Source organism: Cololabis saira, chromosome 1 (genome assembly GCF_033807715.1).
Source record: "Cololabis saira isolate AMF1-May2022 chromosome 1, fColSai1.1, whole genome shotgun sequence".
NCBI lineage: Eukaryota > Metazoa > Chordata > Actinopteri > Beloniformes > Belonidae > Cololabis > Cololabis saira.
The window spans coordinates 48,786,874-48,915,103 of record NC_084587.1 but is presented as its reverse complement, the minus strand read 5'-3'; the positions used below and the strand labels follow the sequence as shown (position 1 = coordinate 48,915,103).

General features: G+C 42.7%; 2 protein-coding genes and 1 pseudogene across 2 annotated transcripts; all 3 read right to left on the bottom strand.

Annotated features, from left to right (window-relative positions):
• Positions 1-11,923: 11,923 nt before the first annotated feature.
• Positions 11,924-78,673, bottom strand: LOC133442204 (zinc finger protein 420-like). Its single transcript, XM_061720185.1, has 5 exons — positions 78,605-78,673; positions 67,366-68,695; positions 67,203-67,281; positions 13,256-13,580; positions 11,924-11,977 (listed from the first exon to the last, which is right to left on the bottom strand). The coding sequence occupies exons 1-5, from the start codon at positions 78,671-78,673 to the stop codon at positions 11,924-11,926; spliced, it is 1,857 nt and encodes a 618-aa protein (XP_061576169.1).
• Positions 78,674-91,417: 12,744 nt separating this feature from the next.
• LOC133453802 (dimethylaniline monooxygenase [N-oxide-forming] 2-like) lies at positions 91,418-95,733 on the bottom strand (annotated as a pseudogene).
• A 19,999-nt stretch (positions 95,734-115,732) lies between these two features.
• Positions 115,733-117,390, bottom strand: LOC133453786 (E3 ubiquitin-protein ligase TRIM21-like). The gene has a single exon (XM_061733120.1). The coding sequence runs from the start codon at positions 117,384-117,386 to the stop codon at positions 115,773-115,775; it is 1,614 nt and encodes a 537-aa protein (XP_061589104.1). The 5' UTR covers positions 117,387-117,390; the 3' UTR covers positions 115,733-115,772.
• Between the last annotated feature and the right edge of the window lie 10,840 nt (positions 117,391-128,230).

The window sequence follows — 128,230 nt, the reverse complement described above, 5'->3', positions numbered from 1 at the left end:
TGGAGAAAGCTGCTTCACAGGCTGTATGTGGACTCAAACATGGGTGTTTTAAGATGGTCAGTTTATTTTTCTGTGACTTCAGTTCAGACTTGAGTGGATATGTTTGATGAAAAACGTTTTGTTTTGTTTCAGTGGCGTTTCACTTTCGCACTTTGAACGCCACGGTCTCTGAACGTATGAGACACTGGTTTTGTCCCAGTGGGAAGACTGAACAGGATGAATTTGTCCATTCCGGGTTGCATATTTAAAAATACAGCGAGGACAAAACTTAGTTTGATTTTACTTTAAGTTATTTACATTAGAGCCTGATCAGCTGCGACGGGCACAGCCCGCACCGCAGCTCTCTGGTCGCGCTGCAGCAGTTACTTTCCGATGCTTTTTCGAAAGCCCGAACAGTCCAGTCCAGCAGACACGACAGCCCACGCATCTACATCTACCATCCTTCAGCAGTAACGACGGAGCCGCCCGAGCGGCAGCCTCAGCCGACCTCCCCGGCCGCGGGGACGCGCCGGGATAAATCATCACGCCGCGCTCGCTCGCTCTGGGCGCAGACCCAATTAATCGATCCCTAATCCTGGCGGATCTAAACCTACTCTGTGCAAAATGAAGGATTTTCTCTGTAAAGACACACCATTTCTCTTACTATTACACGTACAGCTAGCTGAGTGTCTTCTCCTCATTTGGTTGGGAGTTGCTATGCAGTCCCGCGGCCCTCGCGGCCCACACGTACAAAACTGAATTTTTTTTGGCGGCCCACTAGATGGCGCTCGCGGCCCAAGTGTGGGCCGCGGCCCTATGGTTAAGAATCACTGGTTTAAACGACAAATCCTGATCGAAAACAACACCAAGGTTTCTCACAGTTGCACTGGAAGCCATCGCAACACCATCTAGTCCCTTCCTAAGATGCTCTGGACCAAGAATGATAACCTCTGTTTTATCTGAATTTAGAAGCAAGACATTTCTGGACATCCAGTCCTTGATGTCCCTAAGACATGCCTGAAGTTTAACTAACGGTTCTGTTTCATCCGGCTTCATAGACAAATAGAGCTGCGTATCATCAGCATAGCAATGAAACTGTATGCCGTGATTCTGGATTATACTTCCCAACGGCTGCATGTATAAACTGAACAAGATCGGCCCTAGCACTGAACCCTGCGGAACACCATAACAGACCCTTGACTTACTAGCACAGATCTTTGCAGTTGTCAAATAGGAACTTTTCAAAAAGAGTTTATATAATATAGAATTTAAAGTTAGAAGAGTCACCTTCTCCCATGAAAACAATTTACTGTCAAAGGTATATGGAGCTTTTAATGACAGCCGTGTGTTGAAGCAAGGACACATCTAAAAAAAAAAAGGGTAGCAATTGCTTCGTAGCTGAACCACCGCCCCCTGCACAGCCATCCAGATCCAGCACAGCTAATAAATCATCAAAGCCATGTGGGAACTGCCAAGTACCTTAATGTGGTGGGCAGAGTAAAAGATACACACCCTCCAGGACAAAGTTGCTGGAAGCAGTCAGAAAAAACTTTCACCTACTGTCCAGCAACAAAGAAATCAACCACTCCTGGGTTTTAACCCTTCAAAAACTTTGTTGATGAGGAATTAATGAAGAGGAAAGTTGATTAGAAAGCTGCGAGAAAGAAAATGTGTCATTATGGTTTTAGATTGTGAGGAAAATATCTATATTTAACCTTTTATTTAAAACATGTCAAAATATTCTTCCATGCAAAAAAATTTAACAAAAAAAAGTGGTGTAACAGTAACATCCATTTTTTTGTTGGAAAATTGTTAGTATTGAATTTAATTCCCGCCTGAGAATAGCAGGTGCTGTAAGCTCTTGCTCACTCTATCCACACATTTTTCTAACAGGGAGCGCTGAGATCATACAGCTTTTTCCACATGGTTAAGGCACTTTGACTCCAACAAATAGGCGCTTTTAGAGTATTATCATCAAAAAATCAATAATATACATTCAACTCTGATGCACAACGTTCTATACCAATTAGAGAAACTGACTCAACCTTATTATAATTTCAATCTAGCAGGTTTGCCTGATCCTTGGATGCAGGGGCGCCTCCAAAAATGTTTCCTAGGGGTGGCCAAATGGGGCCACTTAAATTCTTGGGGTGGACACCAAAACTAAACGCCATCATTACAGGATTGTATTCTACTGTTGTAGTATACAGGCTGATTCCAAAAACACAAGATGAGATGTTGATTTCCTGTGCGAGCACATGCAAATGGACTTGTCGGTGAATGATGGATGTAGTCTAGAAGGAGATTATCGGGAAGAATTGAAAAATTGTGGGACGCATCATCAGTAGTGCTCCTCTGGGTCATGGGGTGTTTCGGCCCTTTACACTATACACCCTCCCCAGAGGCGGCCAGCTGTAGGATGATCAGACCTCAGCTTGTGTCCCGAGCCCAATTAGCCGTGAGAGTCACCCATTGTCTAGTGGTGGACATCTCAGGGGACTATGCGTGGCAGGGGCGTCCTATTCCCTGAGTCAAGCCTAGACTGACCGCATACCTCCTGGCACATTACTTTGGGGCCCAGCTGGGGTCCTTTCTCTTCAGCCAGAGCCACTGGCTGCTTCTTTCTGCCGCCTCTGATGCAGCTTTGACGGCTCTGCGCTGGTTCTGGCCCTTAACCCCCAAGTCCCTCAGCAGTTTTGTGGTGGATGTTCCCACAAACCCCCGGCACCCAACCTCCACTGGGCGGACTTCCACGTTCCAGCCACGGTGTTTTGCCTCTGCGGCTAAGTCGGCATACCGCAGATGCTTCCGCTCATATGCCTCCTCCATGGAATCTTCCCAGGGTACGGTGAGTTCGATGATGTATACCTTCTTTAGGGAGGGGGACCAGAGCACCAGGTCAGGCCTCAAGGTGGTGGTGGCGATCTCTGAGGGGAAGACCAGCTGTTTGCCAATGTCTGCCAGCATCTTCCAATCACGTGCTAGGCAAAGCTGGCTTCTCTCCGATGGTGTGGAGTTGCTCCTGGTAGCTGTAGTCCCTTGACGGACAAAGGCCGTTGCCCATGGTGTTGTTGAGGTGGTAGTTGCTGGCAGAGATAGGGTGTTGATGCTAGATCGTTTTTCCTCCAGTGTGGCAGCAAGGCTCTTTAAGACTTGGTTGTGGCGCCAAGTATATCGTCCTTGGGTGAGGCTGGTTTTACACCCGGTGAGTATGTGATGGAGGGAGGCTGGCCTGGAGCACAGGACGCACCCTGGGTCTTCGCCAAACCACTGGTGGAGGTTGGTTGGTGTTGGGAGCACGTCGTAGGTGGCTCTGATGGCGAAGCTCAAACTCCTTGCCTCCATAGCCCATACATCCCTCCAGCTCAACTTCCTCTTTTCGACACCTTCCCACCGTGTCCACAGGCCCTGTTTGCCGAGGGAGACTGCCTTGGCGGATCTTGCCATCTCCTCCTGGCGCCGCACTTCCTCCACCACCATCTTCCTCCGTGCTGGAGCAGTGGCGTTTCTCCAGGCCGGGCGGCTGGTTGTTAGTCCAAGGCCTCCTCTTCCTTGCTGAACATTCCCCACGATGTCAGCATGTTTCAGAGCTGCTGTTGCCTCCTCCACTGCTCTTGCTGGTCTCCACTTGCGCCCAGTAGCCAAGGTTGGTGCATTTTCCCTGACCACCGGATCTTTGGATTCGTTCAAGGTCATCTGCAGTCGTGTTTTGGCACACTTGAACTCCTCCATAAGGCTGGTGAGGGGCAGCTTGAGGACACTGTCTCCGTACAGGCCTATGGTGGTGAGGCAGCGAGGGACGCCGAGCCACTTCTTAACGTGGACTGTGACTCTTCTCTCCAGCTTCTCTACTGTTGAGATGGGCACCTCATACACTGACAGGGGCCACAACACCCGGGGTAGTAGACCAAACTGAAAGCACCAGGTCTTTAACTTCCCAGGGAGTTGAGTGTCGTCAATCGCCTTTAGGCCTGCACTGATGTCATTCCGCAGTTGCTCCACCTGGTCTTTGTCTTTCAGGCTCGCATCGTAGAGCCTTCCAAGGCTTTTGACTGGCTGCTCAGAAACAGTGGGGATTGGGTCACCACCGATGAAGAACTGCACATCCACAAGCACTCCCTTGACCACTGAGATGCTGCGTGACTTAGATGGTTTGAACTTCATACGGGCCCAGCTGATGTTCTCCTCAAGCTTCCTGAGTAGCCTCCTGGTGCATGGGACAGTAGTAGTCAATGTGGTGATGTCGTCCATGTAGGCTCTGAGGGGAGGGAGGCGCCGGCAGGAGCCGAGTCTTTGTCCGCCTACGACCCATTTCGAGGCTCGAATGATAACCTCCATCGCCATGGTAAAAGCCAGGGGAGAAACGGTGCATCCAGCCATGATGCCTACTTCCAGGCACTGCCATGAGGTGGTAAATTCAGGCGTGGAGAAGCTGAATTGCAGGTCCTGAAAGTAGTCTTTGACCATGGTTGTGATGATATCCGGGATGTTATAGAACTCAAAGGTGGTCCATAGGAGCTCATGGGGCACAGAACCGAAGGCGTTTGCCAGATCCAGGAAGACCGCGTGGAGATCCCTTTTCTCCAGTTTTGCCATTTGGATCTGGTGCCAGATCATGCTGGAATGTTCTAGGCACCCAGAGAAGCCCGATATCCCTGCCTTTTGTACAGATGTATCGATGTACTCATTTTTGTGCAGGTACTCGGCCATCCTTTTTGCAATGACTCCAAAGAAGATCTTGCCCTCCACGTTAAGCAAGGCGATGGGGCGGAACTGGCTGATGTTTGTTGCGTCCTTCTCCTTTGGAATAAGGATCCCACCTGCCCTACGCCACGCCTTGGGCATGGTCTTCTTCTGCCACACTGTCCTCATGAGGCTCCAGAGATACCTACAGACATCTGGTGCGTTCTTGTACACTTTGTACGGGACTCCGTTTGGCCCAGGAGCTGATGCTGTTCGCGACCGATGGACGAACTTCTCCACCTCTTTCCACGTTGGAGGACCGGTCTCAAATTGATGTTCTGGGGGGTCGATTGGTGGGATGTCTGGAGGGATTTCCAGGCATTCATAGCGCTTTGGGTCCGAGTGAGTTGATCTCAAATGCTCCTCCAGGTCGTTTTTTGTTGTTGTTAGAACCCCGCTTTTCTCCTTGGTGAAGAGAGTCTTCAGGAACTTGAAGGGTTCTTTGTAGAACCGTGTTCGTGTTTGTTCTTTGTTCCTCCTTCTTTTCCGTGAATTCTCTGCCCTGCGGAGGGATGCCAGGCGTGTTTTGATGTCGGCTTGGAGGGCGCTTATGCCCTCCTTTTCCACCTCCGAGGCCTTCTTCCAGAGTTTCCTGAGTTGTCTCCTTTCTTGAACGAGGCGCTTGATCTCCTGTTGCCTCCTTGAGACCAGTGGAGTGGGAGCCTGTTTAGCTGCTTTCACCTCCAATACTCCAAAGCGTTCTGCTCCGTATTGATAGATGATGTTTGCCATTGTCTCCAACTTCTTCTCTACTGTGCCTCGAAGTTGTTGTAGGGACAGGGACAGGTCATTATTCACCGTTTCCCACAGCTTCTTCTCTGCACCGCCGGGCCACTTCACACGCAGTCTGTTGCTTTGGAGTTTCCGCTCGACTGCAGGTCGGGGAGTTTGGGTGGGTTCCACCGCTGATGTTTGTTCCACCACTAGTTCTGTGCTTGAGTTTTCCTCTTCCGTGACAGGGATGCTGATGTTCTCCAAGCTATGGTTTTCGTCCAGTTGGTGAACTTCATTCGACTTACTTGACGCTTTCCGCAGGAAGTAGTCAATGCGAGGTCCCTGACTCTCTTCCCTCAAGCACTTTTTCTTTCCCTGGTGAATCCTCAAACCCCGAAAAGATGTTACTTTCCTCCATCCGCAGCTACATATCTGCAGCTTGTGGTCTGCTGCTGAGCTGGTTGCTGTGGTGTTCTTTTGCGCTGTGCTATCTTTGCTCGTAGTCGTTTCCGGTCCAGTCGTTACCATTTTGTCAGCCGATGAGTCTTCTTCCGCCCCCGCTCTCGCAGACTCTGGGGGTGTTCTCTTTGTTTGCTTTTTCGTAGCTAATGAGGGGTGTCTCTAACGTGCTGCAAAGCATGAGAGACTACAGTGGTGGGCAGCTAACCCAGAACTGTCCCGTTGGGGTCTATTCCCTCCTGCCAGCTGTCTCTCCATGCCGTCACAAGGACTTTCCCTTGTCGTCAGCTGATCTTTCTCAGCAGTCACTGGACGGGTCCAGAAAATCAGATTCCAAAAACACAAGATGAGATGTTGATTTCCTGTGCGAGCACATGCAAATGGACTTGTCGGTGAATGATGGATGTAGTCTAGAAGGAGATTATCGGGAAGAATTGAAAAATTGTGGGACGCATCATCAGTAGTGCTCCTCTGGGTCATGGGGTGTTTCGGCCCTTTACACTATACACCCTCCCCAGAGGCGGCCAGCTGTAGGATGATCAGACCTCAGCTTGTGTCCCGAGCCCAATTAGCCGTGAGAGTCACCCATTGTCTAGTGGTGGACATCTCAGGGGACTATGCGTGGCAGGGGCGTCCTATTCCCTGAGTCAAGCCTAGACTGACCGCATACCTCCTGGCACATTACTTTGGGGCCCAGCTGGGGTCCTTTCTCTTCAGCCAGAGCCACTGGCTGCTTCTTTCTGCCGCCTCTGATGCAGCTTTGACGGCTCTGCGCTGGTTCTGGCCCTTAACCCCCAAGTCCCTCAGCAGTTTTGTGGTGGATGTTCCCACAAACCCCCGGCACCCAACCTCCACTGGGCGGACTTCCACGTTCCAGCCACGGTGTTTTGCCTCTGCGGCTAAGTCGGCATACCGCAGATGCTTCCGCTCATATGCCTCCTCCATGGAATCTTCCCAGGGTACGGTGAGTTCGATGATGTATACCTTCTTTAGGGAGGGGGACCAGAGCACCAGGTCAGGCCTCAAGGTGGTGGTGGCGATCTCTGAGGGGAAGACCAGCTGTTTGCCAATGTCTGCCAGCATCTTCCAATCACGTGCTAGGCAAAGCTGGCTTCTCTCCGATGGTGTGGAGTTGCTCCTGGTAGCTGTAGTCCCTTGACGGACAAAGGCCGTTGCCCATGGTGTTGTTGAGGTGGTAGTTGCTGGCAGAGATAGGGTGTTGATGCTAGATCGTTTTTCCTCCAGTGTGGCAGCAAGGCTCTTTAAGACTTGGTTGTGGCGCCAAGTATATCGTCCTTGGGTGAGGCTGGTTTTACACCCGGTGAGTATGTGATGGAGGGAGGCTGGCCTGGAGCACAGGACGCACCCTGGGTCTTCGCCAAACCACTGGTGGAGGTTGGTTGGTGTTGGGAGCACGTCGTAGGTGGCTCTGATGGCGAAGCTCAAACTCCTTGCCTCCATAGCCCATACATCCCTCCAGCTCAACTTCCTCTTTTCGACACCTTCCCACCGTGTCCACAGGCCCTGTTTGCCGAGGGAGACTGCCTTGGCGGATCTTGCCATCTCCTCCTGGCGCCGCACTTCCTCCACCACCATCTTCCTCCGTGCTGGAGCAGTGGCGTTTCTCCAGGCCGGGCGGCTGGTTGTTAGTCCAAGGCCTCCTCTTCCTTGCTGAACATTCCCCACGATGTCAGCATGTTTCAGAGCTGCTGTTGCCTCCTCCACTGCTCTTGCTGGTCTCCACTTGCGCCCAGTAGCCAAGGTTGGTGCATTTTCCCTGACCACCGGATCTTTGGATTCGTTCAAGGTCATCTGCAGTCGTGTTTTGGCACACTTGAACTCCTCCATAAGGCTGGTGAGGGGCAGCTTGAGGACACTGTCTCCGTACAGGCCTATGGTGGTGAGGCAGCGAGGGACGCCGAGCCACTTCTTAACGTGGACTGTGACTCTTCTCTCCAGCTTCTCTACTGTTGAGATGGGCACCTCATACACTGACAGGGGCCACAACACCCGGGGTAGTAGACCAAACTGAAAGCACCAGGTCTTTAACTTCCCAGGGAGTTGAGTGTCGTCAATCGCCTTTAGGCCTGCACTGATGTCATTCCGCAGTTGCTCCACCTGGTCTTTGTCTTTCAGGCTCGCATCGTAGAGCCTTCCAAGGCTTTTGACTGGCTGCTCAGAAACAGTGGGGATTGGGTCACCACCGATGAAGAACTGCACATCCACAAGCACTCCCTTGACCACTGAGATGCTGCGTGACTTAGATGGTTTGAACTTCATACGGGCCCAGCTGATGTTCTCCTCAAGCTTCCTGAGTAGCCTCCTGGTGCATGGGACGGTAGTAGTCAATGTGGTGATGTCGTCCATGTAGGCTCTGAGGGGAGGGAGGCGCCGGCAGGAGCCGAGTCTTTGTCCGCCTACGACCCATTTCGAGGCTCGAATGATAACCTCCATCGCCATGGTAAAAGCCAGGGGAGAAACGGTGCATCCAGCCATGATGCCTACTTCCAGGCACTGCCATGAGGCAGTGCCTGGCTGAGAAGTACTTAAAGAAACGCCTACTGATATACCATCCTCCTCTTTTTCCTCCTCACTAAGCCTCTGCTGCTTCCCTGTCGGCTCTTTCTCTCGCTCTGGACTCATTTCCTTCTTAAAATAAGTAGAAATTTCTTTGGACTTTTCTCTTCATTGTCTGCAAATTGACATAACATAGCAGCAGCTAACGTTAGCTACGTAACTCAGTCCCAAATGTCAATAAATAAGTCATAAGGCTTCTGTAACAGGTGCTGTAAACGGCACCATTTGGCATTTAAAAAGTCACAAATGTCACCACGCTACTGCCCCCTCTTCTCTGACTAAAGTATCACTTACTTCTCACCTGTGGCGGCTGCTGGTCTTTTAAGGAGGCAAAGCTCATTTTCTCCTTACATCATGAATTGTGTCAGTTTATTTGTATGTGAATTCTACCCTCCGTTCCGGCTGTGAATGCTTTGCAACGGTGGAGCGGCTCACAGCGGCACCCGCTGCTCTACGGGGACAATAACTGTCGAGCAACAGAAGTCAGAGTCTCCAATAACACCAGTACAGTCTCCAAACACCAGAAACAAGTTGCTGAGTGTGTCGCTTATCGTTTTAATAAAGACAAAAGTCACTGCGAGGATTTCCAAACTCTCCAGATCAACTCGGAATGATGGAATGAAGCTACAAAACTTCTCCGGCAGTGTTTATATCTCAAGATCACTGATTCGCTCATTTCGCTGTCAATCAGAAAGGGATTCATCCTCAGACAGATCATCTAATCATCATGCAGCAGGCCAGCCGAGGCCACGCCCACTAACCCATAGGCCCCCAGAGACGCTGAGCGTCCGATGGGCGGAACAAAACCGAGCATTTATCCAATGACGGTCAGTTTGGCTGCAGTGGAACAACCCACTCCAGCTTCCCATAGACGCTGAGCTTCTGCTGTTACTGTGAAGCTGCAGGAATGAATGAGAAGGAAGTCGCGTCTGTGACCTGTGATAAGAGGCTGATTCTGAAGTAAAGGTGATCACGTTCTAGCGCATATATAGTCAATGAAATGTAAACACATCAGTACATATTTGACCACTTATTTTTTGACATTTTAGAGCACATGTGTCATATTCAAGGCCAGATGTGGCCCGCCATGTCATTATATGTGGCCCGCGTAGGCTTGCCACCAATCCCTTGAAATACAGAATTGTTACGTAATTGGGAATTAAAAGTTGATTCCGTATTTCACATGTTATGGCATTCCGCCGGTTGTCAGCCCGGAGAGGTTTACCTTTTGAGCTCATATCTGACCGGGGAACCAACTTCCGGGGCGGCGAACGGGAGCTTAGGGAGGCCTTAACTGCCCTGCAACCCGACCTCCAAGCCCAACTCGCTAAGGAGCAGATTCAGTTCAGCCTGAACGCCCCTCATTTCGGGGGATGTTGGGAAAGAGAGATCCGTCATCTGAAACAAGCCCTCCAAGTTACCATGGGTGCACAGTCGGTGAGCGAAGAGGTGCTCAGGACTGTTCTGGCTGAGATTGAAGGGATCCTTAACGCCAAGCCCCTGGGATATGTCTCGTCTGATGTCGCGGACCCGGATCAAGTCACCCTGAACTCTAAACCCCTTCCTCTTTGTACGTTGTGAAAATCATGTTTTTGTATTTGTTTTTAAACTGGTTAATATTTGGACATTGTTTTAATTCTGAATCCATTCTGTTCCATAGTTTAACTCTACTGACTGATATAGAACATTTTTTCATTGTTGTTCGTGTTCTGCATGTCTTAAAATTTAGAGAACCCCTTAAATTATACCTCCCCTCTCTGTCATAAAACATTTCCTGCAAGTGAGATGGTAATAAGTTGTTCCTAGCTTTATACATGAATTGTGCAGTTTGGAATTCCACTATGTCAAAAAATGTGATTATTTTAGAATTGAAGAATAAGAAATTGGTGTGTTCACAAAAACCAGCATTATGAATTATCCTTACGGCTCTTTTCTGCAGTATGAATAGTGGTTGCAGTGAACTTTTATACGTATTTCCCCAAACCTCTAAACAGTAACTTGGATAAGGCAAAACCAGGGAACAGAACAGAATGCTGGATGATTTGCTATCCAGGAATTGCTTTGCTCTGGCCAGAACTGAGATGCCTGAGATGTTTTAAGGTGCAGTAGGCTTACGCTGGATTTTGGTTGAGCATTGCAACTTTTTTTTTTTTTCCCCCCCGGGTAAGACTAATGCCCCGCCCCCACAGCTGGCATCCTGGTAACACCACTGCCGGGTTGTCAATCACCAATCACCATCACCAACAATCACCATCGGCGGCCATCTTGAGTCAGCAACAATGATACCGGAAAGAACAATCATCTACCGGTGGTGAGTGAATGACCTGAATTACAGCCCAACAGCAAAGTTTAATAGTTTAATAAAGTTTAATAATTTTAGTTTAATAAATTGACCGATACAGGACATGTGTCCTTTACATCAGTATCAAAAATAACTTACAATAAATATATAGGACTAAAATTTACATTCAAAACATTTCATAAAATCACACACAGATTAATTAAATCCATTTTGCATCACCTATCAGCTCTAAAATCGTACAAAAAGTATTTGTTTGACCAGAACCTATCCAGTCTGTTCTTAAAAGAGTTCACAGACTGGGCCTGCACGACTTCCTCTGGAAGTTCATTCCACTCTTTGACCGCGCGCAGTGTGAAAAAGTTCCTCCTCTTCTCTGAGTGACACTTTTGTGGGAACAACTTCAAAGAGTTTCCTCTCAGTTCATATGTACTGTTCCAGAACTGAACAATAGGTTCGGCTGTGGCATCATATATCTCATGTACAAGCTTGTATACTTCGATCATGTCCCCTCTGTGTCTCCTGTATACAAGGGTTGGCAGTTTCAGAGCTCTTAGTCTCTTTTCATAGGACAACCTTTTCAGACCTGGGACTAGTTTCGTAGCTCTTCTCTGAACACCCTCAATTTTTTCAATGTATTTCACTTTGTAAGGGCTCCAAACAGAGTTAGCATATTCTAAATGAGACCTCACCAGAGCTTTATATAATGGTAACAGCACTTCACTATTAAGATCTAAAAATGTTCTTTTTATTATAGCCAACATGGAATTGGCCTTCTTGACCTTATCTGAGATGTGGGTTTGGAATTCTAATGTACTGTCAATCGTGACCCCCAAGTCCTTTTCCTCCTGTATTTGTTTGACCCCTATGTCTCCAATTTTATAGTTTACATTACTGTTACCTTTTTTTGTAATATTTAGATGCTTACACTTTTCAGGGTTCAGTCTCAGTAACCAAGTATCACTCCAGGTACTCACCCTGTCAAGATCTGATTGGAGTTCAACTCTGTCGGAGTCATTTGTGATGATTCTGAATACTTTTGTGTCATCTGCAAAGGGAACCAAAACCCCAGATGCTTCTGGCTGATCCATAATATCCTCCAGGTTTTTGTAGTTGACTGCGTGAAATTGTGTCATTTTGTCCAAATTGGTTTTAATTGGAGGCATTAATGTTACTGGACTTGATATCGATGGACTGACTGCTGAACTGGAGTTTAGATGTTACTGACACAGGAGTTTTTGTTAACCGGTCCACAGCTGCAAACGAGGGATGACTGTTATTGATGTTATTGTTGATGATTTCAGAAGAGGAGCCCAGTGCCTTAACCATTAGGCCACTAGGGCTGGGGTCTTTGTTGTGAACAGTCACTGATCCAATTCCTGCTCCACTACATATAACTTATCCTTCAGACACACATTTTATTCACAGGATTTAAAAAAAAAAGTTTAAATTGTCATTAGCTTTGTTAAGCCTGATTTAAGGTTCTGCGTTAAACCAACGCAGAGCCTACGCTGTTGCCATGACGCCGTCGTGAACCCTTCGGAATTCTCCGTCACTCCATTTCGCCGCGGTGCAGTACCCCCCCAGAGCGTTAGTTGATACTTAGCCTTTCACAGTGGATCAAAGAGATAAAGACAACTATTGTGCAAAAAACCAAAACAACCCCCCCAACAAAAAATCACACACACACGAAGAAAAGAGCGTTGAAAGTTCACTACTGCTTCACGAACCGCAAATGTGTTGCTACCAAGCAAACCAATCACAGCCCTCTCGGTCTGCGTTGGGTCTGCGTCGCCTCGAAGCGTAGTTACATTTTTTGGGAGGTGCACGTCAGGCTACGGCGTAGGCTATGGAGATCCTCCTGCGTAGCCGCGTACCCTACGGCGTAAGCTCTGCGTTGATTTAATGCGGAACCATAATTCAGCCTTAAGTCTCTGACAGCATTCACTCACTTTTACAGTTTACCAGCTGGTCCCAGAAGCAGAGGGTGTCATTAGTAAAGCACTGTTTTCTTACATCCCTCAGATAAAATTAAATCAAGAACCATCATTCATCTATAGTGATAAAATCACATGAACAAGGCACTACTGTGGGACACTGTTCTAACATTCTGACATTGACTTCCTGTTTGTTTACAATGGTGTTACTGAGCAGGAAACTGAAATCCAACAAAAAACGAATAACTTTATTCAGAACAATAACAGAACAATGATGAAAAATGTTAGATTACAATAAAAACATTACAAAAAAGGTTACTAATTTACGACCAGAAGCAGAACTATTTAAAAAAAAATAATATAAAACTGAACTTATTACAATTATACCAGATTTCCAGATACACACATTTTATTCAGTGTGAACACGTTGGTGACGTCTTAAATTACTCAATTGAGTAAAAGCTGCCCCACACTGCTCACATCTGTACGGCTTCTCTCCAGTGTGAATGCGTTGGTGCGTAGTTAAAGCACCTGATGTGGTAAAAGCTGCCCCACACTGCTCACATCTGTACGGCTTCTCTCCAGTGTGAATGCGTTGGTGCGTAGTTAAAGCACCTGATTCAGTAAAAGCTGCCCCACACTGCTCACATCTGTACGGTTTCTCTCCAGTGTGAATGCGTTGGTGCTTCGTTAAATCACCTGATGTGGTAAAAGCTGCCCCACACTGCTCACATCTGTACGGCTTCTCTCCAGTGTGAATACGTTGGTGCCTTCTTAAATGACCCGAGCTGGTAAAAGCTGCCCCACACTGCTCACATCTGTACGGCTTCTCTCCAGTGTGAATCTTCTTATGTGTCTTCAAGGATGATGAAGTGGCGAGGACTTTCTCACACTGATCACACGGGTAACCTGTGGGCCTCTCTTCACCTTTACTTTTCTGTAAAGAAAGAAGAGACTTAGATCCTGTTGTCGGTTGACCTGTCAAAGGTTTTTTCAGTTGTATTTAATAGCTTTCTATCATGGTCTTTGCAGTGAAACAATGAATCCTTATTTTCTAGGGGTCATATTAACCATGTCCTGTCACAACTAGTTCTTTACAGAGAAAAACATTCAAATAAAACATCTCGGTAGGTCAGAAAAAAAAGTGGTGAAAGCTGCTGAAACAAAAACCCTTAGAACACATTCATCAACTGTTTACCGAAGCCACTTGAGATGACTGATCTCAAACTTTCATTAGAAATGTTGTCTTTAAAACAGTTTTGACTTCAGAACTGGATGTGAAAACTCAGTTTTATTACCTGAAAAATGTGATGTCAAAAACAAGTCTTCATCAAGATAGAAATGTCATAAAAAGGAAAAATTTGGGCTATAAACGAGCCCCAAAACAAGCGACATGATACAAAAACAACATTTCAGCAACCTGAATTTATTTGTTGCTACTTTCAATGAACATACATGACAAGCAGCATGAAGGCCTCTAGTCTTATATGTCAAATATGATTTCATTCACTCGTTCAGCTCAATTAGCTTATTTAAAAACACAAATAAATTAAATTCATTGGGCATTAAAATTATGAAATTCATTTATAAAATTGAAAGTTTAAAGTCCTTATAAGATCCAAATAGCTCACAGATGAGACTTTGGTGACTGAATATAAACGGTGCAATAAAAAAAATTAATTGGGAGTTATGCGAATGTGTGAGGAATTAATAAAGAAATTATTTCAGGCAGTTATTTGAAAACACTAGTGTGGAGAAATCTTGTAGTTGTTAATGAACAGAGAATGGATCAATGTAGGTTTTTTTATTGGCTATAAAGTTATCTGGGTGCATTACATTTCTTTTGCTAAGGTGTTTTTTGTAATATCACACTGTGTCCTCTGACAGGACATAGTGTGGGAAATGCTTTTTTCCCCCTTCTTTCCTCGTGTCATCTTTTTCTTATCTAATGAAAGGGCGGTGCTGACCCATTGGCTGAACCCCTCAGGCACCAGCTCTCCATTTTTGACATGAAACACACTTCTGCTGATGTCTATGTACGGCCTTGCGCCCCTCAAGATCCAAAATGTTCTTCTTATTTCAGCAAAGATCCTTTCTAAACTATCCTGACACAATCTCTCGTTATAATCTTTACTGATTAATTGTGTCACCTTGTGAGTAGGATCCAGTACAATTGGATGTAGTACAGAAGTTTGGGCTAAACAGAGTAAGCGACTGTGTGTTGGAAGTGATTTGTGTGATTTGAGACAGGCTATGTCCTCCCAAAAGCTATCGTTTTGTGCCTTTTTAGAGGATTTCTTGTTCAGCATTCAGAAATTCAGCTGCAGAGGGATTTACAGTGGTCTGTCTGGAAAGAGACTGGGCAGTGGCATACAGTAATTCTTGGTAAGTTTTGAAACTGTCAGGATTTGGCACAGTAACAGCAACGTGAACACAGTAACAGACAGATTGTTTCAAATCAATCAGTTTAGGCCAAGTATCTGGAGGTTTGCATAAAAATGCTGGGGCATTGATCCATCTGTTTGGGAGGAAAATATCTGACAGGGATAACCCTCTTGTAACATCATCAGCACGAACCAGTGGAGCACAGTGGTTCAGTCAGTCCAAAGTGTAATAGTTCAGACTGGCAAAGTGAATTCTGTCCTGATGAGGTCACAGAGGCGTGCACCAGTTAGTAGAGCACGTAAATCCAGTCTGGGTACTTGTAGCTGTTGCTTGGGTGAAACGTGTGAGCAAGCAAGAATGAAACTTAGCTTGATGTGACCTTTGACATCCTTAGATCTGACATATGCAACAACACCATATGCTTGTTCAGACGCATCAAAAAAGATATGGGTGCCTCGGACGGTGGTAGGACGGTCCATCTCTTTGGAGGTATAGCAGCGTGGAATTGTGATTTGAGGAAGATAACAAAGCTCCTTTTCCAAAAGAATTCCAAGCTGTAAGAAGGGGATCACCTAACCTAATGGATCATACAACAGAGTTACTACATGTAACGCAATGTTACATGTAGTAACGTTCAGTCTTGCAGTTCCACAGCAGTCCCAGTGTGCGCTCCTGAGGATCAGCCTGAGCCTCAGAAAGCCAAAGCTCACAACTGTCCGACCTTGCCTAAGTTTTCAAGTCAAAGAAAGTGTCCTTCATGGGGCTTGGAAAAAGAAGAAAATCTAGATTAATGGGAGGCGGATCTTTTTCGATCATGATTCCCCCCGTGATTTAATTTTTATAGGTGTTTGTTGCTCTAAGTTGATTTTTCAGAAGTCATTTCCAAGTGGTTAGCTTGATAAATGATCTAATATTTCTGTGTGCACATCATTAAATGTAATTTATGATTAAGGATTACAGATTAAAGGTAAATCATAAATTCTTTCTGTTATCAATATGCCTGCTACATTCATGTTGATTGTATTGTTTTGATGGTGATTTTGATGCCATTGTCACCCCCCCAAATTATAAAAACCTTTGTAAACTAGATGCAAATACAGTGGGGAGAACAAGTATTTGATACACTGCCGATTTTGCAGGTTTTCCCACTTGAAAAGCATGTAGAAGTCTGTCATTTTTATCATAGGTACTCTTCAACTGTGAGTGATGGAATCTAAAAAAAAAAATCCAGAAAATCACATTGTATGATTTTTAAGTAATTAATTTGCATTTTATTGCATGACATAAGTATTTGATACATCAAAAAAACAGAACTTAATATTCGGTACAGAAACCTTTGTTTGCAATTACAGAGATCAGACGTTTCCTGTAGTTCTTGACCAGGTTTGCACACACTGCAGCAGGGATTTTGGCCCACTCCTCCATACAGATCTTCTCCAGATCCTTCAGGTTTCGGGGCTGTCGCTGGGCAATACGGACTTTCAGCTCCCTCCAAAGATTTTCTATTGGGTTCAGGTCTGGAGACTGGCTAGGCCACTCCAGGACCTTGAAATGCTTCTTACGGAGCCACTCCTTAGTTGCCCTGGCTGTGTGTTTCGGGTCGTTGTCATGCTGGAAGACCCAGCCACGACCCATCTTCAATGCTCTTACTGAGGGAAGGAGGTTGTTGGCCAAGATCTCGCGATACATGGCCCCATCCATCCTCCCCTCAATACGGTGCAGTCGTCCTGTCCCCTTTGCAGAAAAGCATCCCCAAAGAATGATGTTTCCACCTCCATGCTTCACGGTTGGGATGGTGTTCTTGGGGTTGTACTCATCCTTCTTCTTCCTCCAAACACGGCGAATGGAGTTTAGACCAAAAAGCTCTATTTTAGTCTCATTGGACCAAATGACCTTCTCCCATTCCTCCTCTGGATCATCCAGATGGTCATTGGCAAACTTCAGACGGGCCTTGACATGCACTGGCTTGAGCAGGGGGACCTTGCGTGCGCTGCAGGATTTTAATCCATGACGGCGTAGTGTGTTACTAATGGTTTTCTTTGAGACTGTGGTCCCAGCTCTCTTCAGGTCATTGACCAGGTCCTGCCGTGTAGTTCTGGGCTGATCCCTCACCTTCCTCATGATCATTGATGCCTCACCAGGTGAGATTTTGCACGGAGCCCCAGACCGAGGGAGATTGACCGTCATCTTGAACGTCTTCCATTTTCTAATAATTGCGCCAACAGTTGTTGCCTTCTCACCAAGCTGCTTGCCTATTGTCCTGTAGCCCATCCCAGCCTTGTGCAGGTCTACAATTTTACCCCTGATGTCCTTACACAGCTCTCTGGTCTCGGCCATTGTGGAGAGGTTGGAGTTTGTTTGATTGAGTGTGTGGACAGGTGTCTTTTATACAGGTAACGAGTTCAAACAGGTGCAGTTAATACAGGTAATGAGTGGAGAACAGGAGGGCTTCTTAAAGAAGATGTGATCAAATACTTATGTCATGCAATAAAATGCAAATTAATTACTTAAAAATCATACAATGTAATTTTCTGGATTTTTTTTTTAGATTCCATCACTCACAGTTGAAGAGTACCTATGATAAAAATTACAGACTTCTACATGCTTTTCAAGTGGGAAAACCTGCAAAATCGGCAGTGTATCAAATACTTGTTCTCCCCACTGTATTATATAGAGCTGTTTTTAAAATCTTACAGCTCTGGGTCTTAGTTAAAGACCCCAGCATCCATGCATGGTCACAAGCATGGAAGGCTGTGGACAGCTACCATAGGCGTTTGGTAGCACAAGTGGAAACGATGTTCTGTTGTTTTCTTGTTTCTTTTGTTAATTTGGAATATAATTTTTGCTATTGTAAGAAATTGGAGGATATATTGAATATTTTACTTACAAATGAGGATATTAAAATTGACTACATGGGATTAGGTTTACAGGATGTTTTGTTGAATAAGTATGGCAGATTTATAAAACAGAAAACACTAAGTGGTAGTGTATGAATTTTAATATAATTTCATTTAATGTTAATGGTTTGAATAAATCAATTAAAAGGAGTAAAGTGCTTGCGCAAATTAAATATCAAGGAGGAGACATGGTATTTATGCAGGAAACACGTTTGTCCAAAATAGAGCATGAGAAATTAGCCAAACTGTTTAAAGCCCAGGTTTTTTACTCATCTTATCACTCATCTAGAAGAGGTGTTATAATTATGATCAAGAACCACATCCCTTTGAAGTAGAAAATGTAGTGTGTGACAAAGAGGGCAGATATGTTTTTGTAGTGGGGAGGATTGATGGAGAATATATTACACTACTTAACATATACAAGTGTAATTGAGAAGATTATTGACTTAATTACAGTGCAAAGTAAAGGTATAACTGTGTTAGGAGGAGATTTTAATTTATTGATGAACGAGAAGATGGATTCACAGAGTAGTACAAAACATAAGGCCCAAAAGGATGCACTTTTGATGAGAAAATTCTCTAAAGATATTGGATTAGTGGATGTGTGGCGAGACTTAAATCCAACTCAAAGGGATTACACATATTATTCTTCAGTTAAAAAAATCACTCATCAGTTAAAAACATCAAAATCGGCCAAATGCAGTTATCCGATCATGCACCTGTACAAATGACATTAAAGAGTAGTATAGAGAAAGGTGTTCATATTTGGAGGTTTAATAATTCTCTTTTTTTAGAAGAGGAATTTAAACTAAAAGTAAGAGAAGTGTTACAAGAATATATAAGGTTTAATGACACAGAAGATGTAAACTCATTAATATTATGGGAAGGGGCCTAGGTTGTTTTAAGGGGTGAAATAATTGCCTATGCCTCTTTTAGGCAAAAACAAAAAGAAAATGCAAGAAAATCACTTGAAAGGAAAATTGAGGAATTAGAAAAGAGAACACAAAACCTCTGGGGAATCCTCGGTATTGGAGGAACTTAAAGAGGCAAAAGCAGTAATGAATGATATTTTGAATATGGAAGTAGAGAAATCATTGTCTTTCATGAGACAAAGAACATATGACGGAGGCCCCAAAGCAGCCAAAGGTGTTGGCCTATAAGCTTAAAAAACAGCAAAAGAGGGTATCAGTAATGCAGCTCATTGAAAAAAATGCTAAGACTGTAGTAAGGGGTCGAAATGAGATAGCAAATCAAATTGCAAAATTTTACCAGGAACTGTATGATGTTACCCAAAATCTCATTAATAAGGATAATTGAATGCAATTTTTCCAAAAGTTGAATTTACCTCAAGTTTCCAAAGAACAGAATATCGTACTCACAAGGGCAATAACAGGAAGAAATTAATAATCAAATGAAAAAACTTAAAGCACATAAATCGCCTGGAAGTGATGGATATATAAATGAGTTTTTCAAAGAATATCATGTTGATCTTGTTCCACTTTTATGTAAAGCTTATAATTGGGCGCTAAACAATGAGACATGGGCAGCGACATGGAATTCTGCTATCATAACAGTCTTACATAAGCCAGGTAAAAATCCTGCAGATTGTTCATTTTATAGGCCAATTAGTCTTTTAAATACAGACCATAAACTTTTATCTTCAATATTAGCTACCAGATTAGCCAAAATTATTCCACAATTAATAAATCCAGATCAAACTGGCTTTATAAGTCAAAGGCAGCTCGTTGACAATGTGAGACGAACATTAAATATCATAGAGACAGTTCAAAAACAGAATCTCCCTGTGGGAATGATTACCTTAGATTCAGAAAAGGTCTTCAATAAGGCCCTATATACAATTTTATAAGTTGGTTGAAAGCAATGTATAAACAGCCAAATGCTCGAGTCAAAGTCAATGGGGCAATGTCGAACTTCTTTAGTATCTCTAAAGGTACCAGACAGGGGGAGCCCTTATCCCCGTTGATTTTTGCATAAAACCACTGGCAGAACGTATTAGGTTAGAACAGAAAATAATAGGTGTAGACATAGCTGGAGTAAATCATAAATTGCTGATGTATGCAGATGATATAAGTATTTATTTATCTAAGCCTGAACAGTCAATTGGAGCTTTGATGAAGGTAATTGAAGAATTTGGAGCTATTTCAGGCTATGTATTGAATGTCAATAAATCAGTAGTAAGTAATGGTTATGGGCTGCACAATTAGTGATGAACTAAAACGCAAATATGCATTTCATTGGGATGTGGAAAGGGTAAAATATCTTGGGATTAATATAACAAAGAACTTGGGAAATTTGTATTTGAAGAATTTTGAGGAATTAATTTGCCAAATTAAACTGGATTTAAATAGATGGTCTATAATCCCCTTTTCCTTAAAAAGTCAACCACCTTGTGCCCCTGAGCAAGGCCCTTAACCCTTACTGCTCCATTGCATGGCAGACCACTGCTACTAGTTCAACTAGAAAATGGGTTAAATGCAGAGAAAGAATGTCCCCATTGTGGGACTACTAAGGGAATCTAAAAAAAAAAGAAAAAAAAAAGAGTTAAAATTATACAGATGAATGTATTACCAAGGTTTTTATTTCTTTTTAAAGCACTACCCATTTATATTGCCTCTACACCATAGGCTCTGCACACCAGTCGCTATGGGCGGGCCATAAGGGGCCGGGCCCGCCCATAGCGGGTGTGCCCCCCCCACTGGGGGCACGTAAAAAACAAACAAACATTTTTTTAATCTTTATTTTATTATTTTTTTGTTAAAAATACTAATATTGCTTTCTTTATCACTAAAATATTAGAAATATAATGGAAGAATGGTGTGTTTATGTTTGATTGGGAAATTTACACTGCAACGGCCAAAACGTCAGATTACGTACTTGACGTAGCCTACGCCAATAACCGTTACCGCGCAATTCGAATGAATGAATGAATCTGCAGTCTAGTTTTCGCTGGCGAAGATATGGATTTATTCACTGCAGTGACACTTGTGAATAGCGCTTCTGACTGTGTGAAGACACTGCGCACAGAAAATGAATTTGCTGCGCTATGAGATCTCTGCGCTCCTCCAGGCACGGCCAGCGAGGCTGTGCCAGTGACCGGCCCCGGTCCAAGCAAGAGAAGACGCACAGTTAACAAGAACCTCCGTGAATTTGCAGTTGAAGAAACCATTGGGCAAGCACAGAGTGACTGTGACGGTTCCCTGGTATGATATGATATGGGGTTATATTATATTATTGTATTGTGTCATAGTATATGGTGGTAGTATGTTATTTGATTGGTCTGGTGTAGCATTTTATATATTATATATTGGTTATTTAGATTCTCTTTGCTTTTCAGTCCTAATCCTTTTTTCCTTGTTTTTCAGTGGACTGGGGAGCAGAGCAATCATGGCCAGCATTAATCAGCCAAGTGTCGGCACCTGGGCCCGGGTGGCCGACACCCAGTATAAAAGCCTGTCTCCCCAGTCCCTGCGGGAGTTCTGTTGTATTCAGTCCTCCTCTACCTCTCTCCCACTATGCACCTTTTTCATCATTTCTGTTAATACATCCAACATGCACCCACATACATTCCACTCATGCATACACACACTACACTACTGATTACTGACTTCCACACCTCATCTGTTTGTTTGCTCACTCATTTGTTCGTTTGATTATTTACCTTTGCTTATTTAATAAATTTATAGTATTTTGAGTACTGCGTCTCCCCTGCTTTTTGTTGTACCCTTGGCTCCCCTAGGCCAGGGTCTAACAGTGACATAGATGAAAAGACAGAGTTCAAGAGGTTATTTTACAGTGTCATCGATGCTGTGCAAAGAGAGATGCATGCACGTTTTGGAGAGCGCAGCAGCGAGCTCATAGGCACACTGTTGTCCTTTTCAGACATTGTAAAACTCCCGTACCGGCGAGGCCGGCCACGCCCCCTCAGGACAGCTCGGTATGAGGTGTAGAAACGCAGCGCAGGCGGCGGTTTGTTGTTGTAAACGTCATCAGATCGGCCCACTCTCAACTATTATTTTCCGATCTCCAATCAAAACCGATAGGGGCATTATCGGCCCGATACCGATCAGTGGCCGATCAATCGGTGCATCTCTAGTTTAATTCAATCTTAAATTCCCAAGAAATGCTAGAAATTCATGTGTTTTGTGCCGCTAGTGAAGGAGCCTACTGTACCGCTGCGTATTTACGCACAACCAAGCCGGATGGAACAATCACTGTGAGTTTAATCTCTGCTAAAACTAAAGTGGCTCCGCTAAAAAGGGTAACTTTGCCCCAACTGGAACTGCCGGGAACTCTCATCTGTGCCAGACTTGGTAATTATCTGAGCAAGATGTTGAGTCTGAACAATGTTAAGTGTCATTTCTGGACTGACTCGATGATCACCATTCATTGGATCAAGAGCACAGCAAAGCAAATGGAAGCTGTTTGTGGCTAACAGAGTAGCGGAGATCCAGAGTCTAACGCTGCCGGAGAACTGGAGACATTGCATGGGAAAAGAAAATCCTGCAGATCACGGAACTCGTGGACTCAGTTCAGAGACACTTGTAAATGACAGGCTGTGGTGGAATGGACCGAGTTGGTTAAACTCGCTATAATTAAGTCCTTTACTTCCAATGCAGATGATATTTTCTCCCAGAATAAAACATTTGTGTCAAGTGTTATTTGATAACTGACAAGTGTTATTTCAAAAGACTTGAAAGTTTTGGGAAAAATTATAGTTTTGGACTTTGCAGACCACTGAAGAAATACGATCAATGCTATTAAATACAACGTTTTATTCCAACAAAATGTTGATTTTAACAGATCTGAATTGTTGCTTTTACCTGAGGAAACACTAGGGATGTTTTGTCCTGGTTGATGCAAAGATGTTCGGTCGAGTTTTCTCTCAACTAAACCCAACAACCTGCCTTTTAGATCCCATTCCCACATCACTTTTATAATCGTTTTATGGTTATTAGGAGTATGAGCTTTTAAACATAGTAAATTCCTCTCTTCCGACGGGCGTTTTTCCCTCTGCCTGTAAAATGGCAGTGGTGATGCCCCTTCTGAAGAAGAGCAATTTAGATCACAACATCCTTGATAATACCAACCTGTATCCAACTTCCCATTCTTAAGTAAAAGTCATAGAAAAAAATGTTTATCCAATTAAATACATTTTTAAATAAATACAATATTTTTGAGAAATATCAGTCTGGTTTTAGGACAAACCACAGTACAGAGACAGTCCTTTTAAAGATTGTTAATGATCTCAGATGCAATTATGGATTCACAGAAGCTTTCAATCCTGGTGCTACTGGATCTAAGCGCAGCTTTTGAGACAGTAGATCATCACATTTTATTAAATAGACCTAGTCTGGTGGTGTCTCTGTCACTGTTTTAGAATGGTGTTTTTTAGAATCGTTTTACTCCTATCACACTGATGCAAATGCTCTCCATGCCACGTCTTTACGATTTTGGTTTGGTTGGTCAGCAGGAGACAGACGGACCGAGAAGGAGCGGGTTCGTGGACCTGAACTCTGACCTGCAGACCGGCAGCGGCCGCTTTAGTCCTGCTGCTGGATCCGGAGTCCTGGCTCGGATCCCGGTCCATCTCCGAGTCCTGGTTCTGGTTCTGATCCCGGTCCTGGATCTGATCCTGGTTCTGATCCCGGTCCTGGATCTGATCCTGGTTCTGATCCCGGTCCTGGATCTGATCCTGGTTCTGGATCTGATCCTGGTTCTGATCCCGGTCCTGGATCTGGTTCTGGTTCTCATCCCGGTCCATCACCCTGGCTTGGATCCCGATCTGTCTGCAAACCTCGACTGTAAGAATATCAAAATATATAGAAAATAATATCAAAACATATATAAAATAATAATAATAATAATAATAATAATAATAATAATAATAATAATAATAATAATAATAATAATAATAATAATAATAATAATAATAATAATAATAATAATGTAAGAGGAGATTTATTTTTGTTAAGTTTATTTTGGTAATTCATGGTTCATTATTTTATAAATATATTTTGTATATTCTGATGTAAGTCAGGGACTATAGTTACACTAGTCAGCATACCTGTTGTGATGTTTTAGATTGTCCCCGTTCTTTTTCACTTACTCACGACCCGAAAAAGGAGTAATTTAATCAAGTAAGGCTTAACTCTACACCAGCCTTACCATAATATAAAATATCAAAACTATGACATTATGCTACCCCTGAAATATTGATTTAAAATGGATACATTGAGGTGTAGTATGCTGACATTCATCCTGCAATGGCAGTGAGGTGATTAGTATTTTACCTGAATGCATTAAGTGATGGGAGCATTATTTGATAGGATGTTACTGGACTATCAAATTATGCTACCCCTGAAATATTGATTTAAAATTGATAATATCAAAAATATATTAGCCATGACATGAATTGCATTACACTTTGTGAACATTATACGATAAAGAGAAGAGAAAAAACCCAATCCTAGCACTTCATTTGATATTCATTCAGTCATTGGCCTTTATTTAACCAGGCAGGTCATTAAGAACACATTCTTATTTACAATGACGGACTCACAAGCGACAAGGACCTATAATGTTCACAAAGTGTAATGCAATTCATGTCACGGATAGTATATTTTGAAGGATCAAATACTCAACATCCCATATTATCAATTTAACGTGGCAATCCAACTGAAAATCGACTGTGCGCATGCGCAGAAGCACCAAGTCTCATTTCTCGGCAGGTATCAGAAATGGTCAGAACACCGGTACATCAGCTGTGGCTGAAGAGACAGCAGCTCTATGAGCGGCATCTCCTTCATGGAGGTCCAGCTTTTACTGGCGGACGGTATCTTTTTAGAGCAGAGCTGCAAAAGCACCTGCTCTCTTCTGGCACCAGCTACCGAAACACCTGCCGTCTCCACCCACTTCTTCCATCCATGCCCGGCGCCAGTTCATTTTCAGTCTTTTATCGGCCAAATCATCCTCTACAGGTGTCATATGAGAGTTTTATTCAGGGACTGTTTTGTGTACACGCGCATTGATCTGAGTGCACCGGTAAGGAGAACGGCGCGGCGGCGCGGAAAGTAGTCCCGGCTGAAGTGTTAACGAGCTGTAAGTGTGTGACAGAGCGGGGGAAATAAAGACCATAAAAAGGAGTAATATTGTTCGGTATTCTTCGGGAAATAACCTCCACAACAGGCTTCATGAATGTGTTCTCCATGTTGAAGTCGGTGATACAAGTGTTGGTGTTCCGGCAGGCAGTGGCGGCCTTTGGCATCAGGGGGCCCGTTTCAATATTTAATACGGGGCCCTATTTATTACTATATTTGCCAGCTATGTGTCCTGCGTCCGTGACGCATTATAAGCTGAAAGAACGCAGTAAACGCATCCATGCGTGGCGCATGGATGCGTTTACTGCGTTGGCGTTATTAGAGTGGGCGGCAGCCGCTGCTGTAGTCGGTGCAGATGCTGGACCAAAGAAAGAGCTCGCTTTCGGAATACTACTGTTACCTTTCTTAATTTCCAGTCCTATCTCCGAACCGTAGTTGGGAGAGCTGGTATATTAATACGGTTTCTGGCTCGTTGCTGGTAACCGTCGGTTGTCTAGGAGTCCGGGGAAAAAGTGAAGGAAAAAAGGACGGAGGAAAAATACTGTCTGTGCAACGTCGCACATTTATTACAAACTTGTAAAGAGCAAACAAAACATGTGAGGGCCGACAACTGAAAGCTAACGGAGGACACACTGAAAAGTAACTGAACACGTGTACCGGTCTTCCACACGCGCACCTGCATCTCCCTCTCTCTCTCCTCCGCTGCACCCACTACGTCTCAAGGCTGATTTATGGTTCCGCGTTACACCAACGCGTAGGTTACGCGGCGACGCTCACCGTACGGCGCGCATCGCCGCGTACCCTATGCCGTAGGCTCTGCGTCGATTTAACGCGGGACCATAATTCAGGCTTTACACACACACACACCCGAACACAGACACCGCCTTATAGGGGACCGGGCTGGCCGGTAACACGACTCACAGCTTTCTTTTTTTATATCTGCTAATTTTCGCTTTTCAGCACCACTCTGGTATGTTCGTTTCATTTTTCTTGGATGTTAGCTGGTTAGTTTAATGGCGGGTATTGATTTATTATTGTGTCTTCCTTGCGCATTTATTTTTTTGTCAGTCAGTTGGGGGCCCCCTGGTGGCCGGGGCCCGTTTCAACTGAAACGGTTGAAACATAGGTAAGGCCGCCTATGCCGGCAGGTTGAAACAGCGCTCTGCTCTGCTGGATCAAAGACCCGCCCAGCTCAACTTCTGATTGGCTGCTGTTGCTTTGGTTGAGCTAGAGTACTAGAGAGAGTACTCTCTAGTACTCTAGGTTGAGCCAGAGCTGCTTTCCTCTCATTCCATTGGTAGACGAACTCAGTTGACTCAAACTGACAGCCTATCAACACATCTCTATGTAACCCGTTAAAGTTATTCATTTTTTCTTTCTTTTTTTTTTAAATCAGTCAAACTCCGCACGCCGAGAAAAAAACAACAAAAAAAACTCCATACGCCGGAGAGTATTAGGGCCAAACAAAAAAACAAAAAAAGGAAATTACGAAAATAAAGTCATAATATAATGAGAATAAAGTCATAAAATTCCGAGAATAAAGTCGTAATATATTATAAATATATAAATATAACTTCACAAGATGCTCAATATTCTTCATTTTAACACAGGGAGAAGAAGCTCTTCCTGTTAGAGTTCTCATAAATTACCACTTTATTCTCGTAATGTTACAACTTTATTCTCGGAATTTTACGACTTTATTCTCGGAATTTTACGACTTTATTCTCGGAATATTACGACTTTATTCTCATAATATTACGACTTTATTCTCATAATATTACGACTTTTTTCTATTACGACTTTATTCTCGCAACATTACGACTTTATTCTCGTAATGTTACGACTTTATTCTCGTAATGTTACGACTTTATTCTCATAATATTTCGACTTTATTCTACTACGACTTTATTCTCGTAATTTTACGACTTTATTCTCATTATATTATGACTTTATTCTTGTTTTTGTCTTTATTCTTATTTCCATTTTTTTTTGTCTTGGCCGTAATACTCCGTCGTAGTGTTCTGCCATTTTTTGCTGCTTTGCCAAAAAATGCTACCTAATGGTTTTCTACCTTTGTAGAGCTACAATTTTATTGTGTTTTACTCCCTAAACCACGTCCTTTTCCCCCAAGTGGTCCTTGTCTCTTGCCAGGCCGTCATTGTAAATAAGAATGTGTTATTAATGACCTGCCTGGTTAAATAAAGGTGAATAGCCAAATGAATATCAAATAAAGCGATAGAATTGTTTTTTTTTCTCTCTTTACCGTATCATTTTCACAAAGTGTAATGCAATTCATGTCATGGGTAGTGTATTTTGAAGGATCAAATACTCGACATCCCATATTATCAATTTAGCGTGGCAATCCCACTGAAAATCGATTGTGCGCATGCGCAGAACCACAAAGTAGCATTTTCTGGCAGGGAGCATGGAATGGCAGAACACCGGCACGGTGCCGGAATACTTTAAGCCCTTATCTACAATTCTTATTATTATCTATAAAACAATGATATTATTCCCTTATGCCTTTAGTCACACAACAATTACATCAATAATATAATCTCTCCCATTTATCTCTTGTTACATGACGTGTTACAGGGTGCGCGCTGCCTGGTTGCCATGGCAACGGTAAACTACAGCTGCTAATCAGCTGGCGGAAAATGAATAACCGTTAGGAGAAAATCAATAAAACACAGAAAATATAAACAACAAAACACTCTAAAATGATATCGTACTCATATCTATGTATCAGTTGAGTCAGACAAACGTTACATCCGACTCCGACTGACAGTTGTAACATTAATTTGACACAACCAACTCACCGTAACCGGCGAGCTGCTGCCGACTCGTCCCGGTTTATAAACCAAACTAGCACAAATACCGCTGACAAAATACACCTTATAATGCGACAGTACACTAAATAAAAAGATAACAATATTGACCAACTGTAGTAATGCTGATGTAACATTTACCCACCTGAAAGAATCAATAAAAACGTAAATGTGAGTCGGCTGATCGTCAGTGTGTTTTACTGGTCCCAGTGTTAACGACAACTGAAGAATTCAGTATGCCGCGTTCCATTTGTCCTCGGAAGTCGGAATTTCCTAGTTCCCAGTCGGAATTGTCAACTGGAACGCCCCTCGAAGTGGGATTTCCTACTGGGAAAGTGGGAGAAGCTTCACCACCCCCGAGTTACCATTCCAAGATGGCTGCCATTCCCAGTTCCCTGTTCCGATTTCCGAGGTAAATGGAACGCGGCATTATACCCCCAGCTGGGCTCGTGCCTTTCATACTAAAAAAAAATAAGAAATGCTTAGAATTGAATGGGGGTGTCTGTAAATATGCAATATAAGAGCTATATATAAAATAACATATTTAAGTTAGCAGGCAATTACACTGAAAAAAATAAATCTAAGCGCATGTAAATATAACATATTTAAATCTGTGATATTAACAATTAAAAATGAAGTTTGTTGCTTTACATGAATACATCTAGTTTTGAACTCAATCTATAGGCTATTTGTTCAAAAAACAAGACATTGTGCATTTTTCCTTAACAAGCAGTATTTATGTAATCCCAGTAATCTTTTCATTTACACACAAACAACAAGCAATGATCTTGTTGTATTTACTTTTCCTTTAACAGTTTTTATCTATTGGGCAGATTGACCAACATTTAGATGAATCGTGCTTTATTTGTTTAAGTAGAAACCACAGTAAAAAATATCTTGCTTGATCTACTTTAAAGCGACACTACGTAACTTTTCCACCTTAATATAATATTTCCAGAGTCATTGTGATGGTACATCAACTTCCAACAGGTTTAATGACACCTCTGTCATGATCTGAGGGGTCTGTATCACCTTCACTGGCACTATGTAACTTTGAGGAGCATGGTAGGAACCCTGCCACACTACTGGTAAAGCACTACCGCTTTTGTCCAAAGGAGACGCCAAACTCAACAAAAGCTGAAAGTTACGTTGTGCTGCTTTAAAAAAATGAAGGCGACTTTTTCGCGTGAGATTTTTATGTAGATCAAGAAAGACTAGTCTTTGTATAAACTACTTAATTTTTAGTATGTACAAAATTAATTTGCAAGTAAAGTCAACTTCATTTTTTTTTCTTTTTTTTCTTTTTTCCCCTTTTTTCAATTTTTTCTCATTTTTTCTTTTTAAAGTCAAATTAATTTTGATAAATAAAGTAAACTTAATGCAATTAAGTTGACTGCTTGCAAAATGTATTATTTACATACATAAAATTAAGTAGTTTATACAAAGACTAGTCTTTCTTGATCTACATAATAATCTCATGCAAAAAGTTGACTTATTTTTTTAAGTAGATCAAGCAAGATATTTGTATCATTGTATATATATATAAATATCCTATGTGCCACACTACTACTGCTGCTGTTACTGCTGTTATTGTTATGTTTGGTTTATAAAGGGGAGGCATTTTCATAAGCCTTTTTGGCTTCCACCTCTCCTGCACAATGCTTCATTTGACCATTGTTTTTACTGTTTATACAGGTTCTGTTTTATGTGCAACTAAACTAAACTAAACTAAACTTTGATTATTATGTACATATTACTTTTCATTCAAAGTAAGTTTTTAAAAAGAAATGTATCTTTGTCAGAGAAAGGTAAGTGAAAGGGTAAACAGCTAGAAGAACTGGAGTAAGTAGCCAAAACAGGAAGGCAACAAAACCAAATAACCAGGATGACTGAGTGGAAGCAGGATCTGGTTTATTTATATATATTATTTATTTTTGCAGCTTTACTATTCAGAGAGGACAGATTCTTGGCAGGTACGTCGTCTAATTGTTCTCAAGGTCCACGTATCTGAAAGAGAAACACATTTAATATGATTTATTATGGTTTTATCTGGAACGTGTTTCCCATCCTCTCCGTTTGTTGTTGCAGTGCATTTATTCGTCCAGCAGATGGCGACATTTCCCCGAACAGGCCGCTGTCCCCTCGTCCCCCACAGAGAAGAATGTCCATATATATATATATATATATATATATATATATATATATATATATATATATATATATATATATATATATATATATATATATATATATATATATATATATATATATATATATATATATTGATGTTTTGTATAATATCTATGCCTCAATGTTTAAAGGTGCTAGACAGTGGACATTTTTTCCAAATGCATATTTTAGATGACTTTTATACATTTATTTTATTTAAATAATCTACCTCAGTTTATGCACTTTGCACTTTACAAAATCACAGTTTTTTGTGTTTATTCACGTTTTGTATAGTATGCCTCAATGTTTAAAGGAGCTAGAAAAGTGTACTCTTTTTTTTTTTTTTTTTTTTTCCAAATGCCTATTTTAGGTGACTTTTATACCATTTTAGTGAAATGTCCTGTTTACTTGACAGCCCCAGCAATAAATGCCAATTTTGGGCTTCACCTTTGAAACATTTGTATTATTATGCTATTTTTTTCATCCCAGTTTATCAACTTTGACCACATGTTGTGTTTATTCCAGATGAGGAAGTTGTGAAAATCATTAACCATTAATAAATGCATAATAAAAGATTTAGTCTTAGTAACACATTGTTCTCGCTTTTGATCCGGTAGCTGCAAAAAGCATAGTTAACTGTTAACAAGTGACTAGTTAACTGATAATAGATGAGCAATAAAGTATATTTTATTAATAATACTACTACTACTACTACTACTTCTACTACTACTACTACTACTACTAATAATAATAATAATAATAATAATAATAATAATAATAATAATAATAATAATAATAAAGAAAAAAAAGATTAGTTAAGCCATGACAAAGACTTAATGTGTGGGTTAGTTGAGTTAATAAATGTTTGTAATTCTTCTTAAGCATCTACAGACAGTTAACAAGTTTCTTATATGTTCTAATAAATGTCTTATAGTCTGATATTAACTATATTATTATGACATTATTAATGTTTATATATTCTTAAAACACATAAAAATGTTAATAAGCACCTTATAAGGACTTACAGTATAAGGGCCTTATTACCTATTAACTAATGTTTATTACAAGGACCTTAATATAAAGCGTTACCGATACATTGTCTCTTTATTCAATGTACTCAGATCAATCCAGATTAGAACCTACTTTCAGATAAGAGATTGATTAATACAATGTATACAAGTTTTCCTTTGTAATGAAAGGTGGTGCCCCAATGAGTTATTAAATGAAGTAGGAACGCAACACTAGTCAGTTTTCCCTACATTACCTGAACTGAATGGACTCAGTACTCCTAAAGGGGAGTAGTGTAAGGCAGTTAAAACTGTTCATAAGCCTATAAGCATACCCTTTTGTTTTGTTTAGAATTTCCAAGCCTAGTGTTAAGTCTGTGAACGCAGCGTGGCTATCTGGATAACGTTTGTTAACGTGAAACTTGTTCAGTTCTACTTGTTGTTCGGTACTCAGGGCTCACTGCATGGACACTGCTAAAACGTTGTCTGTCCAGACCAACATCAGCTGTGGTTGTAACTAACCTGTTATTGCAAGCAAGTAAAGTCTGCAAAGAAGATCCTTTGTTGTGCGCTTCATACCCACTCACCTCCATCCACCAAAAGGTAAAGCACAACAATATACAATAATGCATAGATTGGTTTTGTGCTTCAGGTGTATCTGGTTGCGTTTGCTGTGCAGTGGAACAATCGGATGGAGTGGCTTTGCGTTGCCGGTGGTCTGGGTTGGCAGACATCGTGCATGGATGCGCAGCAGATCCAGCGCATGAATCAGCAGGCTGAGCTGCTCTTCGGCAATGATCACGTGCTGGAGCCCAACGTCTTTGCTCCTATGCCCTACCCTGACCAGTAGGGCCTTGGAGGAGGAGGAGCTCCTTAGCCTAGAGTGTGCCATGTGCTAGTCAACAAGTTTCACTTCAAGGAATTACTATGGCCAGAGAGGTAAAGTATTTAATCACACTCTTTAACAATGTAAACACAAACGGTATGAAGAAACAATATCCATTTATTTTTGATGCATATTCTAGCAATGACAGTTAACCAGTGTTGTGCAAGTTCATACTTCTCATGAACTAGTTCAAGTTCAGTTCACATAGTTTAAAAATGAATAGTTCACGTTCATAGTTCACCATTTTCACTTTGAACTAGTTCAAATACAGTTTATTTCAATATTTTGAGGTGAGAAGTACGAATGAAAACACCACCCTATCCTAAAACTGTCACCTGTATACAATCATGTATTGTCCTGTTGGCTTCTCAACTTTACTCGCGGTTGGTTCTAAGTAAGAACCGTTTGCTTTTACACAGCTGGTGCTAGCCTGCAGCTGGCCAGAGAGCCACGTCATCACGTCACCACTCCCCCTCGTTTTCATCCCCACCCTGATCAGGAAGCTGAGAGCCAAAAGCTGTTTTAATTTCAGCTGTAGCGCTGTTAATATGGCACTTTATTAAGTTTTAATATTTTTTTCAGGCTTAAAAGTAACTTTAAGATCCCCAAACTGGGCTCAGTTTATCCAAATAACGCCTATTAAGAAATGACTCTAGAGCCGGCAGCCCCTGCTGTGCTGAGGAGCACAGCAGCTCCTCAGCCGGCTCAACCTGCGCCGTCTTCCCGGGGGAGAAGACTGCAGCTTTGTTGAGAATTACGCTGGATGAAATAAATCATTTAGGAAGATAAATGTTGGTTTAATAGATGAAATCTATCAGTTGTAGCTACGCCTGTTAAGAAATTACGGTGCGCGTCGCCGCGTACATCGACGCAGAGCCTACGGCGTAGGTTACGTAACCTACGCCGTAGGCTCTGCGTCGATGTACGCGGAACCAGAACCGCGGGCTGGGACGCGGCTCCTCGCGGGCCGGGAACCCGCCGATGGAGCGGCCTAGCGTCCCAGGGCTGGAACGCTCCCCCGCGGGCTCGGACGCGAGGCTGCCGCTCCACCCGCCGACATTACTGATGATGGATTGTACCGTAGACCACTGCTGCTTCTGTTTTACATCCATTATTAAATAAATGGATGTAATAATAAAAGAGTCTACTAACTTAACCGCCGTCTTCAACGCTCCGTTGTTTAAAAACGGCGCTCTTCCGTGTTTATTCTGCTTTGGTTGTTCAGTAACACCGTCCCCAGCCCCCGACGAAACAGGTTCTTACGCCTGGCCCAGCAACCAAAGAGGGCTGGTGTAGCACCAGTTTTGAGAGCCAGGAGCCGGTGCTTAGGCTGTGTAAAACCAAAGAACTGGTGCTAAGTCTGGCTCTAGCCCAGAACCAGCCCTGGAACCAGCTTGGTGTAAAAGGGATATGAGAGGCTGTAAATCTCCAACAATGTGGTCCATTATCAGTTTGTCTACCTGTTGCAGGTAAATCCTCCCCCTGAAGGTGCAGCAGTGTGACGTGGGTCGTTTGGGGCTGTTGGGTCTTCTTGGTCTTTCCTGGAGACTCTTTTTCATTGTCAAGGACTTGCAGATATTTTCTCTCACTGGACGGATGCTTTAACTCCACATGACGTTTCAAATGTGAAGTTGACGAGGCAGACGCTCAGACTTGTTTTCTCAGCGCAGGTGGACATAATTTGCACAGAAAGGTTAGATTTTTACCGTCGGACTCTTTGGGAGACGATGTGTAAAATTCCTGCAGATAATGATAAGGATCGTCATCTGACGGCTCGCTGATGCTGCGTCTGCAACGTCTCTCTCTCCACTGGTCATGTAAAGATGCTCCGGGCTCGGGCCGCCCTGCCATGCAAGCTGGTGCCCGTTGTTATGTTGGTGTGTGCACTGTTGGTGAAATGTATTCCATAATAATTGGACCTAAACAGTGAAGCTGAAACTCACATAATCTGAACAGTTCAAATTCCAGCTCATGATCTGCAGAATAAACAAGTTCACGTTCAAGTTCTTTATTTGCAAATATGTTGCGTTCAGTTCAATGTTCTCACAGAAATGAACGTGTTCAATGAACGTGTTCATTTGAACTCGTTTATGCACAACACTGCAGTTAACATGATATAAATGTTAAATTGTTTTTTTTAAAACAGTTTTTAATTACATAGCGCCGGATGTATTGCAGATAATAAATACTTCTCTTCAAACAGGCCGGTTTCCCCAGGCCTTGAAAACTGCAGTAATAAAACCTCTTCTTAAGAAATCAAATCTGGATGCTACAACACTTAGTAACTATAGGCCAATATCAAATCTGCCATTTTTAGGGAAAATCATTGAAAAGGTGGTCTTCCAGCAAATTCATGCTTTTATGATGCAAAACAACCTTTTTAACGCATTTCAGTCTGGATTTCGGCCACACCACAACACTGAGACTGTACTCATCAAAGTCTTAAATGATATTCATCTGAATAATGATGCAGACAAATCCTCTGTTCTGGTATTATTGGATCTGAGTGCTGCATTCGACACAGTTGATCATAACATTCTTCTCAGCAGAGTGGAAAAGTGGGTGGGACTTACCGGCACTGTGCTTCAATGGTTTAAATCTTACTTGCAAGATAGGGCCTTTTTTGTGTCAATAGGAAACCACGAGTCTAAGAGAACCAAGATCACATGTGGGGTTCCTCAAGGGTCTATTCTCGGACCGCTTCTATTCAACATCTATATGCTACCCCTAGCTCAGATTATGGAACATCACAACATTTCCTACCATACTTATGCCGATGACACACAGCTCTATATTTCAGTGTCACCACATGACTACAGTCCCCTGATCTCATTGAGTAACTGTATTCACCAAATCAATGAGTGGATGTGCCAGAATTTTCTCCAGCTAAATGCAGAAAAGACAGAGGTGATCATTTTTGGCCCTAAAAATGAAAGGGAAAAGATCAGCGCTCAACTTGGCTCAATGTCATTGACAGCTACAAATCAAGCCAGAAATCTTGGTGTAATTATTGACTCAGACCTGAACTTCAACAGCCATCTAAAGTTTATCACTAAATCTGCCTATTACCACCTAAAAAACATTGCTAGAATTAAGGGGATTCTGTCTAAACAAGACATGGAAAAACTTATTCATGCATTCATTTTCAGTAGGTTGGATTATTGCAATGGCATCTTTACAGGCCTTAACAAGAAATCAATCAGGCAGCTGCAGCTGATCCAGAACGCTGCCGTCAGAGTCCTTACAAACACCAGGAAACTGGACCATATTACACCGGTCATGAAATCACTACACTGGCTTCCAGTGAGTCAAAGGATAGAGTTTAAAATCTTACTGCTGGTCTACAAAGCACTGAATGGTCTTGGACCAAAATACATGGTTGATCTGTTAGTTCCTATGAAGCTCCCAGACCACTGAGCTTCATCTGCATCTGGTTTGTTGTGGTTCCAGAACCAGAACCAAGCAAGGTGAGGCAGCGTTCAGTTATTCTGCTCCTCACCGGTGGAACAAACTTCCTGTAGACCTGAGGTCTGCTCCAAGGCCGCGTTCAGACTGCAGGCAAATATCCGATTTTTAGCCCATCCAGATTGAAACTGGATGACTCTTTTGAAGTCTGAACAGTCCCAAACCGCATGATATCCGATTTTTGCAAACCAGATGGAAACCACCTCCAGGAGGTAGTTTCATATCCGATCCATATCGCATTTGGGCAGATGCGTGTCAGTCTGAACAGCTCCAAACACTCAGATCGGATATGACTATCCCAGACGCTCCAAACCACCCGCCCATTTCCAGTTGTGGAGCTACTCATCCTTTCACAGAGAGCATGTGTCACAGTGAGACTGTCATCAGTTATTTTATCATTGATCCTGATTTGTTTTCATACATTGTGTGGGTTTTTATCTTTGTTTTATATTATCATGATTTTATGATTGCATGTTTTATATTCTTGCATGATTGTGTTCTTATTGTGGTTTTATTGATTTTACTGGATCAAAAACTGAACTGATGAGGGACACCTGGAAAACTGATTGTGTGACACACCCCACAGAGCACGATTGGTGCAGACGGACAAGTGATGGGTTTTAATTGATTGCGCACAGGTGAGCAGGGGAGGAAAGGCACAGCAGGGACGGCAGAGAAGGGACACGAGATGCGACACGAGCAGCAGTAACGGACGCCACTTGGGACTGAGTCGGAGTTCTTACCACGTTGGAAGAAAACGGTTTGGTGACGGACGCGGACCAACAGAGAGGCTACGGCGAGAGACCGGGCGGGCGTGAGAGGACGAGCCAGAGCAGGAAAAGACTTGGTTCAACGCCTACAAACGATAAGTAAAGCAGCTGCTCGAGGGAAGGAGCCCGGGCGTTTCTGCAGGGCCGGAGCTGGGAGCCGACGGACACAGGACCCCCCCCTTTCCCCTTTCTTTCTTAAACAATTACCTTTTTGAATATTGACTACTTGGACTGCCTCCTGAGCCTTGGACTATTTTATCCTTTTAATTGTGGACTTTAAGCCCCTTTTTAGCATTTCTATTGTGTTCTTTTAAGCATTTTACTCTGGTGTTTTAATAGTTTTAATAAATTATTTAAACTATACTTGGACGGTTGTCGTTTCTTAACAGTGGAAACAAATCAATTGCTGGTATCCAAAGAACCTCACACCCTGTGTGACATCTTAATTTGGCGTTGTTGGCAGGATACCAGCTCCACTGTTAAGAGATGGACGCAGCCCAACAGAGTAATGCTAATGTGCCGAATGCTAACATGCCTATAACTGCACAGTTTGTTATGCCATGGTTTATGGGGGCTGCTTGGATCCCAAAATTTGCTGGTGAAAAGGGGAAATTTGCAGAATGGAGGGTTCAGGTGGAGGCCATGCTGAGGGCACAAGGACTGAGTGAACAGCTACAAGCTGATTTTGTGTTGGGTGCCCTAGAAGGAGAGGCTAAGCGTGAACTACAGCTAACTAATCCAAGAGATAAAGACACTGGGCAAAAAGAACTGGATGTTCTAAAAAAACTATATGCTAAGCCAGCCACCAAAGCACAGCTACGGGCTAGTTTTTTCAATTGCAAACAACGGACTGATGAAAATGTGAGTGCTTTTGTACTAAGACTGCGAGAACTCTTTTTCAGATGGCAGGAACAGGATGAAGGTGGAATTGGAGAGGAGGGGGATGATCTTCTGATTGACCAGTTGATGGTTGGGGTACAAGCTGGACCCATAAAACAGGAACTGAGCCAACAGATAAGGCGGAATGATCCTATAACCTTTACAGACATGTGTAAAGAAGCTCGGGCCCTGGAACAAGAGCTGCAAGATGGGGAAGACCCCATCTTGTCCCAAAGAGTCTCTGCCGCAGCCTCACGGAACACAACCACAGCAAATATGGAACCATTAAAAGACCAGATACGGGCTGAGCTGCAACAAGGACTGATGGGAGAAATGAGGAAAGAGATCATGGAACAGATGAAAACCCTTTCTGCCAACCTACTAGAAGAGATGAGGACACAGCTTTCAACCAGGGAGGTGCCTTCAGGTCCTACAACTCCACCTAGGGACTACAGCACAGCTGCACCACGAGCCCCTCAGGCAAGACGACAGCTACCAGGCACCAGGGCACCAGTCTACCAGTGGGACGCGCAGGGCAGACCTATCTGTCAGAGCTGTGGTGCAGCTGGGCACGTCCAGCGCCGGTGCCCCCGTAAACCATCAAGGCCTCAGGATTTTTAACCCCCCCTACAGCTGTGGGCCAAGCAGTGGGGGCAGTCAACCAGGAGAAGGAGCCTACATCACATTCCAAGTCTGCCTTAGTAGGTGAGTGCCCCGATGTTGTTGTCAAAATGAATGGATGCCCTATACCTTTCATTCTTGATACAGGGTCACAGGTCACGCTGCTGAGCCAAAGTTTATTCAGAAGGCACCTGGAAGGAACTGGAGTGACAAACGCTGGCGACACCCCCTGGCTGACCCTACGAGCCGCTAACGGTCTAGAGATCCCCTACGTGGGCTATGCTCTGGTCGACTGTATGGTAGGAAGTGTCCATGTCCCTGGAAAAGGTGTAATAATTGTCAATGATGAATGCTTGGGGCCAGATAAGGGCATACTTGGAATGAACATTATTAAATCTGTATGGTCTGCTCTCACTCAGGGGAATCACCCAGGGTTGTTGGCTTTCAAAACCACCATGCCCCCTGCAGCAGGACAGGTCTGGGATCAAGCTTTTGCAGAGTGTCAGCGAGTCACCACCAGAGGGCCCCTTCCACCGTACCAGGGCGTGGCCAAATTATCACGACAACAACCAGTCGTTATTCCACCCCAGTCAGAAATGATCCTCTGGACCCAGGTGTCGGAAGGTGCAGCTAACCCCTCTTGTGAGGTGCTTGTAGAACCTCTCCCTGACAGTGACACTGAATGGCGGGTGGGCCGGACCTTAGCCACCCTAAGTGGAGGACGAGTGCCTTGCAGGATCTGCAACCCCAACCCCTACCCAGTGGAAGTCCCACAGCGCCAGCCATTAGCTCAGGTGACGGAGGTGGCTGCAGCCGATGTACAAGGAGAACAAGAGCTGGTTCTCAACAGCGTGGCACCAGATGTGGTGGAGGTAGCAGTAAGGCGGGTAGGGGTCACCAAAGGAGCTGACGACGCTGAGTCCCATCCAGTGATGTCCCTAAGGGGAGACGGCCTGACCCCTGAAGAACAGAGGGAGATGACCAGCCTGCTACAGAGGTGGACCAAAGTGTTTTCAAGCCATGATGAGGACTTTGGCTGCACTGGTGCGGTGAAGCACCAGATACCAACTGGCTCAGCACCCCCAAGTCGAGAGAGGTACCGGCCTGTTCCTCCTAGCCTATATGCTGAACTACAAACCTTGCTGAAGCACATGCTGGACAGTGGTGTAGTGAGGGAGAGCGCAAGCCCTTGGGCAGCCCCGATTGTGCTTGTGAAGAAGAAGGATGGAAGTTGGAGGTTCTGTGTGGACTACAGGAGGTTGAACGCACTCACACATAAAGATGCCTACCCCCTGCCCCGCATTGAAGAGTCACTGACTGGACTCAAAGCGGCCAGATGGTATTCCACCCTGGACCTAGCAAGCGGCTATTGGCAGGTGGAAATGGACCCCTCTGACAGAGAGAAGACTGCGTTCACCACACCATTCGGCCTCTACGAATTTGAACGGATGCCTTTTGGTCTGTGTAACGCCCCAGCCACATTCCAAAGGCTGATGCAACGCTGCCTGGGAAACCTGGTAAATGACTTTTTGTTGATTTATCTGGATGATGTGGTTGTGTTCTCTCCCGACTTTGACAGTCATGTGCGCCACCTGGAAGAGGTGTTTGAGCGTCTCCACCAGCATGGACTGAAGCTACAGCCTAAAAAGTGTCACTTGTTCCAGCAAAAGGTAACATACCTGGGCCACGTGATCAGCGAGGCAGCTGATGCAACGCTGCCTGGGAAACCTGGTAAATGACTTTTTGTTGATTTATCTGGATGATGTGGTTGTGTTCTCTCCCGACTTTGACAGTCATGTGCGCCACCTGGAAGAGGTGTTTGAGCGTCTCCACCAGCATGGACTGAAGCTACAGCCTAAAAAGTGTCACTTGTTCCAGCAAAAGGTAACATACCTGGGCCACGTGATCAGCGAGGCAGGGGTGGCTACAGATCCAGAAAAAACAGCAGCGGTGAGCGACTGGCCAGTACCTCAGACAGTAAAGCAGGTAAAATCCTTTCTTGGTTTTTCTGGCTACTACCGCCGCTTTATACCTGTTTTTTCAAAGATCGCAGCACCATTGAATGCATTGACACATGGCACCAATATGCAGGAGAGAAAGACAGCTCCCATTAACTGGTCCCCAGAGTGCCAGCAGGCTTTTGACCAACTGAAAGAAGCACTGATCAATGCACCCATCCTGGCCTATGCTGACTTCTCTCTCCCCTTCCGCCTCTATACAGATGCCAGTTTTGACGGTCTGGGGGCGGTACTGGCACAGGTACAAGACGGCAAAGAGCGAGTGATTGCCTACGCTAGCCGTAGCCTCCACCCAGCTGAACGAAATGACCAGAACTATAGCTCCTTTAAACTGGAGCTATTGGCCTTGAAATGGGCTGTAGCTGAGAAGTTTAAAGATTATCTCTATGGTGCTGATTTTACTGTCTTCACGGATAACAATCCTTTGGTACACCTAGAGTCGGCCCGCCTTGGAGCAGTGGAGCAACGCTGGGCAGCTCAACTGGCTAACTTCAAGTACACCATCAAATATCGCCCAGGTACACAAAATCGAAATGCCGATGCCCTGTCCAGGTTGCCTGAACAAAAAGGAGAAATGCCCCCAGCACTTGCAGATCGGGTCATGGTCGAAGGAGACGAAGCCTGGGAGGAACGCCAGGCCAAGGACCCAGATCTCTTGCAAATACGACAGTGGAAAGCACAGCAACTGCCCCGGCCTGAGGGATGTGACTCCTCCTCACCTTACATGAAACGACTGCTTGCGGAATGGGCTAAAATTGTAGTACAGAACGGTGTACTGGGGAGGATGTACAATGTTGATTCTGGCCACCAGGCTTTCCAAGTAATTGTCCCAAAACAGGAAGCCAATGACATATGGAGAACCTACCACAATGGGATGGGCCACCCTAACAGTGAGAGAACTCTAGCTGCGCTGCGGCAACGCTGTTATTGGCCCAGGTTGACCCAAGATGTGAAAGAGTGGACTGAAACTTGCTTGCAGTGTGTGTGTGCTAAAGCTGGACCTGAGGTGAGAGCCCCTTTATTACCCATTGCAACATCCTACCCATTTGAAGTTGTTGGGGTAGATTACCTCTCTTTGGGACGTCCAAGTGACCAGTATCCCTATATATTGGTGATAACTGATCTGTTCTCCAAGTATGCCCTTGCAGTGCCCACCAAGGACCAGTCTGCTAACACCACAGCCAGAGCCCTGTACAACAGTCTTATCCAAACGTTCGGCTGCCCAGAACGTATCCTGACAGATCGGGGGGCTGCCTTTGAGTCGACTGTGGTAAGGGAACTCTGCCAGCTCTATGGGTGCCAAAAGATCCGCACGACAGCGTATCATCCTCAAGGGAATGGGGCCTGCGAGAGGTTCAACCAGACCTTGCTGAGGCTGTTAGGTTCCCTGGCAGAGACCGACCAGGCACAGTGGCCTAACCAGCTACCAGCCCTTATCCAGGCCTATAATAACACCACCCATAGCACAACAGGGATGACCCCGCACTATGTGGTGTTTGGGAGACATGCCAGACTACCAGTGGACTGGGTATCTGGCCTGAGCCCCACGGTGGAGTCTCACACCCTACAAGGTTGGGTAAAACAGCACCACAAAGTCCTGAGCCATGCATACCAGGCTGTGAAGAAGCAATCTCAACACATGCAGGAACGGGATCAGACCCGTTACAACCGACGAGCTAAGCTAGCACCCCTGCTTCCAGGTGAGCGGGTGCTCATCCGCAACTTCCGCAGAAGGGCCAAAGGAAAGTTGGCCCCGAGATGGACTCCAGAACCATTTGTGGTGGTGACTCAGTTACGGGAGGGCCACCCAGTTTATGTCCTTCGGCCAGAGGGTAAGGAAGCCCCCACACGTACAGTGCACCGTAATAACCTCCGACCTTGCCCTTTAAATGTGTTGCAGGACAGCCAGGACTCAACCGGAGAACCAGAAACTCCGGAAGTGGACCAGTCCAAACAGTTGCCCCCTCCCACTTGGTGGCTCCCCGGACTAATCTTTAACTCTACCCAGCCGCTGGCAACACAGCCAGCAGATCTAGGTCAGGCTGAACCACCTGACCCTCCAGCAGGACCAGCAGCCCCCAGTACAGAGCCTGAGCAACCTGACATGCGCCGCTCACAGCGAACTAATTTTGGGGTAGCCCCAGCCAGGTATCGTGAGTAATGGGTCGGGATGACCACTGTTAAAGAGGGGGGAAAATGTCACAGTGAGACTGTCATCAGTTATTTTATCATTTGATCCTGATTTGTTTTCATACATTGTGTGGGTTTTTATCTTTGTTTTATATTATCATGATTTTATGATTGCATGTTTTATATTCTTGCATGATTGTGTTCTTATTGTGGTTTTATTGATTTTACTGGATCAAAAACTGAACTGATGAGGGACACCTGGAAAACTGATTGTGTGACACACCCCACAGAGCACGATTGGTGCAGACGGACAAGTGATGGGTTTTAATTGATTGCGCACAGGTGAGCAGGGGAGGAAAGGCACAGCAGGGACGGCAGAGAAGGGACACGAGATGCGACACGAGCAGCAGTAACGGACGCCACTTGGGACTGAGTCGGAGTTCTTACCACGTTGGAAGAAAACGGTTTGGTGACGGACGCGGACCGACAGAGAGGCTACGGCGAGAGACCGGGCGGGCGTGAGAGGACGAGCCAGAGCAGGAAAAGACTTGGTTCAACGCCTACAAACGATAAGTAAAGCAGCTGCTCGAGGGAAGGAGCCCGGGCATTTCTGCAGGGCCGGAGCTGGGAGCCGACGGACACAGGACCCCCCCCTTTCCCCTTTCTTTCTTAAACAATTACCTTTTTGAATATTGACTACTTGGACTGCCTCCTGAGCCTTGGACTATTTTATCCTTTTAATTGTGGACTTTAAGCCCCTTTTTAGCATTTCTATTGTGTTCTTTTAAGCATTTTACTCTGGTGTTTTAATAGTTTTAATAAATTATTTAAACTATACTTGGACGGTTGTCGTTTCTTAACAGTGGAAACAAATCAATTGCTGGTATCCAAAGAACCTCACACCCTGTGTGACACATGTACAATCTCTGATGTCACGTCAAAAACTATTTGTAGTTTAAGTGTTGCAAATTCACATTACAAATCGTGTTTTAATAGCAGAAAAAAGACTGCATTTCCACATACGGTGCGGGTCGCCGCGTACCCTACGCCGTAGGTCTGCGTTGGTGTAACGCAGAACCATAAATCAGCCTTCATATCTTCCTATCAGTCGCGCTGTGAGCCTGAACCTGCAGCCCGTCAGCTCATCAGGAGGACAGGTTAGAGAGCGGGGCTGCCAGTTGTTCATTGCTGGTTCGTTTTGTTAACTCTGAGCTTTGTTGGTCGGTTTGTTAGTTTGCTGGTGGTTTTGTTCTGAACACCTTTCTTTGTTTCTCATTTTGCTGGGACGCCGGGTCCCTCCGCCGAGACACAACTTTTGCGGTATGCGTTCATTGTTATGTCTAAAAATGATGCGCAGTGCCGACCCAATCAGAAACGGTACAGATATATATATATATATAAAATAATAATAATTATAAAAAAATAAAGGATCCCCATTACCTTTGAACGGGTGGGCAGGACGCACGTTTTGCCCCAAAACCAGCCTGGAGTTCCAGTAACAGAGGTCCGACGGGAGGATTAGAGTGAGATGGGGCAGTGTCAAACGATTTAAAATATTGCACAGTGTATGCCCAGCTTTACAGGTATGGAACAGCATGTGAGCTGACTCTATATTATATATATATATATATATATATAATGTTGTTGTTTTTGATGTCGCAATTACATGACTTCACACAATACACGCGCTGGGTGAAGCCTCCGCTCCGACGTTGTTGCTATGGCAACCCGTCAGATCAGTCAATGATGTGGCCCAGTCTGAACAGAGCCAGATCCGATATGGACACTTGCTAAAAACAGTGTGGACAGTCAGCCCTGAAAATCGGATATGAGAAGGAATCAGATATATATCAGATTTGCCTGCAGTCTGAACGTGGCCCAACTGTCAGCTCCTTGAAATCAGGCCTAAAAACATTACTGTTTACTCAAGCGTACTCTTAAATTAAATACTTACCTGCTGTACTCTACTGCCCTTACTTTTTAACAGCTTGTGCTTTTTATTATTTTACTTCTTTTCTTATTCTTACCTATTTGTTATTATGTCTTGCCGCTTTTAATGTCAATGTAAAGCACTTTGAATTACCTTGTGTTGAATTGTGCTATATAAATACATTTGCCTTGCCTTGCCTTGCCTATGTCTGTTTTTCAATGCAAGTCATTTTCAAGGAGGTAACAAATAATCCCCCGGCTGTGTAGTTTCTAATGAAGTGGTGGGTTCATCAGAAGGGATATTCTCCTTGAGAGTAGTCGTTGCATCCTTGAAATATATAAGGCACAGCTACCGTTACTAGTGTAGAACAAATAGTGCTGATGACGCAGGATTTCAACACATTAAACAGAACTTTGCCACTGAAATACCACCAACTTGTTGTCTGGGACTCCTGAGAGTTGTCCACGTCAGTTTTTTCCTGGTTTGTCTCAACCTCAGTTACTTGAACATACTTTTCACATGTCACCGGTTGTTTTTGGCTCTCTTTCAATTTGAGCTCAAGCTCTTGCACAAGTCCCTTGTAATATATGATGTCATCTTCTTTCAAACTCAGCTCATCATTGAGCTTCTGACATCTCTGGTCCTTGACAGTCATAAGTTGCTGGAAATCTTCAACGTCATCCGCCAAATGTCGAATTAGATCATTTTTTGTTTCCAGTTTAGACTCGAACTCAGCCAATGTTTCCCGGTTAGACTCAAGCTCCAATTTCATGCTTTTATTTTCCTTTTGAGATGCTTCCAAACGGGAACGAAGCATCTCATCCATTTTCTTAGTAAGGATACTTTCACCAACTTTTGTGAATTCTTCTAAATGTCCAGTTGTGGTGGATATACACACACAGGACAATTGTTAATTCGCAGAGTTATAATTCACGGCGACCTCGCCCAGGTTACATGCCTTGTTGTTCCTTTTACAAGGGCAACAAGGCTTTCTAACTTGGTGAATTGAATTAAATGGAGTGCTCTCCAAAGAGGAATTAATCTCCGTCGTTTCTCTGCCTACATCCACCGCACTCCTACACAGTGTATTTATACCGTCGTGTCGTGACGTCATCACTACTCCTTTGATGCGCAGGAATGTTGGCCCGCCTATGACGTCATTCCATTCTGAGACGCCAAACATTGCAGGTCTTTTTTTTTTTACTTTTCTTTTTTTTTTCGTTTTTGAGAAATGACCATGGCGAGATTTTTTAGTGCGTCCGAAACGTTAGAACGTACTAAATAGTGCGCATCATGCACACATGCACATGCACATGCCACAATGCAATGCAGCGGTGTTTGGTTGCTGCGCGCGCACCTTCGGCTGCGCAGAGCAACAAGATGGAGGGGGCGTGTGCCGGAGCCGAGGAAAGTTGCAGCATCACGCTACAATTCAAATGTGAGTAATTAGGTGTGATTTCGCTTTGGTTAAGATAAGATATTAACCAGATGAGTTCACAATCACAAAAAATTTGCAAAGAGCAGCTGATCCGCTGGAGAGCAGCCAACAACAGCCTGTTCTCCGGCAAGCGCAACGCTGCTGTGAAAGGATTTGAGTAAGTTCAATGAAGCCACTAGAGAGAATGGAGAGAGAGGATAGAAGAGATAAGGAGACAAAGGAGAGAGAGGAGCGAATTATTAAAAATAGATTTTGTAAATAGGAATTAATAGATAAAAATCAAAAGTGTAAATAGTTCAGCATGTTTTCATTGTCATTCGTTGTCTTCATCAGTTGTATTTTGTATAGAGTTCAGTAAAAATTATTGATTTAAGATTCAGAGTTATGGTCTTTACTAGTAATATTTTTATTTGTACAAACTCAGCATGAGAAATAAACTCTTATCTAATTTTTACTCATAGGTTGATTTGGTACAGTGACTAAATGAATGATTCTCTTAACCCATGAATTGGGTAGTTCACTCTTCTTTCTTTTCAACTTGTATTACTAGTTTTCTGGTAACAAGTCAGGTGTGCCTGTTGCATTTGCATCTACATAGCCTACATTTTGACTTAAAGAGCTTATTTCCCTTTAGACCACTTACCGGCACAGTCTGTGGTGTGAACCTCATCAAAGTACCTGCCATTAATAACCAGAACTGTAGATTCTCTCTTCTGACCTGATTTTTCCATATCTACAGTAGCAACCCAAACCAGTTTAACTTTTCAAAAGGCCCTGCCTTTAATACAATTATAGGAAATAATATAGTAATTATAGTGAATATTCTATAGAAACATGGGAGAATTGAAGTTGTTTGTATAATAGGAGGATGATAGAAAGGTTAATATTAAATGGTGTTATTATAACACATTTTGGATCATTATTAACTTGCATGAAGAAGGACAACAGCTGGCATCTAAAAAATACCTCAGGGGATAAAATAATACAATAGGCAAAGGTTGAACACCATACGCCACAGCAATTACAAGTAACATAAGTTTTATTAAATCAGTCATTCACTAGAATCAAAATATAGTATAATATGCTAATAATATTGTTAATAATAAAGAAGATGAAACCCACAAATATAGTATAATATGTATAATATAGTATAATATGCTAATAATATTGTTAATAATAAAGAAGATAATAAAGAAGATGTTGATTATGATAACAATGACAATAATACCCTGTAGCCCTTTATAACAATCCCAAACTGATCTCTGCAATATATCAACAACTATCAAAAATAATATTACTGTGAGGTAAAAATAAAGATGAACAATGAACAGATTGAATTGAATAAAAAAATTAGAACAAAATCATGTTTGATGAAATAAATGTTGACTATACATTCCAAATACTAACTACTATATTATAACTATTATAAACTATTATATACATATTTACATTGATTGATTAGTCTATTATAATTATTGATTAACATTAATATTTACATGTAATCATGCTGTTGCAGAGCTTGCACTGCAACTACTGGAGCTGAGACAGCGGCTGACAGCATGTCTCTGATTCCTTCTCCAGAGGACAACTCAGCACACCCAGATGCTCCAGGGTCCTCATCAGGGGGCTGCATGTCCTCCTCCTCCATCATGTCTCCATTGTCCAGGCAGATATTGTGCAGGATGGCACAGCAGGCAACAACCTCTGCCGAGAAGGTTGGACTGACCTCAAGGGCCTTAAAAAAGATAGTCCGCCAACGGCTTTTCATCATTCCAAAGGCCCTTTCTATGATGCTCCGTGCCCGGGAGTGCCTGTGGTAGAACCGAGCCTGTACAGGGTTCTGCACAGGCTCTCGGTAAGGTGTGATCAGGCAGATGGGGGAAGCCAGGCAGCGCTGGTGCGCTACCTGCGCTCCACCCGGCTCCACCAGGCTCCACCCCGAGTACTATGAGAGGCGTCAATGGGGAATAAACGAGTAGACGCAGCTGAGGTAAAGGGGAAAATTAATTTTTGGCATATCTAATCTGGCGTCCTCCATCTTTCAACCTATTTCCAACCAAAACCACAATGTAAAAAGTGTAAATAAACAACAAACAACAAAAAGACTCGTCAATTCTGAAGAATCCACACTACAATGTCAAAGCTTTCCATATATGAAAGTTTAATGTCATGTAAAGACAAAGCTAAATAGATTTTCAAAGTTTGATAATGAGGTCTTCTATGTCATGTTTATGACAGGTTATGTTGTTTGGGTCTATGTCAAGTTGTCATAACAAAGACATCTCAGACAATGTCAACTTGACATTAAAAGTGACATAATTTACCGAATGACACTTAATGACAACTGTCATAAGCATTCATAAAGTGTCATGACAGGTGTTATGTCATGATTATGACAGCATCATGACAGTCTTATGCACACCCATTCAAGTAAAGTGTTGCCACTTTTATTTCTAAAGAAATAACTGGAGTAAGTAGCCAAAACACAAAGGACATTTAGGAAGGCGACAAACCCAAATGACCAGAATGACTTAGTGGAAGGTCGAGCTTGTTTATTTTTGGGTCTTTATTATTCAGAGAGGAGAGATTTTTGGCAGGTTCGTCGTCTAGTTGTTTTCCGGGTCCACGTATCTGAAAGAGATGCACATTTCTGAAGGTTTTCCATGTGGAATTGCTTCCCCTCCTCAGTTTGTTTTTGCGGTGCGCCTGTTCGTCCAGCAGATACAGACATTTCTCCGGAGCTGTCGCCGTCAGGAAAAAGAAAAAATGTTAATCCATTCAAATCATTTTTTTTCTAATTCCATACGAGCTTGAACCTGATTTTGATTCAAACAAATGTCTCTCTTAGGGTCGTCTGCTAGCACAAAGTACTTTCAGGCGTTCCTGGTGGACGGACTGCTGAGGTGGAAGGAAGACGGTGCAGCAGCAACTCTGGATGCAGCTGAGGGAGAAACTCTGCACTCCTACACTGGACACCTCAAACACGCCCTTAACCTGAAGGGCCAAAGGTGCTTGGTCGTCTGATGGTGAGGGATTTCACCAAGCCCGCTGCGTACACCGGTATGACCGGAAACCCAGGCTTTTTTTCCTGTTCAGTACACCGTCATGACACAGATCTACAGCAGTTTCTGTTCACTTTGTTCACAGGGGAGCTCATCGGCCTGGAGTTCCTGTTCCAGCAGACGGGCAGCGTGTTTGAGGACGTGAACTTGGACCCTGACACTCCGGATGAGGATGCTGCCGTCACCGAGCTGGAAGAGGTGGATGAGGGCATAGAGGAGGAAGTCCTGGACCCCTTCGTCTTTACCCAGAAACCCCTGCCAGCACTGCAGCATCCCAGTCAGCTGATCCAAGTCAGGACCAGGTCTGAACCATCGGGTCCAGCCGCCCCTGACTCTCCCAGAGCCTCTGGAAACCGGTCTCCTGCTCCGCAGCATCCTCACATTCTGAGGTAACCACCACACTCACAGCTGACTTTAACAGACAAAAACATAGTACAGTGTTGCAGAAGATCTACATGATGGAGAAGCAAACAGCATTCTTAATATTGTGTGGTTTGTGGCTGTTTCCGGTTTTATTTGTTCACAACGGTCTTTTTCTTGTTCATTTCCTCCTCAGGAGGAGGTCCAGGGTCCTGATGTCCAGCCGGGATTTCAGCATGTCCTGGTGGAGGCCGTTTGCAGCAGCTCTGCCGTCTCCATCCTGCCGCCACACGCGTGGGAGGATCATGAAGACCCGCTGGTCCCTCATCCAGAGGATCATGAAGACCCGCTGGTCCCTCATCCAGAGGATCATGAAGACCCGCTGGTCCCTCATCCAGAGGATCATGAAGACCTGCTGGTCCCTCATCCAGAGGATCATGAAGACCCGCTGGTCCCTCATCCATAGAGTCATGAAGACCCGCTGGTCCCTCATCCAGAGGATCATGAAGACCCGCTGGTCCCTCATCCAGAGGATCATGAAGACCCGCTGGTCCCTCATCCAGAGGATCATGAAGACCCGCTGGTCCCTCATCCAGAGGATCATGAAGACCCGCTGGTCCCTCATCCACAGTAACTACGTGTCCATCAGGGAGACGGTGCTGGCAGCCCGAGGTTGATGGTTCAGAACAACATTCAGCTCTTTGAGCTGAATCAGAGGACTCAGTCCCAGTGGTGAGAGCTGTTGTTGGTGACAAGTCTGTGGCGGAGTGGAAGGAGGACATGAAAAGACAAAAAAAAGAGGTTTTGTATACAAATGTATAGTTTTTTTTATAATTTGTATATACTTTGTTTTTATTTTGTATATAAATGTATATATTTGTTCATCATGTGTGTATAGTTTGTCTTTTTGTATGAATAAATGTGGCTTGTTTCTCTTTCAATTTTGAAGCTTTGTCTCATTCCTTGTTAAATTATACATTTAAGCTTTCTTTACCGTAACCGCTCCTCGTTCACTGCCACTGCCAAACGCTCCTTGGTCCAGCTCACTGTGCTTCCACTTTTTGATTACGGTGACGTCATATATAGATCTGCCTGCAAAGGAGCACTTGAACGGCTCAACGTTCTATACCACTCCGCTATTCGATTTGCTACCAACGCCCCATACAGGACCCATCACTGTGACCTCTACACCCTGGTAAACTGGCCCCCCCTGGAAACCAGGCGCAACATGCACTGGCTGATGCTGGTATTCAAAACCCTCCTAGGTCTTACTCCTCCCTACCTAACACAGCTTCTGCATCTGCGCCCTCCCCCTATACACAACACCCGTTCTGCCCTTCTCATCCTGTTAAATGCCCCACTGACGCACTCTTCCCTGGGCCGTTCCTCCTTCCAGGTTGCTGCCGCCGACAGCTGGAATCAACTCCAAAAATCCTTACAGTTACAAACTCTTACCTCTGTCAACTCCTTCAAACATGTCATAACTAAATCCATAAAGTATACCTGCAGCTGTCCCAGCCAAAGCTCTCTCTGATCCTGTCACCTCACTAACCTCACTAACACCGTCTGTTACTGCTGTTGTTTTGTTACTGTCTCATTTATGGTTGTCTAGTATCACTGTTTTTACTTTTAGTGTCTCTGTCCTTACTTAACTTGTTGTATGTCACTGTACGTCAAACTAACTGTCATTCTGTGGTGTGTCACTGCATTATGTTTTTATTCCTTTTTCTTTTGTGTCACTGTTGTTGTATGTTCTTTTATTGTCTATATCTTAATGTTACTCCCCTTCTCCCTTCCCCTTAGGAGGTCTTTCACCTCCTACCAGGCCATTGCCTTAATAAGAATGTATTCTTAGCAACTCTTGCCTGGTAAAATAAAGGTTTACTACTACTACTACTACTACTACTACATATATAGTTTGATTATCCACTTGAAATGATGGTTAATTATATGACTGGAACGGATAAGATCCCATTGAAAAAAACCTCAGGGAATACCTTTAATTATAAATAAATAAATAACAAGAAGAACTGGAGTAAGTAGCCAAAACAGGAAGGCAATAAAACCAAATGTCCAGGATGACTGAGTGGAAGCAGGATCTGGTTTATTTATATATATTATTTATTTTTGCAGCTTTACTAATCAGAGAGGACAGATTCTTGGCAGGTACATCGTCTAGTTGTTCTCCAGACCCACGTATCTGAAAGAGAAACACATTTAATATGGTTTCTTATGGTTTTATCTGTATACGTGTTTCCCCTCCTCTCCGTTTGTTGTTGCAGTGCATTTATTCGTCCAGCAGATGGCGACATTTCCCCGAATCGGCCGCTCTCCCCGCGTCCCCCACAGAGAAGAATGTCCAGGTACCTTGACCTGCATCCGGAACAAGGTTCGTGTTAGGCAGGGTTGGTGTAGCGGTAACGCCCTCATGATTATTTTAGTGAAATGTCCTGTTTACTTGACAGCCACAGCAATAAATGCCAATTTTGGGCTTCATCTTTGAAACATTTGTATTATTATGCAATTTTTTTCATCCCAATTTATCAACTTTGACCACATGTTGTGTTCATTCCAGATGTGGAAGTTGTGAAAATCATTAACCATTAATAAATGAATAATAAAAGATTTAGTCTTAGTAAGAAATTTTTCTCGCTTTTGATCCAGTATCTGCAAAAAGCATAGTTAACTGTTTGACTAGTTAAATGATAATAGATGAGCAATAAAGTATATTCTAATATTATTATTATCATCATCATCATCATCATCATCATCATCATCATTATTATTATTATTATTATTATTATTATTATTATTATTATTATTATTATTATTATTATTATTATTATTATTATTATTATTATTATTATTATTAATAATAATAATAATAATAATAATAATAAGGCAAAAAAAAATTAGTAAAGCCATGACAAAGACTTAATGTGTGGGTTAGTTGAGTTAATAAATGTTTGTAATTCTTCTTAAGCATCTACAGACAGTTAACAAGTTTCTTATATGTTCTAATAAATGTCTTATAGTCTGATATTAACTATATTAATATGACATTATTAATGTTTATATTCTTAAAAACACATAGAAATGTTAATAAGCACCTTATGTTTTCTTAAGTTTCACATCAAGGAATTACTATGGCCAGAGAGGTAAAGTATTTAATCACACTCTTTAACAATGTACACACAAACGGTATAAAGTGACAATATCCATTTATTTTTGATGCATATTCTAGCAATGACAGTTAACCAGTGTTGTGCAAGTTCATACTTCTCATGAACTAGTTCAAGTTCAGTTCACTTAGTTTAAAAATGAATAGTTCACGTTCATAGTTCACCATATTCACTTTGAACTAGTTCAAATACAGTTTATTTCAATATTTTTAGGTGAGAAGTACGAATGAAACGCCACCCTATCCTAAAACTGTTCACTGTATACAATCATGTATTGTCCTAGTGGCTTCTCAACTTTACTCAGAGGCTGTAAATCTCCAACAATGTGGTCCATTATCAGTTTGTCTACCTGTTGCTGGGAAATCAACCCCTGAAGGAGCAGCAGTGTGACGTGAGTCGTTTGGGGCTGTTGGTTCTTCTTTATGGGCAGAAATATGTGCCACTAGAAACTGAATTTGAATAATTTATATTTGAATTTGAATTGCTCAACTTGAATCATTGCATTGAAAAACTGAATCTACATTCCGAAAAATTGAATCTACATTCAGCCTTGACAAGACTATGTGATTCAGATTCAGTTTTTTAATGCAATGATTCAAATTAAACAATACAAATTCAAATTATGTGATTCAAATTCAGTTTTTTAATGCAATAATTCAAGTTGAGCAATTCAAATTCAAATATAAATGATTCAAATTCAGTTTCTAGTGGCACATATTTCTGCCCATACTTCTTGGTCTTTCCTGAAGACTCTTTTTCATTGTCAAGGACTTGCAGATATTTTCTCACACTGGACGGATGTTTTAACTCCACATGACGTTTCAAATGTGAAGTTGACGAGGCAGACGCTCAGACTTGTTTTCTCAGCGCAGGTGGACATAATTTGCACAGAAAGGTTAGATTTTTATCGTCAGACTCTTTGGGAGACGATGTGTAAAATTCCTGCAGATAATGATAAGTGGATCATCATCTGACGTCTCGCTGACGCTGCGTCTGCAACGTCTCTCTCTCCACTGGTCATGTAAAGATGCTCCGGGCTCGGGCCGCCCTGCCATGCAAGCTGGTGCCCGTTGTTATGCTGGTGTGTGCACTGTTGGTGAAATGTATTCCATAATAATTGGACCCAAACAGTGAAGCTGAAACTCTGAACAGTTCAAATTCCAGCTCATGATCTGCAGAATGAACAAGTTCACGTTCAAGTTCTTTATTTGCAAATATGTTGTGTTCAGTTCAACGTTCTCACAGTAATGAACGTGTTCAGTGAACGTGTTCATTTGAACTCGTTTATGCACAACACTGCAGTTAACATGATATAAATGTTAAATGTAATATCCATATGAAACAAAGAAAGTGTGCATATATTGGTATGTCTGTGTATGCATTAATCTACAAGTGGCTGTTGGAACTGGCCATTTGTGATTAGTACAATTACATATTTACAGTTGAGGAAGAGCAGGCTCGTGACGGAGAGGAGTCAGCTGAGCAAAGCGAGGAGGAGATGGCAGATGAGGGTATCAACATGCCTTCAGATGAGGATCCTATTGATGTCGTATGTAGGAAACACGCTATCCTCACGCAAGCAGAACAGGTGGTGGAGGAGGATAGTCCCCCTCTGCAGGATGTGCTGATGAGCCAGAGACATCTGGATCTGCCCGGAATAGAGGAAGTAGAGGCGTTGGCCTTACTGACTCTTGAACTGGCAGACAACAGTCACCACCACCTTGTCCCAGCTGACCTCAGGCAGAAGATTGCCACTGCTGCCAGTTCTCTTCAGGAGCATGGGAAGATTGCTGCCAACTTTGTGAAACGGTATGAGTCCCGGTAACACCAACAGCAAAGCCTCACCGGACAGTACTTTCACAGGAACAAATGCCAGCAGAATCAACTCTGCCAACATCTCTACCACCACCAGATCGACCTCCGGTGCAGTTCCAGGATGTTCATCATGTTGCTGGTAAAAGGCACGGTGACAAGCGGAGGTAAGTTGGTTAAGCACTTAATTTCACCTCCTACAAAAGTGGAAATGTACAACACTTGTAGTGTGGACATACAGTAAATCATACTCATCATCACGTCTATGTTTTATGTTCAGGTTAGATGGTGGAGAACCGGCGCTCAGGCCCATTCAGCCTAAGCCTGCCGTGCCCACACGCATGGCGTCCAGAGTCTCTGCAGCAGCCGTACTCCCGGTGGTTCCTGCACAACCACAGACTCCCTCCATCCAACTTCAGAGGCCATCATGCAGTGAGGGTAGCAATTGCTTCGTAGCTGAACCACCGCCCCCTGCACAGCCATCCAGATCCAGCACAGCTAATAAATCATCAAAGCCATGTGGGGCCTGCCAAGTACCTTAATGTGGTGGGCAGAGTAAAAGATACACACCCTCCAGGACAAAGTTGCTGGAAGCAGTCAGAAAAAACTTTCACCTACTGTCCAGCAACAAAGAAATCAACCACTCCTGGTTTTAACACTTCAAAAACGTTGTTGATGAGGAATTAATGAAGAGGAAAGTTGATTAGAAAGCTGAGAGAAAGACAATGTGTCATTAATGTGTTACATTGTGAGGAAAATATCTAACTATATTTAACCTTTTATTTAAAACATGTCAAAATATTCTTCCAGGCAAAAAAATGTAACAAAAAAAAGTGGTGTAACAGTAAAACATCCATTTTTTTGTTGGAAAATTGTTGGAAAAATTAGTATTGAATTTAATTCCCGCCTGAGAATAGCAGGTGCTGTAAGCTCTTGCTCACTCTATCCACACATTTTTCATACAGGGAGCGCTGAGATCATACAGCTTTTTCCACATGGTTAAAGCAGCACAACGTAACTTTCAGCTTTTCTGAGTTTGGCGGCATCTTTTGGACAAAAGCGGTAGGGCTTTACCAGAAAGAACACTACGTTTCCCATGAGCACCAGCGCGTACTGCCGGAAAACTCCTGTCCCGTCGCGTGCATTTGTTTTGAGAGAAGACGGGACGCTTTTCTGTTTCACCAAGTGAACAGACGGAACGCAAAAAAAAAGATGTTAAACTGCTGGAAAGGAACTGGAATTTACCGTGATACCTTAAACAAGGAAGCCAGGGAGCGGTATATGGAGAAAATAATGATTATTAACGGTCTGGATCCATATGAAATCCCCTATCAAAGAATGGAGCTCCGGTGAGGATTTACTACCGCAGTTCTGCACAACCCACGTCTTCTGCTACCTTGTTTAGTGTTTGCCAGCTGCTTTGGTAAATGTTTGACTTGCCATGTTTTTCAATAAATTAGTATAATTTACAACATACAGTACATGTTTTGTATTACTCTTACTTCTCTTTTCTTTTTTTTTGACTGCTATATTATGCTGAAGAGGCTCCTAGGCGTGAGCAATATTTTTTTTTTTTTTTTTTTTTTTTTTTTTCCTCGTGAGATTATTTTTTTCCTCTGCAGCTACAAATCAAACAGTTAATAGTTTTTCCTCAACAAAATTAATCGCACCACAGAGAGCTGGCCAGCAACTGCGTTTAGCTGGAGTAGTGGGGAATAAAACCCGTCTGTGAGTGTTTGTTTGTGGTTTAATAAATCCGTGTTTTGATCCGACGCCCGTCTGTGTGCGTGTTTGTTTGTTTACTGAGGAACGTTATGTTTGGTCGTTACAGCCGCGATCCAACCGAGCCGACGACTCTTTTACTCTTTTACTTTGGTATCAGATACTTGGCCGGCCTCCGTGGTTCTGCCTCCAAGCAGGAAAGCGGTGAAAAGTTAAACCATTAGCGATCTTTTCCCTGGTCTGTTATGTGGAGCTGCTGCAGCTACAACGAAGCACGGGTTACCAGCTTCTGCTGAGCTCTCGCTCCAAGCCCCGCCCATTTTCGTCTCGACTACGAATCGGGAAGGAGGGGGAAGTGACGTATGCCGTAAAGCAGTCAAAGCCATAAAAATGTGTAGTTTTTTTCGGCTTCCAAGATGGCAGCGTGAGCACTACCGCGTTCGGGAGCTGCACACCAACAATTGGAGAAAATAGTGAAACATATCTCATTATCTGAAAGCCACTCGTGGTAACTTTAGAGCAGTGTTGAGTACACCGTGGTGAACTGGTAGCGACCTTAATTAACGAAAAACTGCTACGGTACAAAGACTTACGTCGATAATTGGAAGTTGCTAAGCTAAGTGCTTCAGTTAATTGACGCACTACAACGACACCACATGGAGGCGCCGTCGACTAAAGTGAACCCTCTCATGCACAACCTGCATGACTACTCCATGACCGACAAACCTGTGATTTCCCTTGTGGATTCTGAGTTTGCTCCTCTTTCCGCGACACCAGTTTGTACTCCATCCAAACCCCCTGCATCAAAGAAACAGAAGACACAACGTTCCCTGGACATGGATGAAGGGGGGTTAGTGCAAAAAATATCCGACGTCCTAAACACCAGGCTGGATAGTCTGGAAAAAAACATGGAGAAACTGATTTCTGACAACACACTGAAGATTGAGGGGTTGAAAAAAACAGTTGATTTTGCCTGCGCTGAGATTCGGGAGGTAAAAGGAAAGGTGATACAAGTTGATGCTCAAGCCAAGGAGACGGAGAAAAAAGTGTCTCTGATGGACCAACGAGTCACTGATCTGGAAAACTACCGTATTTTCTGGACTATAAGCCGCACCTGTATATAAGCCGCACCCGATCTATTTAAAAAAAAAAAGATATACAAGCCGCACCTGTATATAAGCCGCACCCACTTTTATTTAAAAAAAAAAAAAGATATGCAAGCCGCAGATATTTATGTTGTTAGATTAGATATTTACTACATGTACAGAACGATTTTGAACTGTAAATGATGTACATGTTTGTACCTAAATAGATCTTTCCTAACAGTGTCTTTTAACACAGCAGCAACTTTGCTGATTAAAACGGGACAGAACCAAGAGAAAATAACCGGTATTTATTTATCTATTTATCTGTTTGAAATCTGCTTCTACCTACTTCTATCTGCTAAAGAAGAAGTAGCGTATTCTTCTTTGCATTTATTTTGTCTTAGTTTTTATTCTAATTCCGGTTAGCACTCCCCCTAGCGGTGGAAGAAAAATCCACAGAATAGCCGCACCTTTGTATAAGCCGCATGGTTCAAAACCTATGAAAAAAGTAGCGGCTTATAGTCCAGAAAATACGGTACTCACGACGCTGGAACCTGCGCCTGTATGGAGTACCCGAAGATAGGGAGCAAGACGTCCGCACCGAGGTGATCCACATCTGCCAAGCAATCCTTCCGGAGTTCAGAGATAAACTCCCAGACGTAATTGACACCGTGCATCGCCTCGGGCATCCAAGGAAAGATGTCACCAGACCTCGAGGGATAATCATGCAGTTTGCCACTCGCTTCCACCGCGACAAGATCTGGAAAGCTGCAAAAAAATCTACACTTTTGCAGAACAAGAACCTGCGCTTTGCTGAGGATCTGTCACCTGCCGCCAGAGAGAGACGGAGGCAGCTGTGGCCTCTGGTGGCCAAAGCCCGTGAACAAGGAAAAACGGCATACTACATCGGAGGGAGAGCGTTTGCTGAAGGAACTGAACTGTTTCCCAGTACCTGAGGTGATAAGCACATCATATGTTCTGACTAAGAATTATACTGATAACTGTGATAGTATGAAACATGGTGTTCTGAATTTATTTTTATGCATCCTAAGTGTTCTAAAATGTCTCCTGTGATGCTGAAGGTTTGATAAGCAAAGACAATCTTACTCAGGACTCTTTTTTACCTCGTTTTTTTATCTTACTCAGGACTCTTTTTTACCTCGTTTTTTTTATCTTACTCAGGACTCTTTTTTACCTCGTTTTTTTTATCTTACTCAGGACTCTTTTTTACCTCGTTTTTTTTTAATCTTATTTTTATAACACCAAGCCACACTTTACATATTGTCCTGCGGGATTACACTTTATATGGCTTGTTGAGTTCAATCGACATCAAAAGTAGGCTATAGGTGCCACGATGTTTACATTTGATATGTTTCACTGTATATAGAACCTAAGATGGGTCAGCTCCTGTTAGGGAGGATTTTATTCTTTAAGGTTATTCCTTTTTTTCTCATTCATTGTTAGTTTTATGTCTTTATCCATTGTTACTTTTAATGCCAGGGGGTTAAGAAATAATATTAAGCGAAAGGCACTTTTTTTATTTGCTAAGAAGCACAAAACTGATTTCTGTTTTATCCAAGAGTCACATTCAGTCCCTGATGACCGAAAGTTTTGGAGATCCCAATGGGGTAATGAGTTGTGGCATGCTCATGGTTCTGAACATTCGGCCGGTGTCACCAACTTAAAGCACAACTTTTCAGGATCCGTGTTATTAACAACTTGTGATCCCTCAGGCCATTTTATTCTCCAAGTGGTAGACATTGAAAAATTCATATTGTTAACTGTTAATATTTATGGCTATAATTCACATAATGATAATGACATACTGCTGGATACATTAGAAAACCATATTTTAAATGCTTCTAATAACTTTCCTATCTCAGGTATTGTTGTAGGGGGAGACTTTAACATGATTCTTGATCACAACCTGGACTGCTGGCCTCAACGTAACTCTACTGCAGTTAATGAAAACCTGAAAGTCTTCATGCAAAAATTTAATTGAATTGATGTGTGGAGACTTCATCATCACAACGCCAGTTCCTTTACATGGGGTAACAGGAGTGCCACCAGGAAATCGCGTCTTGATTTTTGGTTAGTTTCTAATAATCTGAACATTGACAAGATATCAGTTAACATTTTCACAACACCACTAACTGATCATAATGCAGTCTCCATTTTTATACCATTGCACTCTGCCTCTACAAAGATATATAGAAATGCTTACTGGAAGCTAAACAGTTCTCTTTTAAAACACGAGACTGTTAAATTAGGCATAAAGAGGATAATAGCAGAATTTTGGAATAAGGCAGGTGCTGAAGGTGTTTATGGTAGCAACTGGGAACTTTTGAAATTTAAAGCTGCTCAATATTTAAGTAACTATGGCAGTACTCACACCAAAAATCAAAGATTAGAGGAAGAGAGAGTAGTCTCCAAAATAATGTTATTATCACAGAAGAGCCCTGCTGATATGTCAGATAGGGATCGATCTGACTTGATCTCAGAACAAACTAAACTAAATGATATCTATTTACTTAAGGCTAAAGGTGCCTTTGTAAGATCAAGAAAGAGATGGATCGAAGAAGGAGAACAGAATTCATCTTATTTCTTTAACCTAGAAAGATATCACGGAAAGCTCAATTTAATCCAACAACTCAATATTAATGGTGATGTAACTGATGACTCTAATAGAATAGCAAAATTTTGTTCCAGCTTTTACAGTGAGCTGTATAAAACAAAATACTGTCATCAGTCAGCTTCTTTTTTCAATTCTCTGAATAACATCACTAAAATTTCTAAGGATGACAAAGAGTTCTGTGACGGAATTTTTACTTTACAGGAAATCACTTATGTCATCGAACGCCTCAAAACTAACAAATCTCCTGGGGTTGATGGTTTGTCTGCGGAATTTTATCAAACATTTATTGAAGACTTAGCACCCTTTCTACTTAAGGTATTTATAGAAAGTGTGGAACAAGAAGCTTTACCTCCCACACTTACACAAGGTCTGATTACATTGATTCCAAAACCTAAAAAAGACCATCTTCTTATTGATAATTGGCGACCCATTTCGTTACTTAACACTGATTACAAGATATTTGCTTCAGTACTTGCCAAACGACTTAAAAATGTTTTAGACCCAATTATTGATGAGACCCAATCAGGATTTATGAGAAAAAGACATATTTCTAATAATATTAGACTTGTTTTAGATTTAATTGATTACTCTTCTCTGTGTGCTGATGACAGTTTTATCTTATTCCTTGATTTCTACAAGGCATTTGACACCATTGAACATAAGTTTTTATTTCAGACAATTGAACATTTTGGATTCGGTGATTTTTTTTATAAAGCTGTTAAAACTTTGTACTTCAAAGGTAACAGCTCCATCAGACTAAAAAACGGGACCTCCCCGAGATTTGATTTACAGCGGGGAATTCGACAGGGCTGTCCCGCCTCCCCTTATCTATTTATTCTTTGCACTCAACTACTCTCTATTCACATTAAAAATAGCTTTTTAAAAGGTATCTCTATTGCAGGCAGAGAAATTATAATCAGTCAGTTGGCAGACGATACCACATTATTCTTAAAAAATGCTTCACAGGTTCCCATTGCTATCCATACAATAGATGCATTTTCTGCAGCTTCTGGTCTTGCCTTAAACCTGAAGAAATGTGAGTTATTCCCCCTTAAAAACTGCGATGTTTCAGTGATTTACAATATACCTGTTAAAAACAAAATCACCTACCTAGGGATTACCATTGTAAAAAATCAGACAGATAGATGCTCTGAGAACTTTAATGTGATTATTGATAAGACAAGGAAAAAGCTAAACCAATGGCTTCAAAGAGATTTATCTCTAAAAGGTCGAATACTACTAACAAAGGCAGAAGGATTATCTCGTCTTACTTATGCAGCTATTCCCTTGTCTGTCGACAAAAAAATCTGTAATGCCATTGACAAATTACTATTTAATTTTATTTGGAAAAACAAGACGCATTATGTAAAAAAGTCAGTTATTATGAACACTTATGATTCTGGTGGTCTAAATTTTCTTGACTTTACCACTCTCAACAACACCTTTAAAGTTAACTGGATAAAGCAGTTCCTACATAATCCTACATCCACTTGGAATTTTATACCCAAATTTATTTTTTCTACCATTGGAGGTCTTGAATATGTGTTATTATGTGACTATAAAATAGAAAAACTTCCCTTAGCTTTGTCAAACTTTCATAAACAAATGTTGTTAGCATGGTCCTTAATTTATAAGCACAATTTCTCTCCACATAGATGCTTTATTTGGAACAATCAACACATCAAATATAAAAATAAATCTCTATTTCTTAACTCATGGTTCGACAACAACATTATTTTAGTTACCCAACTGCTCAATGAAAATGGTAATCTGCTAAATTACACTGAATACCTTACAGTTTATGGTGTTCCTGTGACCCCAAAAGACTTTGCAGTTGTTATGGATGCTGTTCCATCTGGTATTCTAAATCTATTAAGAGGCGCTGGTAAACCAGTCTGTCCTCCCTTAGATCCTATATTAACACCAGTGGGGCGAATGTGTTTTTCTGTTAAAACTAAAAAAAGGAATTATTTAATTAGATCTCTTTTTCAGACTGACATCACCTCTACTCCATATGTTGTTCCGTACTGGTCTAATATTGTTCCTGGACTGAACTGGATCCATATATGGAACCTTCCATACAAATATTTAATTACGAATAAAGTTAGAGAAGTGTCTTACAAACTAATTCATAGATATTACCCTGCCAAACATTATTTGTTAAAATTTAAGAAAGATTTGTGTGTTGATTGTTCCCTGTGTGAATCTGAACCTGAAACTGTAATACACTTATTTTGGTTGTGTAACTCTACTGCCATCTTCTGGAGAGAAGTAACCCGTTACATCACCTTGAAAATTGACTCTGATTTTTCTTTACATTGGAACAATGTACTTTTTGGTGTCCACGATGTCAAAAGTAAGAAACAGAAAGAACTGTATGTCATAAACTTGATCATAATATTAGGGAAGTATCACATACACAAAAGTAAATTTACTCACTCAAAACCATCCTTTATTGCATTCCAAAAGGAAACTGAACAGTACATGCAAAGTATTTGTGACTCGAATAACAAGAAAGCTATGAAAACTTGTGATTTGTGCACTTTGTTTTCTGTATTTATTTAGCAGCCTACCCCCTGGCTGATGTTCTGTTTGATATTTCATTGATAAGACTTGCTTTTGTATTGTTGTATTGTTTGTTCTGTTAATAAAAAAAATAAATAAAAAATAAAAAATAAAAAATAAAAAAAAAATGTGTAGTTTTTTAGTGTGGCAGGGTTCCTACCATGCTCCTCAAAGTTACATAGTGCCAGTGAAGGTGATACAGACCCCTCAGACCATGACAGAGGTTCATTAAACCTGTTGTAATTTGATGTACCATCACAATGACTCTGGAAATATGATATTAAGGTGGAAAAGTTACATAGTGCCGCTTTAAAGGAGCAGATCAATGTTTACATCACTGTCTATTTTATTATTATTATTATATGCTGGTAGTTCTGTTTTATATGGCAATTCTAGATATAACACTGATAGGAAAGTGTCTGTGTTTTTATCTAGTTATATTTCATTTAAGATATAGATATTTAATTTGGTTATTATACAGAGGTGTATAATTAATATACATTATTTACTGTTTGTATTCCAGAACCACACACCATATCCCAGCTTCACAATAAACTGCACAAAACTTGACATCTCTGGCTGAAGTTCTTATCGGACACCCTGTAGCGGGCCAACTCCTCAGCTAACCAGTCAGTAGTGGTTTTTACACATATCGATAAAGAAATCCTATAATGGAAACTGCTCTGATTCAAAAACGACTTCCAAATATGGCAAACACCTTTTTATGCTTCCAGGAGGTTTTTCAGGCAATCTGATGATCCACTTCATCACAAAAGTGTAATAAAGGTTTTTTGTGCACGTGTCTGGCAGCACTGGATGCGCCGTAGCTAAAGTCTAAAGTCATCAAAATCTTAGTTTGCTATTTTTGGCCTCATTAATACAATGTCGTGCTTTAACGATCCTTAATATTATTATGCATTACATAAGGGCTTTGCCTCTGAATAATCATTGGCATGATCCTCTGCTGCATTCATCTGACTATTGTCTCACTAGCTGTAGCAGCAATCGCAATAAGACCAAAGATCTTTTCTTCTTCTTCTTCGACAGATAGATTTTCTGTTTATTTTTTTGTGTTTTGTTTTGAAAAGTCTGGCAGGACGAGATACAGAAAGTTAAGAGAGTTATGCTTATTTCATAAAACATCAACCCCCTGCAGGGCTACCTTATTCGCAAATTTGTTGAGTTTAACCCAGTGAACGAGAGGGTCGCTTCCTAGCGCCTTCAGGTCAGGGAAAAGGTCCCTCACTGTTATTTGTGCCTACGGGCCAAACAGCAGTATGGAGTACAGCCTTCTTGGAGTTCCTGGGAGAGGTAGTTGATACTGCTCCAACTGTTCTACTGGGGGACGACAACGCTCACGTGGGCAATGACAGTGATATCTGGAGGGGTTTGATTGGGAGGAACGGCTTCCCCGATCTGAGCCCGAGCGGTGCTCCATTATTGGACTTCTGTTTAAAGGGGACCTATTATGGCATCTAATCCCTATTTTAAACAGGCCTTGAATGTCTTAAAAACAAGCTTTTGATTGTTTTTGCTAAATAAATTAGAAATTCAGCCTCTGAGGAATGAAGAATCCCAGTCTCTATGAGGGATTCTGAGTGGGCGGGGCTATGATAATGAGGCTCTGTGCTGATTGGCTGCCTGAATGACGCGATACACCGCTATGAAAAAATGGCGGAAGCTCCGGCCGGCGGAGTTAAGCCTGAATTATGATTCTGCGTTAAATCGACGCTGAACCATAAATCAGCCTTTACATCGCGTCCGTGTCCTAACCGTGTCAAAACTCCATGCGATGCGAGCGAGCGTCAACGACAAAATCAGTTCCATTGCTTTATTTTCTATTGGACTGTCCTAACTGGCTGCAGCGACGCAGCGCACCATTTTGAGCTGAACATTTGTCGGATGCAGCCTTCTATTTTCTTCCTGCCGCTCGCGTTGAAAGCCGGTTGAAAGCGCTGTAGGAAACGGTCCTGGATGAGGAACGGCTGATCCAGTTAGTTGAAATGAGAAGTTATCTCTATGATTCCTCCTCATTTCACTACAAAAACCTCAATAAAGTGACAGCTGGCTGGAGAGAGATGGACAGAGAGCGTCCGATGTCACGCAGTGCTACGCGATAGTCGGACGCTCGCACGCAGTTACACGGTTTTATAGTTGTGGGCGTGGTTTGCATTTTGGTTACGTAACGAAAATGCGCAAAATCTGAATGGGTCTTAGAAGTCACATCACACTGGACGGCTCATCCGGGCGGCTGTACAGACACTGCAGAATTTGGTTGCTTTCCTCCTTCTCTGAGTTGGCAGGCTGAGGGGAGACCACTTTATATATGTTAAAGCAAGAAAAAACCTGTTTTTCATAATAGTTCCCCTTTAAATAATTCAGCTGTAAACAAATTTGTTTTAAACCTTGATTTAAAGGAGCTTGAGGCCGGATTGTGGGAGGATTTATGAAAAAAATCTGTATACATTTTAAGTTTTCTAGTAATAATGTCAGATGAAGCGTTCCAAACCCAAAAGAATGAGCCCTCTAGTGTATCTCTCCGTTGCCTTGAACAGGCTGTGTGCTGCAAAATGTGCTGCAATTCGGTCCCGAATTTCCCACGCTGGGCTGCGGATGTGACGTCACATGACGCTGCATGCACGTTCTCCCGTGTCGGCTTCACTGTTGGCTGCAGTACCCCCAACGGCCGTCGTGGTGAAGGGTGGCGCTAGAGAGTCTCATTTCTTAAAAGGAGCCTCAAGCTCCTTTAAAGGAACTGAATGTTTCAGAGTTCTAGATCTGTGGAGCATAAAAGCTGAATGCTGCTTCTCCATGTTTGGTTCTGATTCTGGGGACACAGAGCAGACCTGAACCAGAAGACCTGAGAGGTCTGGATGGTTGCTATGGCAACAAGTCCCTGATGTATTTTTAAAAACTAACAGAAGTATTTTAAAGTCTATTCTCTGAGGTACTGGGGAGCCAGTGTAAAGATCTCAGACACGTAGTGATGTGGTCCACTTTCTTAGTTGTGGTGAGAACCCGGGCAGCAGCGTTCCGGATTAGCTGTAGCCGTCTGATAGACTTGTTAGGCAGACCTATGAACACACTGTGGATAGAACCCCACAGGCCAAGTAGGCATAGTACCCGGTGTGGAAGATCCTCACGAGTAAAAAACACTGGAGTTAACATATGAAAAAGTAAAATCAACATTGAAATAAACCTAAGAACAAAATTAAAAGAAAAAGTTAATACAAAAGAATAAGTACATAATAAAATGATTTAAAAATAAGTAGTTAAAATAATGATAAATAACTAGATAACAAGAAATACAAGAATAACAAAAAAATTATGTTATAAGCTAAACTAAAAGGAAGGTCTTGAGCCTCTTGAGCCAGATATGCATGGACTGCTGATGGGCCACGTCCAAAAGTGAATTAAGCAGTTCAGTCTTGGATTTTAGTTCGTTAGACAGTATCCGGATGTCTCCCTTGAGGCTAACAATTTCCTTATTAGTGTCTGAACATACCGGGTTGTCATCTGGTGGCGTTGGGGCAGCCAAGATCTGCTCACAATCACCACCGGCGGCCATCTTGAGTCAGCAACAATGATACCGGAAAGAACAATCATCTACCGGTGGTGAGTGAATGACCTGAATTACAGCCCAACAGCAAAGGGAACCAAAACCCCTGATGCTTCTGGCTGATCCATAATATCCTCCCGGTTTTTGTAGTTGACTGCGTGAAATTGTGTCATTTTGTCCAAATTGGTTTTAATTGGAGGCATTAATGTTACTGGACTTGATATCGATGGACTGACTGCTGAACTGGAGTTTAGATGCTACTGACACAGGAGTTTTTGTTAACCGGTCCACAGCAGCAAACGAGGGATGACTGTTATTGATGTTATTGTTGATGATTTCAGAAGAGGAGCCCAGTGCCTTAACCATTAGGCCACTAGGGCTGGGGTCTTTGTTGTGAACAGTCACTGATCCAATTCCTGCTCCACTACATATAACTTATCCTTCAGACACACATTTTATTCACAGGATTTAAAAAAAAAAATTTTAATTGTCATTAGCTTTGTAAAGCCTGATTTAAGGTTCTGCGTTAGACCAACGCAGAGCCTACTCCGTTGCCGTGACGCCGTCCTGAACCCTTCGGACTTCTCCGTCACTCCATTTCGCCGCGGTGCAGTACCCCCCCAGAGCGCTAGTTGATACTATGTTTAGCTTCCAGCATTTCACAGTGGATCAAGGAGATAAGGACAACTATTGTGCAAAAAGCCAAAACAACCCCCCAAAAAAAAGAAAATCACACACACACAAAGAAAAGAAGGGGGGCACGGTGGCGCAGCAGGTAGTGCAGCCGTCTCACAGCAAGAAGGTCCTGGGTTCGATTCCCGCCGGGGATGCTGTGGGCGCTGAAGTGCGTGTTAGTTCCCCCATGACTTCAGTGCCCACACCCTGGGTGGGGTTGGCGAAAGGATCTTTCTGTATGGAGTTTGCATGTTCTCCCCGTGTTCCCCTGGGTAGCTAATGGGAGCTACCCTCACAAAAACATGCACACAGTCCTGGGCTATACATGCCCCCTCTGGCCAACCGGGGCGCCAGATGGGGTGGGGAGGATCTGGCCAGAATAACGTGATCCTTCCACGCGCTACGTTCGGCCGGAGAAACCTCACCCTGTCTGGTGAAAAGATGCGGCCTGCTCACTCCTCAGGTTAAGGAGGAGACCTGAGCTCAGTGCAGGGCCCTCCCGGGGTTGGTAGAGGATGGCAATGCACAGGACTGTTAGGTAGGAGCACTGGGTGATAAAATGGGGAAAAAACCAGGATAAAAATATTTAAAAAAAAAAAAAAAAAAAAAAGAAAAGAGCGTTGAAAGTTCACTACTGCTTCACGAACCGGAAATGCGTTGCTAGCAAACCAATCACAGCCTTCTTGGTCTGAGTTGGGTCTGCGTCGCCTCGACGCGTAGTTACATTTTTTGGGAGGTGCATGTCAGGCTACGGCGTAGGCTACGGAGATCCTCCTGCGTAGCCGCGTAGGCTCTGCGTTGATTTAATGCGGAACCATAATTCAGCCTTAAGTCTATGACAGCATTCACTCACTTTTACAGTTGAGCAGCTGGTCCCAGAAGCAGAGGGTGTCATTAGTAAAGCACTGTTTTCTTACATCCCTCAGATAAAATTAAATCAAGAACCATCATTCATCTATAGTGATAAAATCACATGAACAAGGCACGACTGTGGGACACTGTTCTAACATTCTGACATTGACTTCCTGTTTGTTTACAATGGTGTTACTGAGCAGGAAACTGAAATCCAACAACAAACGAATAACTTTATTCAGAACAGAACAATAACAGAACAATGATAAAAAATGTTAGATTACAATAAAAACATTTTAAAAAAAAAGGTTACAAATTTACGACCAGAAGCAGAACTATTTAAAAAAAATATATAAAACTGAACTTATTACAATTATACCAGATTTCCAGATACACACATTTTATTCAGTGTGAACACGTTGGTGACGTCTTAAATTACCCAATTGAGTAAAAGCTGCCCCACACTGCTCACATCTGTACGGCTTCTCTCCAGTGTGAATGCGTTGGTGCGTAGTTAAAGCACCTGATTCAGTAAAAGCTGCCACACACTGCTCACATCTGTAGGGCTTCTCTCCAGAGTGAATGCGTTGGTGCTTCGTTAAAGCACCTGATTCAGTAAAAGCTGCCCCACACTGCTCACATCTGTACGGCTTCTCTCCAGTGTGAATGCGTTGGTGCGTAGTTAAAGCACTTGATGTGGTAAAAGCTGCCCCACACTGATCACATCTGTACGGCTTCTCTCCAGTGTGAATGCGTTGGTGCGTAGTTAAAGTACCTGATGCGGTAAAAGCTGCCCCACACTGCTCACATCTGTACGGCTTCTCTCCAGTGTGACTGCGTTGGTGCGTAGTTAAAGCACCCGATGTGGTAAAAGCTGCCCCACACTGCTCACATCTGTACGGCTTCTCTCCAGTGTGAATGCGTTGGTGCTTCGTTAAAGCATCCGATGTGGTAAAAGCTGCCCCACACTGCTCACATCTGTACGGCTTCTCTCCAGTGTGAATGCGTTGGTGCTTCGTTAAAGTACTCAGTTGAGTGAACGCTGCCCCACACTGCTCACATCTGTACGGCTTCTCTCCAGTGTGAATGCGTTGGTGCGTAGTTAAATCACTTGATGTGGTAAAAGCTGCGCCACACTGATCACATCTGTACGGCTTCTCTCCAGTGTGAATGCGTTGGTGTGTAGTTAAAGCACTTGATGAGGTAAAAGCTGCCCCACACTGCACACATCTGTATGGCTTCTCTCCAGTGTGAATGCGTTGGTGCTTAGTTAAAGCACCTGATTCAGTAAAAGCTGCCCCACACTGATCACATCTGTACGGCTTCTCTCCAGTGTGAACGCGTAGGTGCCTTCTTAAATGACCCGATCTGGTAAAAGCTGCCCCACACTGATCACATCTGTACGGCTTCTCTCCAGTGTGAATGCGTTGGTGCGTAGTTAAAGCACCTGATGTGGTAAAAGCTGCCCCACACTGCTCACATCTGTACGGCTTCTCTCCAGTGTGGCTGCGTTGGTGCGTAGTTAAAGCACCCGATGTGGTAAAAGCTGCCCCACACTGCTCACATCTGTACGGCTTCTCTCCAGTGTGAATGCGTTGGTGCGTAGTTAAAGCACCTGATGTGGTAAAAGCTGCCCCACACTGCTCACATCTGTACGGCTTCTCTCCAGTGTGAATGCGTTGGTGCGTAGTTAAAGTACTCAAATGAGTAAAAGCTGCCCCGCACTGCTCACATCTGTATGGCTTCTCTCCAGAGTGAATGCGTTGGTGCTTCGTTAAAGCACCTGATTCAGTAAAAGCTGCCCCACACTGATCACATCTGTACGGCTTCTCTCCAGTGTGAATCTTCTTATGTCCCTTCAAGGATGATGAAGTGGCGAGGACTTTCTCACACTGATCACAGGGGTAACCTGTGGGCCTCTCTTTGCCTTTACGTTTCTGTAAAGAAAGGAAGAGACTTAGATCCTGTTGTCGGTTGAACTGTCAAAAGTTTTTTCAGTTGTATTTAATAGCTTTCTATCATGGTCTTTGCAGTGAAACAATGAATCCTTATTTTCTAGGGGTCATATTAACCATGTCCTGTCACAACTAGTTCTTTACAGAAAAAAACATTCAAATAAAACATCTCGGTAGGTCAGAACAAAAGTGTAAGTGGTGAAAGCTGAACACATTCATCAACTGTTTACCGAAGCCACTTGAGATGACTGATCTCAAACTTTCATTAGAAATGTTGTCTTTAAAACAGTTTTGACTTCAGAACTGGATGTGAAAACTCAGTTTTATTACCTGACAAATGTGATGTCAAAAACAAGTCCTCATCAAGATAGAGATGTCATAAAAAGGAAAAATTTGGGCTATAAACGAGCCCCAAAACAAGCGACATGATACAAAAACAACATTTCAGAAGCCTGAATTTATTTGTTGCTACTTTCAATGAACATACATGACAAGCAGCATGAAGGCCTCTAGTCTTATATGTCAAATATGATTTCATTCACTCTTTCAGCTCAATTAGCTTATTTAAAAACACAAATTAAATTCATTGGGCATTAAAATTAGGAAATTCATTTATAAAATTGAAAGTTTAAAGTCCTTATAAGATCCAAATAGATTTGGTGACTGAACATAAACGGTGCAATAAAAAAAATTAATTGGGAGTTATGCGAATGTGTGAGGAATTAATAAAGAAATTCTTTCAGGCAGTTATTTGAAAACACTAGTGTGGAGAAATCTTGTAGTTGTTAATGAACAGAGTACGGATCAATGTAGGTTTTTTTATTGGCTATAAAGTTATCTGAGTGCATTTAATTTCTTTTGGTAAGGTGTTTTTTGTAATATCACACTGTGTCCTCTGACAGGACATAGTGTGGGAGATGCTTTTTTCCCCCTTCTTTCCTCGTGTCATCTTTTTCTTACCTAATGAAAGGGCGGTGCTGACCCATTGGCTGAACCCTCAGGCACCCGCTCTCCAATTTTGACATGAAACACACTTCTGCTGATGCCTATGTACACGACTCCGCTCCATGGGAGACCGAGCTTTCTGCTCCGCTGCCCCACACATCTGGAACTCCCTCCCTGAACACCTCCGTCAACCCCAGTCTGTGGACACCTTCAAAAAGGGGCTTAAAACTTTCCTGTTCAGGAAGGCTTTCCCTGATCTTTCTTAGATGTTTTTTACTATTTTTATGCTTTTTTTTTTACTTATGGTCTTTTATGTGTCCTGACTTTCCCTTGTTTATGTAAGCACTTTGAGATTATACATGAAAAGTGCTCTACAAATAAAATGTATTATTATTATTATTACTATGTACGGCCTTGCGCCCCTCAAGATCCAAAATGTTCTTATTTCAGCAAAGATCCTTTCTAAACCATCCTGACGCAATCTCTCGTTATAATCTTTACTGATTAATTGTGTACTCACCTTGTGAGTAGGATCCAGTACAATTGGATGTAGTACAGAAGTTTGGGCTAAACAGAGTAAGAGACTGTGTGTTGGAAGTGATTTGTGGGATTTGAGACGGGCTATGTCCTCCCAAAAGCTATCGTTTTGTGCCTTTTTAGAAGATTTCTTGTCCAGCATTCAGAAATTCAGCTGCCGAGGGATTTACAGTGGTCTGTCTGGAAAGAGACTGGGCAGTGGCATCCAGTAATTCTTGGTAAGTTTTGAAACTGTCAGGATTTGGCACAGTAACAGCAACGTTAACACAGTAACAGACAGATTGTTTCAAATCAATTTGGTCATCAACAGATACAACAGTTTCAAGGTTTAGGCCAAGTATCTGTGCAACGTTAGCATTATAAAGCAAAGAAGGAAGCTTTTCTGATTTGATTCAGTGGAAGAACATTCTGAACAAGAATGGTGCAAGCTGCTTTGCAAATTTCTTAAAGAACTCAATAGCCAGACCATCTGGGCCGCAGCTTCGACCACTGAGCATCGAGCTAATAGAATCCATGATTTCCTTCAGAGATATGCTGGCATTCAGCTCTTTACATGATGTAATATCCAGTTTTGGGACGTTTAACCCAATTAGCCATGTTTCAACATCCCCTCTAGCCTTGGATTTGTATAATTCCTCAGAGTACTCTTTAAAGTGCTCATTAATTGATTTTGGGTCCGTAAGTGAGTTACCAGTGCAGATTTTATTTTGTGAATGGCCCTACTAGCCTGCTGACCTGTAGGCTGACGAGTGAGTAGCATATGCGGTTTATCTCTGCGCTCAAAGTAGTGCTGTCTGAGTCAGACAATATGGTGTTGTATTCATGTTTGAACTTGAGTATGTTGTGTAAAATCTGATCATCATTAGTATTTCTGAATGACACTTCAAGCGTTCAAGAGTTGTCATGATAATCAGGCTGGGCTTCTATAAGCAAGTTGCTTCAGCCCAAATCTTTTTTGCTTGATGTCGAAACAACTGAAATATGTATTATTTCTGAATGTGAATGACTAAAATAAATGTCATTCATTCTTTTGCGATTTCCTTAAATTGGCTTTATAAGCGATGACATGGCCCCGGATGACAACTTTGAATGTCTCCCATAATGTGGAGTCTTAGACGTGTGGGGTGTCATTTAATAAAAGAAATTCCTTGTTTTTATCAGACAAGTTTTTACAAAAGGACTCATCAGTGAGCAATGATGAACGTAGTCGCCACGAGAAGGTTGGTTTGGGTCTTTTGAGATCGAGAACAATACAGGTTGGGGCATGATCATAAATGACAATATTATGGTAATTGAAGCTTGTTTGGCATCTACTAGAAAATAGTCAATTCACGAGTAAGATATGTGTACGTTGGAGAAGGAGTACTCTCTTTCAGCAGGGTGTTGAATCCTCCAAATGTCAGCTATATTGGTAGAAGAAATAATACCCTTAGTAGTAGAGGCATGAGAAGGGGTACAGTGGCAAGGTGGTAGAGCTGATTGTTCAATGATGGTGAATATTGTCTGAATGTTCTGGTGGTGGTCGGGGACGCCGTTAGGCGCGTATTGGCTGCCACGTTTCCATCAGTGCCCCGAGGCAGCTGTGGCTACTCACAGTTTACCATCACCAAGTATGAATGAGGAGTGAATGAATAATGGAGCTGTTGTGAGCACTTTGAGTTTCCTTAGAAAAGGCCATAAAAATCTAATCCATCATTACAATTTCTGCTCCAATATCCATCAATATGCACAACAAGTACTAGATTATGATCCCATGCAATTATCAGGTTAGTATTAGACAGGTCGGCCAGCCTGTTCAAAATTCTATGACAAAAGTCTGGGTCATCAATGTTCTGCCCACAGATGTTCACTAACCTTACATGCATGGAATACAGACATCCTGTCACAATAAGAAAACGACCATCTGCCATTTCTGTCATTGACAGTGTTTTTTTTTATTAATAATGGCCACTCCACAACCTTTACTTGAGAAAGTGGTTTAAAGTCCCTGACAAAAGTCTTGTCGGTTGGGTACAAGTTGACCTTAAGTGCAATCGGTGCATCTCTAGTTTAATTAAATCTTAAATTCCCAAGAAATGCTAGAAATTCATGTGTTTTGTGCCGCTAGTGAACGAGCCTACTGTGCCGCTGCGTATTTACGCACAACCAAGCCGGATGGAACAATCACTGTGAGTTTAATCTCTGCTAAAACTAAAGTGGCTCCGCTAAAAAGGGTAACTTTGCCCCAACTGGAACTGCCGGGAACTCTCATCTGTGCCAGACTTGGTAAATATCTGAGCAAGATGTTGAGTCTGAACAATGTTAAGTGTCATTTCTGGACTGACTCGATGATCACCATTCATTGGATCAAGAGCACAGCAAAGCAAATGGAAGCTGTTTGTGGCTAACAGAGTAGCGGAGATCCAGAGTCTAACGCTGCCGGAGAACTGGAGACATTGCATGGGAAAAGAAAATCCTGAGATCACGGAACTCGTGGACTCAGTTCAGAGACACTTGTAAATGACAGGCTGTGGTGGAATGGACCGAGTTGGTTAAACTCGCTATAATTTAGTCCTTTACTGCCAATGCCAATGATATTTTCTCCCAGAATAAAACATTTGTTGTCAAGTGTTATTTGATAACTGACAAGTGTTATTTCATTTTCTTTAACAGATCTGATTGTTGCTTTTACCTGAGGAAACACTAGGGGTGTTTTGTCCTGGTTGATGCAAAGATGTTTGGTCGGGTTTTCTCTCAACTAAACCCAACAACCTGCCTTTTAGATCCCATTCCCACATCACTTTTATAATCGTTTTATGGTTATTAGGAGTATGAGCTTTTAAACATAGTAAATTCCTCTCTTCCAACGGGTGTTTTTCCCCTCTGCCTGTAAAATGGCAGTGGTGATGCCCCTTCTGAAGAAGAGCAATTTAGATCACAACATCCTTGATAATACCAACCTGTATCCAACTTACCATTCTTAAGTAAAAGTCATAGAAAAAAATGTTTATCCAATTAAATACATTTTTAAATAAATACAATATGTTTGAGAAATATCAGTCTGGTTTTAGGACAAACCACAGTACAGAGACAGTCCTTTTAAAGATTGTTCATGATCTCAGATGCAATTATGGATTCACAGAAGCTTTCAATCCTGGTGCTACTGGATCTAAGCGCAGCTTTTGAGACAGTAGATTAGGCCTGTGTTGAAAAAATCGATTTCCCAATTCTAAATCGATTCTCATATTAAAGGAGCCGTCTGTAAGAAATGGCCAAAACTGGTACTGCAGTCACTTATATTGTTGAGCGGCGTGTACCCTCCCCCAGTACTCGAGTTGTAAAAAAAAAATCAGGGGGGATGGTGGATTTTATCATATGGGGACAGATAATTTGTGCTGATTACAAATAATATAATATATTACAAATAATAACACTGACCAAAACACCTGCAGAAATACTGCAGGAATGATATAGCAGCAGTTAAATGCAGCCTTCTGTAAGCTTTAAATATCCACTGGGCTTACATCAAATACATCAAAACACAAAAATAAAAACAGTTAACTTATCAATATGACTCTGGCCTTCACAGAATAAGTAAAATGGATCACTGCAAAAACTCAAAATCTTAACAAGAATATTTGTCTTATTTAGTTAAAATGTCTCATTTTAGTAAAAAGAATCTCATTACACTTAAAAAAAGACTCATCACTGGAAAAAACAACAATTTTCACCTTTTTCAAGTAGATTTTCACTTAAAATAAGTAGAAAAATCTGCCATTGGAACAAGATTTTATTGCTTGTAATAAGAAGATAAATCTTGTCCCACTGGCAGATTTTCCTACTCATTTCAAGTGAAAATTTACATGAAACAGGTGAAAATTGTCAAATAAGTTAATTTTCTGGTGTTATTTTTGACTAAATGTTGAAATAGCAGTAAAACCACATTCATTGATGTGTGTGTGTGTGTGTGTGAAATGATGCTCTCGCCTCAATCTCTGATATCCTAAACAAATTTAATGTCTCCGAGTTTATTCTTTTGGGGGATTTAAATTGGGACTGGCTGGCCCCGGCCTCCGAACCTTTTAAAGACGTATGTGATTCCATGAATCTTACACAACTGATATCCGCTCCAACTCGACCCAATCTTAAAGCACTACAAAAATCCACATTATTGGATATTATTTTAACAAACTGTCCACACAAATATAATGCCACAGGGATTTTCTGTAATGATGTGAGTGATCACTCTGCAATTGTTTGTGTACGCAATATCAAGCCCCCCAAGGTCATACCACGTTTTATATTTAAAAGATATTTTAAGAAATTCGAAGAACAAGCTTTTCTGCATGATTTATATCACAGTGACATTGAGAAAGTTTCCCTTATGCCTGATGTTAATGCTGCCTGGGACTATTTTGTTACAACATTTATGTCTATATGTGACAAGCATGCCCCTATCAAAAAGTATAGGATCAGGGGAAGAGATAATCCTTGGTTTTCAGATGCCATATCAACTTCATTGAGACAGAGAGATGTTGCATGGGCTAAAGCTAGAACATCAAATGCCTCAGCAGATTGGACCTCCTTTAGAGTTCTCAGAAATAAATGTACACGATTGATCAGAACATCAAAATCAGAATTTTATCTGAACTCAGTTACTCAAAATTTGAATAATCCAGCAAAATTTTGGAAAGTAATTAAATCTGTATCTGGTGCTAATGGCTGTGCTAGCCTTCCCAACCATCTTAAGACAGATGGCGGTGAGATCATAGATAAAAGCAATATTGTAAAGATTTTTAATGAACATTTTATCTCTGCTGGGTCTGTTTTTAACCATTGTGATGCTGATCCTCACACTTCTGTAGGAAGCTCAGTGGTGGCCCCTTCTGCAAGCCCTGTTATGAACCTCTTCCATTTTAAGCCTGTCACTGCCACTGAAGTATGTGAAGCCTTGAAAGGTATAGACTGCAAAAAGTCGGCAGGCCCGGATAACTTAGACCCATACCTTTTAAAAAAAGCCAGTGATTTTATTGCAGAGCCTATTGCTTCAATTATTAATCTTAGTTTTTTGACCAGCACCATCCCCAAAGTATGGAAGTCTGCTTATGTCCTTCCTTTATTAAAAAGTGGGGATCCCTCAGATGTAAATAACTATCGTCCCATTTCTAAACTCTCTATCCTTGCAAAAGTCTTTGAATCCCTTGTGAATATTCAACTAAAGCAATTTTTACTAGAAAACAACATCCTAAGTGAGGTCCAATCAGGCTTTAGGTCGGGGCACAGTACCATAACTGCAGCCATGCTAGTGACTAATGACATAATCAATACACTTGACAAGAAACAGCATTGTGCAGCACTGTTTATTGATTTGGCAAAAGCTTTTGACTCTGTAGATCATGAGGTATTACTGTATAGACTGGGCAGGATTGGTCTTGGACAGGAAGTGGTTAACTGGTTCAGAAATTATCTGTCAGAGAGAACACAATGTGTAGTGGCAGAAAATTATAAATCAGGTTTTTTAGAAATTAACAAAGGTGTTCCCCAAGGGTCCATTTTAGCACCAGTTTTATTTTCTATTTTTATAAATGATCTACAAAATGGAATCCATACAGCCAAACTGCATCTTTATGCAGACGATACAGTTTTATACTCGCGTGCATCCTCCCCTACACAGGTGATGGAGGATCTCCAAGCTGCTTTTAAATGCTTACAGACCTCCCTTCTTGATTTAAAACTTGTCCTAAATGATAAGAAAACCAAACTTATGACATTCACAAGGGCTCGATCAACACCAATGGACTATATGCATATTATTACCTTAAAGGGAGCAGTCATAGAAAAGGTTTCATCATATAAATATCTTGGGCTATGGTTGGATGAAAAGCTGTCATTTAGAGAACACATTGAAAACCTCACAAGGAAACTTAAATTAAAGTTGGGTTTTTTATTTCGCAACAAACAATGTTTTACTACTGAGGCTAGAAAGAAACTTATTCAAGCTACAATTTTAAGCATTATTGACTATGGTGACATAGTATATATGCATGCTGCCTCCTCATTGCTAAAGAAGCTAGACAGTGTTTACCATTCTTCCCTACGCTTCATTACCAATGCCAAATGGCTTACTCACCATTGTGTACTTTACCAAATGGTAGGATGGACCTCCCTCTATTCAAGGAGGAAAACACACATGTATATCTTCATTTATAAAACCATCTTGGGTAAGCTTCCTCCTTACCTTTGTAGTCTCATTTGTCGAGCCTCTAGCAGCTACAATACCAGATCCACTAGATGGCTACTTTTAAAAACTCCCAGAGCACTCACTGAATTAGGTAAGACTGCATTTTCTCACTTTGCTCCATCGGCATGGAATGGTTTACAAGACCTCACTCGCTTAAGCACCCTGGTTTCGCTTGGCGAATTTAAATATTTATTAAGAAACAATTTACTTGAAGAATGTAGTTGTTATCTGTAGAATGGATGATGGTTTGATGTGGTTTTTGAGTGATGTATGTTGTATTGTGTATTTTATTGCTGCTGTTGTCTTGGCCAGGTCTCCCTTGCAAAAGAGATCTCGTATCTCAATGGGACTTCCTGGTTAAACAAAGGTTAAATAAAATAAAATAAAAAAATTGATGAAATGACATAAGGGATGGAAAGGGGGGATGGCAGTTTTACAGGGGGATGATTTGGACCGTTTTTATTTCAGGGGGGATGCCATCCCCCCTCATACCCCCTCAACGCCAGTACTGCCCTCCCCCTCCTCCCCCCGACCAGAGGTTGCCAGGTAGGCTGCAGAATGCAGCAGGAACATAGGCTGCCATGGCTGCGATAATTAGAGCCGAGCTGGCAACCCGGATGCCGAAACAATACTGACTTGGTGATTGGGAGATAGGTGGAGGGTGGAGCTTCAGAAACAATACTGACTTGGTGATTGGGAGATAGGTGGAGGGTGGAGCTTCAGAAACAATACTGACTTGGTGATTGGGAGATAGGTGGAGGGTGGAGCTTCAGAAACAATACTGACTTGGTGATTGGGAGATAGGTGGAGGGTGGAGCTTCAGAAACAATACTGACTTGGTGATTGGGAGATAGGTGGAGGGTGGAGCTTCAGAAACAATACTGACTTGGTGATTGGGAGATAGGTGGAGGGTGGAGCTTCAGAAACAATACTGACTTGGTGATTGGGAGATAGGTGGAGGGTGGAGCTTCAGAAACAATACTGACTTGGTGATTGGGAGATAGGTGGAGGGTGGAGCTTCAGAAACAATACTGACTTGGTGATTGGGAGATAGGTGGAGGGTGGAGCTTCAGAAACAATACTGACTTGGTGATTGGGAGATAGGTGGAGGGTGGAGCTTCAGGCCAAAACAAAAAATGACAACATAAACATCAGTTGAGGGCTGCAACTCCTCTTTTTAAACTGGAATATCCTGGCTTGAGTGCTGTTGTCAGTGACATAAGTATTTGAAATGAACATGATTTTTAAATGTCTGTTGACATACCGGGGTCATTTTATGATTCGTTTTATTATTGCTCTTACATACAGCTCCTTTATTTCCTAAAAATCAATTCATATGTCTAAAGATTTTTTTTTTTCATCATTACATTACAACTTTTGGTTATTTTTTTTTTTATCCCCAAAAAAGGAATGTTTTGTTGGACACGAGAATAACTAGTGCCATGTTTTTGCCTTTAAATATGTTTAAAGGTATGAAAACATTAAAGTGTTCAGTTATAATTGCATAAATTGTCTATATTTCATTACTTTATATACTGTCTTGGGGTTACATTTGCAAAAAATGATAAAAACCAAATGCTCAAAAAGTAAAAACCAAAATAGACCGAAAATGGAACAAATAAAAACGGAATGTGGGAAAAAAAACAAACAGATTTCATCCGTCTCTGTTTCCTCCCTGGATCTGTTTGGTAATTCTGCCCCACGATGTTTCTGTTTCAGTTCTATCAGCATTCTGGGAGCTGATTGGTCCTTACAGCATCATTAGCTGCAATACTTGCTGTTGAATCTCAATATAATACTAGTAGTAATATTTTGCAGAACTACAGTCATAGAATTCATGCAACAAGTCAAAAAGCAGTTTTAATAACACTAACCCAAATCAATATCGGAATCGAATCGGATCGAATCAAATCTTGATAATCGATTCTGAATCTTAAGAATCGGAATCGAATTGATTCTTGACATTTTAATCGATCCCCAGCCCTACAGTAGATCATCACATTTTATTAAATAGACCTATTCTGGTGGTGTCTCTGTCACTGTTTTAGAATGGTGTTTTTTAGAATCGTTTTACTCCTATCGCACTGATGCAAATGTTCTCCATGCCACGTCTTTACGATTTTGGTTTGGTTCGTCAGCAGGAGACAGACGGACCGAGAAGGAGCGGGTTCGTGGACCTGAACTCTGACCTGCAGACCGGCAGCGGCCGCTTTAGTCCTGCTGCTGGATCCGGAGTCCTGGCTCGGATCCCGGTCCATCTCCGAGTCCTGGTTCTGGTTCTGATCCCGGTCCTGGATCTGATCCTGGTTCTGGTTCTGATCCCGGTCCTGGATCTGGTTCTGGTTCTCATCCCGGTCCATCACCCTGGCTCGGATCCCGATCTGTCTGCAAACCTCGACTGTAAGAATATCAAAATATATAGAAAAGAATATCAAAACATATATAAAATAATAATAATAATAATAATATTAATAATAATAATAATAATAATAATAATAATAATAATAATAATAATAATAATAATAATGTAAGAGGAGATTTATTTTTGTTAAGTTTATTTTGGTAATTCATGGTTCATTATTTTATAAATATATTTTGTATATTCTGATGTAAATCAGGGACTATAGTTACACTAGTCAGCATACCTGTTGTGATGTTTTAGATTGTCCCCGTTCTTTTTCACTTACTCACGACCCGAAAAAGGAGTAATTTAATCAAGTAAGGCTTAACTCTACACCAGCCTTACAATAATATAAAATATCAAAACTATGAAATTATGCTATCCCTGAAATATTGATTTAAAATGGATAAATTGAGGTATATTGATTTAAAATGGATACATTGAGGTATAAGTATGCTGACATTCATCCTGCAATGGCACTGAGGTGATTAGTATTTTACCTGAATGCATTAAGTGACGGGAGCATTATTTGATAGGATGTTACTGGACTATCAAATTATGCTACCCCTGAAATATAGATTTAAAATTGATTATATGGGATGTTGAGTATTTGATCCTTCAAAATACACTACCCATGACATGAATTGCATTACACTTTGTGAACATTATACGATAAAGAGAAAGAAAAAGCCAAGCGACAAGGACCTATAATGTTCACAAAGTGTAATGCAATTCATGTCATGGGTAGTGTATTTTGAAGGATCAAATACTCAACATCCCATATTATCAATTTAGCGTGGCAATCCAACTGAAAATCGACTGTGCGCATGCGCAGAACCACAAAGTATCATTTCTCGGCAGGTATCAGAAATGGTCAGAACACCGGTACATCAGCTGTGGCTGAAGAGACAGCAGCTCTATGAGCGGCATCTCCTTCATGGAGGTCCAGCTTTTACTGGCGGACGGTATCTTTTTAGAGCAGAGCTGCAAAAGCACCTGGCTCTCTTCTGGCACCAGCTACCGAAACACCTGCCGTCTCCACCCACTTCTTCCATCCATGCCCAGCGCCAGTTCATTTTCAGTCTTTTATCGGCCAAATCCTCCTGTACAGCTTCATGAATGTTTCCTCCATGTTGAAGTCGGTGATACAAGTGTTGGTGTTCCGGCAGGTTGAAACAGCGCTCTGCTCTGCTGGATCAAAGACCCGCCCAGCTCCACTTCTGATTGGCTGCTGTTGGTTTGGTTGAGCCAGAGCTGCTTTCCTCTCATTCCATTGTAGACGAACTCGGTTGATAAAACTGACAGCCTATCAACACATCTTTATATGTAACCCGTTAAAGTTATTCATCTTTTCTTTTCTTTTTTAATCAGTCAAACTCCGCACGCCGAGAAAAAAAAAAACTCCATACGCGAGATCCAAGCCCTTTTCTACTATTATTATTATTATTATTATTATTATTATTATTATTATTATTATTATTATTATTATTATTATGTATATATATTATATTATTCCCTTATTCCTTTAGTCACAGAACAATTACATCAATAATATAATCTCTCCCATTTATCTCTTGTTACATGTGACGTGTTACAGCGTGCGCGCTGCCTGGTTGCCATGGCAACGGTAAACTACAGCGCTGCTAATCAGCTGGCGGAGAATTAATAACCGTTAGGAGAAAATCAATAAAACACAGAAAATATGAACAACAAAACACTCTAAAATGATATCGTACTCATATATATGTATCAGTTGAGTCAGACAAACGTTACATCCGACTCCGATTGACAGTTTTAACATTAATTTGACACAACCAACTCACCGTAACCGGCGAGCTGCTGCCGACTCGTCCCGGTTTATAAACCAAACTAGCACAAATACCGCTGACAAAATACACCTTAGAATGCGACAGTACACTAAATAAAAAGCTAACAATATTGACCAACTGTAGTAACGCTTATGTAACATTTACCCACCTGAAAGAATCAATAACAACGTAAATGTGAGTCGGCTGATCGTCAGTGTGTTTTACTGGTCCCAGTGTTAACGACGACTGAAATAACATATTTAAGTGAGCAGGAATTATATATATAAATATCCTATGTGCCACACTACTACTGCTGCTGTTACTGCTGTTGTTATTAGGGCCCGAGCACTTGCAGTGCGAAGGCCCTATTGTATCTGTAGGAATTCTTCTTCTTCTTCTTCTTCTTCTTCTTCTTCTTCTTCTTCTTATTGTTCTGACAAAAGGAGGGCCTTTTTGCCCCCCTAAACGTGCCCAAAAAGTCACCAAATTTTGCACGCAAACCAGGCCTGGCGAAAAATTTGATATTGTAATGAAATGTCAGGAGGGTCTCTGTGCCTGCCGGTGTGGATGCTGCAGGGAGGAGTTCCAGTACCTGATTGTGAATCACTTGCACCTGTGTCAGCTAGGAGAGGAATAAAAGAGGTCTGTGAATGACTGGACGGAGGGTGGGGAATACTTCAGTTTCTGTTCGAAGCTGCGGCACCGGGCTGGGAGGGTGCGGATCGCAGCTTTTATTGTTGCCGGCCGCGAAGACAGCTGGATAGGGGAGAGAGCCTTTTCTGAGTGAGGAGGGGAGGCTGGATGCCTCCTTTAGATAGTGAGGGACCGGGGTGTAGTAGGTGCCCATGCCTTCTCCTTACTGAGGCTTCCCTGCCACAAACTGCTGCCGGTTGTCACTAACCTGGCCGCAGTGAGTTTGGTCCGTGACGCTTCACGGGTAACTCCATGCTGACACCCCGTGGGGGGGTGTCGTCGCCAGATCGGGCGAGATAAGTTAAACTCAAATACCGTATACATTGTCCGTTATTTGTTGTGTCCTTCATATTTTTTCCTTTCATGTCTATGTATTTGAGTGATTTGATGCCCGTTCATTTCCCTATATGAACTGGAGCATAATGTTTTAACGCATATTCCAGGGTAATTGATCCTTTGTCAGGGGCTCATTTAGAGGCGACGCTGAAGGCCCCCGGGCCCCCTGCCTCCCCCTAGTGGTGTGGAGTGGTTTTGACCTGCTTATAGTTTGGAGTGGTCCCTGTGGTTTGCTGTGCAGTTTTAGCACTGAGTTTTATTAGTTTGCTGTGTCAGCTATTTGGTTTTATAGTGTGCAGTGACTCTTTGACCGTGTGCCGGCCTCGTCTGGGTTTGTGGACTTGCATTTCGTGTGGCAGGGTTGTAGGGTGGCCATTGGTGTGCCATAGCTGTTAGCCTCTAGTTCTCAGCCTGTTGCAGGGGTCATATTGCCATTTTTAAACAAAGATATATTTTCTAATAAAGATTATTTTGTATCCTATCCCTGTGTATTTGTGTGGTTGATAAACATCCTCTTGCCTCTTATACCGGACCACACCGGTTTAATAAAGGTGGTGGCAGCTTTATATTATCAGTGAAAATATATAATCTAATAAACGAATAATTATTACACTGGTGGCAGCGGTGGGATCAAGAACTAAATATGTCGGAGGCGGAGAATGATTTATCACACTCAGGATTAGGAGAAATGAATGCAAGTGGAAATAACCCTTCTAGCAGCATGGCTGCTCCGCTAGCGCCCTTTCCAGCTAGTGTAATCCCCCGTCCTGTGTTCATGCCTGAAGTTTTTTCTGGGGTGGGCCGAGAATGGTCTGATTGGGTGGAGCAATTTGAGCTAGCCGCTAGTGTTAATGGATGGGACGAACCTGTCAAACTGAAATTTATGGCATTGTTGGTGTCCGGGCATGCGCGTGACATGTATAATGGTGTTTCTGCTGAAGCAAAAGCTAATTATGCCCGCTTAAAAGCAGCTCTGACTACTTGTTTTGAGCCCTGCCATAGTGATGAGTGGAGTAGGGTTGCTTTTGTGGAGAGGAGGCGGTCCCCAAATGAGACTGCCCAGGAGTTTGGAAATGCTCTGCGTAGGCTAGTGGCAAAAGCTTATTCCTCCGTGGATGATCACACTCGAGACCTGTTGGCCAGAGACCAGTTTGTGACCCATTTTAGCACTGGGGACTTCCGTATTAGCCTCCGTGCTGCAAAGCCCAAGACGTTAGAGGCTGCAATCCACTTAGCTGCTGAGATGGAGCTCCTTAGAAATTTGGAACAAGCCCACTCCGTTCCTGATGCAAGAGTAAGGGAAGTAAAAAGCACCAATGAGACTGACGATCGTTTTGAGGCCTTATTGGGCGCAGTAGAAGGGCTGCGTCAGGAGGTCAAAGCCATGCAGTCTGTAGTACAGGTGCGGCAGACTCCCTCTAGCACAGTGGCTCCACCCACTGCCTCTTCTAGCTTTCCCAGGCACCCTGTTCTTGTGGCCCCATCCACTTCCTCCTCTACTTCTCCCAGGTGTCCCGTTCTTGACACTGGGCGTGGTTCAGGAGGTACTTTTGGGCGTAGAGCCCATAACCGTTCTCGAGTGTGTTGGGAGTGTGGGTGTGACCGACACCTCCGCCATGACTGTCCATATGTGCAGGGAAACTAGAGGGGGTGGGTACAGCGGGCCAACTGCCCGCCCCCTCACTTTTGACGCGGACTGTGGCCTCAACCAAGAGAAAGGGCAGCCATGTAGCTGCCAGAGTGGGGGGGTTTGACCTCCAGGTGTTGGTAGACAGTGGAGCTGATCGATCAGTAATCCCGAAGAAGCTGTGGATGTCAATTACCAGGGGGGGATGTGAGCTGACTGAGTACCCGGGGAATGTATCGGCTGCTAACGGGGGGGGTATGTGCATATCAGGAGTGTGGCAGTCAGTTTGCCAGTTCGACTCCCTAGCACTAGTAGCAGAGTTCCTCGTTGCTGATATTCCCTCCTCTGATATCCTGCTGGGCTTTGATTTTTTGTCCAAGTATGGGGCGGTGATTGACTACAAGGAAAGGGTTTTTCGGGTGATGGGGAAAACGTTACCTTTGTTGTTCCAAGATGATTATGCAAAACCACGTACTGTCGTGATAAAATCCGACACCGCAGTTCCACCCCGAAGTGAAGCTTTACTCCCTGGCGTGGTCACAAGCCCACTTGGTGAGTGTGTGGAAGGTATATTGGAACCCTCAACATCATTGTCTGATCACTGTAGTGTTATGGTGGCCCGGGTAATTTGCCAAGTTGAACAAGGTGTTGTCCCAATTCGTGTGATTAATGTCACTGATGAGCAGCTAGTGTTGCGGAAGGGCATGAGAGTCGGTACCCTGCATACAGATATTGAGGTGGGAGGAGGCTTGGGGGAGGCTGAAGGGATTAATAGGAGGGAAGACTTCATGCCTTCCTGGACAGTAGATTCCCTTGTGAAACAGTTGGGGCTAGACCGGAAGGGGTTGGGGACTTCAGAGCAGCAAGCTATCTGTGATCTGTTGTACAAACATTTGCCAGTCTTTAGTACAGGAGATACAGATCTAGGGAGGACCCCCCTTGCAAGACATAAGATTGATACTGGCACTGCGAATCCTGTTAAATTACATCCACGTCGTGTTCCCCTCCATTTACAGGAGGAGTGTGCAGAACACATAAAACAGATGCAGGCAAGTGGTATCATTCAGCCATCATGTAGCCCTTGGGCCGCCCCGGTGGTCCTTGTGAGAAAGCGGGATGGGAGCCTGCGTTTCTGCGTTGACTATCGTAAGCTTAATGATTTCACCAGGAAGGATGCTTATCCCCTCCCCAGAATTGACGATGCTCTCGACAGCTTACATAAAGCTTGTTGGTTTTCAACGCTTGACCTCGCCAGTGGGTATTGGCAGGTTGAAATCGATCCTAAAGACAAGCATAAGTCAGCATTTGTAACGCGGCAGGGACTGTTTGAATTCAATGTGCTGAGTTTTGGCCTGTGCAATGCACCAAGCACTTTTCAGAGGCTCATGGATGTAGTTTTGGCCGACTTGCAGTGGACCACGTGCTTGGTCTACCTCGATGACATCATTGTGTTTGGTCGCACATTCCGGGAGCATTTGTTACGCTTAGATGAAGTGTTGTGTAAGCTGCGCCAGGCCAACCTTAAAGTGAAACCCTCCAAGTGTAACTTGTTTGCGACTCAAGTGCAATACCTTGGCCATATCATTTCAGCAGAAGGGGTGAGTGCAGATCCAGCCAAAATACAGGTGGTGAAAGAGTGGCCTGTGCCTAAAAACCAAACGGAGGTAAGAAGCTTTGTAGGGCTAGCTTCATATTACAGACGTTTCATGAAGGGGTTCGCAGAGATAGCCCGCCCCCTACACCAGCTGACTGAGAAGGGCAGACGTTTTAAGTGGTCAGAAGTCTGTCAGAACGCGTTTGAACAGCTGAAGACCAGTTTAATTTCTGCCCCAGTGCTTGCCTATCCAGACCCTGCAAAACCTTTTCTTTTGGATACAGATGCCAGTGATGCAGGCATTGGTGCAGTTCTGTCGCAGGAGAGTAATGGTGTCGAGCATGTGGTAGCATACGCAAGTAGAGCTTTGACGAAGCAAGAAAGGAAGTACGCCACCACTAAAAAGGAGCTGTTAAGTATGGTGACTTTTATGAAGTACTTCAAGCATTATTTGCTGGGGAAAGAGTTTATACTGCGTACTGACCATAACTCACTCAGGTGGCTGCATAACTTTCAGGGCTTGGAGGGACAGTTGGCTAGGTGGGTGGAGCAGTTGGCCAGTTTCCAATATAAGATCATACACAGGCCAGGGAAAGCACATGCTAATGCAGATGCCCTCTCTAGGCTGCCTGCATTTGGAAGCTCAGGCCCAGAGTCTAGTCAGACTGAAGCTGCGGGACAGCCCCTCCCAGGCCCAAGTGTGTGTGCTGTGCAGGAGGGGAGGCCCAGAATACAGGCCAGTCAGGAATGTGTCGAAGATGAAATGGTGAAGGCCCAGAATGAGGACACAGAATTACAGCAGTTGATCTCTAACAAAAAAAGGGGGCTGGACCTTCCTGAAGATCCAGCACTACAAAAATACGCTACTGTGTGGTCGCAATTGCAGATGAGAGATTCACGGTTGGTGAGGGTGCCTCCTGCAAATTCAGATGCTGCATCTCAGGTGCAGGTTGTCCTCCCCCAGGCTTTGATCCCCAAAGTTTTGGCGCAGTTGCATGATTCCCCCACTGGTGGCCACTTAGGGGTACAGAAGCTGCAGGGGAAGGTGAAGGATCGCTTCTATTGGTTGGGGTGGTTCGGGGATGTGAAGCTGTGGTGTAGGCAATGTGTAGATTGCGCCTCCCGGAAGGTTCAGGGTCGTCCCCCTTGTGCTCCCCTTCAGACATCAGGTGTCTCCCGACCACATGAGAGAGTAGCGCTCGACATTCTAGGCCCTCTGCCAGAGACAGCCAGTAAAAATAAGTATATTGTGGTTATAGGGGACTACTTCTCCAAGTGGACAGAAGCATTTCCTCTGCCAAACCAGGAGGCTAAGACTATTGCTAAGGTGTTAGTGGAAGAATGGGTTTGTAGATTTGGGGCTCCACGTAGCATCCATTCAGACCAGGGGCGGAATTTTGAGTCAACTCTGTTTAGAGAAATGTGTCAGCTCCTAAATATCCACAAAACAAGGACTTCCCCATACCACCCACAGTCAGATGGTCTCATTGAACGATTTAATCGCACATTGCTGTCTATGTTATCACTGTTTGTCGAGGAGAATCAGTCTAACTGGGACATTCTTATACCATACGTAATGATGGCATATCGCAGCAGTGTGCATGCCAGTATAGGTTTCACCCCCTATAAGGTGTTGTTCGGACGAGAGATGGTTCTCCCAGTGGACATAATGCTTGATGTGGGGGCTGGAGAGGGGTTCCCTTCAGTTAGCGAGTATGTTGGCAAATTAGTGGAGACATTATCCACTGTAGTGGAGGCAGTGAAGAAGCATCAGGCCAAAGCTTCTAGCCAACAAAAGACCAATTTTGATGTCAGAGTGAACTTTCAGTATTACTCTGACGGGGAACTTGTGTGGGTGCTAAACAAAGCAAGGAAGAGAGGATTGTGCCCCAAGCTTCAGAGACGGTTTAAAGGCCCTTACAAAATAATAGAGAGGGTCACAGAAGTGTTGTACCGAGTGGCACCAGTAGGGGGAGGGCCAGAGACTGTAGTACATTTTAACCGTCTTAAACCTTATCTGGCTTCCTCTGTAGCGCTGCCATCAACCCAGGATGATGGGGAATCAGGCCCGGTTCAGATGGAGAGTGGTCTGGCGGAAGGGAGTCCTGCTGATGCTCGCCTGCAGCGGCCGCCATCATCGCTTGATCCTGCTGGGAGGGGTCCTTCTGACGCTCGCCTGCAGCGGCCATCATCACCGCCTGATCCTGCTGGGAGGGGTCCTTCTGACGCTCGCCTGCAGCGGCCATATTCACCGCCTGATTCTGCTGGGAGGGGTCCTTCTGACGCTCGCCTGCAGCGGCCATCATCACCGCCTGATTCTGCTGGGAGGGGTCCGGCTGATGCTCGTCGGCAGCGGCCGTCATCACCACCTGATTCTGCAAAGAGGGGCCCTGCTGATGTTCGTCAGGGGTGGCCATTGCCATCTGATTGTGCGACACTTGCTGCACCACGGGATGCCAGTGTGACCCCAGAGGAACAGTGCAGTCAGCACTTGCTCCCGCCAGAGGGGGGGAGCTGTTCGCCTGGACGCGCACGGGGGGGACGCCCGGTGCGTGAACGGAAGGCACCTGGGTGGTTAAAAGACTACGATGTGGCGTGTTAACTCGAGGGCGAGTTCTCTCCGTTAGGGGAGGGAGGAGTGTAATGAAATGTCAGGAGGGTCTCTGTGCCTGCCGGTGTGGATGCTGCAGGGAGGAGTTCCAGTACCTGATTGTGAATCACTTGCACCTGTGTCAGCTAGGAGAGGAATAAAAGAGGTCTGTGAATGACTGGACGGAGGGTGGGGAATACTTCAGTTTCTGTTCGAAGCTGCGGCACCGGGCTGGGAGGGTGCGGATCGCAGCTTTTATTGTTGCCGGCCGCGAAGACAGCTGGATAGGGGAGAGAGCCTTTTCTGAGTGAGGAGGGGAGGCTGGATGCCTCCTTTAGATAGTGAGGGACCGGGGTGTAGTAGGTGCCCATGCCTTCTCCTTACTGAGGCTTCCCTGCCACAAACTGCTGCCGGTTGTCACTAACCTGGCCGCAGTGAGTTTGGTCCGTGACGCTTCACGGGTAACTCCATGCTGACACCCCGTGGGGGGGTGTCGTCGCCAGATCGGGCGAGATAAGTTAAACTCAAATACCGTATACATTGTCCGTTATTTGTTGTGTCCTTCATATTTTTTCCTTTCATGTCTATGTATTTGAGTGATTTGATGCCCGTTCATTTCCCTATATGAACTGGAGCATAATGTTTTAACGCATATTCCAGGGTAATTGATCCTTTGTCAGGGGCTCATTTAGAGGCGACGCTGAAGGCCCCCGGGCCCCCTGCCTCCCCCTAGTGGTGTGGAGTGGTTTTGACCTGCTTATAGTTTGGAGTGGTCCCTGTGGTTTGCTGTGCAGTTTTAGCACTGAGTTTTATTAGTTTGCTGTGTCAGCTATTTGGTTTTATAGTGTGCAGTGACTCTTTGACCGTGTGCCGGCCTCGTCTGGGTTTGTGGACTTGCATTTCGTGTGGCAGGGTTGTAGGGTGGCCATTGGTGTGCCATAGCTGTTAGCCTCTAGTTCTCAGCCTGTTGCAGGGGTCATATTGCCATTTTTAAACAAAGATATATTTTCTAATAAAGATTATTTTGTATCCTATCCCTGTGTATTTGTGTGGTTGATAAACATCCTCTTGCCTCTTATACCGGACCACACCGGTTTAATAAAGGTGGTGGCAGCTTTATATTATCAGTGAAAATATATAATCTAATAAACGAATAATTATTACAATATTTTATGGTTTGCATTAATGGGCGTGGCAAAATGGCTCAACAGCGCCCCCCGGAAAACTTTGTGCCTCAAGCCCCACAATACGGTTTGACGTACATGCACGAAAATCAGTACACACCTGTATCATGGCACAACTTAAAGAAAAGTCTCTTGGAGTCATGCCCGAAACCGAACAGGATGTCGGCCATTTTGAATTAATCGTGTCATTTTGGCGAAATTCATGCCATTCCTTCGGCAGTTAATACGGCCCGAACCGTAATGAGCACCCAGGTGTGTTATACATCAAAATGTGCGTCTCCATCCTCCGACACCACGCATTACTTTTCTCTTTCAAAAGCGTTACCGTGACGACGCTAGACGCCAAAACGCGCGCCCACCCTTCATCTGATTGGTTCAGGCAGAAAAAACTTTGCGCCTCAAACCCCATAATACGGTTTGACGTACATGAACGAAAATCGGTACACACCTGTATCATGTCGCAACTTAAAGAAAAGTATCTTGGCGCCAAGGCCAAAACCGAACAGGAAGTCGGCCATTTTGAACATTCTGAATTAATCACGTAATTTTGGAGCAATATATGCCATTCCTTCGAGAATTAATACGGCCCGAACCGTAACGTGCACCCAGATGTGTTATACATCAAAATATGCGTCTCCATCCTGCGACTACGCGCATTACTTTTCTCTTTCAAAAGTGTTACCGTGGCGACGCTAGACGCCAACAAACGCACCCCCCCTTCATCTGATTTGTCCATATTTGATAGTTCCCCAAAAGGCACCAAATTTTGCATGCAAGGCAGGCCGGGCGATAAATTTGATATTTCATGGTTTGCATTAATGGGCGTGGCCTAACGGCTCAACAGCGCCCCCTAGAATACTTTTCTCTGCCATAACTTTTGAATGGTTTGACATAAAGAGTCGTGGGTGGTGTCATGGGACTCGGTATTGAGTCCTTGACCATAATTGGTGAAAATTAGCCCCGCCCCTTCTTCGGATTGGTTGTCCCGATTTTCTGCTATAACTTTTGAATGGTTTGACATAGAGAGTCGTGGGTGGTGTCATCAGATTCTGTATGGAGTCCTTGACCTTCATTGGCCTGAATTAGCCCCGCCCCTTCTTCTGATTGGTTGTCCCTTTTTTCTGCTATAACTTTTCAATGGTTTGACATAGGAAGTCGTGGGTGGTGTCATTTCTGATATGCTTATGGGGGCGGTGGCCGTGAGTGCGAGGGCCCGTTCATCGCTGCTTGCAGCTTTAATTGATGTTATGTTTGTTTATAAAGGGAAGGCATTTTCATAAGCCTTTTTGGCTTCCACCTCTCCTGCACAATGCTTCATTTGACCATTGTTTTTACTGTTTATACAGGTTCTGTTTTATGTGCAACTAAACTAAACTTTGATTATTATATACATATTACTTTTCATTCAAAGTAAGTTGAATGAAAAGTAACTTTGTGAGAGAAAGCTAAGTGAAAGGGTAAACAGCCTGACATCTAGCAGCATCTTTTGTGCCCCAGTGCCACACATCTCCATCCTGCTCCTCCAGCATTAGTTTTTACCCTATTATAATCTAATCATTTTAAAAAAGCATTCTTGTTCCTCTCCTAACTGAGTTGGCTAGCCTCGCACATCTGTATGATCCGTCAGCGAATAACAGAGAAACATGAGTGGAAATGACAAATTAAAAGAAAATGTAAATGTTTAACTTGAAGGAAATCCATATGCAAATAAACTGAAAATATGTCAAATAAATGAATGTAATTTAATTCCTTTTTGTGTTTTAATTTATTCTCTATTATAGGAATTACAGTACATGTTGTATAATTTATCTATTTCATCTTGAGGCAACTTGTTTTTTCTGTTTTCTTCAGTATTTTCAAGTTCAATACAAGTACAAGTTCAACGTTGTTTGTATGTATGTGTATGTATGTATGTATATGTATGTATGTATGTATGTGTATATATATATATATATATATATATATATATATATATATATATATATATATATATATATATATATATATACATATAAATTGACTATAGTTATATAATATATAAATAAATATATATAATATATATTATAGTGTCCTGTGCGCCAGGCTCAGTGGAGAGCTGCAGGGCGTCACGGATAAAGAGATTCGTGTTATTCATTTTTATCAGGGGTACATGAAGCACTCAGCGTCGTCTTTAACGTCAACTTGTGGCTGAGTCAGACTAGGCCAAAAGTATGTTAACAACAATGAGTTTAAAAAGACACAGAAACACTTTAAGGAGCCATACAAGATCCATACAGATCCCCGTGGGTTAAAAGCCAATGAATGAAAGAGTGTATTTAAAAGAGATTTAAAAACAGGAGAGGATGCTGCTGCTTCACAGCGATGTGCGCTGGGTAATAAAGGCAAACCCTGGAGCGCCTGTGTGCGCAACTGGATGAGGTGATTCATTTAGTTTACCATATTTTGTCAGTTCACGACTTTTGAATAAATGTTCTGTGTGCAATTGTTGTTTCTCCGCGGGCCGCCACCAAGACATAAGATATTTGTCTCTTTATCTATTTCAGACTTTTTGTGACCTGCAGGACTTTTCAGTTATTATCGGTGCTGACCTGAAGGCTTTTGTCCTTCATCCGTTTAAAACCACACGGGTGTGGAGTATTGATGTCATTTCATTTGATGCAAAACCATAGCCTGTGAAGATGAATTTTATTCAATGGTATTTGAATAAAAGCAACCAGGAAGGAAGTCACGTGAGTCACATCATCATGTTTCCATTTTAAAGTCTCTTTAATAAGATACAATTAGAAAACACAGCAATAATCTTATTGTAGGCGGATTTATCAGTTGAGCAATCATGCAGCATCAACCACAGAGACACATCAGTTAACTGTACACAAAATAAAATCATGAACAAAATAACTGCATGAAGTCAGTATTGAATGAGACATCCCTCAGAAACAAGCACAGATTTAACTTTGTTGAAGGAGACTCACCTGTAAAGATGTTTGAAATAAAACTGACTTTGATTTCATTTCATTTAGGTTTAAGAGAAGCAGATTCCTGCCCTGGACATCACAAGTAATGAGTTTACAATGAATCAGAAATAAGTAACTTGGGTCAATTATATCATTTCTGCTCTGCACATCTTGGTATAAAACTATATCTGATATTTCCCTATGAAATGCTGCAAATGTTTGATTCCCTGTGTCATAATAATTGCTGGAAATCAGAAATATAGTCCCAAAATATGAGTTAGATTGTATTGTGGTCACCTGACTGACATTTGATGAAGCAGTAAACTCCTTTCAGCAAGTATCGTCTTGGTCTTTCAATTCAATAATAAAATAGTGACAGAAAGTGTGATGTCACTGAGAAGGTTTAGAGAGAATAAATCCAGTAAAAGGTGGTGGGTTTGTGTATTTTTTAAGTCAATTCTGTAAATCAGTTTGTCACAAGTCTCTGGAAAATCTTGCTGCTGTCCAGAAGCTGCTTTGCATGTTGCAGCACTGGATAATCTTTTCCGACAGAAGCGCAGCCATCATCAATGCTCCTCCGAATGTGATCAACCAGGGGGAACACAGGACAGATGTGCTCGTCTCTGCTTCTGGTACCAGTCTGGTTCTGAAAGGCCGAGTGACTCTCTCCCACTGTGTTAGGATGGCGCTCCGAGCTCCTGCCCACCGACCAGGCCCGCTTAGACGATACTGACATGGAGTGCAGGGACCAAAGAAGATCTTCACCAAGAGCACAGGATCTCTCAGGAGCAGCCTCAGCAGCTTTGGTTGAACACCCACCTGTAATTTCAAGCGTTACATGAAGGTTTTGAAATCAACACACTTCACAAATGTGGTGAAATGTAACAGTGTTGAAGGGGGCTGACCTCCTCAGCCATGAAGTCCAGGTATGATATGAAATCCACTTGCAGAACAGCCTGTCGTGGGCAGGGTAACTGAGGGAATAGGGATTTTCACATGTTGAAAAGAAACACTTTGACTTGGTTGAAGGTTGAAGAGGATTTCTACCTTTGCATGTTTCTCCTTCTGTCAGACTCGATGATTTCCAGCATTATATTCTCAGGTGGAAGATGGCTCAAACCTAGAAAAAAAACAACGCATCTGCTGATGCAACTTCTTTATTCCCATGAACATCTTTGTCTGTTAATGAGTTTACCTGAAAAGACCTGAACAGCCCAGCGTGCCTGCATCTGCACTACAGGCATGATTGGACCTTTTACTTGGAAAAGACCCGTGATGGCCAGTGTGGGGGGTTGCAGAGACGGAGGAAACAGTCTCCTGGATTATAAGACACTCATATCCATCAATGTAACAATAGACACATAATGAATCAGGTCCTTAAATGGGCCTAAATACAAATAAGATAACTGTGGGATAATCGAAGACTCTGTTCACAACACTCCATGTTCATTTAAAACTGAGATTTCTTTTTATTTTATTTATCTGTTACCCAAAATATTCTGATTTTGGCCTTAAAAATGGAAAGAAAATGTATCTAGACACAGTTTCAGTTTGTAAACACAGTTGTTGTGGTCAATGTGGATGAACAGAACCATGCTGACATAGTTGCACCAATTAGCTTCACGATTTGTTCTTCTGGGTGACGAATGATCTTTCCCTTATTTTGCCTGATTCTTAACCCTGATGTCAAACTTCGTCATGCAGTTACTGCGGTGGACGAAGTGGACAAAGATCTTTTCCAGGGGAAAGCTTAACTGCCAGTGTGGACGTGGATAAACCGTTTTGGGACGAATCGTCTGGTTTAGTGTTCATGTAGTCTGATGTCGAGCTTCATTTAGATGTTAGAAATAAGTGTATTATAAATATCAGACATTTTAACCACCATGAACTTACTTGTACAGTGTCAGTTCGTCATAGGGTCCTTCAAGCAGGGCTGAAGGCAGAAAAGGGAAGTTTCCATGGTAACCAGTACAAAAAATCACTGCATGAATGTTCTCCTCCACAGTGCCATCTTCAAATACAACTCCTGCATCCTTAAACCCTCTCAGGTTGGGTTTAATGACTACAGCTCCCTGAAGGATTCGGCCAGGAAGATCATCATTGATCAAAAGTCCTCTGTCCAAAAGTCTGTGAACAAAAAAAGAATGATTTCATCTATAAAAATACATCTAAGAAAACATGCACACAACCAACAGTCCACACGCTGACCGCTGCATCTCTACCAGTTACATTTATTTGCATTATTTCTGTAACTGAAAGTAGGAGATGACTCTCAACCTTTACAGTTTTGTAACTGTGTGGCAGAAGTCTACAGAAGTTCATGATGAACCTCTGTGGTCTGGACTCAGAGAGGAAGATTCATATTGAACTACTGCATGTCACCTGTGTCTGGGTTTCAATCCATAAAGTCCATGGTCATATCGGTGGTTCAGTGCTCTCTCTACTGCCCAGTTGACTAAAGTGTTGGGCAGCAGCTTTGTCAGGAAGCTGTTGAACCTGCTGAGGGCCGTCATGTCCAGGGGAAGGCCATCCTGCCATCCTGCCAACCACCCACGCCCCTTGTCGTGTGCTGAGAAATGTCTGGCAGGGAGGAGAGGAAGACTGGCTTTGAATAAATCAACAGACAGAAAAAAACCCACATATTTTTGTGCTGTATAATGATTTATGATGCACCAAAAATATATTGTGGAAAAACCCATCAAATGCTCTTTAATGTTTTCCAACTATAACTGGACTGAAACTGAGTGTCTAAGTTGCCAAGAATACGACTTGAGAGAGGATCCAGATTTCAGTAGATTTAATTAAACAGTTGCATTCAAAAGGGTCAGAACAAACATCAGGCGTCTCGATGCAGAATGACAACGTAACAAAGGAAGCATACTGATTATATAGGCACAAATGATGATTCATTCTTACCATTCGAGTAGATAAAAACATGTTTAAGGTCAGTGTTAATCTTTTTTGAGCAACTCCCAGTCTGCACATTTGGCTGTTGTTTTGCTGCTCTCAGCAGATTGGGTTTAATCAAGTGGCCAAGGCTGAACTTTCTATCACAGTTGCACACGAGTCCAACATGAAGTCAAAATAGTGGACAATGTTGTCATCTGTGTCAGAACCTCAAACAACATGTGAGCTGTCCTGTTCCTGACTCGTCTTACCTTCTCTGCAAATCTACTAATCTCTCCTGCAATATCTCCTCCAGAGTTGCCAATGCCGACCACCACCACCCTCTTTCCTCTGTAGGCGTCTCCTTGTTTATATTCCCAGCTGTGAAGACACCTGCCAGAAAACGTCTCCTGTCCTGGAGAAAGACAGATAGTGTAACAGCTCAGAGCAGAGAAAGAGTTCAGAAACACATTTAAAGCAACAGGAGGAACCACTAAACATTGACCCTGCATCTATTTCGTCACATTGAAAGTCAGACGAGGGTAAGGCTGGATGGGTATAGTGACCTGAACACACCAGAACAGCATCAAAGATGTGCCTTTCTTCCTCTCCTTTCTTATTTATCGTCACAATGTCCCACTGACCGGACACAGAGAAGTCTGGTGTTGGTGTAACACTCCTCACTGGGGTCTGAAATGAGCACGTCCACGTTCACAAAAACACACACATCAATAAAAAACAACTGTGATCATTCATACAAAAGACATCAATGGTGAAACCAGGCTTACCTGAAAGTTGATGTATTTAAGCAGGTCAAACTGTTCAGCATAGAGCCTGAAGTACTGCAGCAGCTGGGAATTGTGCATATAGTTGGGATAATCTTCAGGCATGGGGAAATCACTGAAACACATCATCTCTTTGGAGGTATTAACCACCAAAGAGCGGTAGATGCTGGATCGCTCCGGCTCAAGTGTCTCCTTTGGACACAGAAAACAAGACAAGACTGTTGCTTATAATTGATGTCTACAAGAAAAAAAACATCTGTGTTCACGTTGACCATATTCAAGACATAAATGAGATTTGGGATCCTTTCTCAAACTGTAAACCACTCACCTTAAATCTCCACAGGCCTCCATTGTCATCACTACTTTCAAAGCAGACCGGCTCCAAGCCCTCATCGACACATGCTTTGATACAGGTCAGACCTGAACTAGCAGCCCCGACTACCGCCACACGTCCAACCATCACTGAGAACATGGGAAGTATTCAGCACTATTGTCAAAATGACCCCAGTGAGGTAGCTAAAACAATCAGGAAGCCTGTGATACCAATATCAGTACTTGAAGCTGAATGGGATTCTCTGTTCGAATCATGCAGGCAGAAAGATACAGAGGAACATGGTAAAAATGAGCTGAAATTAATAGAAAAAAAAATCACTTTTCCTCCTTGTTTCCTCCCTTTTTGGAGCGCCTTTTTGTTTCTTTATAGTCCTGACTGGTGTAGCTTAGTTTTTTACTATTGTCAGCTTTGTTTTTTTTCCCTCCGTGAGAGTATTTTATTTTGAGATTATAGGGTATTTAGATCAGTGTAGCGTTTCTCCTCTGGAGTGATTTTTATTTTCGTTTCTTTCTCCTGGGGTTTTGTCACCGCGCCCTTTGGTGACGTCTAGTTTTTCACAGCCTGTTTGTTTGTCACCCTGTCTTGAGAGATTCAAGAATATCCAAATAAAAACCTGTCATTACCGTTCTCCGTCTACATCTGAGTCCTCCTTTAAACCCAGGTCTGACAATGTTTTAATGGCAGTGGTGGGAAATTCTGCATTTCCTTTGCAAGTGCTGTGCCATCAACGTCAGGCTGGCTGTCATGGGTCAGAGCAGTACTGAGTGTTTGAATCTTCTGCAGCAGGTCCTCTTCTTCTGAGGTGGGGAAACCGAGGAGCACCAAACGTGTCATTCACCTCTCCAAGAGTCTGAAATCCCTCATCAAGTGAGTTGATGGCAGTGTCTACGACCACATTAAAAAATGTGGTTTCCTTTTGTTTGAGTTCAGCCTCCACGTTCATCTCTTCACACATCCTTTGCTATTGTTTGTACATCAGAACATCCAGTATTTCTGTACCTGGTGAGGGAATCTCTGGTTTTTCTTCAGCAAGTCAACAGCCACATCGAGCTGCACGGAGGGTGACTGCATCAGTTTACTGACATGCAGGATCTGGATGAGGATATAGTGCTGTCTAAAATGACAGAAGTATTTGGATATTTTGATCTCTGTCACAGTGTGTTCTGTTATTTGTTGCCATGTGAGTATTATGCTCCTGGCTATCCTCGTGTACCTTGAGCAAGTGACTTGCATGTTTCCAGTCCTTTATTCCTGCCCTATTCAGTTTGTACTCTCTTTTAGAAAAAAGCTATAATCTTTTATAGAGTACACAAGTCAGTTTCTTCAGACTTTTTCACCATTGACTAAGACTCTGTAAAAATAATCCTGTTGACACCGCCGTCCATCCTTTTGATTCGGGAAAATTAAGTTTTCTATTTTAAATGGACCACTGTGAACAAACTCTGTTCGTACCTTATCAGTTAGAGGAGATGGCCAGTGAGCTGGGTCTATTGGAGGAGGAGCAGCGCTTGATGCTGCTGCATCAGTGCTGGGATGTGCTGCTGATGTGGAAGCGACAGGAGGATTTGCAGAGGACGGACTGAGAAATCTCAGTAGTGCATCTGAGGACGGAAGAGGAGTGTGTGACACGAGTCTAAACATAATTTCAAGAAAAAAATTAAATATAAATACAAAACCTAGACATACATGCACAATGTAGACTCTACTGTATAATATACTTGTACAATGTGCTTTTTCTTATATAAGTGAGTCATTTATTAGTAATAATTAGCATGTTGTCATTACAATGAAATGCTAAGAAAGACTCAGTAAACTGCAGTAAAATATAGCATGTGGGAATGTTATGTATTAGTAAGGGAAGTGTCTGAAAATCTGGGAACTAAATCGTTACCAAGAAATCTCTTCACCAATGTGTTTCTAAAGGTGTCTAATAACATGTCCTAAAAAGTTGAAATTCAACTCCTGGGGGAAACCTCATAAAAAACTGCACAAAGTCAGGGTACCAATAACCGATTTTTGAAAAATCGAAAATGCTTAATTTGGCCTTAATTAACTTGTGAGGGGTCAAACTAGGGTTTTTTTAGGATTCTGAGTTCATTTATAGCATTTGTTTTTCACTACAACCATTCCTTAGTGGAAAAACTGCCACACCATTTTTTTGCATTTACATAAGATTGCATTTATTACAATTCGTTTCACATTAGTCAGAGCAAACAGTGATCCCCCTTGTGGAATGCTTTATGAGTCAATGTCTGAGTATTCCTCATCAATGCCATCACTTTTAAAGTAGTCATAGCTATCCATCCATCGTCCGCCGCTTATCCGTTCCTAGGTCGCGGGGGCAGCAGTCTCAACAGAGATGCCCAGACTTCCTTTACCCCAGACACTTCCTCCAGCTCTTCTTCCTCCAGCTCTTCCAATGGGAGTCCGAGGCGTTACCAGGCCAGCCGAGAGACATAGTCTCTCCAGCGTGTCCTGGGTCTTCCCCAGGGTCTCCTCCTGGAGGGACATGCCTGGAACTCCTTCCTAGGGAGAGGGACATGCCTGGAACTCCTCCCTAGGGAGGAGGGACATGCCTGGAACACCTCCCTAGGGAGGGGGACATGCCTGGAACACCTCCCTAGGGAGGCGTCCAGGAGGATCCGGTACAGATGCCCAAGCCACCTCAGCTGACTCCTCTCAATGTGAAGGAGCAGCGGCTCGACTCCGAGCTCCTCCCGGGTGACCGAACTCCTCACCCTATCTCTAAGGGAGCGTCCAGCCACCCTGCGGAGGAAACTCATCTCTAAGGGAGGAAACTCATTTCTAAGGGAGCGTCCAGCCGCCCTGTGGAGGAAACTCATCTCTAAGGGAGCGTCCAGCCACCCTGTGGAGGAAACTCATCTCAGCCGCTTGTATCCGCGATTTTGTCCTTTCGGTCACTACCCAAAGTTCATGACCATAGGTGAGGGTAGGTGTGTAGATTGACCGGTAAATCGAGAGCTTCGCCTTTCGACTCAGCTCCTTCTTCACCATGATGGTCCAGTACATCGACCGCATAACTGCGGACGCTGCATAACTCATAGTCATAGCTAATGAAAGTAATATACTTTGCATGTACACACAAATGTTACTGACCTCAACCGAGCCATCTGTAGCAGTAGCCAATGCCTCTCTCACAATTAAAGTGTCAGCATCATTGTCACTCTGCACAACGGTGATGCTAAGCTTCTGGAATGTTGAAGAGAGGAGGTGAATGAGCTCACTCTTATTATGGCTGTTGTCCAAGAACTTTGCTCTTGGTGTCCAGTGTATCAGATCCGGTCGAATCTGGAGATCACAGCATGTTTTCTTGGTACGTCGGATGTGGTCATGATCTTTTGGCGATCTGTTATAGCCATCAAAGACCACAATGATCTTTTGACAGTTACAGCCAAGATGCTGCAGGTAGCTTAGGTAACTGTTGGCAATCTCCTACCAAGTCTGACCTTGTTCCCACTTCACCATGTAAAGAAGCCACCCACCATGAATGGGTCATCTGCTGTGCTTGTGAATCCTGTAGACAAAGATACAAGCATCTCTTTGTCGCGTCTGTGGTCAAATGGGTTGTTCTCCTCAAACCATTGGAGGGGAAGTTTAACTGCCTCTGCATCACGCTTCATCTGGGTTTTCCCAAGGTCTATGTAGAGTGGAGCATGTTGGTTTACACTTTCCTCCATATGCTTGTTGATATTAGAGAAGTGGCTGAGTGTGAGCACCCAGCACTTGTAGCCAGAATCACTGCTTCTCATCCTCCCTCTGCTAGGTCCACCTTCTGATTTGGCCGCCTTCATTAAAGGTATAGTCTGTAATCGTATTCAAAAAAATGTATTGTTCTACTGGGTGAAATGGTCCTTCCATCCTGAGAGTAGCCATTGAATAATGTGTTCAGAAAAAGGATAGAAAAAAATCTGACCTCTCTGACAGCTTTAATCCTGTAAAAACTCTGACCAATCTGTTTTTTGCGCACCGAATGGTACGGATTGGTCAGAGGACCAGAAGAGTGGCAGGGGGGAAAAAAACAATCAGATGCCTTCATTTTAAAGGTGACCTATTATGGCATTTAATGTATATTTTAAACAGGCCTTGAATGTCTTAAAAACAATCTAAAGCTTGTTTTTTCTACATAAATCATAAATCCAGCCTGTGGGCCCTGTCACTAGTTTTACCGCTTCTAACCTCTTTTTCTGCGCCTCATTTTTAGGGAAGGGGGGGGTATGATAATGAGGCTCTGCGCTGATTGGCTCCCTGAATGACGTGTAGGAGGGGAGGAGCATAAACCTCGCTCCGCCAGAGCAGCCCAAGCCTGTAAATTATCACAACACTGAATTTTCACAAATGGAAACTTTATTGTTAAAAAAATAAAATATGAGTTGTATATAAATAACATTTATGCACTATTTAAGCCGGATCTACCCGGCGGATGCTGAACGCTGCCCCGGAGCCACGCCAGGCGCCCGGGAGCAGCGCGCATCACTGCGGCTTTAACCAGGGAATCTGACCGGTTCCGACCGGCCGGGACCGCAGGAACCCGCCTGGACTGGTAGCAGGGACTCCCGGGGACCGACCAGCGGAATTTCAGCCGGATCTGCCCGGCGGATTCTGCGCGCTGGCGCTGCAACCGCACGGCGGGCGCACAGATCGGCTCCGGAGCGCATCCGCGACGCATCTCCCGTTATCGGGGATCAAACCGACAGATTTCGCTGAAAATCTCGGAGGGTGAAGCTGGTCCGACCTGGGACAGACCCCCGAGGACCCAGCTCCCAAACCACCCGGGAACCTGGATGATTTAACCCGGATCCGCGGCGCCGCGTCCGACTGGCTGAAGGATGCACCGCTCCAGCCAGAGCCAGAGAGCTGATTGTGGGCGTGGTTTCAGCAGCGGAGGCTGAACCTATGGAAATGAGCGCCTATGGTGACGTCACCATAGGCGCAGATTCAGAATGGCTCAAAAAAAGGTCACGTGACACTGGGGGACTCTGTAAGGCGGGGGTCAGAGACCCTGCAGAATTTCATGGTATTTTGTCTCCCCTGTGCTGGCAGGGTGAGGGGAGACCACTTTATATATGTTAAAACAAGAAAAAACGTGTTTTTCATAATAGGTCCCCTTTAAGTCCCGCCCACACCCCCCTCTGTCCCATGCGCGCACTCTGCTTCCAGCCTGCCTCGAGCCTCTCGTGTCCACTTCCCATGGGTCCTCCTCGGCTCAGAGTGTCCTAGTGTGACCCCCCCCCCCCCCCGCTCCTCCAGACCGACTGGCAACCGCGGCCTGAGGGCCCCCGCCGCTCCCGGCTTCACCGCCGGCTCGCGGTCGGGTGGTCACGTCGATGTAACGGCTCGCCCTGCTAAAAAGGCTAAAAAAAGAAAGCCAAAGTGCGATTCTGCGGTGCAGGTTGTCCACTACTGGGGGTCAGGCAGACCCTCAGTAGGATGGAGGCGTCTCCATCCCGGTGAGGGCGGAGAGCGCCGGTTCGGGTGGCGGTGCGCTGCGGTGCTGTACAGGCTCTGGAGCCACGGCTATGCCGTAGGGTACGCCGTAGCCTACGGCATAGGGTACGCGGCGACGCGCACCATTCTGCATTGGTGTAACGCGGAACCATAAATCAGCCTTCAGTGTGTGCTCTGTGTGCTGTTCTGAACACTTCTCTATTGTGCTCATTTTGCTGGGACGTCGGGTCCCTCCGCCGAGACACAACTTTTGCGGTATGCGTTCATTGTTGTCTAAAAATGATGCGCAGTGCCCACCCAATCAGAAACGGTACAGATATTCTGTGATATTTTTTTTATATTTATAAAAAAATAAAATTACAAAAAAATAAAGGATCCCCATAACTTTGTTTGGGTGGGCAGGATGCACGTTTGGGTGGGCACAGCCCCCCCCTGCCCCCCCCTAAAACCGGCCTCGCTTACAGGTGAATGAGACATGGGGTAGTTTTGTTGAAAATGTGCTGTCCAAAATGTCCTGGAAAACTTGACTCCTGCAAATGCGCGTTCCCCAAAGTTTGTGGGGGCGTGGCTTTGGATGGAGCGCTGACGGGAGGTGGAGGAGGGGGTGTGGCTTAGAGGAGGTGCCACTTTCAAATCTTGCTAGCTCTCCAACATCACAGACTATACCTTTAAGGTCTGCTCAATGCAGATGTCACACCAGGTGCCAGACCAATCGTCGCTGGAGTACCAGACAACATGGTTCCCATGGGCAGTGAAACGTTCAATGGTCTCTTTGTAACCAGGCAAAGTTTCCAGTTCCTTCATCAGTTGACAGTACAGCCATGCACCTTTGGCATACTGATGATGGCCTGCAGCTGCAAAGATGTCCAGCATCCAGGTAAAAGCAGTATATTATGTCCATGATCAACAAAGAAAAGGGATGCAAATGGATCCAGCATGTTTGGTCCTAATGTTAACTCAAAACGTCCTCACGTTGAATGCAAAAACAACTACAGCAACCATCACTAAACACTGACTTGGTCTATTCATCATGTCAAACAATAAAGAATAAACTATTATTTTTTTTTTTTTTTTTTTACATATGCTATGTGTGAGTGGGGGGCATTGCCGGGATGAACGATGACCTGGGAAAGTGGGTGTGGCCGTTTTTCCACTAAGGAATGGTTGTAGTGAAAAATAAATACTTGCAATGAACTCAGAATATTGAAAAACCCCTAGTTTGATCCCCCACAAGTTATTTAAGGCCAAATTAAGCATTTTCAAATTTTCGAAAATTGGTTATTGGTACCCCAACTTTGTGCAGTTTTTTACAAAGTTTCCCCCAGGAGTTGAATTTCAACTTTTTAGGACATGTTATTAGACACCTTTAGAAACACATTGGTGAAGAGATTTCTTGGTAACGATTTAGTTCCCAGATTTGCCAAATATCCCATAAGATGACCTTACTATATAATGACATAACGATGTGTACTTTAACACTGATGAAAAGACACATTATAAACGCACTGTGGATAACATCAACTGTAACAACAAAAAGCTGGGCGACTGTGGAAAAATGAAGAGCATTTTGATTGACTGTTACAAGCTAGGAAATGTGAGATAACGACGGCAATTAACATAACACCTGCTAAGACTTAGCTCTACTTAGCCTAAGTAGATCTAATAATCACACATTTGCTCGAGGTAGCTAAGATAAGGCTTGTTGCGTTTATATTCCATAATAAAAGGAGCTTCCGTAACATGAATTGACATTAAAACTAAAAGATAGCACTGGCTATTTATTTATAGCAAACTGTGTTATGCAAACTGTTTAATGTCGTCATTAATCATCGGGGGAGTCTGGGCTCCAATATCAAATTTTACCTTTTATTTCCTTGAGGTCCTGCATGTGTTGTAGGGAGCCCAGCAATAACAGTCATGACCATCTGGATCTATTGTAAACTTCAATTATAGCCTACTTAATGTTAATTGTTATTGTTTTATTAACAATAAGAATAATAATTGTAAATGGCTGTAATTGTATTTATAAATGCAACCCCGCGTTTTTTTTTTCAAATTGTTTTCTGTCATCACTGCGCTGTTTAGTCACGTGGTCCGATGAGAGCTGCGGCCGGTCACGTGATTTATATTTTTATACATATATATTTATTTTTTCCACACAATTTCTCTGTGGTCTGTTGAAGTTAAAATGTACACATACAAACTGCAATTTTATTTTGTTTTCTATTTTATTAAATTTTCTTCAGTTTTAAAAACACAAATCCTTTAAGAACGCAACCAGGTTTGTGCACGTGACTGCCTTTGATCTTCGCCGGACGTCAACACCTGCGTCAACAGCTACAGTATGACGTCAGAGTCGGGTTGCGTTCTTAAAGGATTTGTGTTTTTAAACTACATGTTAAGATAACTCTGACATGCTGTTAAGAAGGGTCAGCAGTATTTAATCTGATTTTATGTTTCTCTTTGTTATGTATTCTCAATTTTTCTGCAAAACCATGTCACTGTGGGGACAAAAAGAAATATAGTTAAATAACTTTAGATGGTAGTTTTGGTAGTTGGTCATTTTTCCTCTTTGCAGCTGAGCAGTTTTGTTCAAGAAGGGACAGGAAGAAGCAAATGCTTATCTAGTCCGGCCCCTTCTTGCAATATAAGAGTATCCGATATATAAAAGAATAATAGTAGCAATAACAATAATAATAATAATAATAATAATAATAATAATACATATATACAGTGTATACCCTTCTTCTTGACATATAAAAGTATGTCAATATAAAAGTAATTAAAAGACATGTGAATCAATAATAAAAGTAGCTAAAACGAAAGGCATCAAGCACAGTAGAGAAGAAAAAAAAGTCAATGAAAAAAAACAAAAACAATCACAATAATAAAAGTAGCTAAAAAAGAAAGAAAAGCATCATGCACAGAAGAAAAAAGACAATGAAAAAAGAATAAAATAAAAAATCATGGTCATTCTAACATCAAATGTTGGTAGTTCAGTATGAGAATCTGCTTATAGCAGCGTTTGAATAGCCTGATGTTCTTGCAGACCTTCACACTTTCATCAAGATTGTTCCAGAGTGTTATACCATACACTGAAATGCACATCTTTTTCAATGTAGTATGAGCCATTGTCTGTTTAAAAGTGTGTTTATTCCGTAAATCATGAATACCATCTGTTTTCCTAAATAACGTTTGGATGTTTCCAGGTAAACTATTATTCCAAGCTTTAAACATGGTCTGTGCCATTTTGAATTTCACCAAATCTGGAAACTTGAGCAAATAAGAATTTAAAAACTAATTATTCGTATGATCTAGGTATCCTGCTCCGTTTATTAACCTCACTGCTCGTTTTTGTAAAGTGCAAATCTTTTTTAAAGTGCTTTTATAATTATTACCCCACACTTCTACACAATATGATAAATAAGGTTCAATAAGTGCATAGTACAGAGTGTGCAATGGCTTCTTATCCAGTATATGTCTGGCTTTACCCAGTATCCCTATTGTCCTTGCTAGTTTGGAACACACATGTTTAGTATGGGATTTCCAGCAAAGTCTGTAATCAATTATTACACCCAGAAACTTAACTTCATATACTCTTTCAATCATTACCTGATCTATTTCTACTTTAATTTCTATATCTATTTTGCGATTTCCAAATATGATAAACTTTGTTTTACTCAGATTTAGTGACAGTTTATTTTTGTCAAACCAATCTTTTAATTTGGATAATTCAATGTTAATCATTTTTATGAGTTGATTTAAATCGTCCCCCGAACAAAAAATATTTGTGTCATCAGCAAAAACAACCAGTTTTAAAATATTTGATACCTTAAAAATATCATTAATATATAAGATGAACAATTTGGGTCCTAGTACTGACCCCTGGGGGACACCACAGGTAATGTTTAGGCTCAATGATTTACAAGTTCCAATTTGTACAAACTGTTGTCTATTACTCATGTAACTATGCAGCCAGTCTAGTGCTACCCCTCTAATCCCATACCTCTCCATCTTTTCTAACAACAATCCATGATCAATTGTGTCGAATGCCTTTTTAAGGTCAATAAACACACCCAGTGCATATTTCTTATTGTCCATACAACTTGTAACCTCCTCTACTACCTCCAACAAAGCCATGGAAGTTGATCTTGATGATCTAAACCCATACTGCCCATCATTTAGCAACTTATTGCAGTCTATGAATCTGTCCAATTGAACCACAAATAATGATTCTAGTATCTTAGAAAACTGGGACAGAAGGGAAACAGGCCTGTAATTGGTAAATAGATGTTTATCACCCGTTTTGTGTACAGGGATAACTTTAGCCAGTTTCATTTGGTCTGGAAATACTCCTGATCTCAATGAAAGATTATAAATATGAGAAAGGGGATCAATGATCCCATCAATGATGTTTTTTATCAATGCCATGTCAATATCATTTCCATCAGTAGATGTTTTATTAGCGCTATTTTTTATAATTTCTATAATTTCCCCTTTGTCCACAGTTTCCAGAGAGATTGAGTTAGAGTTTCTCTCCCCCCAAGCCACCTCCTCAGCAACCTTCCCTGTTCCTTTTATTTCTTTGGCTAGATTTGGACCAACACCTACAAAAAAGTGATTAAACCCATCAACAATATCTTTCATGTTTGTGATCTTCTTATCCCTGTACTCAAAAAGGTCGGGGTATGTGAGCTTAGCTGGTTTATTTCTAATGACACTATTTAATATGTTCCATATTCCTTTAATGTTATTTTTATTCTTATCTACTAGTCTTGTATAGTAGTCTTTCCTACAAGCCCTCATAATATTTAATAATTTATTTTTATATTTTTTATATTTTAACTCTGCTTCAACTGACTTCTGCTTAATGAATAACCTGTATAATGAATTATTTTTTTTACACGCGTTTTGTAATCCTTTGGTCATCCAGGGATTATCTACATCTATTCTATTCTATTCTATTCTATCTATTCTTGTTACTGTATTGTTTTATGGGGCAATTTTTATTATAAAGTTTGATAAATATATCTAAAAATTTATCATAGGCTATATTAACCTCAGTTTCCTCACATACCCCTTTCCAGTTGTATTTCAACAGTTCGTGTTTGAATGCAGATAAGGATTCAGAAGATCTGTGTCGCTTATATTTGACTTCATTTAACACACTCTTCTTCTTATAATTACATTCATAAATTGCAAAGACAGGCAGGTGATCACTGATGTCATTTATCAATATACCACTTTTGTTATTATCCACGTTATTAGTAAAAATGTTATCAATTAAGGTTGCACTATGGGTTGTTATCCTGGTAGGTTTAGATATAGTTGGAAACAAACTCATACCATACATGACATCAATGAAATCATCTGTCGTTTTATGTTTTTGGGGATTCAACAAATCAATGTTGAAATCCCCACAGACATAAATTACTCTCTGCTTTAGCGTACCAAATAACATTTCCATATTGGTTATAAATAACTAAATATTAGAACCAGGTTTTCTGTACACAAAGCTGGTGAATGTGGAGACAATATTTTTAGAGGTATTTTAGATGGATTATTGATAATTAATCGTTAAGATCTTTTTTTCATCCTGTGGAATTTGATCATTTTAACCAGGATGACTTGAAGCAATGAGCTGACTTTCACTGTTCAGAAGCTACCAGCAGGGGACGCACTCTATCGCAGTCACAGTAATGATCTTGTATACTCGGACCACAAGGCTGCTGTAGAAATTGAAAGTAAATATGAAGTGAACAAAATGATGTTTGGTGTGGGATCAGTCCAGTGGCTCCTCCACCTCAGACCAGGACTGCAGTCTCTCTGTGTGTGCAGGAAATCATCTCAGGGATCAAACCATCAGACTAACACACATCTGCAGCTGTTGATGAATACAGGTAGACCTCAGGAAGACAATCATATCTACAGCTTTGTGAGGCTATAAACAGTTGAGTTGAGGAACCAATCCCATTGAGGGGTAGAATAAGTTGTTATTTGACAGTATGTGGAAAAAGAAGCCTTATTATCTTAACAATGAAGTTGTTGGAGTTAATAGAGATTCAGGTGGTCTGGAGATCTTACACTTTCATATGCTGAGCAACAGGTTTAAAATAAGGTTAATTTACCACAATATTTACAAATTTACAACAATTCATGAACAACAAGATCACATAAAGAAGTGCAAACAAAAGCTTTCGTGCAGCAGCTCCCCTTAAATGGACAAAGCAGTAATCATGTGACAACCATTCCTCTCTTTTTTGACTCGTACAACTATGTCCAGGTCACCGGGTCAGATTTAATTTCTCAGTTTGTGCTTTGTCAGTGCACTACTTCAAAAACACTTGACCGCTCTCAGACCTCCAACTAAACCATCCACCAGGCAACACTACATCCCTGCCGCTGAGCTGTTCTCAGTTTTTCATCAACTTTTACTAATTGAATCATTTGATCAGTTATTGAAATGAAATCAGATGAGCAGGTTTTAGAGAAGCGTCATGAAGTGATGGAAACATTTCACTACTTGATGACCACAACATGGACAAAGAGCTAAAAAGAAAGTGATTTGTTCATGTGTTTTAATCAAGTTTAAAGGAGCTTGAGGCAGGATTGAGGCAGCATTTATGAAAAAAATTTGTATACGTTTTAAGTTTTCTAGTAATAATGTCAGATGAAGCGTTCCAAACGAAATTCGGCCTCTGAATTGCAGCACATTTTGCAGCACACAGCCTGTTCAAGGCAACGGAGAGATACACTAGAGGGCTCATTCGTTTTGGTTTGGAACGCTTCACCTGACATTATTACTAGAAAACTTGAAACATATACACATTTTTTTCATAAATCCTGCCTCTATCCTGCCCCATGCTCCTTTAATGTGATTTTTTAATACCATGATGAACCTGATCAGCCAGCATTGCTTCTTTCTTTCCAACCAGATGGTTTGTGTTGACTTCTTTTGAGAGTTGATCATTCAACACAAATGATTTTAGATCAATAATGCTCACGTCAGAGCTGTCTGGATTTAGGAGGCCGATACATTCGCTCAAACTGGTTGAAGATCACCTTGCGGGCTCCATCCCAGGTCCCTGGTCCCATCAGCTTGTACTATGGTTAATCGCCCTATAAAGGTTTAAGTTTATGTGCTCTTTTCAATGTATTTTTGTAGATCATTGTTTCATTGTGTCCTGATTTTCCGCCGATGAGTGTATGTCTCCCCCTGGCGGTTGTATTGTGCTGTTTGCATCTTGTCTTTCAATAAAAAATTTAAAAAATTACCATCTGGATCTATTGTAAACTTCAATTATAGCCTACTTAATAACATTATTATTAATATTATGGTTATTGTTTTCATTAACAATAAGAATAATAATTGTAAATGTGTGAATGTGTGAAATGAACGCAGATCCAATAAGCAAAAAGCAACATCTGACCCAAGATGTGTAAAGGAAGACCAGCAAGATACCTTTCAAAAAACTGTCTGCCACTAATAAAATCATATAAAGGCATTTCCTGTGTACAGAAAATATCTCCAGCAATAAGAACTGTGAGCAAAGACCAGCAGGATGAAGAAGCAAGGCAGCTGACTGAGAGATTAAGGAATGAAGTGAAACCCTTCAAAAAGACACGTTTTAATATCTTTTGTATTGAATTTTGATGGTTTTATATACGTTTGTAGTTATTGTTTTGTCACTTGTTTCAGCTGGTCTTCCTGTAGGTGATACAGTCGCTGGCCTACAGCGCCATCTAGTGGAGCAGCACTGCCTTAGTAGGCTTAATTCATCTGGAGATTTGGACACAAATCTTGTACCAAGGTAGTCATGTATAAAAATGTTTTGTTTTAAGCACAAGAAATCGGTAGATGATGCGTTGCTTTATATTAATCACTACTGTTAAGGTAAGGGATGTGTATAAAACGTAATTTGTGAGCTTGGTGTACACAAAAAACACTTGGTGTGTTTCTCTTCCCCATTAAAGAGGAAACATATGTTTTAACATTACACCGCAAGGTTTTTAGTTAAGATAAGAACTAGTTACCTCTCCTCTCACCATTCACCTGTAGGGCTAACGAAGTTCATTTCAAAATAATGAACGAGGTTTATCCGTGTAATGATTTGTTACATAAAATGTTTCATTTAAATTTGAAGATTTGTACTTTTTGTAATGCAGATATTGAAACCATTTCTTGTAGTTAACAAGGACCTTTATAATTTATTATAATCAATAAATTAATTAATGCCTACATTTTTCATCCATAAATATCCCCTTTTAAAAATATTCGATTTTTGTTGCATATCTGAATAGTTTCTTTGTACCCTAGTTTCTGATTGATTATTTGCATGTTTTTTCTTCCTATTTATTTATTTTTTTAAATTCTATTTATTTTTTATTTTCTTGTTCTGTAATTCCTTTGATTTGGTCGCTCAGTGTTCGTTTTTGTAAAGAATATTTTTCTGGAATGTAAAATGTGCCTTGTTTAATTTATAAAATATATGTAAAGTTCAATTTAAAAAGTTTTAAACGGATAAATTAGTACATTTGTGTTTTTACTGTTAAAGAGCTAAAGTGGATCGCTTTGGCGTGTCTTTAATATCGCGAGATGTGACGTCTTGTCAAACCACGCAAAAAAGGGTACTGCTTAATGAAATCATTTGGCAAACAGCTTTTCTTATTCTTTGTGAAACACTTTTTAGGCTGAGGTCAAGTGAGAAAACAGGAAAAACTTTGTTTCCTCGGGGAAGTCTAAAATCCTGGTAAGGGTGCGTGAACGTTTGTGTGTGTGTGTGTGTGTGTGTGTGTGTGTGTGTGTGTGTGTGTGTGTGTGTGTGTGTGCGTGTACTACATTACGTAACTATGCACGCATGCGCACCAACGCGGGGACTTTGGAATGACGCACATTCTTTGATTCTCTGACGTCACATACAAGGGTGTACATGTAGGTCCGTCGTATCGCAGTGTATGTTGCAAGCTGGTTCAGTAACACCACAAACAGAGTTTCATGTGTGGACAGTGACTTATTTTAGGAAGATACAACAAGGTCCATAAAACGTTTTTAGCACAATTCAACACAAGGTAATTCAAAGTGCTTTACATCGAGACAAAGTAAAATAAAATAAAAATCTGAAATGGGATTGAAACAGTCAAAAGTATCACCAGAACACACTGAAAAGCTTCAGCGGGTTAGATTTGCCCAGTCTCCCCAAACATGCATGGACAGGTTAATTGCCGATCAGGAGTCTAGCACCTCAGACGATGAACCTGATCCGTGCTATGAACCACGTGGACGTGGAAGTCACTGCGTCCCAGCAACGTGTGTCCCAGAATCCTCCAGAGCCGGAGTGCCACCTTGTAGAGGTGGAGAAACCAGGGCGACGGGTGTCCAGACAGGTGAATGGCTGTCGTGGGCTCACCCGAAGATGCACAAAGCCCAGGAGGGCGGTGGTTTTGACGACCTGACGGAGGCCGTAGCAAAGCTGCAGCAGCTGGCGCTCCAGCTGAACCAGAGGTTTCCCTCAGAGGACAACTTCTACGTCCAGCAGGTGTGTAAGAAGCTGGGACATTCGCTCAACCTCCTTAATAACCACAGGCCTGCGTGTAGAAGTGCTCCACGTTACCCCAGTACCCCCAATGTGTCGGGGGGAAAGAGGAAGGGCAAGAGACCGGACTCCATGGACAGCACCAGCTCTGCGTTCGTGAGTCTGACCAACCAGGTCTCCATGGCTCTGCTTCTGCGGCTCGTGACCAAAGTGCCCCGCAGGAACAGGAGACTGGTCCAAGAGAACGACCTGGATGCCATCTGGACCCGTCTGACGGGCCTGGTGGCTGCCGAGCTGGACGCCTGCGACTGTGACCTCCTGTGTACGGAGGCAAACATCCGAGACGTCTCCAAGGACTTGGTCAGGAATCTCCTGAAGACTTTTGGGTCCTCAGAAATCCTGCTGCGGAGCGCCATGGCCAAACACAACCCAGCTTTTGATAAGGCGGTTGCCAAATTCCTGAGGTTGAAGCTCAACGTCAAGAAGAAGAAGAAAAATATGCTCTCCAAGTGTCTCTCAGCGATGGGAATTTAATTTTCGTATTTGGGACTCTCAGGTTTTCTCCGGGAGCTCCGGTTTTCCACCTCAGTGAAAAAAAATCCCCTTTGGCTGCTTCTGACTGGACCGTGGACGTAGGCGTGGGTACGTACGGAGTATAACACACACACACACACACACACACACACACACACACACACACACACACACACACACACACACACACACACACACACACACACACGCATGCGGGGAAGGGGGTAAAAATTTAAAAAGTAAAAGATATATATAATTAAAAAATATGGACAGTATATACACAATACACAATATACACAATGCAATGGGTCGAGACGACTTGGGCACCGGTACCACGCAGGACGTCTTCCACAGCTGTGGTACCTTGTGCAGCCTCAGGCTCAGGTTGAACATGTGCTCCACGAAGTCCTGCACAGTTGCCTGGAGCAGGATCTGAGCAGCCTGGAAGTGATGCCATCTGGACCCGTCGCCTTCCTCACCTTGAGCCTGGCCAGTCCTCTCTCCACCTTGGCTGTGGAGAGCACCACGCTGGGCGGGGGGGTGGTGGGTGGGCTGGGCGGGGTTGCAGGGAGGGGGGTTGGTGGAGTTGAGAGTGGGTTGGGGGGTTGTGGAGGGGGGGTAGCAGGGGGCGGGGTTGAGGTGAGAGTCCTCGGAGCAGAAGAGGGGGAAGTTGCAGCAGGGCTGGGTGGGTGGGGGGAGGAGTGGATGGTTGTTCAAACCGGTTGAAGAACCGGTTCAGGTCATTCACCCACTCCTGGTCCTCCTTTTGAGACTCTTCTGACTTGTCTCAACCCACAAAGGTATTTTTTAAAATACAGAATGACCTAAAACCAATCAGATATCTTCCTTGTTTCAGTCAATCACAAGAACGCACCCCATGTGGGGGACGATTTACTCATAAGCCAATCACATTAAGCCTTTCAAACCGCGCTGATGTGAATTTCAGTCAGTTCAAAATGGCTTCCAGCAAGGACAGTGGCTAGGGTTGCCACCCGTCCCGTAAAATACGGAATTGTCCTTTATTTGAGAAAAAAATGTTGCGTCCCGTATTGAACTAATACGGGACGCGATTTGTCCCGTATTTTCATTAACGCCCCATACACACGTCTGTCACACACACATCAACACTAAGTTGATCAATAATAACAAAATAAAACACAGGAAACATTAAGGCCAGCAAAATCTTTGTGGCGGGACAACAGGACCTGCTGCGTCTGTTCCCAGATCTTTCTATGTGCCAGACAGCGGGGAGGACTCGGGCTTCACTTCCAGGTAGGGGTTGGGAACTGGGAATTAAAAGTTCCGTATTGAACCAATACGGACATATATTATGCCAGGCCCGGTTCTACGATGGTGCATAAGCAAGCATTGCACCCTCAGTTTGTGTTTGCGTGCTCAGTTGAAAAGACGAAAAGAAAACTGACAAATTCGCCCGCGTTAAGCCTGATTTATGGTTCCGCGTTAAATCGACGGCATGGCTACGGCGATGGGTACGCGTGCGACGCGCACCGTACGTTCGCGTCACCACGCATTATACGCCGTAGGCTCTGCGTTGGTGCAACGCGGAACCATAAATCAGCCAGTGTCCGTCACTCATCTCCATGCAGCAGTTTCCTGCACCAGCAAGACGCTGCTCTTTGATTATGGCTCACAGTTTGAAAACCCCAAATAAAAAATAAATTAGACAATATTTTATGAAATCAATAAACAATTCCATCATCAAAATTATGACAAATAAAGGTTCAACATATCATGCTTTGCATGTAATAAGACTAGGTAATATGTTAGTTTCACCTTTTAAGTTGAATTATTGAAATAGATTAACTTTTACACCAAATTCTAGTTGAATTATTGAAATAAGTTAACTTTTACACCATATTCTTCACCTGAAGCAATATTCTACACCTTGGCTGATGTGGACATACAGAGCATAGGAGGCTATTTCAGCTGCTATATGGTTGGCTGTCTGTACAGTCATGCAAGTTCAATGCTATTAAAGAACACGTTTTTTCATATAAAATAAACACATTTTTATGCAGTTTAGAGGTTTTGGGGCTTTTTTTTTGGCTCGTGCGCTGCTGAAATTGGGGCGTCCTTTATTTCTATTTCTGAAAGGTGGCAACCCTAACAGTGGCGCGTTAATAAAGGGGCTGAGACGGGTAGAGCCGCTCCAAGCCGATACTATTTCTGTAACCATTCTGGGGAGGTTCTTTGCGGGCTGAGCCGGGACTATTTCCGACGTCACCACCCTCCTCGCCACTGATTGGTCGGGGGGCGGGGACGTCACCACCCTCCACGCCTCTGATTGGTCGGGGGGCGGGGCCGTCAGACGTTTGAATCAGGAAGCGGGAGTCAGAGCGAGAGCGACCTGCGACTCGCGGCGATTTTATTATAAAGCGCAAAACGTCTGTTTGGTGATCCAACTCTGAGGTGCAGATGTTCATAAACCTGATGACTGATGAGATAATTAAAAAAGGGATGTAGACGGGCTGTTTTACTCTCAGCCGCTCGCGGCTCCAGCTGATTTCTGACATGAACAAAGCGGTTGCGCAATCGAGTACGTCACAGCAGCTTCACCCCAACCTGCCCACTTCTCCCCTGGCTGTGGAAAAACAAACGGGTAGAGGCAGGTAAAGGCGTGACGAGCCGAGTCGGGCCGAGTAAGTCCTAGTGCAAAAGTGCCATAAGTGAAACGTCTTATTTAACTACTACTACTTAATCCCCTTGTTTGTTAAGACAAGTGTTTAGTTAATAATCTTTAATATTTAATTGTTCAACTACCAATACAAGCCAGGAAGCTAAGCTTGTGAGCTACGCTGGTGCTTCTGCATGTCAAGAGGTTCAGTATCTTTCCATGAAGTTGAATTTGTTGTGAATGAAGTTCCTGACAGGGTCTGTGGCACTGAGCCGAGCTAGCAGGTCACTACTTAGTGCAGTTATTGGTCCGGGAGCTGTCCTCGCCCCCAGGTAGAGGAAGAGAGAGTACAGCAGTCAGCCTGAAGGGACTGTTGTTCTAGACTATCATTTTTCCTTTATAATCCATACTTTTAAATTACAAATGTTACGAATCATTCTGACTCTCTAGTCTTTAAAAATTATCAAAGTAATTCATCTATTCATCTATATCACACTTTTCACAAGATCAGTTAAATTTGACTAAAAGTATTTAAATGATAATCTAACACCAGCAGAAATTGATATAAATGGATTCAGAAAACTCTGCACCAGTGAAACGTCCAGTACATTTGTGAATATTGACATTATTCTAGCTCCACAGACAGGGATCAGTAATTACGGTGCAGCTTCAGTGATGCCTTCAGGTCGCCTCGGAAAACAAAAACCCGACATCGTGACTTCTCCAGTCCCAGTGTGCTCTTATACTAAATAATGATTTGTCAGTAAAAACATGTTCTGCTGGTGACTGGTTACTCTCAGCTAAGAATTCATCACAGTTGTTAATTTAACATGAATTTCTAGTCAAAACAGTTGATATTCATACAGGTTTTAACCCCTGCAAGACCAACTATCTAACGGAGTGAACCAGCATTGTAATCTGATTACAATTGGTAAATCAAACCAACACTCACTGACTTTAAAAGCAACTTTAAATGGAGCTTTTCAAAATCAAAACTGTAACATCAGAGACAAACACAGATTACAGAGTTCTGCTTTATTCAGGAAAAACTTCAACATTCCAGCAGTTTTTAGTCATTCAATGGAAATGATAATAACGTCTCCATGACAACGGGCAATGAAAATATGACTTCTCAAGGAAAAGTTGTCTTGTGGCTCAACTTGCCCCAGTTTAGGGTAAGTTGATCTGCATCTGGGAGTAAATTGATCAATTTTCTATTTTCCAGTTTAAACCTGAAGAATAATTTGTCTAAATCTTAAAAGGTAACTTAACAATATTTAACAAACATAATGCACGTGTATTATTCAGAATATGTTAAAAGAAAAGGTGAAATAATTCCACATTACACATTACAGACTGAAAAATACAATTTAACTGAAACCTACAAGATTATTAACATATTATCAAAGAATTATTGGACCAGATCGTGATTTTGATCAAATTTAAGTGTAATTCATGGTGGATGACCCTTGATACCACACAAGTAGGTGCATTCTTATTTGTGGTGTGTAAGCTCCTTCTCTGTCTCCTTACATTAATATAAAAAATTATAATAAAAATACTAAAAAAGTCCTTTATCTGCTCCTCTCTTTCTTTGTACTGTCAACCAAATATGAAATTATCTGTATATTAATCTATATAATATACAATAATCTATATCTAAAAAATGATATAAATTGATCCAAATTACATCATTCTAATTGAATATTTGAGAAATAAAGTCACATCATGTGATCATACACTCCTACCTGAACCTGGATCTTTTTGTCTAAAAAACCTCTGTACGTCCATGATAAGGCTGTCTGTCTGTCTGCACGCACGCACGCACGCACGCACGCACGCACGCACGCACGCACGCACGCACGCACGCACGCACGCACGCACGCACGCACACGCACACACACACACACACACACACACACACACACACACACACACACACACACACACACACACAATGAACATTCAGTGTTTATGAAGATTAATTCCATCAAAGATCAGACAGTTTGATTGACAGGACAGATGATCAGAGGAGCAGAGTTTTTACCTCCATCATTGAGGTCAGGACTGAAGAACGGGTGGAGTTTCTCCCTGAAGGAGCAGCCAGTAAAGGAGTAGATAAGTGCTGCAGCATCTACATCATAAAAGGAGACCAGACCCTCCTCATAATCCACAAACACCCCCAACTTCTCAGGAGGAGAACTGAGATGGAGACGGACTGAAGGACCTGCAAGAGCTTTGTACTCATTTCCATTTCTCAGCCAAACAGTCCAGTAACCTTTCTTAGGACCCACTGTGATTTCTCCCTTCCTGTTGACCGACACTCTGGCCACTCCTAAAGTCCAGTCAGTCTTTCCTTTAACCTGAACCTCAAAGTAAAATTGGCCTGAAGAGAAACTCTGTTTTCCTAAAACACAAATATCCTGAGAGAATCTCTCTGGATTATCTGGGAGATTCTTCTTCACACCAACATGATAGACTTGTTTTCCATCATCAGACAGGACGAGCCAGGGATTTGCTGTATCAGGATCAAGAGTCACATCAGCTTCAAACTGCTGGATCCTCCTCAGCTCAACTTCACCGAGCAGCTGGTCCACAGCTCTCACCACAGTCCCCTCATATGAAGGTGGATGGACTCTGACCTCTGTCCAGTTCTTGGTGGGTGGAGCATCTTCCAGGGATGAGAATCTTTGGAGGAGGTGGAGGTGATCTTCAGAGCGTGAGAGCTGCTCCACCTCAGAGCTCCTCTTCTTCAGCTCACAGATTTCCTGTTCCAGATCTTTGATGAAGTCTTCAGCCTGTTTCTCTGCAGTTTTCTGTTTGTCTTCCATCTCCTTCATGAACTCCTTCAGACGTCTCTCAACAGACTCCTTCAGATCAGTGAAGACCTGAACACCTTCTGCTTTCTCTCTGTCTGCAGCATCGTTACTGACCTTCAGAGACTCTTTGATCTCCTGAATCTTCAGTCGTCTCTTCTGGATCATCTGCTGAATCTCAGCCTCTGTCTTCTGCAGATCTGCCTTCTTTCCTTCATATTCTTCTCTCAGAGGAACAAACTCATGAGTCTTGTGGTCTAAAACAGAGCAGAGCGTGCAGACACATGTCTGGTCGGTCTTACAGAACAGCTCCAGAGGTTTATCATGCTTCGTACAAATCCTGTCCTCCAGGTTCTCCACAGGCTCCACCAGCTGATGTCTTTTCAGACGTGCAGCTGTCAGATGAGGCTCCAGGTGAGTCTCACAGTAGGACAGCAGACACACCAGGCAGGACTTCAGGGCCTTCAGTCTGGTTCCAGTGCAGACGTCACAGGGAACTTCTCCTGGTTCTGCAGCTTGTTGCTCTGAGCTGCTGCTGCTGGATTTCTGTTGAGCTTCACGTCTGAACTCAGAAACCATCTCTCTCAATAAGGTGTTGACTTTCAGCTGAGGTCTGGTGTTGAACATCTCCTGACATATGGGACACTTGTAGAGAACATTATCATCCCAGAAATGAGTGATGCAGGTTTTACAGAAGTTGTGTCCACATGGTGTGCTGACTGGATCAGTGAACACATCCAGACAGATGGAGCACAGGAACTGATCTGCAGATCTCCGGTTGCTGCCAGCAGACATGTTGGTTCTCTGGAAACAAAAGTGAAAGTGTGAAACATTAAAGCTGCAATAATGACATGAAGAAGAAAAAAACAACAAGAGAGAAGGAAAGAGACAGAACAAAGAATGTCAGGAATCCTCAGAGACAACACCCGTCTGACAGTAAAAGGAGGAACGTTTCATCAACACAAGTTTAGATTATTAATGTCACGACTCCAGAATAATTAACTATTTCATGTGAATCATTTTCCTCTAAACGTTCCTGTTCTTTGACCAGAGTCAGTTTGAGTTTTCCAGAATAACATTTAGTAAACAGAGTTGAAGTTTTGTCGTCCCGCTGACAGAAACACAGTAAATGTTTTCTTCTGTACTCACCAGTGTCTCCAGACTCTGCTGAGTTGTTGAGAACAAACTCTGAAGTCTGAATTTACTCAGAAACCCAGAATCAGGGACTTCCAGGTTATGCCAGCATGGAGTAGTCGCATGTTCCCGTGCTCCCACGAACTTAATTGTTGCTACTTTATCTAGTCAAACTTAAACGGCTCAACCTAGCATAACGATATAACACAGTTGCTATTACCATCTGACACAAAGAAAAATGACTTCAAAGCCCAGGAAAGGAGAACAGAAGAAGGAAGATACGTCTGGTTCCCCGGACATGGCGGCGCTAGCAACGATGCTAGCGGAGCACAAGGCTTCATTCTCGACAGAGCTTAACTCAGCATTTGCTAAGTTTGAAGCAAAACTGGACAAAATTCAGACCTCCATAACGGAACACCACCAACGGATCTCATCTTTGGAGTCGCATGCCGACACGACCAGCGAGACCTTACAAGCCTTACAAACAACAGTATCTACACTTACCGAGGACAACGCCAAACTGAGGGCTAAAGTCACTGACCTGGAGGGTAGAAGCCGCCGAAATAATGTCCGAATTATCGGCCTTCCGGAGAACATCGAGGGCCCCCGCGCCACAACATTCTTCTCAAAGCTCCTGGTTGAGGTATTTGGAGAACAAATCCTCACATCTCCCCGGAGCTCGACAGCGCTCACCGCACCTTGACTGCTCGTCCGGGCCCCGGAGAAAAACCCAGAGCGGTGCTGATATGCTTTCACAAGTTCCAGATCCGAGAGCTTGTGGTCCGCGAATCTCGTAGACTGAGGGGTAAACTTAAGTATGAGGGCAACCCGATCCACATATTTGAAGACTACTGCCCCGAAATACTGGAACAACGCTCTGCATACCGGGAAGTCATGAAGGAGCTGTACAACCTGGGCTGCAAGCCGGCTCTCCATTACCCGGCCATGCTATTCATCACGACTGGAAGAGGGGACAAGAAGCGGATCCTCTCGGTGCAGGAGGCTCGCCAGTTCATCACCTCACAGCGCCAGCGCGGAGCCGAGCATACGCGGGGGATTAACCGCGTCTTTTTTTTTTTTTTTTTTTTAATGGCAGCTCTGACAATGTCTTTTTGTTGGTTGTGCTAATTACCAACTACCTGGAGAAGTACTGGTTATGGTATTATGTTTTTGCTCTCTTTATCCCTTTCTAATACAGGCGCCCCCTGCAGGCTCATTTTGGCCTGCACTTAAGTTTTAGTTTTGTTCTGGTTTGAAGGTAGACTTATCATCATAGGGGGTCTGTGTCCTAGATTGTAATCTAGATGTTTTTGTTTAACTGTTTTGTTTTACCTATGGGACACATGTTGACAAAGTATGGGACAGTAGAATAGAATAGAATAGAATAGAATAGAATAGAATAGAATAGAATAGAATAGAATAGAATAGAATACTTTATTGTCTGTCCCAATGGTGACAGAAATTCCTCTTGGACAGGGCTCACAACCACATTCACACATTCCCATAAGGACAGTACCGGCAGTACCGGCAGTACCGGCAGTACCGGATTCTTGATCTAGAAAAATCCTCAGGGCCACTTGTGTGACTGTTTATGTTCTGTTCATGACACTATTAGTACACATGTGTATATAGATGCATGTTTATAGCTCTGTTCGTGAGCAACCTTTTAATTAATGTGGGACAGGGAAACATTGGAGCTGGGACCGGAAGTACTTATGCAGGTGCAAGGACGAAGCACCACTGTGCAAAGGACACTGATGGCATGTTCAATGCTGGGGATCTCAGGTCTGGGGACTTCTTTTTTGCTTATGTTTTGCGTGTTTTTTTGTTTTTGTTTTTGTTTTTTTTTCCTCGTCTTTCTTCTTCTTTCTTTACTTTCCTTTTTTCACTCCTCTTTATGATGTTCTTATGGTCATCTTCTCAATTTATCCTTTCACGTCCCTTTCCAGCCCTCCTAACCCCTTCCTCCACTGTAATGACCAACTCTGGTACAACGAAGAGACATGGCAAATTTAAACAATAGTATCAGATTTGTTTCGTGGAATGTTAAGGGGGCGAACTGTGCTACCAAAATTAACAGGATTATGACCCATCTGCAGCATTTAAAGGGGGACATATTCTTTATTCAGGAAACCCACCTTCGTAACAGAGAATTGTCCAGAATTAAAAAAAGCTGGGTCAGCCACATATTCCACTCTAAATTTAATCAAAGAGCCAGAGGCACTGCCATCCTAATTCGCAATAATGTTATATTTGAACCATCTAAAACGGTTGCGGACCCTGGTGGTCGCTTTGTTGTTGTATCCGGTAGACTGCATGACACACCTGTCATACTAGCAAGCGTTTATGCCCCAAATTGGGATGACGACCAGTTCATAGCCAGACTTTTTACATCCTTCCCTGATGTTGAAAACCACTATATTGTCATAGGGGGGGACTTTAACATGGTTCAGGATACTAACCTCGACAGATCCTCACCTAAAGTGTCACCCTTATCCAAAGCGGCTAAGACGCTAGACATCTTTACTAGACGGCTTGGGCTGTCTGACCCATGGAGGCACAAATTTCCCACAGGTAAAGCGTTTTCATTTTTTTCTCATGTACATCATACATACACCCGCATAGACTTTTTTCTCCTGGATAATAGGTTACTCCCAAAAGTTCACTCTTGCAGCTATCAGAACATAGTCATATCCGATCATGCCCCAACCTCTTTAGAAATTAACCTCATCAGATGGCACAGCTTCCCCAGGCTCTGGAGATTTAACTCTTCATTACTAGCTGAGGACTCGTACAAACAATTTTTACATTCACAAATTGGGTTGTTTTTTGAGCTGAACGACAAGCCGGACATATCCAGGGGAACACTCTGGGAAGCCTTAAAAGCTTACTTACGAGGCCAACTTATATCCTATGTTTCCCATCTGAAGAAAACTGAAAAGTCCCATATGGCAGACTTACTGCATAGAATTACTGAAGTTGATAACAAATACTCCATTGATCCCGACCCTGACCTTTATAAAAGGCGTCTTCAACTTCAGGCGGAATTCGATCTTGCCTCCATAAATAAAGCTAAGACACAACTACTCCGGTCCAGGCAACGCTTTTTTGAGTCGGGAGAGAAGGCCGGTAAACTCCTGGCCCACCAGGCCAGAGCAGAGGCTGCTTCTAGAGCGATTCCGGCTATCAAATCCCCAGCTGGCGATGTTCTGTTGGACCCAGAGGACATCAATAGAGCATTTGCCAGCTTCTATTCCGACCTATACACTTCAGACTCACCCCAAGACATAAATGACAGTATATTAGACAAAATCAGCTTTCCCAAAATTGACATTGAGTTCGTCAGGGACTTAGGCAGACCCATATCCACTATGGAGATACAGGAGGCAATCAAGTCGCTACAAAGTGGCAAATCGCCTGGCCCAGACGGTTACACCGTGGAATTTTATAAAACATTCTCCACTCTCCTCTCTCCAGCTTTGCAGGCCATGTATAACGACGCAGTCTCGGACCAACATCTCCCTGACACCCTGTCGAAGGCCACAATCACACTTATTCTAAAGAAAGATAAAGACCCCCTACTTTGTAATAATTATAGACCAATTTCACTGTTAAACGTAGATTTCAAGATTTTATCTAAAGTTCTTGCCCTTCGTTTACAACAAGTGATGCCCCATATCATTTCACTTGACCAAACAGGCTTCATGGTAGGAAGACAATCATCTCATAATACCAGAAGACTCCTCAACATTCTTAATATGCCCAACCCAGATACCCCGGAGGTGGTGGTCTCACTCGACGCGGAAAAGGCCTTCGACAGGGTGGAATGAAAGTATCTCTTTGAAATCATGAGGAGATTTGGCCTTGGGGAGGAATTCATCTTTTGGGTTAAGTTACTGTACTCTGCCCCAATGGCATCAGTGCAAACAAACAATATGCAGTCACCCTCTTTCCCCCTTCATCGAGGCACTAGACAGGGCTGTCCGCTGTCGCCGTTGCTGTTCGCAATTGCGATAGAACCCTTAGCCATTTGGCTATGCGCGGATGAGGGCTTTGAGGGCATTAGACGGTTTGACACCACACACAAATTATCACTTTATGCTGATGACCTGCTACTGTATATTTCGAACCCCGCCAGATCACTTCCTGTAGTTCTTCGTATCTTAGAACAGTTTAGTAAATACTCTGGATATGAACTCAACTACCAAAAGAGTGAAATGCTACCGATTAACCCATTGGCAGGACAAATCCCGGAGGGTGGCTTTCAGTACTTGGGTATCTTCATAACAACTTCCATGTCTGACATTTTTGGCAAAAACTTCACCCCTTTGGTTAAAAGAATTGGGGACGATTTTGATCGCTGGTCTTCCCTGCCTTTGTCCCTGGCGGGCCGAATAAGCTTGATTAAAATGATTACCTTACCCAAGCTCTTATATCTTTTTCAGCAGGTTCCGGTATTCCTTACAAAAGCATTCTTTACTAAGTTAGACAAGATGGTCTCCAAATTCCTCTGGGGGATCAAACCCGCTCGCATCCGACAGTCAATCCTGCATCTTCCAAAATGTAAGGGTGGTCTTGCCCTCCCAAACTTCAGGCAGTACTATTGGGCAGCCAACATTCAGAAACTCCCATACTGGATGGGTGGCAGTCTTGACAATCTACCTGCTTGGGTTTACTTGGAGAGGGCGGCTTCCCAAACTTCTTTACATTCCATACTGTGCTCACAGCTACCCCTTTCCTCTACATTTGTTACAAAAAATCTGGTTGTGTCTAACTCTCTTAAAATATGGGTTCAATTTAGAAAACATTTCGGTTTGCACAGACCCTCTAGTCTTGCCCCACTACTCAATAACCATGGCTTTAAACCTTCAAGTACAGACTCAGCATATCGAATTTGGTTCAACAACGGCTTAGTAACTGTTAACGACTTATATACAGAAGGAATTTTCTCATCTTTTACAGAGCTCTCAGCTAAGTACCATCTACCTAACTCTCACCTTTTTCGTTTTTTCCAAGTCAGAGATTTCATTAAAAAACAGTTTCCTCATTTTCCCAACCGCCCCCCTGAAACCCTGATCGATGTCCTCTTAAATATGGATCCTAATCAGAGGAAAGGCATCTCAATTATCTGTGGCTCCATGGACTCAGTCAGCCCAGGCCTCCTTAACCGAACTAAAAATGCCTGGGAAAGTGACCTTGGGACAGATTTAACTGAAGAAAACTGGAAGCGCATCCTAGACTTGGTCCATTCCTCCTCCATATGTGCCCGCCACGGGCTAATCCAATGCAAAATCCTACATAGAATCCACTACACGAATGCCAGATTGTCCAAAATATTCCCTGATGTCAGTGATTCCTGTAACCGGTGCAAACAATCCCCTGCCAATCACATCCACATGCTCTGGTCCTGCCCCAAACTGACAAGTTATTGGTCAAACATATTTGAAACAATTAGCTTGGCTTGTGGCGTGGTCATCACTCCCAATGCGCTTTCGGCTATCTTTGGCGTTCCTCCCAATGCTGACCTTCCCGCTGCCGCACGACGAGCCCTGGCCTTCACAACTTTGTTGGCCAGGCGCTTGATTTTGCTTAGGTGGAAGCACACTTCTCCCCCGGCACACAATCAATGGATTAAAGACGTTTTGTACAATATTAAACTTGAGAAACTTAGATTTTCCCTCATGGGCTCGATAAAGAAATTCCAGAACACCTGGAACCCTTTGCTGTAATATATGTCGACCATTTGCTCATTATTCCAGATGCAGAAGAGGACTGAATAACTACCCAAATTATCCTCTCTTTGACTCCCTATGTATCCCTTCCCCACTTTTTTTTTTTTTTTTTTTAAATTACTATTATTTTACTATTATTATTTATTTTGTTCGTTTGTCTGTTTTTGGTTTGTTGTATTTGTATCTCTATGTGCCTCATGACCTGAGCTGGGTGGGGGGTGGGTAATGGGGTGGGAAAGTGGGTTTGGTGTTTATAAAATGGCTGTTTCATTTAACACTGTCTGTACATGAACAACTGTTGAAAAGCTTTGAAATTCTGCTCCTCCTACAATTCTGCTCTTTCCGCCTGATTACTGTCACGTGACTTTCATGATGCCTGTTTTACCTGATGTTATCGGTCGTTGCCGTCTTCATCCTCCTGAAAACTTTTTACTAACTCACATCAGTCACTTTTTGTAGATAAACACTAAACTCTTCACCTTCAGCTGTTCGACATCTCTGTTTGTGCTGGAATCTCAACTCTTCATGGATGTTTTTAGGATCTAATCAGGAAGGTTTCTGGTTGTATTTTAGTAATGCAAAAGTGTCAGAGGAACTAAACATCATCCAGAAGCTGGGCCGGGTCTACAGATTTAGGATCTTGAACCATCTCTTTCTATAAACTATAGCTGCGCAGCGTTCAGGTAGTAATGTCATCAAAAAGATTTATGTTCTATGTCTAAAACTGAGATATGAACCAGAAAAAAAGAGATTTTCATACATCTGAAGCTCCTGAATGGAATGGATAATTGTGGAAAATGAGCATGTTTCCATAGTGAAGAGAGTCAGTGTGTTGAATGATGCTGACATGAAGGAGTGGAAGTGAAGAGTCGTGTTGGTGGAGGCTTTTGAAGCAGGAAATGTGATGAGCTGGACTCACCAGTGTTTCAGAGACTCTGCTGTGTTGTGGAGGAAAACCCGATGGACTCGCTTCGATCTTCTTTCAGAGATGAACAGGAATCTTCTGGACTGGATTTCTGCTCCGTCACACTTGAACTTTCCTCCTTCCTCCCTCTGCTCCGGTTCCTTCCTCTGATTTACAGGATTATTGTCAAACAGCAGAGTTGATGTGATGAATAAGACGGAGTGAAGATTCGTCTGCAGCTTGTTGTTCAATCATTCACCTTTACAATATTGTTTATCTTAAATTAACAGGAACTTGTTCAAAGTTCAGATCATGATTGGGCGGTACGGACAATAAAACTATATTCCTCCTCATTCCTGCTGCTTTACAGTTCAGACACTTCCTCTGCTTGCTCTCTGCTTGATTTGCTTATGTTATTGATTTTATGCTGATTTTTCCCTGATTTTTTCCTTCTTTCCATGTGAACTTACCTGCAATAGCTTCTGGAGACTTAGAGCAAGCTAACACACAGCTAAGGAGCACAGATAACACAGCCAAGTCTGTGTATTATAACCAATCATGGAGTGATAATCCTCCCTGGAACTGTCTCGGTGCAAAACCAAAGAGTAAATCCTGTCTCCTGAAACAGGGAGGACGTATCACAGGCAGGGCCGGGGGACCTGAGGGGTTGGAGACTTATTCAATTAATCATTTCAATGTCAAGAGTTAACACCTTGAAGGTTTCAGTCTTTTTAATACGGGGCTGTACAGCTGCAGGCCTCATCCAGAGTCCTGTTTCTGAATGTTTACAGGCCCCCAAATACTTTGCAGACTTTTTTGATGACCTCAGTGAACTGCTGTCTGTGATCCGTGTTGATTTTGAAATGTTGCTGACCGCTAAATGTGAGGACCTGGAGGTCAGAGCCAGGAGCAACAACGTACGGCTGGTAGGTGTGCCGGAGGGGCTGAAGGTGTGGCCCAACTGAATTTGTTGCAAGCGGCTGATGGACTCCCTCAGCCTGGCTGATTTGTCCCTGCTTGTCCGTGCTCATCTCACTCTCCGACCCAAGACTAGTGATGGTAAACCACCCCGACCCTTTCTGACTCATGTGCACTTCTTTCAAATGAGGAATGATATTCTACGCCGTGCCGGTGAGGCTTCCAGGGATTCTCCTCTTCTCTTCCAAGGCAAAAGACTGTTCCCTTTTCCTGACTCTACTTCTTCAGTTGTAAAGAATCGTGCTGCATTCATGGATGTCAAACATCTGTTGCATTCATGTCCTGGAGTGAAGTTTGGTCTGAGGTTTCCTTTGATTTGAGGTTCACTTTTCCTGGTAGAGCTTCACGCACCTTTGAAGACCCGGCCACTGCAATGGACTTCATCAAGGTGAACTTGTCTGGTTTCTGTCCTGGAGCTACAGCTTGAAAACCGCTGACAGTTTGTTTGGTAAGCTGGTGGTAAAGTTGTCCCGTTTTCAGTTGGTAAGCCGCCCTGCTTTACGTTAATACCTGAATTGATACCTGGACTTGAGTCACTTGTAATAATTTGCTACTTGTTCTCGGTCTCTGATCCATGGTGTTTTCTTAATCCAACTAGTAAAATCTATTATTTTTTCTCTCATGTACATCATTCCTTTTCTCTAATTGATTATTTTTCTCCTGGACAACCGATTTCTCCGATCTGTTCAGTCTTGCTCTTATGATACTATTCTAATATTTGATCATGCTGCGACCAAACTGGAATTGTTCACACAGGAACACGAAAGTGCATCTCAATACGCACTTACTATCCAGTGAGGACAAGTTTGTTACTAATCAAATTGATCTTTTTCTTATTACCAACGGTGCTTCAGCTGCTGAAAGAGGTTGGAGAACCTTATTTGAGATGGCGCGCTGCATGCTATTGGAGAGCAACATACCCAAGCAGTTATGGACATATGCTGTACAGACAGCAGCCCAGAATCTTCAATAGGTGTTACAGTAGGTGACTAGAGCAGACTGCTTATTATGTTTTCACAGGAAAAACACCTAACTTGTCCAACATGAACATATTTGGCTCTGAATGTTGTGCATATAAGCAGGACTAAAAAAAATAAGCTTGATTCTAGGTGTGAAAAGGATCTTTGTAGGCTATGATAAATATACTCCAGCATACAATGTGTACAAGCCGGAGACAGGAAAAGTCCTAAAGTATAGGCAAATAAAATTCATCAGGTATCGCTGATAGTCAGACTCAGATAAATTGTGATATGAGGGATGGCATTGAGAGTTATGAAGATATACCACTGAAGGTAGTCAACCAGAGTCAGGGACAATTTAAAGAGAGTACAGAGTCCAACGTTGAAGAGATTACAGAGACAGGTACAACCAATGAAGATAACACTCAAGGAGAAGGGAGATATCCCACTAGACTCAGAAAGCCTCCACAATACTTAAAAGAATGCCAGTGTAAAGCTGAGTATAATGATGATGAAAGTGAAAATGTAGATTATTCCTACAGAGTGACTTATGGTGTACCTAAAACATTCAGAGAGGCTATCCTTCAAGACTTACGAGGTGAGCTTTTTTGTTAGAGTGTTCCATGAATTGGGAGAGTTGGGACAGGAATCAACTGGAGGCTCCAACTCACGAGACAGTTCATAGCTACACAAGACAAAAACCATAAAAGTCAGATATGATGAGCTGAGGTGAAACTTATTTCATCATTCTTCCATCCATTTCAGTATATATTACCTCTGTGAGAAGAGTAAGTGCCTGCAGCAAAGCAGTGATGCACAGATTAACCGGAAGGCTATAGTGGGAACCAAAAACCTGAAGCTGTCGTATCTGTGAGAGAATCTCAAACTCCTGCAGTGGAGAGTCGTACAACACAATCAACAAAACAGCAGAATAAAGGCAACAGATAAAAGACGTTTAAGCCTAATCATTTCCAAAATGGTAATTCACTTAATGTGGCACTAGGTGGTAGCACTTACACATCTGCATTTCTCAAAGTTGATGAGTCCACCCTATACAGAAGGAAAGACAGATTTAAAAACAAACAAACGAAACAAAAACCCTGTGTTATAGGAGATCATAAATGTACTAAAGTGCCACACAGAATAAAAAATAAAGAGCTCACTTCTACAGTGTCGGTCAGTGCATCGTGAGGGCTGTCAGGTACAGTATGTACCTAGGTACCTAGGTACGGTACTGTAAATACCTAGGTACATGGAGAGGAATGATTAAGGTAGAAATGTACACCGCCTACACTACCTGGATTTAACTAAGCAAAATAGGTAAGATCCTTTCCTGGAAAAGTATGACAGTGACTCATACAGCTGGCAACAAGTTATTTAACCCTAACTGATCCAGTGAAGGGGTTCTCCTTCCCCAAATCACTGTATCAGAAGACGCATCCATGGAAAAGATCCTAACTGTTTCAGAGGAGTCAATTTACTTGTTTGCATCAAGCAAAGAAAACAGCTAGGGAGATTGCTGGAAATGTTAAAATTAAGCTGAGAACGGTCCAATGCATCATCACAACATGGACAAACATTAGATCCAATATCTTTGAGGAAGAAATGTAGTTGGAAAAATATCTGGAATGATTGTGAACGGAGATCACTTAAGGGTTGGGTGACATCCACTTGGAGTGGAAGTAATAGTAACAATCTACTGTATATGGATATAAATATAAGTCATGTCAAAATAGCTACAGGTATTGGGACTAAACATTTGTGTAACAAAAACACTTATCATTGAAGCTAATTAAAAAAAGAAAAAAGGGGAGGGAACATCAAGATTGGACTCTGGATAAAAGGAGTTCTGCATGGAAATAATTATCAAAATACAGCATTTGCTCAACCATATGGCACCATTGTGAATGCATGTTGCAATCAAAGCTAAAT

Coding starts and splice junctions, on each gene's coding strand:
- LOC133442204 (XM_061720185.1), bottom strand. CDS start 78,673: ATGGACCGGGATCCGAGCCAGGACTCCGGATCCAGCAGCAGGACTAAA. Junction 13,581..67,202: donor TGTGGGGCAGCTTTTACTCA/ATTGGGTAATTT, acceptor AGTCCTCGCCAC/TTCATCATCCTTGAAGACAC. Junction 11,978..13,255: donor GATGTGAGCAGTGTGGGGCA/GCTTTTACCACA, acceptor TCTAAACTCCAG/TTCAGCAGTCAGTCCATCGA.
- LOC133453786 (XM_061733120.1), bottom strand. CDS start 117,386: ATGTCTGCTGGCAGCAACCGGAGATCTGCAGATCAGTTCCTGTGCTCC.